The sequence below is a fragment of the Oncorhynchus kisutch genome, linkage group LG23, assembly GCF_002021735.2.
Source record: "Oncorhynchus kisutch isolate 150728-3 linkage group LG23, Okis_V2, whole genome shotgun sequence".
Lineage (NCBI taxonomy): Eukaryota > Metazoa > Chordata > Actinopteri > Salmoniformes > Salmonidae > Oncorhynchus > Oncorhynchus kisutch.
Window position 1 is genome coordinate 49898022 of NC_034196.2, and position 144179 is coordinate 50042200.

At 46.3% G+C, this 144179-nt stretch overlaps 1 protein-coding gene across 1 annotated transcript; it reads left to right on the forward strand.

Moving 5' to 3' along the window:
- Positions 1-49299: 49299 nt before the first annotated feature.
- Positions 49300-109519, forward strand: LOC109881928 (lysophosphatidic acid receptor 1-like). The gene is made up of 3 exons (XM_020474026.2): positions 49300-49593; positions 73518-74277; positions 104840-109519. Exons 2-3 carry the CDS (start codon positions 73539-73541, stop codon positions 105145-105147), a joined length of 1047 nt encoding a protein of 348 aa, XP_020329615.2. The 5' UTR covers positions 49300-49593; positions 73518-73538; the 3' UTR covers positions 105148-109519.
- The last annotated feature ends 34660 nt before the right edge of the window (positions 109520-144179 follow it).

A 144179-nucleotide genomic window follows, 5' to 3' on the forward strand; every position in this document is an offset into this window, starting at 1 on the left:
ACCTCCCATCTGTGGTGAAAGGAGACAGAGCTACAGTAGAGTGGTATCTGAACAGACCAGGAGACATCCCATCTGTGGTGAAAGGAGACAGAGCTACAGTAGAGTGGTATCTGAACAGACCAGGAGACATCCCATCTGTGGTGAAAGGAAACAGAGGTACAGTAGAGTGGTATCTGAACAGACCAGGAGACATCCCATCTGTGGTGAAAGGAGACAGAGCTACAGTAGAGTTGTATCTGAACAGACCAGGAGACATCCCATCTGTGGTGAAAGGAGACAGAGCTACAGTAGAGTGGTATCTGAACAGACCAGGAGACGGAGCTACAGTAGAGTGGTATCTGAACAGACCAGGAGACATCCCATCTGTGGTGAAAGGAGACAGAGCTACAGTAGAGTGGTATCTGAACAGACCAGGAGACATCCAATCTGTGGTGAAAGGAGACAGAGCTACAGTAGAGTGGTATCTGAACAGACCAGGAGACAGAGCTACAGTAGAGTGGTATCTGAACAGACCAGGAGACCTCCCATCTGTGGTGAAAGGAGACAGAGCTACAGTAGAGTGGTATCTGAACAGACCAGGAGACATCCCATCTGTGGTGAAAGGAGACAGAGCTACAGTAGAGTGGTATCTGAACAGACCAGGAGACATCCCATCTGTGGTGAAAGGAGACAGAGCTACAGTAGAGTGGTATCTGAATAGACCAGGAGACATCCCATCTGTGGTGAAAGGAGCCAGAGCTACAGTAGAGTGTCATCTGAACAGACCAGGAGACATCCCATCTGTGGTGAAAGGAGACAGAGCTACAGTAGAGTGGTAAGTGAACAGACCAGGAGACATCCCATCTGTGGTGAAAGGAGACAGAGCTACAGTAGAGTGGTATCTGAACAGACCAGGAGACAGAGCTACAGTAGAGTGGTATCTGAACAGACCAGGAGACCTCCCATCTGTGGTGAAAGGAGACAGAGCTACAGTAGAGTGGTATCTGAACAGACCAGGAGACATCCCATCTGTGGTGAAAGGAGACAGAGCTACAGTAGAGTGGTATCTGAACAGACCAGGAGACATCCCATCTGTGGTGAAAGGAGACAGAGCTACAGTAGAGTGGTAAGTGAACAGACCAGGAGACATCGCATCTGTGGTGAAAGGAGACAGAAATACAGTAGAGTGGTATCTGAACAGACCAGGAGACATCCCATCTGTGGTGAAAGGAGACAGAGCTACAGTAGAGTGGTATCTGAACAGACCAGGAGACATCCCATCTGTGGTGAAAGGAAACAGAGCTACAGTAGAGTGGTATCTGAACAGACCAGGATACATCCCATCTGTGGTGAAAGGAGACAGAGCAAAAGTAGAGTGGTATCTGAACAGACCAGGAGACATCCCATCTGTGTTGAAAGGAGACAGAGCTACAGTAGAGTGGTATCTGAACAGACCAGGAGACATCCCATCTGTGGTGAAAGGAAACAGAGGTACAGTAGAGTGGTATCTGAACAGACCAGGAGACATCCCATCTGTGGTGAAAGGAGACAGAGCTACAGTAGAGTTGTATCTGAACAGACCAGGAGACATCCCATCTGTGGTGAAAGGAGACAGAGCTACAGTAGAGTGGTATCTGAACAGACCAGGAGACGGAGCTACAGTAGAGTGTCATCTGAACAGACCAGGAGACATCCCATCTGTGGTGAAAGGAGACAGAGCTAAAGTAGAGTGGTATCTGAACAGACCAGGAGACATCCCATCTGTGGTGAAAGGAGACAGAGCTACAGTAGAGTGGTATCTGAACAGAACAGGAGACATCCCATCTGTGGTGAAAGGAGACAGAGCTACAGTAGAGCGGTATGTGAACAGACCAGGAGACATCCCATCTGTGGTGAAAGGAGACAGAGCTACAGTAGAGTGGTATCTGAACAGACCAGGAGACATCCCATCTGTGGTGAAAGGAGACAGAGCTAAAGTAGAGTGGTATCTGAACAGACCAGGAGACATCCCATCTGTGGTGAAAGGAGACAGAGCTACAGTAGAGTGGTATCTGAACAGAACAGGAGACATCCCATCTGTGGTGAAAGGAGACAGAGCTACAGTAGAGCGGTATGTGAACAGACCAGGAGACATCCCATCTGTGGTGAAAGGAGACAGAGCTACAGTAGAGTGGTATCTGAACAGACCAGGAGACATCCCATCTGTGGTGAAAGGAAACAGAGCTACAGTAGAGTGGTATCTGAACAGACCAGGAGACATCCCATCTGTGGTGAAAGGAGACAGAGCTACAGTAGAGTGGTATCTGAACAGACCAGGAGACATCCAATCTGTGGTGAAAGGAGACAGAGCTACAGTAGAGTGGTATCTGAACAGACCAGGAGACAGAGCTACAGTAGAGTGGTATCTGAACAGACCAGGAGACCTCCCATCTGTGGTGAAAGGAGACAGAGCTACAGTAGAGTGGTATCTGAACAGACCAGGAGACATCCCATCTGTGGTGAAAGGAGACAGAGCTACAGTAGAGTGGTATCTGAACAGACCAGGAGACATCCCATCTGTGGTGAAGGGAAACAGAGCTACAGTAGAGTGGTATCTGAACAGACCAGGAGACATCCCATCTGTGGTGAAAGGAGACAGAGCTACAGTAGAGTGGTATCTGAATAGACCAGGAGACATCCCATCTGTGGTGAAAGGAGCCAGAGCTACAGTAGAGTGTCATCTGAACAGACCAGGAGACATCCCATCTGTGGTGAAAGGAGACAGAGCTACAGTAGAGTGGTAAGTGAACAGACCAGGAGACATCGCATCTGTGGTGAAAGGAGACAGAAATACAGTAGAGTGGTATCTGAACAGACCAGGAGACATCCCATCTGTGGTGAAAGGAAACAGAGCTACAGTAGAGTGGTATCTGAACAGACCAGGAGACATCCCATCTGTGGTGAAAGGAGCCAGAGCTAAAGTAGAGTGGTATCTGAACAGACCAGGAGACCTCCCATCTGTGGTGAAAGGAGACAGAGGTACAGTAGAGTGGTATCTGAACAGACCAGGAGACATCCCATCTGTGGTGAAAGGAGACAGAGCTACAGTAGAGTGGTATGTGAACAGACCAGGAGACATCCCATCTGTGGTGAAAGGAGACAGAGCTACAGTAGAGTGGTATCTGAACAGACCAGGAGACATCCCATCTGTGGTGAAAGGAGACAGAGCTACAGTAGAGTGGTATCTGAACAGACCAGGAGACGGAGCTACAGTAGAGTGATATCTGAACAGACCAGGAGACATCCCATCTGTTGTGAAAGGAGACAGAGCTACAGTAGAGTGGTATTTGAACAGACCAGGAGACATCCCATCTGTGGTGAAAGGAGACAGAGCTACAGTAGAGTGGTATCTGAACAGACCAGGAGACATCCCATCTGTGGTGAAAGGAGACAGAGCTAAAGTAGAGTGGTATCTGAACAGACCAGGAGACATCCCATCTGTGGTGAAAGGAGACAGAGCTACAGTAGAGTGGTATCTGAACAGAACAGGAGACATCCCATCTGTGGTGAAAGGAGACAGAGCTACAGTAGAGCGGTATGTGAACAGACCAGGAGACATCCCATCTGTGGTGAAAGGAGACAGAGCTACAGTAGAGTGGTATCTGAACAGACCAGGAGACATCCCATCTGTGGTGAAAGGAAACAGAGCTACAGTAGAGTGGTATCTGAACAGACCAGGAGACATCCCATCTGTGGTGAAAGGAGACAGAGCTACAGTAGAGTGGTATCTGAACAGACCAGGAGACATCCAATCTGTGGTGAAAGGAGACAGAGCTACAGTAGAGTGGTATCTGAACAGACCAGGAGACAGAGCTACAGTAGAGTGGTATCTGAACAGACCAGGAGACCTCCCATCTGTGGTGAAAGGAGACAGAGCTACAGTAGAGTGGTATCTGAACAGACCAGGAGACATCCCATCTGTGGTGAAAGGAGACAGAGCTACAGTAGAGTGGTATCTGAACAGACCAGGAGACATCCCATCTGTGGTGAAAGGAAACAGAGCTACAGTAGAGTGGTATCTGAACAGACCAGGAGACATCCCATCTGTGGTGAAAGGAGACAGAGCTACAGTAGAGTGGTATCTGAATAGACCAGGAGACATCCCATCTGTGGTGAAAGGAGCCAGAGCTACAGTAGAGTGTCATCTGAACAGACCAGGAGACATCCCATCTGTGGTGAAAGGAGACAGAGCTACAGTAGAGTGGTAAGTGAACAGACCAGGAGACATCCCATCTGTGGTGAAAGGAAACAGAGCTACAGTAGAGTGGTATCTGAACAGACCAAGATACATCCCATCTGTGGTGAAAGGAGACAGAGCAAAAGTAGAGTGGTATCTGAACAGACCAGGAGACATCCCATCTGTGTTGAAAGGAGACAGAGCTACAGTAGAGTGGTATCTGAACAGACCAGGAGACATCCCATCTGTGGTGAAAGGAAACAGAGGTACAGTAGAGTGGTATCTGAACAGACCAGGAGACTTCCCATCTGTGGTGAAAGGAGACAGAGCTACAGTAGAGTTGTATCTGAACAGACCAGGAGACATCCCATCTGTGGTGAAAGGAGACAGAGCTAAAGTAGAGTGGTATCTGAACAGACCAGGAGACATCCCATCTGTGGTGAAAGGAGACAGAGCTACAGTAGAGTGGTATCTGAACAGACCAGGAGACGGAGCTACAGTAGAGTGATATCTGAACAGACCAGGAGACATCCCATCTGTTGTGAAAGGAGACAGAGCTACAGTAGAGTGGTATCTGAACAGACCAGGAGACATCCCATCTGTGGTGAAAGGAGACAGAGCTACAGTAGAGTGGTATCTGAACAGACCAGGAGACATCCCATCTGTGGTGAAAGGAGACAGAGCTAAAGTAGAGTGGTATCTGAACAGACCAGGAGACATCCCATCTGTGGTGAAAGGAGACAGAGCTACAGTAGAGTGGTATCTGAACAGAACAGGAGACATCCCATCTGTGGTGAAAGGAGACAGAGCTACAGTAGAGCGGTATGTGAACAGACCAGGAGACATCCCATCTGTGGTGAAAGGAGACAGAGCTACAGTAGAGTGGTATCTGAACAGACCAGGAGACATCCCATCTGTGGTGAAAGGAAACAGAGCTACAGTAGAGTGGTATCTGAACAGACCAGGAGACATCCCATCTGTGGTGAAAGGAGACAGAGCTACAGTAGAGTGGTATCTGAACAGACAAGGAGACAGAGCTACAGTAGAGTGGTATCTGAACAGACCAGGAGACATCCCATCTGTGGTGAAAGGAGACAGAGATACAGTAGAGTGGTATCTGAACAGACCAGGAGACATCCCATCTGTGGTGAAAGGAGACAGAGCTACAGTAGAGTGGTATCTGAACAGACCAGGAGACATCCCATCTGTGGTGAAAAGAGACAGAGCTACAGTAGAGTGGTATCTGAACAGACAAGGAGACAGAGCTACAGTAGAGTGGTATCTGAACAGACCAGGAGACATCCCATCTGTGGTGAAAGGAGACAGAGCTAAAGTAGAGTGGTATCTGAACAGACCAGGAGACATCCCATCTGTGGTGAAAGGAGACAGAGCTACAGTAGAGTGGTATCTGAACAGACCAGGAGACATCCCATCTGTGGTGAAAGGAAACAGAGCTACAGTAGAGTGGTATCTGAACAGACCAGGAGACATCCCATCTGTGGTGAAAGGAGACAGAGCTACAGTAGAGTGGTATCTGAACAGACCAGGAGACAACCCATCTGTAGTGAAAGGAGACAGAGCTACAGTAGAGTGGTATCTGAACAGACCAGGAGACATCCCATCTGTGGTGAAAGGAAACAGAGCTACAGTAGAGTGGTATCTGAACAGACCAGGAGACATCCCATCTGTGGTGAAAGGAGACAGAGCTACAGTAGAGTGGTATCTGAACAGACCAGGAGACATCCCATCTGTGGTGAAAGGAGACAGAGCTACAGTAGAGTGGTATCTGAACAGACCAGGAGACAGAGCTACAGTAGAGTGGTATCTGAACAGACCAGGAGACATCCCATCTGTGGTGAAAGGAGACAGAGCTACAGTAGAGTGGTATCTGAACAGACCAGGAGACATCCCATCTGTGGTGAAAGGAAACAGAGCTACAGTAGAGTGGTCTCTGAACAGACCAGGAGACATCCCATCTGTGGTGAAAGGAGACAGAGCTACAGTAGAGTGGTATCTGAACAGACCAGGAGACATCCCATCTGTGGTGAAAGGAGACAGAGCTACAGTAGAGTGGTATCTGAACAGACCAGGAGACATCCCATCTGTGGTGAAAGGAGACAGAGCTAAAGTAGAGTGGTATCTGAACAGACCAGGAGACATCCCATCTGTGGTGAAAGGAGACAGAGCTACAGTAGAGTGGTATCTGAACAGAACAGGAGACATCCCATCTGTGGTGAAAGGAGACAGAGCTACAGTAGAGCGGTATGTGAACAGACCAGGAGACATCCCATCTGTGGTGAAAGGAGACAGAGCTACAGTAGAGTGGTATCTGAACAGACCAGGAGACATCCCATCTGTGGTGAAAGGAAACAGAGCTACAGTAGAGTGGTATCTGAACAGACCAGGAGACATCCCATCTGTGGTGAAAGGAGACAGAGCTACAGTAGAGTGGTATCTGAACAGACCAGGAGACATCCCATCTGTGGTGAAAGGAGACAGAGCTACAGTAGAGTGGTATCTGAACAGACCAGGAGACAGAGCTACAGTAGAGTGGTATCTGAACAGACCAGGAGACATCCCATCTGTGGTGAAAGGAGACAGAGCTACAGTAGAGCGGTATGTGAACAGACCAGGAGACATCCCATCTGTGGTGAAAGGAGACAGAGCTACAGTAGAGTGGTATCTGAACAGACCAGGAGACATCCCATCTGTGGTGAAAGGAAACAGAGCTACAGTAGAGTGGTATCTGAACAGACCAGGAGACATCCCATCTGTGGTGAAAGGAGACAGAGCTAAAGTAGAGTGGTATCTGAACAGACCAGGAGACATCCCATCTGTGGTGAAAGGAGACAGAGCTACAGTAGAGTGGTATCTGAACAGAACAGGAGACATCCCATCTGTGGTGAAAGGAGACAGAGCTACAGTAGAGCGGTATGTGAACAGACCAGGAGACATCCCATCTGTGGTGAAAGGAGACAGAGCTACAGTAGAGTGGTATCTGAACAGACCAGGAGACATCCCATCTGTGGTGAAAGGAAACAGAGCTACAGTAGAGTGGTATCTGAACAGACCAGGAGACATCCCATCTGTGGTGAAAGGAGACAGAGCTACAGTAGAGTGGTATCTGAACAGACCAGGAGACATCCCATCTGTGGTGAAAGGAGACAGAGCTACAGTAGAGTGGTATCTGAACAGACCAGGAGACAGAGCTACAGTAGAGTGGTATCTGAACAGACCAGGAGACATCCCATCTGTGGTGAATGGAGACAGAGCTACAGTAGAGCGGTATGTGAACAGACCAGGAGACATCCCATCTGTGGTGAAAGGAGACAGAGCTACAGTAGAGTGGTATCTGAACAGACCAGGAGACATCCCATCTGTGGTGAAAGGAAACAGAGCTACAGTAGAGTGGTATCTGAACAGACCAGGAGACATCCCATCTGTGGTGAAAGGAGACAGAGCTACAGTAGAGTGGTATCTGAACAGACCAGGAGACAGAGCTACAGTAGAGTGGTATCTGAACAGACCAGGAGACATCCCATCTGTGGTGAAAGGAGACAGAGCTACAGTAGAGTGGTAACTGAACAGACCAGGAGACATCCCATCTGTGGTGAAAGGAGACAGAGCTACAGTAGAGTGGTATCTGAACAGACCAGGAGACAGAGCTACAGTAGAGTGGTATATGAACAGACCAGGAGACATCCCATCTGTGGTGAAAGGAGCCAGAGCTACAGTAGAGTGTCATCTGAACAGACCAGGAGACATCCCATCTGTGGTGAAAGGAGACAGAGCTACAGTAGAGTGGTAAGTGAACAGACCAGGAGACATCCCATCTGTGGTGAAAGGAAACAGAGCTACAGTAGAGTGGTATCTGAACAGACCAAGATACATCCCATCTGTGGTGAAAGGAGACAGAGCAAAAGTAGAGTGGTATCTGAACAGACCAGGAGACATCCCATCTGTGTTGAAAGGAGACAGAGCTACAGTAGAGTGGTATCTGAACAGACCAGGAGACATCCCATCTGTGGTGAAAGGAAACAGAGGTACAGTAGAGTGGTATCTGAACAGACCAGGAGACTTCCCATCTGTGGTGAAAGGAGACAGAGCTACAGTAGAGTTGTATCTGAACAGACCAGGAGACATCCCATCTGTGGTGAAAGGAGACAGAGCTAAAGTAGAGTGGTATCTGAACAGACCAGGAGACATCCCATCTGTGGTGAAAGGAGACAGAGCTACAGTAGAGTGGTATCTGAACAGACCAGGAGACGGAGCTACAGTAGAGTGATATCTGAACAGACCAGGAGACATCCCATCTGTTGTGAAAGGAGACAGAGCTACAGTAGAGTGGTATCTGAACAGACCAGGAGACATCCCATCTGTGGTGAAAGGAGACAGAGCTACAGTAGAGTGGTATCTGAACAGACCAGGAGACATCCCATCTGTGGTGAAAGGAGACAGAGCTAAAGTAGAGTGGTATCTGAACAGACCAGGAGACATCCCATCTGTGGTGAAAGGAGACAGAGCTACAGTAGAGTGGTATCTGAACAGAACAGGAGACATCCCATCTGTGGTGAAAGGAGACAGAGCTACAGTAGAGCGGTATGTGAACAGACCAGGAGACATCCCATCTGTGGTGAAAGGAGACAGAGCTACAGTAGAGTGGTATCTGAACAGACCAGGAGACATCCCATCTGTGGTGAAAGGAAACAGAGCTACAGTAGAGTGGTATCTGAACAGACCAGGAGACATCCCATCTGTGGTGAAAGGAGACAGAGCTACAGTAGAGTGGTATCTGAACAGACAAGGAGACAGAGCTACAGTAGAGTGGTATCTGAACAGACCAGGAGACATCCCATCTGTGGTGAAAGGAGACAGAGATACAGTAGAGTGGTATCTGAACAGACCAGGAGACATCCCATCTGTGGTGAAAGGAGACAGAGCTACAGTAGAGTGGTATCTGAACAGACCAGGAGACATCCCATCTGTGGTGAAAAGAGACAGAGCTACAGTAGAGTGGTATCTGAACAGACAAGGAGACAGAGCTACAGTAGAGTGGTATCTGAACAGACCAGGAGACATCCCATCTGTGGTGAAAGGAGACAGAGCTAAAGTAGAGTGGTATCTGAACAGACCAGGAGACATCCCATCTGTGGTGAAAGGAGACAGAGCTACAGTAGAGTGGTATCTGAACAGACCAGGAGACATCCCATCTGTGGTGAAAGGAAACAGAGCTACAGTAGAGTGGTATCTGAACAGACCAGGAGACATCCCATCTGTGGTGAAAGGAGACAGAGCTACAGTAGAGTGGTATCTGAACAGACCAGGAGACAACCCATCTGTAGTGAAAGGAGACAGAGCTACAGTAGAGTGGTATCTGAACAGACCAGGAGACATCCCATCTGTGGTGAAAGGAAACAGAGCTACAGTAGAGTGGTATCTGAACAGACCAGGAGACATCCCATCTGTGGTGAAAGGAGACAGAGCTACAGTAGAGTGGTATCTGAACAGACCAGGAGACATCCCATCTGTGGTGAAAGGAGACAGAGCTACAGTAGAGTGGTATCTGAACAGACCAGGAGACATCCCATCTGTGGTGAAAGGAGACAGAGCTACAGTAGAGTGGTATCTGAACAGACCAGGAGACATCCCATCTGTGGTGAAAGGAGACAGAGCTAAAGTAGAGTGGTATCTGAACAGACCAGGAGACATCCCATCTGTGGTGAAAGGAGACAGAGCTACAGTAGAGTGGTATCTGAACAGAACAGGAGACATCCCATCTGTGGTGAAAGGAGACAGAGCTACAGTAGAGCGGTATGTGAACAGACCAGGAGACATCCCATCTGTGGTGAAAGGAGACAGAGCTACAGTAGAGTGGTATCTGAACAGACCAGGAGACATCCCATCTGTGGTGAAAGGAAACAGAGCTACAGTAGAGTGGTATCTGAACAGACCAGGAGACATCCCATCTGTGGTGAAAGGAGACAGAGCTACAGTAGAGTGGTATCTGAACAGACAAGGAGACAGAGCTACAGTAGAGTGGTATCTGAACAGACCAGGAGACATCCCATCTGTGGTGAAAGGAGACAGAGATACAGTAGAGTGGTATCTGAACAGACCAGGAGACATCCCATCTGTGGTGAAAGGAGACAGAGCTACAGTAGAGTGGTATCTGAACAGACCAGGAGACATCCCATCTGTGGTGAAAAGAGACAGAGCTACAGTAGAGTGGTATCTGAACAGACAAGGAGACAGAGCTACAGTAGAGTGGTATCTGAACAGACCAGGAGACATCCCATCTGTGGTGAAAGGAGACAGAGCTACAGTAGAGTGGTATCTGAACAGACCAGGAGACATCCCATCTGTGGTGAAAGGAGACAGAGCTACAGTAGAGTGGTATCTGAACAGACCAGGAGACATCCCATCTGTGGTGAAAGGAAACAGAGCTACAGTAGAGTGGTCTCTGAACAGACCAGGAGACATCCCATCTGTGGTGAAAGGAGACAGAGCTACAGTAGAGTGGTATCTGAACAGACCAGGAGACATCCCATCTGTGGTGAAAGGAGACAGAGCTACAGTAGAGTGGTATCTGAACAGACCAGGAGACATCCCATCTGTGGTGAAAGGAGACAGAGCTAAAGTAGAGTGGTATCTGAACAGACCAGGAGACATCCCATCTGTGGTGAAAGGAGACAGAGCTACAGTAGAGTGGTATCTGAACAGAACAGGAGACATCCCATCTGTGGTGAAAGGAGACAGAGCTACAGTAGAGCGGTATGTGAACAGACCAGGAGACATCCCATCTGTGGTGAAAGGAGACAGAGCTACAGTAGAGTGGTATCTGAACAGACCAGGAGACATCCCATCTGTGGTGAAAGGAAACAGAGCTACAGTAGAGTGGTATCTGAACAGACCAGGAGACATCCCATCTGTGGTGAAAGGAGACAGAGATACAGTAGAGTGGTATCTGAACAGACCAGGAGACATCCCATCTGTGGTGAAAGGAGACAGAGCTACAGTAGAGTGGTATCTGAACAGACCAGGAGACATCCCATCTGTGGTGAAAAGAGACAGAGCTACAGTAGAGTGGTATCTGAACAGACAAGGAGACAGAGCTACAGTAGAGTGGTATCTGAACAGACCAGGAGACATCCCATCTGTGGTGAAAGGAGACAGAGCTAAAGTAGAGTGGTATCTGAACAGACCAGGAGACATCCCATCTGTGGTGAAAGGAGACAGAGCTACAGTAGAGTGGTATCTGAACAGACCAGGAGACATCCCATCTGTGGTGAAAGGAAACAGAGCTACAGTAGAGTGGTATCTGAACAGACCAGGAGACATCCCATCTGTGGTGAAAGGAGACAGAGCTACAGTAGAGTGGTATCTGAACAGACCAGGAGACAACCCATCTGTAGTGAAAGGAGACAGAGCTACAGTAGAGTGGTATCTGAACAGACCAGGAGACATCCCATCTGTGGTGAAAGGAAACAGAGCTACAGTAGAGTGGTATCTGAACAGACCAGGAGACATCCCATCTGTGGTGAAAGGAGACAGAGCTACAGTAGAGTGGTATCTGAACAGACCAGGAGACATCCCATCTGTGGTGAAAGGAGACAGAGCTACAGTAGAGTGGTATCTGAACAGACCAGGAGACAGAGCTACAGTAGAGTGGTATCTGAACAGACCAGGAGACATCCCATCTGTGGTGAAAGGAGACAGAGCTACAGTAGAGTGGTATCTGAACAGACCAGGAGACATCCCATCTGTGGTGAAAGGAAACAGAGCTACAGTAGAGTGGTCTCTGAACAGACCAGGAGACATCCCATCTGTGGTGAAAGGAGACAGAGCTACAGTAGAGTGGTATCTGAACAGACCAGGAGACATCCCATCTGTGGTGAAAGGAGACAGAGCTACAGTAGAGTGGTATCTGAACAGACCAGGAGACATCCCATCTGTGGTGAAAGGAGACAGAGCTAAAGTAGAGTGGTATCTGAACAGACCAGGAGACATCCCATCTGTGGTGAAAGGAGACAGAGCTACAGTAGAGTGGTATCTGAACAGAACAGGAGACATCCCATCTGTGGTGAAAGGAGACAGAGCTACAGTAGAGCGGTATGTGAACAGACCAGGAGACATCCCATCTGTGGTGAAAGGAGACAGAGCTACAGTAGAGTGGTATCTGAACAGACCAGGAGACATCCCATCTGTGGTGAAAGGAAACAGAGCTACAGTAGAGTGGTATCTGAACAGACCAGGAGACATCCCATCTGTGGTGAAGGAGACAGAGCTACAGTAGAGTGGTATCTGAACAGACCAGGAGACATCCCATCTGTGGTGAAAGGAGACAGAGCTACAGTAGAGTGGTATCTGAACAGACCAGGAGACAGAGCTACAGTAGAGTGGTATCTGAACAGACCAGGAGACATCCCATCTGTGGTGAAAGGAGACAGAGCTACAGTAGAGCGGTATGTGAACAGACCAGGAGACATCCCATCTGTGGTGAAAGGAGACAGAGCTACAGTAGAGTGGTATCTGAACAGACCAGGAGGAGGAGCTACAGTAGAGTGGTATATGAACAGACCAGGAGACCTCCCATCTGTGGTGAAAGGAGACAGAGCTACAGTAGAGTGGTATCTGAACAGACCAGGAGACATCCCATCTGTGGTGAAAGGAGACAGAGCTACTGTAGAGTGGTATCTGAACACACCAGGAGACAGAGCTACAGTAGAGTGGTATCTGAACAGACCAGGAGACATCCCATCTGTGGTGAAAGGAGACAGAGCTACAGTAGAGTGGTATGTGAACAGACCAGGAGACATCCCATCTGTGGTGAAAGGAGACAGAGATACAGTAGAGTGGTATCTGAACACACCAGGAGACATCCCATCTGTGGTGAAAGGAGACAGAGCTACAGTAGAGTGGTATCTGAACAGAACAGGAGACATCCCATCTGTGGTGAAAGGAAACAGAGCTACAGTAGAGTGGTATCTGAACAGACCAGGATACATCCCATCTGTGGTGAAAGGAGACAGAGCTAAAGTAGAGTGGTATCTGAACAGACCAGGAGACATCCCATCTGTGGTGAAAGGAGACAGAGCTACAGTAGAGTGGTATCTGAACAGACCAGGAGACATCCCATCTGTGGTGAAAGGAGACAGAGCTACAGTAGAGTGGTATCTGAACAGACCAGGAGACATCCCATCTGTGGTGAAAGGAGACAGAGCTACAGTAGAGTGGTATCTGAACAGACCAGGAGACAGAGCTACAGTAGAGTGGTATCTGAACAGACCAGGAGACATCCCATCTGTGGTGAAAGGAGACAGAGCTACAGTAGAGTGGTAACTGAACAGACCAGGAGACATCCCATCTGTGGTGAAAGGAAACAGAGCTACAGTAGAGTGGTCTCTGAACAGACCAGGAGACATCCCATCTGTGGTGAAAGGAGACAGAGCTACAGTAGAGTGGTATCTGAACAGACCAGGAGACATCCCATCTGTGGTGAAAGGAGACAGAGCTACAGTAGAGTGGTATCTGAACAGACCAGGAGGAGGAGCTACAGTAGAGTGGTATATGAACAGACCAGGAGACCTCCCATCTGTGGTGAAAGGAGACAGAGCTACAGTAGAGTGGTATCTGAACAGACCAGGAGACATCCCATCTGTGGTGAAAGGAGACAGAGCTACTGTAGAGTGGTATCTGAACACACCAGGAGACAGAGCTACAGTAGAGTGGTATCTGAACAGACCAGGAGACATCCCATCTGTGGTGAAAGGAGACAGAGCTACAGTAGAGTGGTATGTGAACAGACCAGGAGACATCCCATCTGTGGTGAAAGGAGACAGAGATACAGTAGAGTGGTATCTGAACACACCAGGAGACATCCCATCTGTGGTGAAAGGAGACAGAGCTACAGTAGAGTGGTATCTGAACAGAACAGGAGACATCCCATCTGTGGTGAAACGAAACAGAGCTACAGTAGAGTGGTATCTGAACAGACCAGGATACATCCCATCTGTGGTGAAAGGAGACAGAGCTAAAGTAGAGTGGTATCTGAACAGACCAGGAGACATCCCATCTGTGGTGAAAGGAGACAGAGCTACAGTAGAGTGGTATCTGAACAGACCAGGAGACATCCCATCTGTGGTGAAAGGAGACAGAGCTACAGTAGAGTTGTATCTGAACAGACCAGGAGACATCCCATCTGTGGTGAAAGGAGACAGAGCTACAGTAGAGTGGTATCTGAACAGACCAGGAGACGGAGCTACAGTAGAGTGATATCTGAACAGACCAGGAGACATCCCATCTGTTGTGAAAGGAGACAGAGCTACAGTAGAGTGGTATCTGAACAGACCAGGAGACATCCCATCTGTGGTGAAAGGAGACAGAGCTACAGTAGAGTGGTATCTGAACAGACCAGGAGACATCCCATCTGTGGTGAAAGGAGACAGAGCTAAAGTAGAGTGGTATCTGAACAGACCAGGAGACATCCCATCTGTGGTGAAAGGAGACAGAGCTACAGTAGAGTGGTATCTGAACAGAACAGGAGACATCCCATCTGTGGTGAAAGGAGACAGAGCTACAGTAGAGCGGTATGTGAACAGACCAGGAGACATCCCATCTGTGGTGAAAGGAGACAGAGCTACAGTAGAGTGGTATCTGAACAGACCAGGAGACATCCCATCTGTGGTGAAAGGAGACAGAGCTACAGTAGAGTGGTATCTGAACAGAACAGGAGACATCCCATCTGTGGTGAAAGGAGACAGAGCTACAGTAGAGCGGTATGTGAACAGACCAGGAGACATCCCATCTGTGGTGAAAGGAGACAGAGCTACAGTAGAGTGGTATCTGAACAGACCAGGAGACATCCCATCTGTGGTGAAAGGAAACAGAGCTACAGTAGAGTGGTATCTGAACAGACCAGGAGACATCCCATCTGTGGTGAAAGGAGACAGAGCTACAGTAGAGTGGTATCTGAACAGACCAGGAGACATCCCATCTGTGGTGAAAGGAGACAGAGCTACAGTAGAGTGGTATCTGAACAGAACAGGAGACATCCAATCTGTGGTGAAAGGAGACAGAGCTACAGTAGAGTGGTATCTGAACAGACCAGGAGACATCCCATCTGTGGTGAAAGGAGACAGAGCTACAGTAGAGTGGTATCTGAACAGACCAGGAGACATCCCATCTGTGGTGAAAGGAGACAGAGCTAAAGTAGAGTGGTATCTGAACAGACCAGGAGACATCCCATCTGTGGTGAAAGGAGACAGAGCTACAGTAGAGTGGTATCTGAACAGAACAGGAGACATCCCATCTGTGGTGAAAGGAGACAGAGCTACAGTAGAGCGGTATGTGAACAGACCAGGAAACATCCCATCTGTGGTGAAAGGAGACAGAGATACAGTAGAGTGGTATCTGAACAGACCAGGAGACATCCCATCTGTGGTGAAAGGAGACAGAGCTACAGTAGAGTGGTATCTGAACAGACCAGGAGACATCCCATCTGTGGTGAAAAGAGACAGAGCTACAGTAGAGTGGTATCTGAACAGACAAGGAGACAGAGCTACAGTAGAGTGGTATCTGAACAGACCAGGAGACATCCCATCTGTGGTGAAAGGAGACAGAGCTAAAGTAGAGTGGTATCTGAACAGACCAGGAGACATCCCATCTGTGGTGAAAGGAGACAGAGCTACAGTAGAGTGGTATCTGAACAGACCAGGAGACATCCCATCTGTGGTGAAAGGAAACAGAGCTACAGTAGAGTGGTATCTGAACAGACCAGGAGACATCCCATCTGTGGTGAAAGGAGACAGAGCTACAGTAGAGTGGTATCTGAACAGACCAGGAGACAACCCATCTGTAGTGAAAGGAGACAGAGCTACAGTAGAGTGGTATCTGAACAGACCAGGAGACATCCCATCTGTGGTGAAAGGAAACAGAGCTACAGTAGAGTGGTATCTGAACAGACCAGGAGACATCCCATCTGTGGTGAAAGGAGACAGAGCTACAGTAGAGTGGTATCTGAACAGACCAGGAGACATCCCATCTGTGGTGAAAGGAGACAGAGCTACAGTAGAGTGGTATCTGAACAGACCAGGAGACAGAGCTACAGTAGAGTGGTATCTGAACAGACCAGGAGACATCCCATCTGTGGTGAAAGGAGACAGAGCTACAGTAGAGTGGTATCTGAACAGACCAGGAGACATCCCATCTGTGGTGAAAGGAAACAGAGCTACAGTAGAGTGGTCTCTGAACAGACCAGGAGACATCCCATCTGTGGTGAAAGGAGACAGAGCTACAGTAGAGTGGTATCTGAACAGACCAGGAGACATCCCATCTGTGGTGAAAGGAGACAGAGCTACAGTAGAGTGGTATCTGAACAGACCAGGAGACATCCCATCTGTGGTGAAAGGAGACAGAGCTAAAGTAGAGTGGTATCTGAACAGACCAGGAGACATCCCATCTGTGTTGAAAGGAGACAGAGCTACAGTAGAGTGGTATCTGAACAGAACAGGAGACATCCCATCTGTGGTGAAAGGAGACAGAGCTACAGTAGAGCGGTATGTGAACAGACCAGGAGACATCCCATCTGTGGTGAAAGGAGACAGAGCTACAGTAGAGTGGTATCTGAACAGACCAGGAGACATCCCATCTGTGGTGAAAGGAAACAGAGCTACAGTAGAGTGGTATCTGAACAGACCAGGAGACATCCCATCTGTGGTGAAAGGAGACAGAGCTACAGTAGAGTGGTATCTGAACAGACCAGGAGACATCCCATCTGTGGTGAAAGGAGACAGAGCTACAGTAGAGTGGTATCTGAACAGACCAGGAGACAGAGCTACAGTAGAGTGGTATCTGAACAGACCAGGAGACATCCCATCTGTGGTGAAAGGAGACAGAGCTACAGTAGAGCGGTATGTGAACAGACCAGGAGACATCCCATCTGTGGTGAAAGGAGACAGAGCTACAGTAGAGTGGTATCTGAACAGAACAGGAGACATCCCATCTGTGGTGAAAGGAGACAGAGCTACAGTAGAGCGGTATGTGAACAGACCAGGAGACATCCCATCTGTGGTGAAAGGAGACAGAGCTACAGTAGAGTGGTATCTGAACAGACCAGGAGACATCCCATCTGTGGTGAAAGGAGACAGAGCTACAGTAGAGTGGTATCTGAACAGAACAGGAGACATCCCATCTGTGGTGAAAGGAGACAGAGCTACAGTAGAGCGGTATGTGAACAGACCAGGAGACATCCCATCTGTGGTGAAAGGAGACAGAGCTACAGTAGAGTGGTATCTGAACAGACCAGGAGACATCCCATCTGTGGTGAAAGGAAACAGAGCTACAGTAGAGTGGTATCTGAACAGACCAGGAGACATCCCATCTGTGGTGAAAGGAGACAGAGCTACAGTAGAGTGGTATCTGAACAGACCAGGAGACATCCCATCTGTGGTGAAAGGAGACAGAGCTACAGTAGAGTGGTATCTGAACAGAACAGGAGACATCCAATCTGTGGTGAAAGGAGACAGAGCTACAGTAGAGTGGTATCTGAACAGACCAGGAGACATCCCATCTGTGGTGAAAGGAGACAGAGCTACAGTAGAGTGGTATCTGAACAGACCAGGAGACATCCCATCTGTGGTGAAAGGAGACAGAGCTAAAGTAGAGTGGTATCTGAACAGACCAGGAGACATCCCATCTGTGGTGAAAGGAGACAGAGCTACAGTAGAGTGGTATCTGAACAGAACAGGAGACATCCCATCTGTGGTGAAAGGAGACAGAGCTACAGTAGAGCGGTATGTGAACAGACCAGGAAACATCCCATCTGTGGTGAAAGGAGACAGAGATACAGTAGAGTGGTATCTGAACAGACCAGGAGACATCCCATCTGTGGTGAAAGGAGACAGAGCTACAGTAGAGTGGTATCTGAACAGACCAGGAGACATCCCATCTGTGGTGAAAAGAGACAGAGCTACAGTAGAGTGGTATCTGAACAGACAAGGAGACAGAGCTACAGTAGAGTGGTATCTGAACAGACCAGGAGACATCCCATCTGTGGTGAAAGGAGACAGAGCTAAAGTAGAGTGGTATCTGAACAGACCAGGAGACATCCCATCTGTGGTGAAAGGAGACAGAGCTACAGTAGAGTGGTATCTGAACAGACCAGGAGACATCCCATCTGTGGTGAAAGGAAACAGAGCTACAGTAGAGTGGTATCTGAACAGACCAGGAGACATCCCATCTGTGGTGAAAGGAGACAGAGCTACAGTAGAGTGGTATCTGAACAGACCAGGAGACAACCCATCTGTAGTGAAAGGAGACAGAGCTACAGTAGAGTGGTATCTGAACAGACCAGGAGACATCCCATCTGTGGTGAAAGGAAACAGAGCTACAGTAGAGTGGTATCTGAACAGACCAGGAGACATCCCATCTGTGGTGAAAGGAGACAGAGCTACAGTAGAGTGGTATCTGAACAGACCAGGAGACATCCCATCTGTGGTGAAAGGAGACAGAGCTACAGTAGAGTGGTATCTGAACAGACCAGGAGACAGAGCTACAGTAGAGTGGTATCTGAACAGACCAGGAGACATCCCATCTGTGGTGAAAGGAGACAGAGCTACAGTAGAGTGGTATCTGAACAGACCAGGAGACATCCCATCTGTGGTGAAAGGAGACAGAGCTACAGTAGAGTGGTATCTGAACAGACCAGGAGACATCCCATCTGTGGTGAAAGGAGACAGAGCTAAAGTAGAGTGGTATCTGAACAGACCAGGAGACATCCCATCTGTGGTGAAAGGAGACAGAGCTACAGTAGAGTGGTATCTGAACAGAACAGGAGACATCCCATCTGTGGTGAAAGGAGACAGAGCTACAGTAGAGCGGTATGTGAACAGACCAGGAAACATCCCATCTGTGGTGAAAGGAGACAGAGATACAGTAGAGTGGTATCTGAACAGACCAGGAGACATCCCATCTGTGGTGAAAGGAGACAGAGCTACAGTAGAGTGGTATCTGAACAGACCAGGAGACATCCCATCTGTGGTGAAAAGAGACAGAGCTACAGTAGAGTGGTATCTGAACAGACAAGGAGACAGAGCTACAGTAGAGTGGTATCTGAACAGACCAGGAGACATCCCATCTGTGGTGAAAGGAGACAGAGCTAAAGTAGAGTGGTATCTGAACAGACCAGGAGACATCCCATCTGTGGTGAAAGGAGACAGAGCTACAGTAGAGTGGTATCTGAACAGACCAGGAGACATCCCATCTGTGGTGAAAGGAAACAGAGCTACAGTAGAGTGGTATCTGAACAGACCAGGAGACATCCCATCTGTGGTGAAAGGAGACAGAGCTACAGTAGAGTGGTATCTGAACAGACCAGGAGACAACCCATCTGTAGTGAAAGGAGACAGAGCTACAGTAGAGTGGTATCTGAACAGACCAGGAGACATCCCATCTGTGGTGAAAGGAAACAGAGCTACAGTAGAGTGGTATCTGAACAGACCAGGAGACATCCCATCTGTGGTGAAAGGAGACAGAGCTACAGTAGAGTGGTATCTGAACAGACCAGGAGACATCCCATCTGTGGTGAAAGGAGACAGAGCTACAGTAGAGTGGTATCTGAACAGACCAGGAGACAGAGCTACAGTAGAGTGGTATCTGAACAGACCAGGAGACATCCCATCTGTGGTGAAAGGAGACAGAGCTACAGTAGAGTGGTATCTGAACAGACCAGGAGACATCCCATCTGTGGTGAAAGGAAACAGAGCTACAGTAGAGTGGTCTCTGAACAGACCAGGAGACATCCCATCTGTGGTGAAAGGAGACAGAGCTACAGTAGAGTGGTATCTGAACAGACCAGGAGACATCCCATCTGTGGTGAAAGGAGACAGAGCTACAGTAGAGTGGTATCTGAACAGACCAGGAGACATCCCATCTGTGGTGAAAGGAGACAGAGCTAAAGTAGAGTGGTATCTGAACAGACCAGGAGACATCCCATCTGTGTTGAAAGGAGACAGAGCTACAGTAGAGTGGTATCTGAACAGAACAGGAGACATCCCATCTGTGGTGAAAGGAGACAGAGCTACAGTAGAGCGGTATGTGAACAGACCAGGAGACATCCCATCTGTGGTGAAAGGAGACAGAGCTACAGTAGAGTGGTATCTGAACAGACCAGGAGACATCCCATCTGTGGTGAAAGGAAACAGAGCTACAGTAGAGTGGTATCTGAACAGACCAGGAGACATCCCATCTGTGGTGAAAGGAGACAGAGCTACAGTAGAGTGGTATCTGAACAGACCAGGAGACATCCCATCTGTGGTGAAAGGAGACAGAGCTACAGTAGAGTGGTATCTGAACAGACCAGGAGACAGAGCTACAGTAGAGTGGTATCTGAACAGACCAGGAGACATCCCATCTGTGGTGAAAGGAGACAGAGCTACAGTAGAGCGGTATGTGAACAGACCAGGAGACATCCCATCTGTGGTGAAAGGAGACAGAGCTACAGTAGAGTGGTATCTGAACAGACCAGGAGGAGGAGCTACAGTAGAGTGGTATATGAACAGACCAGGAGACCTCCCATCTGTGGTGAAAGGAGACAGAGCTACAGTAGAGTGGTATCTGAACAGACCAGGAGACATCCCATCTGTGGTGAAAGGAGACAGAGCTACTGTAGAGTGGTATCTGAACACACCAGGAGACAGAGCTACAGTAGAGTGGTATCTGAACAGACCAGGAGACATCCCATCTGTGGTGAAAGGAGACAGAGCTACAGTAGAGTGGTATGTGAACAGACCAGGAGACATCCCATCTGTGGTGAAAGGAGACAGAGATACAGTAGAGTGGTATCTGAACACACCAGGAGACATCCCATCTGTGGTGAAAGGAGACAGAGCTACAGTAGAGTGGTATCTGAACAGAACAGGAGACATCCCATCTGTGGTGAAAGGAAACAGAGCTACAGTAGAGTGGTATCTGAACAGACCAGGATACATCCCATCTGTGGTGAAAGGAGACAGAGCTAAAGTAGAGTGGTATCTGAACAGACCAGGAGACATCCCATCTGTGGTGAAAGGAGACAGAGCTACAGTAGAGTGGTATCTGAACAGACCAGGAGACATCCCATCTGTGGTGAAAGGAGACAGAGCTACAGTAGAGTGGTATCTGAACAGACCAGGAGACATCCCATCTGTGGTGAAAGGAGACAGAGCTACAGTAGAGTGGTATCTGAACAGACCAGGAGACAGAGCTACAGTAGAGTGGTATCTGAACAGACCAGGAGACATCCCATCTGTGGTGAAAGGAGACAGAGCTACAGTAGAGTGGTAACTGAACAGACCAGGAGACATCCCATCTGTGGTGAAAGGAAACAGAGCTACAGTAGAGTGGTCTCTGAACAGACCAGGAGACATCCCATCTGTGGTGAAAGGAGACAGAGCTACAGTAGAGTGGTATCTGAACAGACCAGGAGACATCCCATCTGTGGTGAAAGGAGACAGAGCTACAGTAGAGTGGTATCTGAACAGACCAGGAGGAGGAGCTACAGTAGAGTGGTATATGAACAGACCAGGAGACCTCCCATCTGTGGTGAAAGGAGACAGAGCTACAGTAGAGTGGTATCTGAACAGACCAGGAGACATCCCATCTGTGGTGAAAGGAGACAGAGCTACTGTAGAGTGGTATCTGAACACACCAGGAGACAGAGCTACAGTAGAGTGGTATCTGAACAGACCAGGAGACATCCCATCTGTGGTGAAAGGAGACAGAGCTACAGTAGAGTGGTATGTGAACAGACCAGGAGACATCCCATCTGTGGTGAAAGGAGACAGAGATACAGTAGAGTGGTATCTGAACACACCAGGAGACATCCCATCTGTGGTGAAAGGAGACAGAGCTACAGTAGAGTGGTATCTGAACAGAACAGGAGACATCCCATCTGTGGTGAAACGAAACAGAGCTACAGTAGAGTGGTATCTGAACAGACCAGGATACATCCCATCTGTGGTGAAAGGAGACAGAGCTAAAGTAGAGTGGTATCTGAACAGACCAGGAGACATCCCATCTGTGGTGAAAGGAGACAGAGCTACAGTAGAGTGGTATCTGAACAGACCAGGAGACATCCCATCTGTGGTGAAAGGAGACAGAGCTACAGTAGAGTTGTATCTGAACAGACCAGGAGACATCCCATCTGTGGTGAAAGGAGACAGAGCTACAGTAGAGTGGTATCTGAACAGACCAGGAGACGGAGCTACAGTAGAGTGATATCTGAACAGACCAGGAGACATCCCATCTGTTGTGAAAGGAGACAGAGCTACAGTAGAGTGGTATCTGAACAGACCAGGAGACATCCCATCTGTGGTGAAAGGAGACAGAGCTACAGTAGAGTGGTATCTGAACAGACCAGGAGACATCCCATCTGTGGTGAAAGGAGACAGAGCTAAAGTAGAGTGGTATCTGAACAGACCAGGAGACATCCCATCTGTGGTGAAAGGAGACAGAGCTACAGTAGAGTGGTATCTGAACAGAACAGGAGACATCCCATCTGTGGTGAAAGGAGACAGAGCTACAGTAGAGCGGTATGTGAACAGACCAGGAGACATCCCATCTGTGGTGAAAGGAGACAGAGCTACAGTAGAGTGGTATCTGAACAGACCAGGAGACATCCCATCTGTGGTGAAAGGAAACAGAGCTACAGTAGAGTGGTATCTGAACAGACCAGGAGACATCCCATCTGTGGTGAAAGGAGACAGAGCTACAGTAGAGTGGTATCTGAACAGACCAGGAGACATCCCATCTGTGGTGAAAGGAGACAGAGCTACAGTAGAGTGGTATCTGAACAGACCAGGAGACAGAGCTACAGTAGAGTGGTATCTGAACAGACCAGGAGACATCCCATCTGTGGTGAAAGGAGACAGAGCTACAGTAGAGTGGTATGTGAACAGACCAGGAGACATCCCATCTGTGGTGAAAGGAGACAGAGCTACAGTAGAGTGGTATCTGAACAGACCAGGAGACATCCCATCTGTGGTGAAAGGAGACAGAGCGAAAGTAGAGTGGTATCTGAACAGACCAGGAGACATCCCATCTGTGGTGAAAGGAGACAGAGCTACAGTAGAGTGGTATCTGAACAGACCAGGAGACATCCCATCTGTGGTGAAAGGAAACAGAGCTACAGTAGAGTGGTATCTGAACAGACCAGGAGACATCCCATCTGTGGTGAAAGGAAACAGAGCTACTGTAGAGTGGTATCTGAACAGACCAGGAGACATCCCATCTGTGGTGAAAGGAGACAGAGCTACAGTAGAGTGGTATCTGAACAGACCAGGAGACATCCCATCTGTGGTGAAAGGAGACAGAGCTACAGTAGAGTGGTATCTGAACAGACCAGGAGACATCCCATCTGTGGTGAAAGGAAACAGAGCTACAGTAGAGTGGTCTCTGAACAGACCAGGAGACATCCCATCTGTGGTGAAAGGAGACAGAGCTACAGTAGAGTGGTATCTGAACAGACCAGGAGACATCCCATCTGTGGTGAAAGGAGACAGAGATACAGTAGAGTGGTATCTGAACAGACCAGGAGACAGAGCTACAGTAGAGTGGTATCTGAACAGACCAGGAGACCTCCCATCTGTGGTGAAAGGAGACAGAGCTACAGTAGAGTGGTATCTGAACACACCAGGAGACAGAGCTACAGTAGAGTTGTATCTGAACAGACCAGGAGACATCCCATCTGTGGTGAAAGGAGACAGAGCTACAGTAGAGTGGTATCTGAACAGACCAGGAGACAGAGCTACAGTAGAGTGGTATCTGAACAGACCAGGATACATCCCATCTGTGGTGAAAGGAGACAGAGCTACAGTAGAGTGGTATCTGAACACACCAGGAGACAGAGCTACAGTAGAGTGGTATCTGAACAGACCAGGAGACATCCCATCTGTGGTGAAAGGAGACAGAGCTACAGTAGAGTGGTATGTGAACAGACCAGGAGACATCCCATCTGTGGTGAAAGGAGACAGAGCTACAGTAGAGTGGTATCTGAACACACCAGGAGACATCCCATCTGTGGTGAAAGGAGACAGAGCTACAGTAGAGTGGTATCTGAACAGACCAGGAGACATCCCATCTGTGGTGAAAGGAGACAGAGCTAGAGAGAGTGGTATCTGAACAGACCAGGAGACATCCCATCTGTGGTGAAAGGAGACAGAGCTAAAGTAGAGTGGTATCTGAACAGACCAGGAGACATCCCATCTGTGGTGAAAGGAGACAGAGCTACAGTAGAGTGGTATCTGAACAGAACAGGAGACATCCCATCTGTGGTGAAAGGAGACAGAGCTACAGTAGAGCGGTATGTGAACAGACCAGGAGACATCCCATCTGTGGTGAAAGGAGACAGAGCTACAGTAGAGTGGTCTCTGAACAGACCAGGAGACATCCCATCTGTGGTGAAAGGAGACAGAGCTACAGTAGAGTGGTATCTGAACAGACCAGGAGACATCCCATCTGTGGTGAAAGGAGACAGAGCTACAGTAGAGTGGTATCTGAACAGACCAGGAGGAGGAGCTACAGTAGAGTGGTATATGAACAGACCAGGAGACCTCCCATCTGTGGTGAAAGGAGACAGAGCTACAGTAGAGTGGTATCTGAACAGACCAGGAGACATCCCATCTGTGGTGAAAGGAGACAGAGCTACTGTAGAGTGGTATCTGAACACACCAGGAGACAGAGCTACAGTAGAGTGGTATCTGAACAGACCAGGAGACATCCCATCTGTGGTGAAAGGAGACAGAGCTACAGTAGAGTGGTATGTGAACAGACCAGGAGACATCCCATCTGTGGTGAAAGGAGACAGAGATACAGTAGAGTGGTATCTGAACACACCAGGAGACATCCCATCTGTGGTGAAAGGAGACAGAGCTACAGTAGAGTGGTATCTGAACAGAACAGGAGACATCCCATCTGTGGTGAAACGAAACAGAGCTACAGTAGAGTGGTATCTGAACAGACCAGGATACATCCCATCTGTGGTGAAAGGAGACAGAGCTAAAGTAGAGTGGTATCTGAACAGACCAGGAGACATCCCATCTGTGGTGAAAGGAGACAGAGCTACAGTAGAGTGGTATCTGAACAGACCAGGAGACATCCCATCTGTGGTGAAAGGAAACAGAGGTACAGTAGAGTGGTATCTGAACAGACCAGGAGACATCCCATCTGTGGTGAAAGGAGACAGAGCTACAGTAGAGTTGTATCTGAACAGACCAGGAGACATCCCATCTGTGGTGAAAGGAGACAGAGCTACAGTAGAGTGGTATCTGAACAGACCAGGAGACGGAGCTACAGTAGAGTGATATCTGAACAGACCAGGAGACATCCCATCTGTTGTGAAAGGAGACAGAGCTACAGTAGAGTGGTATCTGAACAGACCAGGAGACATCCCATCTGTGGTGAAAGGAGACAGAGCTACAGTAGAGTGGTATCTGAACAGACCAGGAGACATCCCATCTGTGGTGAAAGGAGACAGAGCTAAAGTAGAGTGGTATCTGAACAGACCAGGAGACATCCCATCTGTGGTGAAAGGAGACAGAGCTACAGTAGAGTGGTATCTGAACAGAACAGGAGACATCCCATCTGTGGTGAAAGGAGACAGAGCTACAGTAGAGCGGTATGTGAACAGACCAGAAGACATCCCATCTGTGGTGAAAGGAGACAGAGCTACAGTAGAGTGGTATCTGAACAGACCAGGAGACATCCCATCTGTGGTGAAAGGAAACAGAGCTACAGTAGAGTGGTATCTGAACAGACCAGGAGACATCCCATCTGTGGTGAAAGGAGACAGAGCTACAGTAGAGTGGTATCTGAACAGACCAGGAGACAGAGCTACAGTAGAGTGGTATATGAACAGACCAGGAGACCTCCCATCTGTGGTGAAAGGAGACAGAGCTACAGTAGAGTGGTATCTGAACAGACCAGGAGACATCCCATCTGTGGTGAAAGGAGACAGAGCTACAGTAGAGTGGTATCTGAACAGAACAGGAGACATCCCATCTGTGGTGAAAGGAGACAGAGCTACAGTAGAGCGGTATGTGAACAGACCAGGAGACATCCCATCTGTGGTGAAAGGAGACAGAGCTACAGTAGAGTGGTATCTGAACAGACCAGGAGACATCCCATCTGTGGTGAAAGGAAACAGAGCTACAGTAGAGTGGTATCTGAACAGACCAGGAGACATCCCATCTGTGGTGAAAGGAGACAGAGCTACAGTAGAGTGGTATCTGAACAGACCAGGAGACATCCCATCTGTGGTGAAAGGAGACAGAGCTACAGTAGAGTGGTATCTGAACAGACCAGGAGACAGAGCTACAGTAGAGTGGTATCTGAACAGACCAGGAGACATCCCATCTGTGGTGAAAGGAGACAGAGCTAAAGAAGAGTGGTATCTGAACAGACCAGGAGACATCCCATCTGTGGTGAAAGGAGACAGAGCTACAGTAGAGTGGTATCTGAACAGAACAGGAGACATCCCATCTGTGGTGAAAGGAGACAGAGCTACAGTAGAGCGGTATGTGAACAGACCAGGAGACATCCCATCTGTGGTGAAAGGAGACAGAGCTACAGTAGAGTGGTATCTGAACAGACCAGGAGACATCCCATCTGTGGTGAAAGGAAACAGAGCTACAGTAGAGTGGTATCTGAACAGACCAGGAGACATCCCATCTGTGGTGAAAGGAGACAGAGCTACAGTAGAGTGGTATCTGAACAGACCAGGAGACAGAGCTACAGTAGAGTGGTATATGAACAGACCAGGAGACCTCCCATCTGTGGTGAAAGGAGACAGAGCTACAGTAGAGTGGTATCTGAACAGACCAGGAGACATCCCATCTGTGGTGAAAGGAGACAGAGCTACAGTAGAGTGGTATCTGAACAGACCAGGAGACATCCCATCTGTGGTGAAAGGAGACAGAGCTACAGTAGAGTGGTATCTGAACAGACCAGGAGACAGAGCTACAGTAGAGTGGTATATGAACAGACCAGGAGACCTCCCATCTGTGGTGAAAGGAGACAGAGCTACAGTAGAGTGGTATCTGAACAGACCAGGAGACATCCCATCTGTGGTGAAAGGAGACAGAGCTACTGTAGAGTGGTATCTGAACACATCAGGAGACAGAGCTACAGTAGAGTGGTATCTGAACAGACCAGGAGACATCCCATCTGTGGTGAAAGGAGACAGAGCTACTGTAGAGTGGTATCTGAACACACCAGGAGACAGAGCTACAGTAGAGTGGTATCTGAACAGACCAGGAGACATCCCATCTGTGGTGAAAGGAGACAGAGCTACAGTAGAGTGGTATGTGAACAGACCAGGAGACATCCCATCTGTGGTGAAAGGAGACAGAGATACAGTAGAGTGGTATCTGAACACACCAGGAGACATCCCATCTGTGGTGAAAGGAGACAGAGCTACAGTAGAGTGGTATCTGAACAGAACAGGAGACATCCCATCTGTGGTGAAACGAAACAGAGCTACAGTAGAGTGGTATCTGAACAGACCAGGATACATCCCATCTGTGGTGAAAGGAGACAGAGCTAAAGTAGAGTGGTATCTGAACAGACCAGGAGACATCCCATCTGTGGTGAAAGGAGACAGAGCTACAGTAGAGTGGTATCTGAACAGACCAGGAGACATCCCATCTGTGGTGAAAGGAAACAGAGGTACAGTAGAGTGGTATCTGAACAGACCAGGAGACATCCCATCTGTGGTGAAAGGAGACAGAGCTACAGTAGAGTTGTATCTGAACAGACCAGGAGACATCCCATCTGTGGTGAAAGGAGACAGAGCTACAGTAGAGTGGTATCTGAACAGACCAGGAGACGGAGCTACAGTAGAGTGATATCTGAACAGACCAGGAGACATCCCATCTGTTGTGAAAGGAGACAGAGCTACAGTAGAGTGGTATCTGAACAGACCAGGAGACATCCCATCTGTGGTGAAAGGAGACAGAGCTACAGTAGAGTGGTATCTGAACAGACCAGGAGACATCCCATCTGTGGTGAAAGGAGACAGAGCTAAAGTAGAGTGGTATCTGAACAGACCAGGAGACATCCCATCTGTGGTGAAAGGAGACAGAGCTACAGTAGAGTGGTATCTGAACAGAACAGGAGACATCCCATCTGTGGTGAAAGGAGACAGAGCTACAGTAGAGCGGTATGTGAACAGACCAGGAGACATCCCATCTGTGGTGAAAGGAGACAGAGCTACAGTAGAGTGGTATCTGAACAGACCAGGAGATATCCCATCTGTGGTGAAAGGAAACAGAGCTACAGTAGAGTGGTATCTGAACAGACCAGGAGACATCCCATCTGTGGTGAAAGGAGACAGAGCTACAGTAGAGTGGTATCTGAACAGACCAGGAGACATCCCATCTGTGGTGAAAGGAGACAGAGCTACAGTAGAGTGGTATCTGAACAGACCAGGAGACAGAGCTACAGTAGAGTGGTATCTGAACAGACCAGGAGACATCCCATCTGTGGTGAAAGGAGACAGAGCTAAAGAAGAGTGGTATCTGAACAGACCAGGAGACATCCCATCTGTGGTGAAAGGAGACAGAGCTACAGTAGAGTGGTATCTGAACAGAACAGGAGACATCCCATCTGTGGTGAAAGGAGACAGAGCTACAGTAGAGCGGTATGTGAACAGACCAGGAGACATCCCATCTGTGGTGAAAGGAGACAGAGCTACAGTAGAGTGGTATCTGAACAGAACAGGAGACATCCCATCTGTGGTGAAAGGAGACAGAGCTACAGTAGAGCGGTATGTGAACAGACCAGGAGACATCCCATCTGTGGTGAAAGGAGACAGAGCTACAGTAGAGTGGTATCTGAACAGACCAGGAGACATCCCATCTGTGGTGAAAGGAAACAGAGCTACAGTAGAGTGGTATCTGAACAGACCAGGAGACATCCCATCTGTGGTGAAAGGAGACAGAGCTACAGTAGAGTGGTATCTGAACAGACCAGGAGACATCCCATCTGTGGTGAAAGGAGACAGAGCTACAGTAGAGTGGTATCTGAACAGACCAGGAGACAGAGCTACAGTAGAGTGGTATCTGAACAGACCAGGAGACATCCCATCTGTGGTGAAAGGAGACAGAGCTAAAGAAGAGTGGTATCTGAACAGACCAGGAGACATCCCATCTGTGGTGAAAGGAGACAGAGCTACAGTAGAGTGGTATCTGAACAGAACAGGAGACATCCCATCTGTGGTGAAAGGAGACAGAGCTACAGTAGAGCGGTATGTGAACAGACCAGGAGACATCCCATCTGTGGTGAAAGGAGACAGAGCTACAGTAGAGTGGTATCTGAACAGACCAGGAGACATCCCATCTGTGGTGAAAGGAAACAGAGCTACAGTAGAGTGGTATCTGAACAGACCAGGAGACATCCCATCTGTGGTGAAAGGAGACAGAGCTACAGTAGAGTGGTATCTGAACAGACCAGGAGACAGAGCTACAGTAGAGTGGTATATGAACAGACCAGGAGACCTCCCATCTGTGGTGAAAGGAGACAGAGCTACAGTAGAGTGGTATCTGAACAGACCAGGAGACATCCCATCTGTGGTGAAAGGAGACAGAGCTACAGTAGAGTGGTATCTGAACAGACCAGGAGACATCCCATCTGTGGTGAAAGGAGACAGAGCTACAGTAGAGTGGTATCTGAACAGACCAGGAGACAGAGCTACAGTAGAGTGGTATATGAACAGACCAGGAGACCTCCCATCTGTGGTGAAAGGAGACAGAGCTACAGTAGAGTGGTATCTGAACAGACCAGGAGACATCCCATCTGTGGTGAAAGGAGACAGAGCTACTGTAGAGTGGTATCTGAACACATCAGGAGACAGAGCTACAGTAGAGTGGTATCTGAACAGACCAGGAGACATCCCATCTGTGGTGAAAGGAGACAGAGCTACAGTAGAGTGGTATGTGAACAGACCAGGAGACATCCCATCTGTGGTGAAAGGAGACAGAGCTACAGTAGAGTGGTATCTGAACAGACCAGGAGACATCCCATCTGTGGTGAAAGGAGACAGAGCGAAAGTAGAGTGGTATCTGAACAGACCAGGAGACATCCCATCTGTGGTGAAAGGAGACAGAGCTACAGTAGAGTGGTATCTGAACAGACCAGGAGACATCCCATCTGTGGTGAAAGGAAACAGAGCTACAGTAGAGTGGTATCTGAACAGACCAGGAGACATCCCATCTGTGGTGAAAGGAAACAGAGCTACTGTAGAGTGGTATCTGAACAGACCAGGAGACATCCCATCTGTGGTGAAAGGAGACAGAGCTACAGTAGAGTGGTATCTGAACAGACCAGGAGACATCCCATCTGTGGTGAAAGGAGACAGAGCTACAGTAGAGTGGTATCTGAACAGACCAGGAGACATCCCATCTGTGGTGAAAGGAAACAGAGCTACAGTAGAGTGGTCTCTGAACAGACCAGGAGACATCCCATCTGTGGTGAAAGGAGACAGAGCTACAGTAGAGTGGTATCTGAACAGACCAGGAGACATCCCATCTGTGGTGAAAGGAGACAGAGATACAGTAGAGTGGTATCTGAACAGACCAGGAGACAGAGCTACAGTAGAGTGGTATCTGAACAGACCAGGAGACCTCCCATCTGTGGTGAAAGGAGACAGAGCTACAGTAGAGTGGTATCTGAACACACCAGGAGACAGAGCTACAGTAGAGTTGTATCTGAACAGACCAGGAGACATCCCATCTGTGGTGAAAGGAGACAGAGCTACAGTAGAGTGGTATCTGAACAGACCAGGAGACAGAGCTACAGTAGAGTGGTATCTGAACAGACCAGGATACATCCCATCTGTGGTGAAAGGAGACAGAGCTACAGTAGAGTGGTATCTGAACACACCAGGAGACAGAGCTACAGTAGAGTGGTATCTGAACAGACCAGGAGACAGAGCTACAGTAGAGTGGTATCTGAACAGACCAGGAGACATCCCATCTGTGGTGAAAGGAGACAGAGCTACAGTAGAGTGGTATCTGAACAGACCAGGAGACATCCCATCTGTGGTGAAAGGAGACAGAGCTACAGTAGAGTGGTATGTGAACAGACCAGGAGACATCCCATCTGTGGTGAAAGGAGACAGAGCTACAGTAGAGTGGTATCTGAACACACCAGGAGACATCCCATCTGTGGTGAAAGGAGACAGAGCTACAGTAGAGTGGTATCTGAACAGACCAGGAGACATCCCATCTGTGGTGAAAGGAGACAGAGCTAGAGAGAGTGGTATCTGAACAGACCAGGAGACATCCCATCTGTGGTGAAAGGAGACAGAGCTAAAGTAGAGTGGTATCTGAACAGACCAGGAGACATCCCATCTGTGGTGAAAGGAGACAGAGCTACAGTAGAGTGGTATCTGAACAGAACAGGAGACATCCCATCTGTGGTGAAAGGAGACAGAGCTACAGTAGAGCGGTATGTGAACAGACCAGGAGACATCCCATCTGTGGTGAAAGGAGACAGAGCTACAGTAGAGTGGTATCTGAAGAGACCAGGAGACATCCCATCTGTGGTGAAATGAGACAGAGCTACAGTAAGTGGTATCTGAACAGACCAGGAGACATCCCATCTGTGGTGAAAGGAGACAGAGCTACAGTAAGTGGTATCTGAACAGACCAGGAGACATCCCATCTGTGGTGAAAGGAGCCAGAGCTACAGTAGAGTGGTATCTGAACAAACCAGGAGATATCCCATCTGTGGTGAAAGGAGACAGAGCTACAGTAGAGTGGCATCTGAACTGACCAGGAGACATCCCATCTGTGGTGAAAGGAGACAGAGCTACAGTAAGTGGTATCTGAACAGACCAGGAGACATCCCATCTGTGGTGAAAGGAGACAGAGCTACAGTAGAGTGGAATCTGAACACACCACGAGACAGAGCTACAGTAGAGCGGTATCTGAACAGACCAGGAGACATCCCATCTGTGGTGAAAGGAGACAGAGCTACAGTAAGTGGTATCTGAACAGACCAGGAAACAGAGCTACAGTAGAGTGGTATCTGAACAGACCAGGAGACATCCCATCGGTGGTGAAAGGAGACAGAGCAACAGTAAGTGGTATCTGAACAGACCAGGAGACATCCCATCTGTGGTGAAAGGAGACAGAGCTACAGTACAGTAGTATCTGAACACACCAGGAGACAGAGCTACAGTATAGTGGTATCTGAACAGACCAGGAGACATCCCATCTGTGGTGAAAGGAGACAGAGCTACAGTAAGTGGTATCTGAACAGACCAGGAGACATCCCATCTGTGGTGAAAGGAGACAGAGCTACAGTAGACTGGTATCTGAACAGACCAGGAGACATCCCATCTGTGGTGAAAGGAGACAGAGCTACAGTAGAGTGGCATCTGAACTGACCAGGAGACATCCCATCTGTGGTGAAAGGAGACAGAGCTACAGTAAGTGGTATCTGAACAGACCAGGAGACATCCCATCTGTGGTGAAAGGAGACAGAGCTACAGTAGAGTGGTATCTGATCAGACCAGGAGACATCCCATATGTGTTGAAAGGAGACAGAGCTACAGTAGAGTGGTATCTGAACAGACCAGGAAACCTCCCATCTGTGGTGAAAGGAGACAGAGCTACAGTAGAGTTGTATCTGAACAGACCAGGAGACATCCCATCTGTGGTGAAAGGCGACATCCTATATGTTTTGAAAGGAGACAGAGCTACAGTAGAGTGGTATCTGAACAGACCAGGAGACATCCCATCTGTGGTGAAAGGAGACAGAGCTACAGTAGAGCTGTATTTGAACAGACCAGGAGACATCCCATCTGTGGTGAAAGGAGACAGAGCTACAGTAGAGTGGTATCTGAACAGACCAGGAGACATCCCATCTGTGGTGAAAGGAGACAGAGCTACAGTAGAGTGGTATCTGAACAGACCAGGAGACATCCCATCTGTGGTGAAAGGAGACAGAGCTACAGTAGAGTGGTATCTGAACAGACCAGGAGACATCCCATCTGTGGTGAAATGAGACAGAGCTACAGTAAGTGGTATCTGAACAGACCAGGAGACAACCCATCTGTGGTAAAAGGAGACAGAGCTACAGTAGACTGGTATCTGAACAGACCAGGAGACATCCCATCTGTGGTGAAAGGAGACAGAGCTACAGTAGAGTGGCATCTGAACTGACCAGGAGACATCCCATCTGTGGTGAAAGGAGACAGAGCTACAGTAAGTGGTATCTGAACAGACCAGGAGACATCCCATCTGTGGTGAAAGGAGACATAGCTACAGTAGAGTGGTATCTGAACAGACCAGGAGACATCCCATATGTGTTGAAAGGAGACAGAGCTACAGTAAAGTGGTATCTGAACAGACCAGGAGACATCCCATCTGTGGTGAAAGGAGACAGAGCTACAGTAGAGTGGAATCTGAATAGACCAGGAGACATCCCATCTGTGGTGAAAGGAGACAGAGCTACAGTAGAGTGGTATCTGATCAGACCAGGAGACATCCCATATGTGTTGAAAGGAGACAGAGCTACAGTAGAGTGGTTTCTGAACAGACCAGGAGACATCCCATCTGTGGTGAAAGTAGACAGAGCTACAGTAGAGTGTTATCTGAACAGACCAGGTAGACATCCCATCTGTGGTGAAAGGAGACAGAGCTACAGTAGAGTGGTATCTGAACAGACCAGGAGACATCCCATCTGTGGTGAAAGGAGACAGAGCTACAGTAGAGTGGTATCTGAACAGACCAGGAGACATCCCATCTGTGGTGAAAGGAGACATCCCATATGTGTTGAAAGGAGACAGAGCTACAGTAGAGTGGTATCTGAACAGACCAGGATACATCCCATCTGTGGTGAAAGGAGACAGAGCTACAGTAGAGTGGTACTCGAACAGACCAGGAGACCTCCCATCTGTGGTGAAAGGAGACAGAGCTACAGTAGAGTGGTATCTGAACAAACCAGGAGACATCCCATCTGTGGTGAAAGGAGACAGAGCTACAGTAGAGTGGCATCTGAACAGACCAGGAGACATCCCATCTGTGGTGAAAGGAGACAGAGCTACAGTAAGTGGTATCTGAACAGACCAGGAGACATCCCATCTGTGGTGAAAGGAGACAGAGCTACAGTAGAGCGGTATCTGAACAGAACAGGAGACATCCCATCTGTGGTGAAAGGTGACAGAGCTACAGTAAGTGGTATCTGAACAGACCAGGAGACATCCCATCTGTGGTGAAAGGAGACAGAGCTAGAGTAGAGTGGTATCTGAACAGACCAGGAGACATCCCATCTGTGGTGAAAGGAGACAGAGCTACAGTAGTGTGGTATCTGAACAGACCAGGAAACAGAGCTACAGTAGAGTGGTATCTGAACAGACCAGGAGACATCCCATCGGTGGTGAAAGGAGACAGAGCAACAGTAAGTGGTATCTGAACAGACCAGGAGACATCCCATCTGTGGTGAAAGGAGACAGAGCTACAGTAGAGTGGAATCTGAACACACCAGGAGACAGAGCTACAGTAGAGTGGTATCTGAACAGACCAGGAGACATCCCATCTGTGGTGAAATGAGACAGAGCTACAGTAAGTGGTATCTGAACAGACCAGGAGACATCCCATCTGTGGTGAAAGGAGACAGAGCTACAGTAAGTGGTATCTGAACAGACCAGGAGACATCCCATCTGTGGTGAAAGGAGCCAGAGCTACAGTAGAGTGGTATCTGAACAAACCAGGAGATATCCCATCTGTGGTGAAAGGAGACAGAGCTACAGTAGAGTGGCATCTGAACTGACCAGGAGACATCCCATCTGTGGTGAAAGGAGACAGAGCTACAGTAAGTGGTATCTGAACAGACCAGGAGACATCCCATCTGTGGTGAAAGGAGACAGAGCTACAGTAGAGTGGAATCTGAACACACCACGAGACAGAGCTACAGTAGAGCGGTATCTGAACAGACCAGGAGACATCCCATCTGTGGTGAAAGGAGACAGAGCTACAGTAAGTGGTATCTGAACAGACCAGGAAACAGAGCTACAGTAGAGTGGTATCTGAACAGACCAGGAGACATCCCATCGGTGGTGAAAGGAGACAGAGCAACAGTAAGTGGTATCTGAACAGACCAGGAGACATCCCATCTGTGGTGAAAGGAGACAGAGCTACAGTACAGTAGTATCTGAACACACCAGGAGACAGAGCTACAGTATAGTGGTATCTGAACAGACCAGGAGACATCCCATCTGTGGTGAAAGGAGACAGAGCTACAGTAAGTGGTATCTGAACAGACCAGGAGACATCCCATCTGTGGTGAAAGGAGACAGAGCTACAGTAGACTGGTATCTGAACAGACCAGGAGACATCCCATCTGTGGTGAAAGGAGACAGAGCTACAGTAGAGTGGCATCTGAACTGACCAGGAGACATCCCATCTGTGGTGAAAGGAGACAGAGCTACAGTAAGTGGTATCTGAACAGACCAGGAGACATCCCATCTGTGGTGAAAGGAGACAGAGCTACAGTAGAGTGGTATCTGATCAGACCAGGAGACATCCCATATGTGTTGAAAGGAGACAGAGCTACAGTAGAGTGGTATCTGAACAGACCAGGAAACCTCCCATCTGTGGTGAAAGGAGACAGAGCTACAGTAGAGTTGTATCTGAACAGACCAGGAGACATCCCATCTGTGGTGAAAGGCGACATCCTATATGTGTTGAAAGGAGACAGAGCTACAGTAGAGTGGTATCTGAACAGACCAGGAGACATCCCATCTGTGGTGAAAGGAGACAGAGCTACAGTAGAGCTGTACTTGAACAGACCAGGAGACATCCCATCTGTGGTGAAAGGAGACAGAGCTACAGTAGAGTGGTATCTGAACAGACCAGGAGACATCCCATCTGTGGTGAAAGGAGACAGAGCTACAGTAGAGCTGTACTTGAACAGACCAGGAGACATCCCATCTGTGGTGAAAGGAGACAGAGCTACAGTAGAGTGGTATCTGAACAGACCAGGAGACATCCCATCTGTGGTGAAAGGAGACAGAGCTACAGTAGAGTGGTATCTGAACAGACCAGGAGACATCCCATCTGTGGTGAAAGGAGACAGAGCTACAGTAGAGTGGTATCTGAACAGACCAGGAGACATCCCATCTGTGGTGAAATGAGACAGAGCTACAGTAAGTGGTATCTGAACAGACCAGGAGACAACCCATCTGTGGTAAAAGGAGACAGAGCTACAGTAGACTGGTATCTGAACAGACCAGGAGACATCCCATCTGTGGTGAAAGGAGACAGAGCTACAGTAGAGTGGCATCTGAACTGACCAGGAGACATCCCATCTGTGGTGAAAGGAGACAGAGCTACAGTAAGTGGTATCTGAACAGACCAGGAGACATCCCATCTGTGGTGAAAGGAGACATAGCTACAGTAGAGTGGTATCTGAACAGACCAGGAGACATCCCATATGTGTTGAAAGGAGACAGAGCTACAGTAAAGTGGTATCTGAACAGACCAGGAGACATCCCATCTGTGGTGAAAGGAGACAGAGCTACAGTAGAGTGGAATCTGAATAGACCAGGAGACATCCCATCTGTGGTGAAAGGAGACAGAGCTACAGTAGAGTGGTATCTGATCAGACCAGGAGACATCCCATATGTGTTGAAAGGAGACAGAGCTACAGTAGAGTGGTATCTGAACAGACCAGGAGACATCCCATCTGTGGTGAAAGTAGACAGAGCTACAGTAGAGTGTTATCTGAACAGACCAGGTAGACATCCCATCTGTGGTGAAAGGAGACAGAGCTACAGTAGAGTGGTATCTGAACAGACCAGGAGACATCCCATCTGTGGTGAAAGGAGACAGAGCTACAGTAGAGTGGTATCTGAACAGACCAGGAGACATCCCATCTGTGGTGAAAGGAGACATCCCATATGTGTTGAAAGGAGACAGAGCTACAGTAGAGTGGTATCTGAACAGACCAGGATACATCCCATCTGTGGTGAAAGGAGACAGAGCTACAGTAGAGTGGTACTCGAACAGACCAGGAGACCTCCCATCTGTGGTGAAAGGAGACAGAGCTACAGTAGAGTGGTATCTGAACAAACCAGGAGACATCCCATCTGTGGTGAAAGGAGACAGAGCTACAGTAGAGTGGCATCTGAACAGACCAGGAGACATCCCATCTGTGGTGAAAGGAGACAGAGCTACAGTAAGTGGTATCTGAACAGACCAGGAGACATCCCATCTGTGGTGAAAGGAGACAGAGCTACAGTAGAGCGGTATCTGAACAGAACAGGAGACATCCCATCTGTGGTGAAAGGTGACAGAGCTACAGTAAGTGGTATCTGAACAGACCAGGAGACATCCCATCTGTGGTGAAAGGAGACAGAGCTAGAGTAGAGTGGTATCTGAACAGACCAGGAGACATCCCATCTGTGGTGAAAGGAGACAGAGCTACAGTAGTGTGGTATCTGAACAGACCAGGAAACAGAGCTACAGTAGAGTGGTATCTGAACAGACCAGGAGACATCCCATCGGTGGTGAAAGGAGACAGAGCAACAGTAAGTGGTATCTGAACAGACCAGGAGACATCCCATCTGTGGTGAAAGGAGACAGAGCTACAGTAGAGTGGAATCTGAACACACCAGGAGACAGAGCTACAGTAGAGTGGTATCTGAACAGACCAGGAGACATCCCATCTGTGGAGAAAGGAGACAGAGCTACAGTAGAGTGGTATCTGAACAGACCAGGAGACATCCCACATGTGGTGAAAGGAGCCAGAGCTACAGTAGAGTGGTATCTGAACAGACCAGGAGACATCCCATCTGTGGTGAAATGAGACAGAGCTACAGTAAGTGGTATCTGAACAGACCAGGAGACATCCCATCTGTGGTGAAAGGAGACAGAGCTACAGTAAGTGGTATCTGAACAGACCAGGAGACATCCCATCTGTGGTGAAAGGAGACAGAGCAACAGTAAGTGGTATCTGAACAGACCAGGAGACATCCCATCTGTGGTGAAAGGAGACAGAGCTACAGTAGAGTGGAATCTGAACACACCAGGAGACAGAGCTACAGTAGAGTGGTATCTGAACAGACCAGGAGACATCCCATCTGTGGAGAAAGGAGACAGAGCTACAGTAGAGTGGTATCTGAACAGACCAGGAGACATCCCACATGTGGTGAAAGGAGCCAGAGCTACAGTAGAGTGGTATCTGAACAGACCAGGAGACATCCCATCTGTGGTGAAATGAGACAGAGCTACAGTAAGTGGTATCTGAACAGACCAGGAGACATCCCATCTGTGGTGAAAGGAGACAGAGCTACAGTAGAGTGGAATCTGAACACACCACGAGACAGAGCTACAGTAGAGCGGTATCTGAACAGACCAGGAGACATCCCATCTGTGGTGAAAGGAGACAGAGCTACAGTAGAGTGGTATCTGAACAGACCAGGAGACATCCCATCTGTGGTGAAAGGAGACAGAGCTAGAGTAGAGTGGTATCTGAACAGACCAGGAAACAGAGCTACAGTAGAGTGGTATCTGAACAGACCAGGAGACATCCCATCGGTGGTGAAAGGAGACAGAGCAACAGTAAGTGGTATCTGAACAGACCAGGAGACATCCCATCTGTGGTGAAAGGAGACAGAGCTAAAGTAGAGTAGTATCTGAACACACCAGGAGACAGAGCTACAGTAGAGTGGTATCTGAACAGACCAGGAGACATCCCATCTGTGGTGAAAGGAGACAGAGCTACAGTAGAGTGGTATCTGAACAGACCAGGAGACATCCCATCTGTGGTGAAATGAGACAGAGCTACAGTAAGTGGTATCTGAATAGACCAGGAGACATCCCATCTGTGGTGAAAGGAGACAGAGCTACAGTAGACTGGTATCTGAACAGACCAGGAGACATCCCATCTGTGGTGAAAGGAGACAGAGCTACAGTAGAGTGGCATCTGAACTGACCAGGAGACATCCCATCTGTGGTGAAAGGAGACAGAGCTACAGTAAGTGGTATCTGAACAGACCAGGAGACATCCCATCTGTGGTGAAAGGAGACATAGCTACAGTAGAGTGGTATCTGAACAGACCAGGAGACTTCCCATCTGTGGTGAAAGGAGACAGAGCTACAGTAGAGTGGTATCTGATCAGACCAGGAGATATCCCATATGTGTTGAAAGTAGACAGAGCTACAGTAGAGTGGTATCTGAACAGACCAGGAAACCTCCCATCTGTGGTGAAAGGAGACAGAGCTACAGTAGAGTGGTATCTGAACAGACCAGGAGACATCCCATCTGTGGTGAAAGGAGACATCCCATATGTGTTGAAAGGAGACAGAGCTACAGTAGAGTGGTATCTGAACAGACCAGGAGACATCCCATCTGTGGTGAAAGGAGACAGAGCTACAGTAGAGTGGTACTTGAACAGACCAGGAGACATCCCATCTGTGGTGAAAGGAGACAGAGCTACAGTAGAGTGGTATCTGAACAGACCAGGAGACTTCCCATCTGTGGTGAAAGGAGACATCCCATCTGTGGTGAAAGGAGACAGAGCTACAGTAGAGTGGTATCTGAACAGACCAGGAGACATCCCATCTGTGGTGAAAGGAGACATCCCATCTGTGGTGAAAGGAGACAGAGCTACAGTAGAGTGGTATCTGAACAGACCAGGAGACATCCCATCTGTGGTGAAAGGAGACAGAGCTACAGTAGAGTGGCATCTGAACTGACCAGGAGACATCCCATCTGTGGTGAAAGGAGACAGAGATACAGTAAGTGGTATCTGAACAGACCAGGAGACATCCCATCTGTGGTGAAAGGAGACATAGCTACAGTAGAGTGGTATCTGAACAGACCAGGAGACATCCCATATGTGTTGAAAGGAGACAGAGCTACAGTAGAGTGGTATCTGATCAGACCAGGAGACATCCCATATGTGTTGAAAGGAGACAGAGCTACAGTAGAGTGGTATCTGAACAGACCAGGAGACATCCCATCTGTGGTGAAAGTAGACAGAGCTACAGTAGAGTGTTATCTGAACAGACCAGGTAGACATCCCATCTGTGGTGAAAGGAGACAGAGCTACAGTAGAGTGGTATCTGAACAGACCAGGAGACATCCCATCTGTGGTGAAAGGAGACATCCCATATGTGTTGAAAGGAGACAGAGCTACAGTAGAGTGGTATCTGAACAGACCAGGATACATCCCATCTGTGGTGAAAGGAGACAGAGCTACAGTAGAGTGGTACTTGAACAGACCAGGAGACATCCCATCTGTGGTGAAAGGAGACAGAGCTACAGTAGAGTGGTATCTGAACAGACCAGGAGACTTCCCATCTGTGGTGAAAGGAGACATCCCATCTGTGGTGAAAGGAGACAGAGCTACAGTAGAGTGGTATCTGAACAGACCAGGAGACATCCCATCTGTGGTGAAAGGAGACATCCCATCTGTGGTGAAAGGAGACAGAGCTACAGTAGAGTGGTATCTGAACAGACCAGGAGACATCCCATCTGTGGTGAAAGGAGACAGAGCTACAGTAGAGTGGTATCTGAACAGACCAGGAGACATCCCATCTGTGGTGAAAGGAGACAGAGCTACAGTAGAGTGGTATCTGAACAGACCAGGAGACATCCCATCTGTGGTGAAAGGAGACAGAGCTACAGTAGAGTGGTATCTGAACAGACCAGGAGACTTCCCATTTGTGGTGAAAGGAGACAGAGCTGCAGTAGAGTGGTATCTGAACAGACCAGGAGACAGAGCTACAGTAGAGTGGTATCTGAACAGACCAGGAGACATCCCATCTGTGGTGAAAGGAGACAGAGCTACAGTAGAGTGCTATTTGAACAGACCAGGAGACACCCCATCTGTGGTGAAAGGAGACAGAGCTACAGTAGAGTGGTATCTGAACAGACCAGGAGACAGAGCTACAGTAGAGTGGTATCTGAACAGACCAGGAGACATCCCATCTGTGGTGAAAGGAGACAGAGCTACAGTAGAGTGGTATCTGAACAGACCAGGAGACATCCCATCTGCCCCTCCCAGTACTATCAATACAAACCAAATGTCATAGCTAGCTAAAGTTAACCAAATAGGTTCAATGTTAGCTAGTTAGCCAGGGGGGGAGGGGCAGGGGCGGAGCTATGGAGAGGGGGCCAGGGGTGGGAGGGGCCAGGGAGGGAGGGGGAGGGGCGGGGCCAGGGTGAGGGGGGCCAGGGTGGGAGGGGCCAGGGGTGGGAGAGGCCAGGGAGGATAGAGAGGTGGGGTAGAAAGTTGTTGGGTAGAGAGAGGTAGAGAGATGTAGAGTTGGAGTAGGTAGAGGTAGAGAGGTGGAGTAGAGAGAGGTAGAGCGAGGTGGGTTATGGGTGGGTTGTGATAGAGAGGTGGGTTGTGATAGAGAGGTAGAGAGAGAGGTGGGGCAGAGCGGTTGAAGTAGAGGAGAAGTAGAGGTAGAGGTGAAGTAGAGGTAGAGGTGGGATAGAGGTAGAGAGAGAGAGGTGGGGCAGAGAGAGGTAGAGGTGAAGTAGAGGTAGAGGTGGGGTAGAGAGAGGTAGAGGTGAAGTAGAGGTAGAGGTGGGGTAGAGAGAGGTAGAGGAGAAGTAGAGGTAGAGGTGAAGTAGAGGTAGAGGTGGGATAGAGGTAGAGAGAAAGAGGTGGGGCAGAGAGAGATAGAGGTGAAGTAGAGGTAGAGGTGGGGTGGGATAGAGGTAGAGAGAGAGAGGTGGGGGAGAGAGGTAGAGGTGAAGTAGAGGTAGAGGTGGGGCAGAGAGAGGTAGAGGTAAATTAGAGGTAGAGGTGGGGTAGAAAGAGGTAGAGGTGAAGTAGAGCTAGAGGTGGGGTAGAGAGAGGTAGAGGTGAAGTAGAGCTAGAGGTGGGATAGGTAGAGGTAGAGGTGAAGTAGAGGTAGAGGTGGGGCAGAGAGAGGTAGAGGTGAAGTAGAGGTAGAGGTGGGGTGGGATAGAGGTAGAGGTAGAGAGAGAGAGAGAGGTGGGGCAGAGAGAGGTAGAGGTGAAGTAGAGAAGGGGTAGAGGTGAAGTAGAGGTAGAGGTGGGACAGAGAGAGGTAGAGGTGGGGTAGAGAGAGGTAGAGGTGAAGTAGAGGTAGAGGTGGGGTGGGATAGAGGTAGAGGTAGAGAGAGGTGGGGCAGAGAGAGGTAGAGGTGAAGTAGAGATAGAGGTGGGGGAGAGAGGTAGAGGTGAAGTAGAGGTAGAGGTGGGGCAGAGAGAGGAAGAGGTAAAGTAGAGGTAGAGGTGGGGTAGAGAGAGGTAGAGGTGAAGTAGAGGTAGAGGTGGGGTAGAGAGAGGTAGAGGTGAAGTAGAGGTAGAGTTGGGGTAGAGAGAGGTAGAGGTGAAGTGGAGGTAGATGTGGGGCAGAGATAGGTAGAGGTGAAGTAGGTGTAGAGGTGGGGTGGGATAGAGGTAGAGGTAGAGAGAGAGAGATGGGGCAGAGAGAGGTAGAGGTGAAGTAGAGGTAGAGGTGGGGTAGAGAGAGGTAGAGGTGAAATAGAGCTAGAGGTGGGATAGAGGTAGAGGTAGAGGTGAAGTAGAGGTAGAGGTGGGATAGAGGTAGAGGTAGAGGTGAAGTAGAGGTAGAGGTGGGACAGAGAGAGGTAGAGCTGAAGTAGAGGTAGAGGTGGGGCAGAGAGAGGTAGAGGTGAAGTAGAGGTAGAGGTGGGGTAGAGAGAGGTAGAGGTGAAGTAGAGGTAGAGGTGGGGCAGAGAGAGGTAGAGGTGAAGTAAAGAGAGGAGGGGGTAGAGGGAGGGAGAGGCAGAGAGGAGGGGGTAGAGGGAGGTAGAGGTAGAGAGAGGTAGAGAGGGGTATAGAGGTAGGGGTAGAGAGAGGTAGAGTTAGAGAGGAGGGGGTAGAGAGAGGTAGAGGCAGAGAGATGTGTAGAGGTAGAGAGAGGTAGAGGCAGAGAGATTTGGGGAGGTAGAGAGGGGAGGGGAGGTAGAGAGAGTTAGAGTGGGCGTTTACAGCCAGTCTGTGTGAAAGAAGGGTAATTGTTTCCTGGTGTCAAGTTTCTGCTCTTTGCCTGCTTCTCTAAATAATAGGCCCTTTTCCATTCCTCCGATCTGAGGGTGGCTGGAGTTCTTTCTTGAAGTATGTGTGTGTGTGTGTGTGTGTGTGTGTGTGTGTGTGTGTGTGTGTGTGTGTGTGTGTGTGTGTGTGTGTGTGTGTGTAGCAGTTTAGCGTGGCGCTAAAGATGCTAATCAGATTCATGTTTCAGCTGCTGCTCTACCCCATCTCCACTCAGTCTCCCAGTCAGACAGCCCACTGAATGACTCAACTCTGGAGAATGTAGTTACCGCTATGTTTCTTCTAACACAAGGCTAGCCTATCCCACTACTGCTACTGCTAGGTTACTGCTAACAAGGCTAGCCTATCACACTACTGATACTGCTAGGTTACTGCTAACAAGGCTAGCCTATCACACTACTGCTACTGCTAGGTTACTGCTAACATGGCTAGCCTATCACTCTACTGCTACTGCTAGGTTACTTTTATATTTACTTCACCTTTATTTAACCAGGAAGGCTAGTTGAGAACACCTTTATTTAACCAGGTTGGCTAGTTGAGAACACCTTTATTTAACCAGGTAGGCTAGTTGAGAACAAGTTCTTATTTACAACTGCGACCTGGCCAAGATAAAGCAAAGCAGTGTGACACAAACAGCAGAGTTACACATGGAATAAACTAACATACAGTCAATAATACAGTAGAAAAAGTCTATATACAGTGTGTGTTAATGAGGTAAGATAAGGGAGGTAAAGGCAATAAATAGGCTATGGTGGCAATTTAATCACAATATACCAATTAAACACTGGAGTGATAGATGTGCAGAAGATGAATGTGCAAGTAGAGATACTGGGGTATCAAGATAAATAAATACAGTATGGGGATGAGGTAGATTGGATGGGCTATTTACAGATGGGCTGTGTACAGGTGCAGTGATCTGTGAGTTGCTCTGACAGCTGGTGTTTAAAGCTAGTGAGGGAGATACGAGTCTCCAGCTTCAGTGATTTTTGCAGTTTGTCTGGAAGGAAAGGTGGCCGAAGGAGGAATTGGCTTTGGGGGTGACCAGTGAAATATACCTGCTGAAGCGCGTGCTGCAGGTGGGTGCTGCTATGGTGACCAGTGAGCTGAGATAAGGCGGGGCTTTACCTAGCAGAGTCTTGTAGATGACCTGGATCCAGTGGGTTTGGCGACGAGTATGAAGCGAGGGCCAGCCAACGACAGCATAGAGGTCGCAGTGGTGGGTAGTATATGGGTACCATATGTTTTGGTGACAAAACAGATGGCACTGTGATAGACTGCATCCAATTTGTTGAGTAGAGTGTCTCCTCCTTTGAAGAGGGGGATGAGCGCGGCAGCTTTCCAATCTTTAAGAATCTCAGATGATACGAAAGAGAGGATGAACAGGCTAATAATAGGGGTTGCAACGATTTCGGCAGATAATTTTAGAAAGAGAGGGTCCAGATTGTCTAGCCCAGCTGATTTGTAGTTGTCCAGATTTGCAGCTCTTCAAAACATCAGCTGTCTGGATTTGGGTGAAGGAGAAGCGGGGGGGGGGGCTTGGGCCAGTTGCTGTGCGGGGTGCAGGGCTGTTGGCCGGAGTAGGGGTAGCCAGGTGGAAAGCATGACCAGCTGTAGAAAAATGCTCATTGAAATTCTCAATTATACTGGATTTATCGGTGGTGACAATGTTCCCTATCTTCAGTGCAGTGGGCAGCTGGGCGGAGGTGCTCTTATTCTCCATTGACTTTACAATGTCCCAGAACTTTTTTGAGTTTGTGCTACAGGATGCAAATTTAGCCTTAACTTTCCTAACTGCCTGTGTATATTGGTTCCTAACTTCCCTGAAAAGTTGCATATCATGGGGGCTATTTGATGCAGGTCTGGAATGAACCAAGGGCTATATCTGTTCCAGGTTCTTAATTTTTTGGTGAGGAAGGCACTTTTAAAGAATAACCAGGCATCCTCTACTGACAGGATGAGGTCAATATCCTTCCAGGATACCTGGGCCAGGTCGATTAGAAAGGCCTGCTCGCTGAAGTGTTTTAGGGAGCGTTTGACAGTGATGAGGGGTGGTCGTTTGACCGCAGACCCATTACGGATGCAGGCAATGAGGCAGTGATCGCTGGTTAAAAACAGCAGAGGTGTATTTCGAAGGGCAAGTTAGTTAGGATGATATCTATGAGGATTTGGGTTGTACCTGGTAGAATCATTGATAATGTGTGTGAGATTGAGGGAATCAAGCTTAGATTGTAGGATGGCTGGGGTGCTAAGAATTTCCCAGTTTAGGTTCCCTAGCAGCACAAGCTACTGCTAACAAGGCTAGCCTATCACAGCACTGCTACTGCTAGGTTACTGCTAACAATTCTTGCATATTACAGTACTGCTACTGCTAGGTTAGTTCTAACAATTCTAGCCTATCACAGTGCTACTACTGCTAGGTTAAGGCTAGCCTTAATAGCACATCACAGTACTGCTACTGCTAGGTTACTGCTAACAAGGCTAGCCTATCACAGTTCTGCTACTGCTAGGTTACTGCTAACAAGGCTAGCCTATCACAGTGCTACTACTGCTAGGTTAAGGCTAGCCTTAATAGCACATCACAGTACTGCTACTGCTAGGTTACTGCTAACAAGGCTAGCCTATCACAATACTGCTACTGCTAGGTTGATGGTATTACGCGGAGCAGACCAGTGGCTCCACAAGGTTATATTGTTGTGAGGTTTGGGTCTGGTCCAATGTAACATCACTCTACTCTGAGTTGAGTCATAGTGGCTGTCTAATGGAACAGGGAGGTTGTAAACTCATCTCCATTGTGTTGCCATTTCACTATGTCACTACGTCTCCTGGCTGGAGAGTGATTAGACCAGACCGGCGGGGAAGAGGTGAAACACATTCAGTCACTGACTCCTCAGCATCTGGGATGTGCAATTTAGACTGACAGACTGAAAAACAGTAATTACATAAACCTCTCTAAAGCCACAAGCAACTCAGAGCAAACTGAAGGAAACAACACCGACATTCAACTTGTTGATGATTCCTGACTGACGGCCACTGGGGATCATCTCAGCTGGTAGGAAACGTGGAAAAACCACAGGAAAAGGAAAAAAACAAATACAGGATACCGAGAGACTGATTTCCCCAGAGAATAGGGTGTCATATGGGACGTAGCCTTAGTTCCCTAAGGAACTGACCCCCCACCCCCTTCACTGACCACCCACCCCCTCTACTGACCCACCCACCCCTTTCACTGACCCTCCCACCCCCTCTACTGACCCCCCATCCTCTCTACTGACCCCCCACCCCCTTCACTGATCCCCCCACCCCCCTCTACTGACCACCCCACCCCCTTCACTGACCCCCCCACCCCCTCTACTGACCCCCCACCCCCTTCACTGATCCCCCCACCCCCTCTACTGACCCCCACCCTCTCTACTGACCCCCCACCCCTTCACTGATCCCCCCACCCCCTCTACTGACCACCCCACACCCTTCCCTGACCCCCCCACCCCTCTACTGACCCCCCACCCCCTTTACTGATCCCCCCACCTCATCTACTGACCCCTCACCCCCTACACTGACCACCCACCCCCTCTACTGACCCCCCCACCCCCTTCACTGACCCCCCACCCTCTACTGACCCCCCACCCTCTCTACTGACACCCCACCCCCTTCAATGACCCCCACCCTCTCGACTGACCCCCCCACCCCCTTAAATGATCTCCCCACCCTCTCTACTGACCTCCCACCCCCTTCACTGATTCCCCCACCCCCTTACTGACCCCCCACCCTCTCTACTGACCCCCCACCCCCTCCACTGACCCCCACCCACCCCCTCTACTGACCCCCCCACCCTCTCTACTGGCCCCCCACACCCTTCAATAGTATCCCCACCCCCTTTACTGACCCTCCAGTGAAGGGGGTGGGACGACAGTGGAGGGGGTGGGGTGGTCAGTGTAGGGGCTAGGGTGGTCAGTGGAGGGGGTGGTGTGGTCAGTGTAGGGGCTAGGGTGGTCAGTGTAGGGGGTGGGGTGGTCAGTGTAGGGGCTAGGGTGGTCAGTGGAGGGGGTGGTGTGGTCAGTGTAGGGGCTAGGGTGGTCAGTGTAGGGGGTGGGGTGGTCAGTGTAGGGGCTAGGGTGGTCAGTGGAGGGGGTGGGGTGGTCAGTGTAGGGGCTGGGGTGGTCAGTGTAGGGTGTGTTAGATCAGTGGAGGGGTTGGGGGGTCAGTAGAGGGGATGGGGGGGTCAGTAAAGGCGTGGGACAACGGTGGAGGGTCAGTAGAGGGGGTGTGGGGTCAGTAAAGGGGGTGGGACGACAGTGGAGGGTCAGTAAAGGGGGTGGGGGGTCAGTGAAGGGGGTGGGACAACAGTGGAGGTCAGTAGGACCTCCTCCTACTGACCTCCACTGTTGTCCCACCCCCTCCACTGACCACCCTAGCCCCTACACTGACCACCCCACCCCCTCCACTGACCCCCCAACCCCTTTACTGACCCCCCACCCTCTCTACTGACTTCCCACCCCCTCCACTGTTGTCCCACCCCTCCACTGACCCCACACCCCCTCTACTGACCCTCCACTGTTCTACCACCCCTCTACTGACCCCCCATCCCCTTCACTGACCCCCCTCCTACTGACCTCCACTGTTGTCCCACCCCCTCTACTGACCCCCCCACCCCTTTCACTGACCCCCCCCACCCCCTCTACTGACCCCCCACCCTCTCTACTGACCTCCCACCCCCTTCACTGATCCCACACAACCTCTACTGACCCCCCCACCCCCTCTACTGACACTCCACCCCCTTCACTGATCCCGCCACCCCATCTACTGACCCCCCACCCCCTTCACTGACCACCCACCCCCTCTACTGACACACTCCCACCCCCTTCACTGACCCCCCCCACCCCCTCTACTGACCCCCCACCCTGTTTACCCCACCCCCTTTACTGATCTCCCCACCCCCTCTACTGACCCACCACTGTTGTCCCACCCCCTCCACTGACCCCCCACCCCCTCCACTGACACCCCACCCCTTTTACTGACCTCCACTGTTGTCCCACCCCTTTCACTGACCTCCCCACCCCCTCCACTGACCCCCCCATTCCCTTTACTGACCCTCCACTGTTGTCCCACCCCTCCACTGACCCCCCACCCCCTCTACTGACCCCCACCCTCTCTACTGACACCCCACCCCCTTCACTGATCCCCCCACCCCCTTTACTGACCTCCACTGTTGTCCCACCCCTCCACTGACCCACACCCCCTCTACTGACCCCCACCCTCTCTACTGACCCCCCCACCCCCTCTACTGACCCCCACCCTCTCTACTGACCCCCCACCCCCTCCCCTGACCTCCACTGTTGTCCCACCCCTCTACTGACCCCACACCCCCTCTACTGACCCTCCACTGACCCTCCACTGTTCTGACCACCCCACCCCCTACACTGACCACCCTAGCCCCTACACTGACCACCCCACCCCCTCCACTGACCACCCTAGCCCCTGTACTGACCACCCTAGCCCCTACACTGACCATCCTAGCCCCTACACTGACCACCCTAGCCCCTACACTGACCACCCTAGCCCCTACACTGACCACCCCAGCCCCTACACTGACCACCCTAGCCCCTACACTGACCACCGTAGCCCCTACACTGACCACCCCAGCCCCTACACTGACCACCCCAGCCCCAACACTGACCACCCTAGCCCCTACACTGACCACCCTAGCCCCTACACTGACCACCCCACCCCCTACACTGACCACCCTAGCCCCTACACTGACCACCCTAGCCCCTGTACTGACCCTCCACCCCCTCCACTGATCCCACACACCCTACACTGACCACGCCAGCCCCTACACTGACCATCCCAGCCCCAACACTGACGTTTTGCGTGCCAATAAACGCTATTAAAAACCATCTTTCTATATATTTAACCTTAGCCTATAATATCACAAAGAAAAATAAAACTACCAAAATTACAACATATAGGAAGCTAATTGGTAAATAATACAATCGCGTGTCTCTCCCTCTCGCGCTACAAAAAAAAGAGTGTTTTCAATTATGCGCTCAAGAAAAAAGTGTGACGTCATACAGCGGTCCAGTCCCGTCGAGTGGCGAACAGGGCTCTGAGACGCTGCAGAGGAGGACGCAAGGAAAGTAGAGAGCCACCATAACTATGCAATCACAAAAACACACTCGTCTCTATGGACTGTAAAATGAAAAGATCACACATCCTCAACTTGGATTGGAAGAAACAACACATGCGACTCTGATGACCAACACAATAACGGAATTCACTTTTTGGAGTTTGGGAGTTCACTCCGAAATAATATTTTGGCGTTTCAAGCAACAGTTTGTAAATATCGCTGAGACAGAACGACTGTAAGTAGGAATTTATTTGTTTATCTCGAACATAAAACATTTTAATCTCCAATACGTAGCCTATAGATATATACGAGATATGTCCGTTTTTCCTTCTCCCTCGCGCACCTTCAGCTGCATCTTCAGGTGTCTATGCAAACGTAGGTAGGTTGTTTTCAAAAGTCGAACTAGTATGTTACCGGCCACGTATTATCATTCACAATCAATTGACAACTGTTTAATGGTAGTTACCGCCGATGTCGTGTTCCTGGTCAACGTCTATTTAATATGTCTGGATCTCACGGCAGAAAACCGTGCAGCTGAATCATAACTTGTTGCGCCTGTGCAGTGCCAGGTAAAGCTATAGAATTTTTACATTAGTTCAATATATGAATCTTCGTTTTTCCATCGACAAAAAAACAACAGATGAAATGTGGGCTTTGGAAAATGGGAATAACTGTTACCTGGGTTGATCGATTTGGGCAACTTTTTTCACTTTTTCTTGATGAATCCTTGGTAGACTAATTATTCAGAATAAAACACCTGGGTCATGTAATCCTCCAGGCTCTATCCTGTCGTCCTGTAATCCTCCAGGCTCTATGCTGTCGTCCTGTAATCCTCCAGGCTCTATTCTGTCATCCTGTAATCCTCCAGGCTCTATGCTGTCGTCCTGTAATCCTCCAGGCTCTATGCTGTTGTCCTGTAATCCCCCAAGCTCTATGCTGTCGTCCTGTAATCCTCCATGCTCTATCCTGTCCTGTAATCCTCCAGGCTCTATGCTGTCGTCCTGTAATCCTCCAGGCTCTATGCTGTCGTCCTGTAATCCTCCAGGCTCTATCCTGTCGTCCTGTAATCCTCCAGGCTCTATCCTGTCCTGTAATCCTCCAGGTTCTATCCTGTCCTGTAATCCCCCAGGCTCTATGCTGTCGTCCTGTAATCCTCCAGGCTCTATGCTGTCGTCCTGTAATCCTCCAGGCTCTATCCTGTCGTCCTGTAATCCTCCAGGCTCTATCCTGTCGTCCTGTAATCCCCCAGGCTCTATGCTGTCCTGTAATCCCCCAGGCTCTATGCTGTCGTCCTGTAATCCTCCAGGCTCTATGCTGTCGTCCTGTAATCCTCCAGGCTCTATCCTGTCCTGTAATCCTCCAGGCTCTATCCTGTCGTCCTGTAATCCTCCAGGCTCTATCCTGTCCTGTAATCCTCCAGGCTCTATGCTGTCGTCCTGTAATCCTCCAGGCTCTATCCTGTCGTCCTGTAATCCTCCAGGCTCTATCCTGTCGTCCTGTAATCCTCCAGGCTCTATCCTGTCGTCCTGTAATCCTCCAGGCTCTATGCTGTCGTCCTGTAATCCTCCAGGCTCTATCCTGTCGTCCTGTAATCCTCCAGGCTCTATCCTGTCCTGTAATCCCCCAGGCTCTATCCTTTCCTGTAATCCTCCAGGCTCTATCCTGTCGTCCTGTAATCCTCCAGGCTCTATCCTGTCCTGTAATCCCCCAGGCTCTATCCTGTCCTGTAATCCTCCAGGCTCTATCCTGTCGTCCTGTAGTCCTCCAGGCTCTATCCTGTCGTCCTGTAATCCTCCAGGCTCTATCCTGTCGTCCTGTAATCCTCCAGGCTCTATGCTGTCGTCCTGTAATCCTCCAGGCTCTATGCTGTCGTCCTGTAATCCTCCAGGCTCTATCCTGTCCTGTAATCCTCCAGGCTCTATCCTGTCGTCCTGTAATCCTCCAGGCTCTATGCTGTCGTCCTGTAATCCTCCAGGCTCTATGCTGTCGTCCTGTAATCCTCCAAGCTCTATCCTGTCGTCCTGTAATCCTCCAGGCTCTATCCTGTCGTCCTGTAATCCTCCAGGCTCTATGCTGTCGTCCTGTAATCCTCCAGGCTCTATGCTGTCGTCCTGTAATCCTCCAAGCTCTATCCTGTCGTCCTGTAATCCTCCAGGCTCTATGCTGTCGTCCTGTAATCCTCCAGGCTCTATCCTGTCGTCCTGTAATCCTCCAGGCTCTATCCTGTCCTGTAATCCCCCAGGCTCTATCCTTTCCTGTAATCCTCCAGGCTCTATGCTGTCGTCCTGTAATCCTCCAGGCTCTATCCTGTCGTCCTGTAATCCTCCAGGCTCTATCCTGTCCTGTAATCCCCCAGGCTCTATCCTGTCCTGTAATCCTCCAGGCTCTATCCTGTCGTCCTGTAATCCTCCAGGCTCTATCCTGTCGTCCTGTAATCCTCCAGGCTCTATCCTGTCCTGTAATCCTCCAGGCTCTATCCTGTCGTCCTGTAATCCTCCAGGCTCTATGCTGTCGTCCTGTAATCCTCCAGGCTCTATGCTGTCGTCCTCCAGGCTCTATCCTGTCGTCCTGTAATCCTCCAGGCTCTATCCTGTCGTCCTGTAATCCTCCAGGCTCTATGCTGTCGTCCTGTAATCCTCCAGGCTCTATCCTGTCGTCCTGTAATCCCCCAGGCTCTATGCTGTCCCGTAGCTCTTACAGATTATTTCAGTCTTTTGCTTAAACATTGGATAGGACAGATTGATAGTCATCAAACATTCCTGTTGGTTTTTGGCATGTCCCCAAAGTCTACGCCTTGGTGTAGTCTCTCTCTGGCTCTGAGAGGGCTGTGTTCAATGCTGGGTGCCGGTCTGAGGTCTCAATAACAATGGTTTGGACATTTGACAAAAGTAATCCGTTTTTTTCTCACTTTGTTTTGCTTTGAATCAGAGCTACCTTTATTTGCCAATACATTAAGATGTACATGGATTTGATATGGTGCTGACAACGCCTTAAAATTAACTGAATATAGACAATAGAATTTGTCAGATCCTGTCATCTAATACATGGACTAAATGACCGAAAGGATGTGGACACCTGCTCGTTGAACATATCATTCTAAAATCATGGGCATTAATATGGACTTGCCCCCATCCCCCCTTTGCTGCTATAACAGCCTCCACTCTTCTGGGAAGCTTTTCCACTTGATGTTGGAACATTGCTGCGACAACAGCCTCCACTCTTCTGGGAAGCTTTTCCACTTGATATTGGAACATTGCTGCTATAACAGCCTCCACTCTTCTTGGAAGGCTTTCCACTAGATGTCAGAACATTGCTGCTATAACAGCCTCCACTCTTCTGGGAAGGCTTTCCACTTGATGTTGGAACATTGCTGCTATAACAGCCTCCACTCTTCTGGGAAGCTTTTCCACTTGATGTTGGAACATTGCTGCTATAACAGCCTCCACTCTTCTGGGAAGCCTTTCCACTTTATGTTGGAACATTGCGGCGGGTCCCAAAGCTTTAGTGAGGTCGGGTACTGATGTTGAGTGATTAGGCCTGGCTCGCAGGTGGCATTTCAATTCATCCCAAAGGTGTTAGATGGGGTTAAGGTTAGGGCTCTGTGCAATCCAGTCAAGTTTTTCCTCTTCGAGTTTGGACCTCGTTTTTCTGCACGGGGGAATTGTTGCCACAAGTTTGGAAGCACAGAATCGTCTAGAATGTCATTGTATGCTGTAGCATTTAAGATGTCCCTTCACTGGAACTAAGGGGTCAAGCACGAACCATGAAAAACAGCCCCAGGCCATTATTCCTCCTCCACCAAACTTTACAGTTGGCACTACGCATAGTCTTCTCCTGCCATCCACCAAACCCAGATTTGTCCGTCAGACTGCCAGATGATGAAGCGTGATTCATCACTCCAGAGAACGTGTTTCCACTGCTCCAGATTCCAATGGCAGTGAGCTTTACACCTCCCCAGCCATCGCGTGCGTGGCAGAACAGTTTGTAGGACAAACCGTTCCAGATGATTTTGTAAGAAGACTGTTTTTTGTGATGTCTCATGGTCTGTGCAGACACCGCTCTGTCATCTTTCACAGCAGATGCGAAAGTGCGATATAGGCAGATGTGGTAGATTGAGACATTTGTTTAGTATTATGCTATTTAGAGTTCCGCGGGGGCATAGACATCGACCATAGCAGGTTAAGTGTTAAAATTTGCCTTCTGAAAATGTATCTGTAATCGGCTTTATAGCCGCTAGTCGAAAACACTGCATGGGTTTCACCACGTTAACACAGTGGGCATCATAGTAAGAATGCCCTGGTATGGGTTTCACCATGTTAACACAGTGGGCATCATAGTAAGAATGCCCTGGTATGGGTTTCACCATGTTAACACAGTGGGCATCATAGTAAGAATGCCCTGGTTTGGGTTTCACCACGTTACCACGATGGGCATCAGTATCACAGGGACGTGAGGCAGGAAGTAGATTAAAGGCACCTCAGTGGTTTTCTAAATGGCATGCCCTTTTTATAGGGGTGTGGTCTAAAGTAGTGTGCTATATAGGGCTCTGGTCTAAAGTAGTGTACTATATAGGGCTCTGGTCTATAATAGTGCACTATATATGGAATAGGGGCTCTGGTCTATAATAGTGCACTATATATGGAATAGGGGCTCTGGTCTAAAGTAGTGCACTATATAGGGAATAGGCCCTGTTCTATAGTAGTGCACTATATAGGGAATACGGTGCAATTTGGGACTGTCCCTGTGTGTTTGTGAATGTGACAAATGATGAGTGGTGATAGAGATTGTTGGTGCTGTCAAACCAACCAGATGGGAAGAGCCTGCACCGGCCGGTAGGTCAGATGGAATGCAGGTCAGTCACAGGAGAGACCTGCGTCCTGTCCCAGCCTCCACCCCCTTCCTAAGCTCTCCCAGGGATGGCTTCATGTTCATTGGGCAAGTAAACATGTAATACCCCTCACACTGTCTGGTGTATTATATACCCACGCCGGTCACACTCCATGCCCAACTTGGAGGGAGAATAACACGTGGTTACTGTGTAGTAGAGGTCAACCGATTCATCGGAATGGCCGATTTAAACTTTTCATAACAATTGGAAATCTGTGTTTTTGGGCGCCCATTTTTATTTTTTTTATTTTTACACCTTGGTTATAGTGGTAGTGTCTACAGTAGTAATGGTAGTGACTGGATATAGTAGTGGTTATAGTAGTGGTAGTGTCTACAGTAGTAATGGTAGTGACTGGATATAGTAGTGGTAGTGTCTACAGTAGTAATGGTAGTGACTGGTTGTAGTAGTGGTAGTGACTGGTTGTGGTAGTGACTGGTTGTAGTAGTGGTAGTGACTGGTTGTAGTAGTGGTAGTGACTGGTTGTAGTAGTGGTAGTGACTGCTTGTAGTAGTGGTAGTGACTGGTTGTAGTAGTGGTAGTGACTGGTTATAGTAGTGGTAGTGACTGGTTATAGTAGTGGTAGTGACTGGTTATAGTAGTGGTAGTGACTGGTTATAGTAGTGGTAGTGACTGGTTATAGTAGTGGTAGTGACTGGTTATAGTAGTGGTAGTGACTACAGTAGGTATTAGCCTAAACATGAGAAAGTTGGTTTGGTGTCTCTAGATTTATATGGTTGACAAATGTTTTTTATAATTTCTAGCTCCAATAGTGCAGTAATATCTAACAATTTCACGACATATACCCCAACAGATCTAAGTAAAGGAATGGATTTAAGAATATTTAAAATAAATGGACGAGCAATGTCAGAGCGGCAAAGACTAAGATGCAGTATATACATATGAGATGATTTAATACAAAATATGTGAACATTATTAAAGTGAACATTATTGAAGTGACCATTGTTCCAATTATAAATGTGTCCAGTGATGTCTATGTATATAGGCAGCACCCTCTCTGTGCTAGTGATGGCTGTTTAACAGTCTGATGGCCTTGAGATAGAAGTTGTTTTTCATTCTCTCGTTCCCAGCTTTGATGCACCTGTACTGACCTCACCTTCTGGATGATAGCAGGGTGAACAGGCAGTGGCTCGGGTAGTTGTTGTCCTTGATGATATTTTTGGCCTTCCTGTGACATTAGGTGATGTAGGTGTCCTGGAGGACAGGTAGTTTGCCCCCGGTGATACGGTGGGCAGACCGCACCACCCTGTGGAGAGCCCTGCGGTTGGGCGGTGCCTGGTAAAGCAACTGCAATGATACAGCCCGGCAGGATGCTCTCAACTGTGCATCTGTAAAAGTTTTAGGTGCGAAGCCAAATTTGTTCAGCCTCCTGAGGTTGAAGAGGGGTTGTTGCGCTGCTTTCACCAGCTATCTGTGTGGGTGGACCATTTTCAGTTTGTAGAATAGCCTGAACATGTGAAAGTCGGTTTGGTGTAGCTTGAATGGTTCAAGAGTTTTACTGTTGGTGAGTTTATTTTTGCAAATGTGTATAGTTATATTTGATCAATCAAATCAAATCAAATCAAATGTGTATATATATAGCCCTTCGTACATCAGCTGATATCTCAAAGTGCTGTACAGAAACCCAGCCTAAAACCCCAAACAGCAAGCAATGCAGGTGTAGAAGCACGGTGGCTAGGAAAAACTCCCTAGAAAGGCCAATACCTAGGAAGAAACCTAATAAAGATAGGATAAAGATAAAGATGTGTTAAGAATGTGATAGCCTGAACATGTGCCTGTTGATTTAGTGTCTCTGGCTGGAACTATTCATGAGTCATTTTTTTGTTAATTGATGCAAATCATATTTAAAAAATGTTTATTTTATCAGGGTTTGAGAGAATTTTAAGTTGGTGTTTGCCTGAACGTTTTAAAGTTGGTCTTGTTGATGAATTGACCAAGGATCTGCATTTGTCCATCAGGTATTCCAAGAGGGGGAATACTAGTGACCCACCACGACAACATCCGGTGAAATCGCACAGCGCAAAACTCAAAATACAAAAATCATAATATTAAACATTCATGATGTCTTACATCGTTTAAAAGCTTAACTTCTTGTTAATCCAGCGGCTTTGTCAGATTTCAAAAAGGCTTTACGGCGGAAGCATACCATGCAATTATCTGAGGACAGCTCCCCACATACACCAACATTTAAAAAAAAAATCAAACCAGCAGAGGCAGAAAAACTACAACTACTTGCTCATTTTTCAAAAAACAAGCCTGAAACCCTTTCTAAAGACTTTTGACATCTAGTGGAAGCCATAGGAACTGCAATCTGGGAGGAAGTCTTTTGAATATCCCATAGACTAGCATTGAAATGGCCTGTGACCTCAACAAATATTTTTTCCCGAATGGATTCTCCTTGCGTTTTCACCTGCCATATCAGTTCTGTTACACTCAGACATTATTTTAACCTCTTGAGATTAGGGGGCAGTATTTTCATTTTTGGAAAAATAACGTTCCCAAAGTAAACAGGCTATTTCTCAGGACAAGATAATAGAATATGCATATAATTCACAGCTTATGATAGAAAACACTCTAAAGTTTCCAAAACTGTAAAAATATTGTCTGTGAGTATAACAGAACTGATATTGCAGGCGAAAGCTTGTGAAAAATCCAATCAGGAAGTGATTTTTTTTTTTTACCTCTGCGTTCCTGTGCCTCCCTATTGAGCATTGAAAGGGATATCAACCAGATTCCTTTTTCTATGGCTTCCCTAATGTGTCTAGAGTCACAAGACATAGTTTCAGGCTTTAATTTTGAAAAATGAGCGTGAACGACAACATTGCGTCAGTGGTCAGATGGTGGCTCTCCGAGTGATTTGTGCGTAATAGACAAAGGCGGCCATTGTTTCTCTCGCTCCTACTAAGAAGCCAATTGTCCCGGGTTGATATTATCGAATAGATATTTGAAAAACACCTTGAGGCTTGATTATTTAAAAAAACGTTTGCCATGTTTCTGTCGATATTATGGATCTAATTTGGAATATTTTTCGGGGTTGTTGTGACCGCAATTTCCGGTGGATTTCTCAACAAAACGTGAAGAACAAACGGAGGTATTTCAGCTATAAAAATAATCTTTATAGGACAAAATTAACATTTGCTGTCTAACTGGGAGTCTCGTGAGTGAAAACATCCGAAGCTCATCAAAAGTAAACGACTTAATTTGATTGCTTTTCTGATTTTCATGACCAAGTTACCTGCTGCTCGCTGGACATAATGCTATGCTAGGCTATCTTACACATGCTTGTCTTGCTAAAGCATATTAATATTTTGTAGTAATATTTTTTTTTGTCTAAGAGGTTAACAGTTTTGTAAACTTCAGAGTGTTTTCTATCCAATGCTACCAATTATATGCATTTCCTAGCTTCCGGGCCTGATTAACAGGCAGTTTACTTTGGGCACGTCAGTCAACCGAACTTCCAAATACTGCCCCCTAGCCCAAAGAGGTTTTAACAAACTATAGTTTTGCAAGTCGGTTAGGACATCTACTTTGTGCATGACACAAGTCATTTTTCCAACAATTGTTTACAGACAGATTACTTCACTTATAATTTACTGTATCACAATTCCAGTTGTTCAGAGTTTAAATGCACGAGTTGACTGTGCCTTTACACAGCTTGGAAAATTCCAGAAAATTATGTCATGGCTTTAGAAGCTTCTGATAGGTGTACATGTTGATGTATTTCAAGGCCTACATTCAAACTCAGTGCCTCTTTGCTTGACATTATGGGAAAATCTAAATAAATCAGCCAAGACCTCAGAAATAATTTGTAGAATTCAAAAAGTCTGGTTCATCCTTGGGAGCAATTTCCCAAACGCCTGAAGGTACCACGTTCATCTGTACAAACAATAGTACATGAGTATAAACACCATGGGACCACGCAGCCGTCATACTGCTCAGGAAGGAGACGCGTTCTGTCTCCTAGAGATGAACGTACTTTGTTGCAAAAAGTGAAAATCAATTCCAGAACAACAGCAGAGGACCTTGTGACGATGCTGGAGGAAACGGGTCCAAAAGTATCTATATCCACAGTAAAATGAGTCCTATATCAACATAATCTGAAAGGCCGCTCAGCAAGGAAGAAGCCACTGCTCCAAAACCGCCATAAAAAAGCCAGACTACGGTTTGCAACTCTACATTGGGACAAAGATTGTACTTTTTGTATAAATGTCCTCTGGTCTGATGAAACAAAAATAGAACTGTTTAGCCATAATGACCATCGTTATGTTTGGAGGAGAAAGGGGGAGGCTTGCAAGCCGAAGAACATCATCCCAACCGTGAAGCACGGGGGTGGCAGCATCATGTTGTGGGAGTGCTTTGCTGCAGGAGGGACTGGTGCACTTCACAAAATAGATGGCATCATGAGGTGGGGAAATTGTGGATATATTGGAAGCAACATCTCAAGACATCAGTCTTTAAAGCTTGGTCACAAAAAGGATCTTCCAAATGGACAATGACCCCAAGCATACTTACAAAGCTGTGGCAAATTGGCTTCAGGACAACAATGTCAAGGTATTGGAGTGACCATCAAAGCTCTGACCACAATCCCATGGAACATTTGTTGGCAGAACTGAAAAGGCGTGTGCGAGCGAGGAGGCCTACAAACCTGACTCGGTTACACCAGCTCTGTCAGGAGAAATGGGCCAAAATTCACCCAACATATTGTGGTTAGCTTGTGGAAGGCTACCCAAAACATTTGACCCAAGTTAAACAGTTTAAAGGCAATGCTACCAAATATGAATTGAGTGTATGTAAACTTCAGACCCACTGGGAATGTGATGAAAGAATTCAAATCTGAAATAAATAATTCTCTACTAATATTCTGACATGTATCATTCTTAAAATAAGGTGGTGATCCTAACTGACCTAAGGCAGGGAATTTTTACTAGGATTAAATGTCAGGAATTGTGAAACTGAGTTTAAATGTATTTGGCTAAGGTGTATGTAACCTTCCGACAACTGTACTTTCTTTAGGCACTGTAGGTAAGTCAAAATGAGATTTTGCTCATGAGGTGTTTGTGACAAAACAGACATTGTGACCCAGTGTGACTAACAGATATCTCACTAGGTTGTATTGAAAACTGGACTTTTCCGTCTGGGCTGTGTTTTTCTGAGTTTTCCTGCTTTAAAACTCAACAGAGGAACTCAGTCAGCAGAGCAATGCACTGGTTGAGTTAAACACAGGCTCACACACACACACACACACACACACACACACACACACACACACACACACACACACACACACACACACACACACACATAGTGTATGTCCAGTGTATTCAGGCCAGAGCTCTAGAGTTGAATTGGCTGATTCTCTTCTCCCCCAACACCCTGGCAGGAAGTAATGGGCCTCTGGGCTGTGCCTTGAGCACGTGCACATGTTTGTGAAATAGCCTGGAGCCTCAGCGTGCGTCTTGTAATCGAATCCTTATCATTTACGCACAGCAATGTGGATGTGTGGGGTCATCTTGTATGTTCACATTCCTTACAGTGTCTCTATAGCAGCGTGACACAACAATTCTTGAACTATACTGACAAAATATATAAACTAACCCTGTTTTGACCCCAGGAAGAGTAGCTACTTTGGCAGCAGCTAATGTGGATCCTAATTAATACTAAATAAACAAAAATATGAAAGCAACATGTAAAGTGTTGGTCCCATGTTTCATGAGCTGAAATTAAAGATCCCAGAAATGTTCCATACGCACAAAAAAAACATATTTCTCTCAAATATGATGCATAAAATTTGTTTACATCCTTGTTAGGGAGCATTTCTCCTTTGCCAGGATAATCCATCCACCTGACAGGTGTGGCCTTATCAAGAAGCTGATTAAACAGCATAATCATTACACAGATGCACCTTGTGCTGGGGACAATAAAAGTCCACTCTAAAATGTGCAGTTTTGTCACACAACACAATGCCACAGATGTCTCAAGTTTTGAGGGAGCGTACAATTGGTATTAACATTAAAGTATCTACCATAAGCCACCGCCAACATTGTTTTAGAGAATTTGGTAGTATGTCCAACTGGCCACACAACTGCAGACCACAAGTAACCACGGCAGCCCAGGACCTCCACATCTTCCTCCTTCACCTGCGGGCTGAGACCAGCCACCCGGACAGGAAACTGTTTTACACAACCTGATCATTTCTACACAAACTGTCAGAAACAGGCTCAGGGAAGCTCATTTTGTTCAGTATAGTCCTAAGCTATGTCAGGGGTTCGGCGGGGGTCTGTATAAGTTAGGGGTTGGGGGGGGGGGTCCTGTCTAAATACTATAAACTGTGGAATTCATGGGCTGTGCCTGAAATGGAAGACTTTGGGGGTTGGGTGTGTTAGCACAACTTAGTGTTATATCTGTCAGTATGTAAAACATTTCCATCTGTTCTGCTTTTATGAGTACGGCCTGACGCTATTTCAGATCCCCAGATCAGCTGTTTGTAAAATAATGATGTAAAATCTTCCAACCTTCTGCATGGCTCTTGCTCAACACCGAAACAGCTGTGGTGGAAGGTATTAACAATCTGCTGTTGACTGCAGATTCTGGATCTCCCAGCATCCTCTTTTTGTTTTTCTTTCTTGAGCGGATGGTCGGGGGGGCTGGAACATAATTACAAATAATTTGTAGACTGCAAATTGACCGCAAGAAGCCCAAACAGATATGTTTGACTAAAACACAATCATTATAAACTTACATTTGTATACGATCACGTGTGTCTCTATTACGCGTTGGAATACTTGGGAAAAGATTTCTTAATTAAAATCACTTGGAGCTGATTTACTGGTGTTTTTACAGTCTATTGACCAATAACAAATAAATCAAACATTCACCAGTTGGGGAACCCTGCCGTAGAAAACACCATCCTCCTGCGGTGTCTCAGAGAGCACACTGCTGCTGTCTCTAGACCATAGCATCCTCCTGCGGTGTCTCAGAGAGCACACTGCTGCTGTCTCTAGACCATAGCATCCTCCTGCGGTGTCTCAGAGAGCACACTGCTGCTGTCTCTAGACCATAGCATCCTCCTGCGGTGTCTCAGAGAGCACACTGCTGCTGTCTCTAGACCATAGCATCCTCCTGCGGTGTCTCAGAGAGCACACTGCTGCTGTCTCTAGACCATAGCATCCTCCTGCGGTGTCTCAGAGAGCACACTGCTGCTGTCTCTAGACCATAGCATCCTCCTGCGGTGTCTCAGAGAGCACACTGCTGCTGTCTCTAGACCATAGCATCCTCCTGCGGTGTCTCAGAGAGCACACTGCTGCTGTCTCTAGACCATAGCATCCTCCTGCGGTGTCTCAGAGAGCACACTGCTGCTGTCTCTAGACCATAGCATCCTCCTGCGGTGTCTCAGAGAGCACACTGCTGCTGTCTCTAGACCATAGCATCCTCCTGCGGTGTCTCAGAGAGCACACTGCTGCTGTCTCTAGACCATAGCATCCTCCTGCGGTGTCTCAGAGAGCACACTGCTGCTGTCTCTAGACCATAGCATCCTCCTGCGGTGTCTCAGAGAGCACACTGCTGCTGTCTCTAGACCATAGCATCCTCCTGCGGTGTCTCAGAGCACACTGCTGAATAGGTCATAGCATCCTCCTGCGGTGTCTCAGAGAGCACACTGCTGCTGTCTCTAGACCATAGCATCCTCCTGCAGCATCTCAGATGGCACACTGCTGCTGTCTCTAGACCACACCATCCTCCTGCTGTGTCTCAGAGAGCACACTGCTACTGTCTAGATCATAGCATCCTCCTGCAGCATCTCAGAGAGCACACTGGGGCGGCAGGGTAGCCTAGTGGTTAAAGCGTTGGACTAGTAACCGAAAGGTTGCAAGATCAAATCCCCGAGCTGACAAGGTACAAATCTGTCGTTCTGCCCCTGAACAGGCAGTTAACCCACTGTTCCTAGGCCGTCATTGAAAATAAGAATTTGTTCTTAACTGACTTGCCTAGTAAAATAAAATAAATAAAAACTGCTGTCTAGACCATAGCATCCTCCTGCAGCATCTCAGATAGCACACTGCTGCTGTCTCTAGACCACACCATCCTCCTGCGGTGTCTCAGAGCACACTGCTGAATAGGCCATAGCATCTTCCTGCGGTGTCTCAGAGCACACTGCTGCTGTCTAGACCACACCATCCTCCTGCGGTGTCTCAGAGAGCACACTGCTGCCGTCTCTAGACCATACCTGCGGTGTCTCAGAGAGCACATCCCCCTGCGGTGTCTCAGAGAGCACACGGCTGTCTCTGGAACAACTGGTTCTCCTATCTCTCCAATGGGAAGCAATACATCACTGGAGAGTCCAGATCGGAGGAGTCTGCAGTCACATGCAATGTCCCACCATGATGTCCCACCGGGCTGTGTTTCTGTCCGTCATTTACAAGCTCCCTCTCGGCCAAATCCTCAGATTCCGTAACATCAACTTCCACGGCTGTTAAGCTACGCTGACGATAACCAGGTATATATTACCATCTCAGTACTATTGTAAATTGGCAGCTGCCTAGATGACGTCATCGTATGGATGAAATTACTTCCTCCAGCTGGAAGACTGAGGCGATGCTTATTTGAGACACCCAAGCAGGTCAGCAGTGCTGGAAACATCTGCCCTACAATTGTTGGTCAAGACATCCATCTGTTCCCTGTCATATCCAACCTGGGTGTCACGTTTGATCCTTTTCTGTCCTTTTAATGCTCATATTGAACATATCTGCTAAAGATAATGTTTCCATCTGTGAAACTTATCCACGCCTTCATCTTCTCCCGGGTTGACTACGGCAGTGCTCTGTTCGGAGGGGGTCTACCAACCAGACAAATGACTTCAGAGGCTACAACTTCTCCAGAGTCCTGACCAGGAAGTCAGCCCACATCAACCCCATCCTTTCTGAACTCCAGTGAATACCAGTCAACTATGGGATTAACTTTTAAAAGCCTCAAAGTGTTGAAAGCCTTGAATGTATTGAGTCCCACCTCCATTTCTATCAAAGAGCCACCTCACACTCCACTGCTTGTCTTACTGAATACTCAATAAATTAGCAGGAACACTTAAGAGCAGTCCCCATTTTTTTTTGGTGTGTGTGTGTGTGTGGATGAAAGAAACACTTCACACACGTCTGTCATTAATCAGGATACATCCCAAATGGCACCCTATTCCCTACTAGTGCACTACTTTTTTACCAGATACTATAGGTTGCAATTTGGGACTCTTTCTTGAGGGAGCATTGTGTGCGAGCGTTGCAAAATACATTTACGTAAGCATGTTACTGTTTTTATTTATTTACTTTTCTGCTCTTTTGCACACCAATATCTCTACCTGTACATGACCATCTGATCATTCATCACTCCAGTGTTAATCTGCAAAATTGTAATTATTTGCCTACCTCCTCATGCCTTTTGCACACATTGTATATAGACTCCCCCTTTGGTTTCTACTGTGTTATTGACTTGTTAATTGTTTACTCCATGTGTAACTCTTTGTTGTCTGCTCACACTGCTATGCTTTATCTTGGCCAGGTCGCAGTTGCAAATGAGAACTTGTTCTCAACTAGCCTACCTGGTTAAATAAAGGTGTTCTCAACTAGCCAACCTGGTTAAATAAAGGTGTTCTCAACTAGCCTACCTGGTTAAATAAAGGTGAAATAAAAAAAATAAAAAAATAATCATTTCATCCTAACTGATCACGTGATCCTGCAGGTGAAGAAGCTGGATGTGGTCCCGTGGTTACACGTGGTCTGTGGTTGAGGCCGTTTGGACGTACTGACAAATTCTCTAAAATGACATTGCAGGCGGCTTGTGGTAGAAAAATACTCTTCCTGGGGTCCACACATGGGACCAACACTTTACATTTCAGAACAACTTCTCATTTACAACTGCGACCTGGCCAAGATAAAGCAAAGCAGTGCGACACAAACAACAGAGTTACACATGGAGTAAACTAACATACAGTCAATAAGAATAGAAAAGTCTATATACAGTGTGTGCAGATGGAGTAAGGAGGTAAGGCAATAAATAGGCCATAGTAGCGAAGTAATTACAATTGAGCTAAATCTTCGCTGGAGTGATAGATGTGCAAAAAAGTCAATTGGGTGGGCTATTTACAAATGGGATGTGTACAGCTGCAGCGATCGGTAAGCTGCTCAGATAGCTGATGCTTAAACTGAGTGAGGGAGATAGGAGTCTCCAACTTCAGCGATTTTTGCAATTCATTCCAGTCATTGGCAGCAGAGAACTGGAAGGAAAGGTGGCCAAAGGAAGTGTTGGCTTTGGGGATGACTAGTGAGATATACCTGCTGGAGCGCGTGCTACGGGTGGGTGTTCTGGTGACCAGTGAGCTGAGATAAGGCGGAGCTTTACCTAGCAAAAACTTAGATGACCTGGAGCCAGTGGGTCTGGCGACGAATAAGTAGCGAGGGCCAGCCGACAAGAGCATACAGGTCGCAGCGGTGGGTGGTATATGGGGCTTTGGTGACAAAACGGATGACACTGTGATACACATCCAATTTGCTGAGTAGAGTTTTGGAGGCCATTTTGAAAATGACATCGCCGAGGATTGGTAGGATAGTCCGTTTTTTACAAGGGTGTGTTTGGCGGCGTGAGTGAAGGAGGCTTTGCTGTGAAATAGGAAGCTGATTTCTAATTTTGGATTGTATACAGAAGTGTGTTGTCTGCGTAGAGGTGGATCAGAGAACCAACAGCAGCAAGAGCGACATCATTGATATATACATAGAAAAGAGTCAGCCTGAGAATTGAACCCTGTGGTATCCCATAGAGACTGCCAGAGGGCCGGTCAACAGGCCTTTCCGATTTGAAATCTATCTGAGATGTAGTTGGTGAACCAGGCAAGGCAGTCATTTGAGAAACCAAGGCTGTTGAATCTGCCAATAAGATTACGGTGATTGATAGAGTCGAAAGCCTTGGCCAGGTCGATGAAGACGGCTGCGCAGTACTGTCTTTTATCGATGGTGGTTATGATATTGTTTAATACCTTGAGCGTGGCCGAGGTGCTCCCGTGACCAGCTCGGAAACCGGATTGCACTGCGGAGAAGGTACGGTGGGATTCGAAATGGTCTGGTCGAAATGGTCAATCTGTTTAACTTGGCATTCGAAGACTTTAGAAAGGAAGGGCAGGATGGATATAGGTCTGTAACAGTTTGGGTCTAGGGTGTCATCCCCTTTGAAGAGGGGAATGACCGCAGCAGCTTTCCAATCTTTAGGAATCTCGGATGATACGAAAGAGAGGTTGAACAGAATAGTGATAGGGGTTGCAACAATGGTGGCGGATAATTTTAGAGAGGGTCCAGATTTTCTAGCCCGGCTAATAGGAGGTTTTGTAGCTCTTTCAGAACAACGGCTATCTGGATTTGGGTGAAGGAGAAGCTAGGGAGGCTTGGGCAAGTAGCTGCGTGGGGTGCGGCGCTTGTTGGCCAAGGTTGGGGTGGCCAGGAGGAAAGCATGGCCAGCTGTAGAGATGCTTATTGAAATTCTTGATTATCGTGGATTTATCGGTGGTCGTAGTGTTTCCTATCCTCAGTGCAGTGTGCAGCTGGGAGGAGGTGCTCTTATTCTCCATGGACTTTAGTGTCCCAGAACTTTTTGGAGTTAGAGCTGGAGATTTCTGTTAGGAAAGCAAAGGCTCGCTTTTAGAAACTGACTGTGTGTATTGGTTCCTTACTTCCCTGAAAAGTTGCATATCGCGGGGGCTATTCAATGCTAATGCAGTACGCCACAGGATTGTTTTTGTGCTGGTCGAGGGCAGTCCGGTCTGGAGTGAACCAAGGGCTATATCTGTTCTTAGTTCTACATTTTTTGAACAGGGCATGCTTATTTAAGATGGTGAGGAAATTACTTTGAAAGAACAACCAGGCATCCTCTACTGACAGGATGAGGTCAATATCCTTCCAGGATACCTGGGCCAGATCGATTAGAAAGGCCTGCTCGCAGAAGCTCCCTATAACACGTTTGACAGTGATGAGGGGTGGTCGTTTGACTGCTGACCCATTACGGATGCAGGCAATGAGGCAGTGATTGCTGGGATCCTGATTGAAAACTGCAGAGGTGTATTTAGAGGGCAAGTTGGTCAGGATAATATCTATGAGGGTGCCCATGTTTACAGATTTAGGGTTGTACCTGGTGGGTTTCTTGATCATTTGTGTGAGATTGAGGGCATCCAGCATAGATTGTAGGACTGCCGGGGTGTTAAGCATATCCCAGTTTAGGTCACCTAACAGTACAAACTCTGAAGATAAATGGGGGGCGATCAACTCACATATAATGGTGTCCAGGGCACAACTGGGGGCCAAGGGGGTCTATAACAAACGGCAACAGTAAATGACTTATTTCTGGAGAGATTAATTTTAAAAACCAGAATCTCTAACTGTTTGGGGACAGACCTGGCAAGTATGACAGAACTTTGCAAACTATCTCTGCAGTAGATTGCATCTCCTCCCCCTTTGGCAGTTCTATCTTGATGGAAAATGTTGTAGTTGGGTATGGAAATCTCAGGATTTTTGGTGGCCTTCCTAAGCCAGGATTCAGACATGGCTAGGACATCAGGGTTGGTGGAGTGTGCTAAAGCAGTGAGTATAACAGACTTTGGGAGGAGACTTCTGATGTTAACATCGCAAAACCAAGGCTTTTACGGTTACAGAAGTCAACAAAAAGTAGAGTGCCTGGGTACACACAGGGCCTGGGTTAACCTCTACATCACCCGAGGAACAGTAGGATGAGGGTACGGCTAAAGGCTATCAAAACTGGTCGTCTAGGGCGTTAGGGGCAGAGAAATAAAGGAGCAGATTTCTGGGCTTGGTAGAATACATTCAGGGCATAATGTACAGACGGGTATAAATTTACTAAGACTTCAGTATTTTTTTCATGTGGGACCCCATGGCAAAATGAATAGAATTGCAGGACATTATAATTGCTTTTTTTTAATCATATGTTATAAAATTGCAAAGTTCTCTCTGCCCTCCGGAATTGCAGAAAACTTCCAGAAAACATTTTCTTTACGGCAAAATGTGTAGATGAAATTATCTTTCCACCGTGAAGAGGGGGGTGACTAAAATGTTTTGTCGTGAGATTGGGGGGGGGGGGGGGGGCAAAAGGCTAGGGCCGGCCCTGTCTGCGAACCTTTTGATGGGACTGTGTTGAAGTGAAGGGAGGACAAAATGCTTCTATGCTTAACTGTGTGCAGACAGTCCTCCCTCTCTCTCTCTCTCTCCATAAATGGGATAAAAAGACCAGGCGGAGTGCATCCCAAATGGCACTCCATTCCCTATATAATGCACTACTTCTCACCAGATGCACATGGGCCATTTGGGACACGTCCATTCGTCTTCTCTTGTAGACAGGACCACCCTGGAGCACCCTGTGTCTAGTACTGATGAGGTCACAGCCTGCCTATTATCCTGTCGCTCCCAGAAGAGACAGAACAAAGGAACTCTTATCTGGTCGGGGATACAATTAAACACAGCCATTCCATGAGAATCAATGGATGCGTTCCCAAATGGCTCTCTCTTCCGTATTTAGTGCACTACTTTAGACTGTCACAGGGACTAGAGTGCCATTTGGGACACAGTACTTCCATCTGCCCAGCAGAAGGTAATACATGGAAAATACATATGACTGGAGAGGAGAGGAGGTATGGCTGTATTGGAGAGGAGAGGAGATATGGCTGTATTACATATGACTGGAGAGGAGAGTGTAGTATGGCTGAAATTCATACAGTACCAGTCAAAAGTTTGGACAACTACTCATTCAAGGGTTTTTCTTTTCTTTAATTTGACTATTTCCTACATTGTAGAATAATAGTGAAAACAAACTATTTAGTAACACATGGAATCATGTAGTAACCAAAAAAGTGTTAATCAAATCAAAATATATACCTACTGTGTATATTTGAAATAAATCACCTACCGTATCACCAGCAAAGCACCCCCACACCATCACACCTCCTCCTCTTTGCTTCATGGTGGGAACCACACATGCGGAGATCATCTGTTCACCTACTCTACAACTCAAAGACGATGCGGTTGGAATCACAAATCTCACATTTGGACTCATCAGACTAAAGGACAGATTTCCAGAATATTCTAAAATCTCTGAATTAAAAAATGTATGTGGAAAAAAAACGGAATTAATGGTAATAGGAAAAATTGGACCACAAAAATACTTAGAATGCTTAAAGATCAAACCCTTTTTTCAATTATTTCCTAAAATGACACTCAAATCTAACTGCCTGTAGCTCAGGACCTGAAGGATATGCATATTCCTGATACCATTTCAAATGAAACACTGAGGTTTGTAGAAATGTGAAATTAATGTAGGAGAATATAACACATTAGATCTGGTAAAAGATCATATAAAAATGTGTTTTCTATTTGTTTTTTTGGTTCCAAAGGACCATACATTGAGATTGGATTTTAGCTGTAATGTAGATGTTGTCCACAAGATGGCAGCAGTGTGTGTGCAAAGTTTCAGACTGATCCAGTGAAGAATTAGATCACTACACAATATTTTGCATCAATTTTGCGCAAATGTGCTGAATTGGTCAATTTATACATTCTCAACTACATAGAGACTAACTATAGAAAACATACAAACATGCTATGGTAATACATTTTTGTTTAGTTTACACATTCCCAGGAATGTCATACACGATGGATCATTAGCTTCCCTACAGAAAAGTCACTAACCTTCTCACATCTAGATGGCCGGGTGGGGTGGGTGTGGAGTCAGAGACAGCAGGGGTTCAAGCTGTAGAACCCAGTTCCTGCATTTGAGTGTAAAAATAGATTTTTATCAAACAACTATGCTGCATTTTATCTCTGGGACCCTCAGGATGACAAATCAGAGCATGATTACTGAATGTATCAAACCAGTTTCTGTGATTTGTTATTTTTGCACTATCCTCAAACAATAGCATGTTATTTCTTTTGCTGTGAAATCTACTGTAAGGTGGACACTGCAGTTAGATTAACAAGAATGTAAGCTTTCTACCCATATAAGATATGTCTATGTCCCGGAAAGTTGGCTGTTGTATACAATGTCATTCTAGTCTCATTATCTCATATTAAGCAACAACTGTCCTGGTTGAGGGACACCGATCCCGTAGAGGTTTTAATAAGTGACAAATATATAAAGATAACTTTATTCAACAATATGAAAGCAGATCTAATTAAATGGAACATTCTTCCCATACATTTTAAAGGTAGAATAAACCTCTTGAACAGTTTTTAGATTTATTTTTGATAATACCGAAGACGTTCTTTAAAAAAAAAGTATACTCTGTCATAAGACCGATATGGGCGAATCAAACTCATCAAATAAATAGGAAAGTTTTATGTCTTCCTGAGTCTGTGGGTGGTTTTAACCTTCCGGATTTGGAATTGTATCAACTCACCACCCAGGGACTTGCAACATCTAGTTAAAATACTAAAGAGGAACAACGGGTACATATTAAAGATGCACATGCTCATCCCCAGAATATTTTGTCTATTTTGAAAGGATACAGCTGAGAACATGAACAACTATATAGTTAACTACAATATGGAGGAAAATGAAACCAATATCGCTCCCTACAAACACAACCCTATGGAACGATCCTTGGATAGATTTTCACAATTCACTGATACGTTGACCCACATGGAATACTAAAGGCACAGAAACTGTAAATGACTTGTTAACAGGAAATACATATATTTCCATGACAGAATTAAAAATCAATTTTGGACTGACTAATGTGCTTTTCAGAAAGTATTCACACCCCTTGACTTTTTCCACATTGTGTTGTTACAGTCTAAATTTAAAATGGATTATATTGAGGTTTTTTGGCCACTGGCCTACATACAATACACCATAATGTCAAAGTGGAATTATGTTTGTCAAAGTTTTACAAATTAATAAAAATTGAAAAGCTGAAATGAGTCAATAAGTATTCAACCCCTTTGTTATGGCAAGCGTAAATAAGTTCAGGGGTAAAAAATCTGCTTAACAAGTCACATAAGTTGCAAGGACTCTGTGTGCAATAATTGTGTTTAACATTTTGAATGACCTCTTGATCTCTGTACCCCACACATACTGTACCTCACAATTATCAACCACAAAGACCAGGGAGGCTTCCCAATGCCTTGCAAAGAAGGTCGATGGGTGGAAAAAAAGACATTGAATATCCCTTTGAGCATGGTGAAGTTATTAATAACACTTTGGGGGAATTGATACAATATCCAGTCACTACAAAGATACAGGCGTCCTTCCTAACTCGGTTGCCGGAGAGGAAGGAAACCATTCAGGGATTTCACCATGAGGCCAATGGTGACTTTAAAACAGTTACAGAGTTTATTGGCTGTGACAGGAGAAAACTGAGGATGGATCAACAACATTGCAGTTACTCCACAATACTGACCTAATTGATAGAGTGAAAGGAAGGAAGCCTGTACAGGATAAAAAAAATCTTTCAAAACATGCATCCTGCACTAAAGTAATACTGCAAAAAATGTGGCAAAGCACTTCACTTTTGTCATGCATACAAAGTGTTATGTTTAACACGTTACTGAGTACCACTCCATATTTTCAAGCATAGTGCATAGTTGTTGTTTTTTTTGTCAATTACACATGTGTAAAAACTGTATGAATATACTTTTGTCCAATTTTATTATCATTATTTTTTATTATGATTTTTTACTTGCGCATAAGGCATATGTTTTGTCCATTTGCAAAATGATTTCATAGGAAGTCAAAAGTCAAAAATAGCAAAATTTTTGAAAACTTCACACACCCTTAAGGTGCTTTCTGGACCGTTTTTTTGAAATTCTTTTGAATTTTGTGTCAATTACACACGTATAAGAACTGTATCAACATACTTTAGTCATATTTTATTATCGTTTTGTATTTGTATTTTTTTACTTGTCCATTTGCAATATGATTTCATAGGAAGTCAAAAGTCACTTTTTGGGGGGCCAAATGCCATGAGAAATTTGACATGCTCAAAAATACTGCAGAAATGCAAAATTGACTGGCCGGGCAGTGATAGTTGTTCCTTTCCATCACTCGTTGTGTTGATTTCATCATGTCCATTTGGTGATGTTTTTTCACTATTGAATCATATTGTAAGTGCACATGCATTTGCAATATGTTTCAATGGGCATGTACCATCACGAATTTGGCATGCTAAAAAATCCTGCTGAAATGCAAAATTGACTGGCCTGATGAACTCAGGATGGCGGGGCAGTGATTCTGGTTCCTCCCCATCGCTCGTTAGGGTTGATTTCAGAATGTCACTTTGGTGATGGTACCTCACTATTTAAACATATTGCAAATTGACAATAGTCACCAGCAAGTCACCGTCCATCAGTCAATTAGATATAATTCTGACACCAAACTGATACAAACTAACACCAAACCCACTTTTTCCAACTCGCTTAGTAGCCAACTATCACATACTTCAGAGCTGGCCCAAAATTCACAACGCCTTATGTTCAAACCATAATAAAAATGTAAAACACGTAGTTACGTTCTAGCTGCAGGTCCAGTCCTGACATTATGTGTAGGTCTATGTGAGGCGACCCTGAATCCCAAGTTTCGGCTCGATAGGTAATTTGGTGCCTGAGCAAGACCCTAATTGGTGCTGAAAATCCACTTTTTTCCATGCCTTGCTACGGGGTCCCCGAATGAGCAATCGGACAGAAATGTTGGGGTCCGTCTATATGGGCCAAGGCGGTCGTAATGCACCTAGTCTTGCGACTCTGGGACATTTCTAAATGTCGTCATTTTCGTGATGCAAAAATGAATTGACATTATTGCAAATGTACGAGGCTGTTTCTCGGTCCGAGAACCTTCTAGAGCCACGTAACTCACCAAGCACTATCGACCTGAGGTCTAGAACAGGTTTCTAAAGTTTCGGAACTCTAGGTCTGACGGTTCTTTTTTAGCTCGAACAAAAGGTAACTATTGCAGGCACTCTATCTCTACGCACCCCAATGGGTCCCTCCTGCCAAGCTGTGTGTGTGTGTGATTTAGTTTTTCTTTGAAATTTTATGGGAGTCATGACTGATTTATAGTTCATGGGGGTTGCCTAATCACACATATGAAGCTTTGAAAGGTCTGACCATTTTAACCCTTCAAAACAGCCACTATGACACCATTTAAGGCACTTCCGGTTGGCACAGGAAGCTATAAATAAACTCATGTCCTAATTCGGGCCTTTACAGAATCCTGAGTTTTAAGTCTTTACGTTAAGAACTGAGTAATTTACGGAGGGTTTAGTGAGTTATTTCAGAAAATCACAGAAATCTCGCAGAGCTCTGCAGCACACTTTAAAAAGATTGTATGAACACCCTGCAACTGGATCTGTAACTGTTTTAAAAATAATAATAATAATATTTTTGAACATCACCAATTGGACATTGTACGATTTCTCTTAAACAACGATAGATACATGTCTGTTTCTTTTTTTATTGACACCATAGGTTCCTTTACTTTGACGTGAAGCAGAAAAATGATTGCTCTATTTTAATTTTGGACCTTTTTTTCCCAGAAAAATGGCCATAACTCAAAAACCGTTGAGGCCTAGACGCCATCTTGTTCGGGGCCAACTGCCCATTATGCCAAACCTATGCTCACCAAGTTTCGGCTTCAAAATATTTTCCGTTTAGGAGATAAGGCCACGTCGTGAATCGTGATGTTTTGTACATTTGCAATATGATTCCATTCGCCCTCTTGTGGGATTTATCGGGACAGCGGAAAAATGACCAAAATTTGATTATTTTATAAAACGGAAACCGAATGTACGAGAGAGTTCGTTTGATGACTTCCCGGTAGATCCGGCCCTGCCGCACGGCCCGACGCCGTCCGGGAAATTTACAAACGTTTTCGGACGGCTAGTAAGGGACCGTACATTTGCAATATGGACTTTCTCACTGGCGAATGTCAAAATGTTCCCTTAAGGTATGCTAATATGATATCTGAGTGAAAGGTCAGGGCCCCTCCAGTTGTTATTTGTCCTAGATTACTACTAGCCCCTGTCTCTCTAACAACCTACTGTGTCTCTCTAACAACCTACTGTGTCTCTCTAACAACCTACTGTGTCTCCCTAACAACCTACTGTGTCTCCCTAACAATCTACTGTGACTCTCTAACCCCTGTCTCCTCTCCTCCAGACCCCTAACAACCCACTGTGAACCCCTCTGACCCACTGTGACTCTCTCTAACCCCTGTCTCCTCTCCTCCAGATCCCCTAGCCAGCCTTCAAGATGGAGGAGGAACAGTGCTTCTACAATGAGTCCATTGCCTTCTTCTACAACCACAGTGGAAAGTACCTGGCTACAGAGTGGAATACCGTCAGTAAGCTGGTGATGGGGCTGGGTATCACAGTATGTATCTTCATCATGCTGGCTAACTTGCTGGTCATGGTGGCTATATACGTCAACCGCCGCTTCCACTTCCCTATTTACTACCTGATGGCCAACCTGGCCGCCGCGGACTTCTTTGCCGGCCTGGCGTACTTCTACCTGATGTTCAACACGGGCCCGAACACACGGCGCCTCACGGTCTCCACGTGGCTGCTCCGACAGGGTCTCATCGACACGTCCCTCACCGCGTCCGTGTGTAACCTCCTTGCCATTGCCATCGAGCGCCACATCACCGTTTTCCGCATGCAGCTACACACGCGCATGTCCAACCGGCGTGTGGTGGTGGTGATTGTAGTCATCTGGACCTTGTCTATCGTCATGGGAGCCATCCCGTCGGTAGGGTGGAACTGTATCTGTGACATCGGCACGTGTTCTAGCATGGCTCCACTGTACTGTAACTCCTACCTGGTGTTCTGGGCCGTATTCAACCTGGTCACCTTCCTGGTCATGGTGGTGCTGTACGCTCACATCTTTATGTACGTGAGACAGAGGACCATGAGGATGAGCAGACACAGCTCTGGGCCACGCAGGAACAGAGACACCATGATGAGTCTGCTGAAGACTGTCGTCATCGTATTGGGTAAGAACCTCCACTACCTTCACAACAGAAACTATATGTTAGATACTAGTACTGCGTAGGACCACGTAGGAACAGAGACATCATGCTGAGCTGAAGACTGTCAGGATTGTACTGGGTAAGACCTTACCCTTGACATCCCATAATAACATAACACAGTATCCCTGTAAAACTGAGGTCAAGAACCTGGAGTAAGGATTAGGGATGTTGTCATGACCGTATTACCGCCACACTGGAAGTCGTCAGTCACGACCGCAGTAAAATTCCACGTGACTGTTGAGCCCAGGTAATCCCCTCTGTTGTTCCTCCATCAGGTCCTAATGGCCTGGTACTCAGGGCTCTATGGCCTGGTACTCGGGGCTCTATTGCCTGGTACTCAGGGCTCTATTGTCCCTCCATCAAATCCTAATGGCCTGGTACTCAGGGGTTTGTTGGCCCTCTAACCTAATCTGGAAATCAATGAAATCGAAAATCGCAAACACTTATTATCAAAACAGTATTGTGCTTTTAAAACTCACCTCGCTGTGATTGATCAATTTGAAGGAAGAAGGGCAACAGTGGGTTGATTTGTAAAACATGGTCGTTGTGGATGTTGTTTCAAAGCCTAGCACAAAGAAATGGACAGCGCTTTCTAAGGTGATGATCCATTCAAAACACCCATATTAGTATTATATATAAGCCTATAAATGAGCCCAAACCCCCCCCCCCTCCAAAAATGAATTAAAATAATGATTGTGCCTTTATACAATACATAGCCTACTGCGTATCACACGTGGCAGATAAGCATGAACAACAACAAAAATACTGATTTAAAATATCTTTATTACATAATTGGTCTAGCCTAAATTAAACAAATTCGGATTTAGCTTACAATTTATAGCGCATTTGTATTTTATTTTGTATAACCTAGTGAAGAGGGCGTTGTTTTATATTTTCATAAATAATTGGGTGACACATTTACCTCTAGCTCCAGAATCTCTCCACCATGCGTTTCCATCTCCTCCTCTCCTCTTCTTCATTCCTTCCTCCAGAACATCTCTCCACCATGTGTTTCCATCTCCTCCTCTTCTTCATTCCTTTCTCCAGAATCTCTCCACCATGTGTTTCCATCTCCTCCTCTTCATTCCTTTCTCCAGAATCTCTCCACCATGTGTTTCCATCTCCTCCTCTTCATTCCTTTCTCCAGAACATCTCTCCACCATGTGTTTCCATCTCCTCCTCCCCTCTTCTTTATTCCTTTCTCCAGAACATCTCTCCACCATGTGTTTCCATCTCCTCCTCCCCTATTTATTCCTTTCTCCAGAACATCTCTCCACCATGCGTTTCCATCTCCTCTTCATTCCTCTCTCCACCATGCGTTTCCATCTCCTCTAGAGGTCGGCCGATTAATCGGAATGGCTGATTAATTAGGGACGATTTCAAGTTTTCAAAACAATCGGTAATCAGCATTTTTGGACACCGATCATGGCCGATTACATTGCACTCCACGAGGAGACTGCGTGGCAGGCTGACTACCTGTTATGCGAGTGCAGCAAGGAGCCAAGGTAAGGTGCTAGCTAGCATTAAATGTATCTTATAAAAAACAATCAATCTTAACATAATCACTAGTTAACTACACATGGTTGATGATATTACTAGTTTATCTAGCTTGTCCTGCGTTGCATATAATCGATGCGGTGCCTGTTAATTTATCAATGATTCACAGCCTACTTCGCCAAATTGATGATTTAGCAATCGCATTAGCGAAAAAATAACTGTCATTGCACCAATGTGTACCTAACCATAAACATCAATGCCTTTCTTATAATAAATACACAAGTATATATTTTGAAACCTGCATATTTAGTTAAGATTCAAATGTATTTATGTAGCCCTTCTTACATCAGCTGATATATCAAAGTGCTGTACAGAAACCCAGCCTAAAACCTCAAACAGCAAGCAATGCAGGTGTAGAAGCACATGTAATATTGCCTGCTAACATTAATTTATTTTAACTAGGGAAATTGTCACTTATCTTGCGTTCTGTCTAACAGAGTCAGGGTATATGCAGCAGTTGGGCCGCCTAACTCTTTGCGAACTGTGTGAAGACTATTTCTTCCTAACAAAGACAGCCAACGTCGCCAAACGGGGGATGATTTAACAAAAGCGCATTTGCGAAAAAAGCACAATCGTTGTACGAATGTACCTAACAATAAACATGAATGCCTTTCTTAAAATCAATACACAGAAGTATATGTTTTTAAACCTGCATATTTAGTTAAAAGAAAATCATGTTAGCAGGCAATATTAACCAGGGGAAATTGTGTCACATCTCTTGCGTTCATTGCACGCAGAGTCACGGTATATGCAACAATTTGGGCCGCCTGGCTCATTGCGAACTAATTTGCCAGAATTTTATGTAATTATGACATAACATTGGAGGTTGCGCAATGTAACAGGAATATTTAGACTTATGGATGCCACCCATTAGATAAAATACGGAACGGTTCCGTATTTCACTGAAAGAATAAACGTTTTGTTTTCTAAATGATAGTTTCCGGATTTGACCATATTAATGACCTAAGGCTCGTATTTCTGTGTGTTATTATAATTAAGTCTATGATTTGATAGAGCAGTCTGACTGAGCGGTGGTAGGCACCAGCAGGCTCGTAACCATTCATTCAAACAGCACTTTACTGCGTTTGCCAGCAGCTCTTTGCAATGCTTCAAGCATTGCGCTGTTTATGACTTCAAGCCTATCAACTCCTGAGATGAGGATGGCAATACTAAAGTACCTAATAGAACATCCAATAGTCAAAGGTATATGAAATACAAATGGTATAGAGAGCAACGTCCTATAATAATAGTACAACCTAAAACTACTTACCTGGGAATATTGAAGACTCATGTTAAAAGGAACCACCAGTTTTCATATGTTCTCATGTTCTGAGCAAGGAACTGAAACGTTAGCTTTCTTACATAGCACATATTGCACTTTCTTCGCCAACACTTTGCTTTTGCATTATTTAAACCAAATTGAACATGTTTCATTATTTATTTGAGGCTAAATTGATTTTATTGATGTATTATATTAAGTTAAAATAAAAGAGTTAATTGTTTATTCAATATTGTTTTAATTGTCATTATTACAAATATATATTTATGAAAATTGGCCGATTTTAATCGGTATCAGCTTTTTTTGGTCCTCCAATAATCGGTTACGGTATCGGCGTTGAAAAATCATATTCGGTCGACCTCTAATTTCCTCCCCTCTTCTTCATTCCTTTCTCCAGAACACAGAGAAGGGCTGTCAACAGTTTAATGATATATGTGTCCCTGTGAAAACATGTTACTATTGATGTTTCCGAACAGATTTCACTTGGTTTCCCACATTAATCACTGGTTAGCTGCATGAACAGGGTTGGTGAGACCATGGCATCCAGAGTACTGGGTAGCTGCAGGAACAGGGTAGGAGAGCCCATGGTATACAGAGTACTGGGTAGCTGCATGAACAGGGTTGGAGAGCCCATGGCATCCAGAGTACTGGGTAGCTGCATGAACAGGGTAGGAGAGTCCATGGCATCCAGAGTTTAGGTGGAATATCACCTGTTGCACAACAAAATAACCAGAGTTGCCTACCCAGCATGAGGGAAACAAGGGGTTCTCCATTCCACTATATATACAGACAACATGCATTTCCCCCTGCCCCTGTTCCTGCCAATTTTGATCATGGGCCATTCAAAATGTAAGCTATGTTATGGTATGGGCAGGCATAATAATTTGTTCTTAACGGACTTGCCTAGTTAAATAAAGGTTAAATAAAAAAAATTTAATAAACAAGAGCTACGGACAACAAACACACTTGCAGTTTATCGATGGCAATTTGAATGCACAGAGATACCATAAAGAGATCCTGAGGCCCATTGTCGTTCCATTTATCCGCTGCCATCACTTCGGCAGGGTACCCTAGTGGTTAGAGCGTTGGACTAGTAACCGGAAGGTTGCAAGTTCAAACCCCCGAGCTGACATGGTACAAATCTGTCGTTCTGCCCCTGAACAGGGAGTTAACCCACTGTTCCTAGGCCCTCATTGAAAATAAGAATTTGTTCTTAACTGACTTGCCTAGTTAAATAAAGGGAAAAATGTTTCAGCATGATAATGCACGGCCCCATGTCGCAAGGATCTGTACGCAATTCCTGGAAGCTGAAAATGTCCCAGTTCTTCCATGGCCTGCATACTCACCAGACATGTCACCCATTGAGCATGTTTGGGATGCTCTGGATCGACGTGAATGACAGCTTTTTCTAGTTCCCGCCAATATCCAGTAATTTCACACTGTGGGACAGCATTCCACAGCCCACAATCTGATCAACTCTATGTGAAGGAGATGTGTCACACTGCATGAGGCAAATGGGGGTCACACCAGATACTGACTGGTATTCTGAGCCACGCCCCCTACCTTTTCTTTAAGGTAACTGTGACCAACCGATGCATATCTGTATTCCCAGTCATGTGAAATCCATAGATTAGGGCCTAATTTATTTATTTCAATTGACTGAGTTCCTTATATGAACTGTAACTCAGTAAAACCGTTGAAGTTGTTGCATGTTGCATTTACATTGCGTTTTAGTTAGGTCCTAGCAAAGAGAGATGGACTCTTAAGCTTCCTGCTCAGTGGTTAATGTGTCAGGGTTGGGGAGTTGAACAATACAACTGATTGTCCGGGACTACTGCAGTGCCTGACACCATAGCAGCCCTGCTGCACCAGAACCAGTCTTTACAGTAGTACAGGTCATAGCAAAAGCCAAGCCATGAACCCCAGTACGGTGGAGGAGGCCAGTGGTTTGTCAGACTTACCATTCCAGTTTCAGCATTATCTCAGTCCCTTTCTCACCGGACTGAAGAGAATTTAAAGTCAAGCACATCCAATTATTTATTTTTTTGTTCTGTCAGATTTGTCGCAATCAACCAACACTACAATTTGTTTTCTAAAATGACAGAGCTCTAAGTTAGATAAATTGACCACCAGGTACAATAGTGATATCTATTGTATTTTGTAGAATGAGTTGTGAGGTTCTCAGTATCACAATATATCACTTCTCAATGCTATTGTTTGCTTCAGCTGCCTACCATTTACTAATGATGTGTATATTTCTGCGGAAGCACGGTGGGTGGATTTAGAAGTTTTCTCTCTCTTCAGCTGAAGTGAGTTTAGTTTAATAGTTGGAGGGAAACTTAACATATTTCCAAGTAACACATCTGGAAAGCAGATGAGGGCAGATTACAGCTTTCTGCTTAAAATATGTCCTGATTTCTCCTGGGAACATCTATCAGAGAAAAGAGCAGGATCCCCAACTAGCACCAACCCATCTGCCCAAAAACACACCCCACATGATAACCTGTTCTGGGAATAGTGCACTACGTTTGACCAGGGCTCTGAAGTGTAATACAAAGGGACGAAGATATAATACCCAGGAACATCCACATTCACCTGTCACTTCTTATTGGCTAAGGAAGACCAGTGTCACTGTGATGAAGAGCCACTCAGGTGTGAAACAAACAAGAGTTTTATTAGTACCAGGTGTGTTTCCCAGCAGCTCCTAAAGATGACAGAGATGGAGCTATGGGACCTGGGCTGGCTGACAGGGACACTCACACTCACTCACTCACTCATTCACTCACTCACACTAACACTCACTCACTCACTCACTCACACTAACTCTCACTCACTCACACTAACACTCACTCACTCACACTAACTCTCACTCACTCACACTAACTCTCACTCACTCACACTAACTCTCACTCACTCACACTAACTCTCACTCACTCACACTAACTCTCATTCACTCACTCACACTAACTCTCACTCACTCACTCACACTAACTCTCACTCACTCACTCACTCACTCACTCACTCACACTAACTCTCACTCACTCACTCACTCACACTAACTCTCACTCACTCACTCACTCACTCACTCACTCACTCACTCACTCACTCACTCACTCACTCACTCACTCACTCACTCACTCACACTAACTCTCACTCACTCACACTAACACTCACTCACTCACACTAACTCTCACTCACACTAACTCTCACTCACTCACACTAACTCTCACTCACTCACTCACACTAACTCTCACTCACTCACTCACACTAACTCTCACTCACTCACTCACTCACTCACTCACTCACTCACTCACTCACTCACTCACTCACTCACTCACTCACTCACTCACTCACTCACACTAACTCTCACTCACTCACACTAACTCTCACTCACTCATTCACTCACACTAACACTCACTCACACTAACACTCACTCACACTAACACTCACTCACTCACTCACACTAACACTCACTCACTCACTCACTCACTCACAACCCAGGACTGTAACCTGAATCTGATTGATTGTCCTTGTTAACGAATCTCTGTAATGACACCAAATGTAAAGTTTCAGATTACTGAATAACCCTGTCTAATTCACTGTTATATCACTCTTTCACATGCACACACAGAGGGAGAGAAGGAGAGAGAAAGACAATAATACTGTTCTAGATTCAGACACACTGCCTTTGAAACAATGAGTTGTGTGTTTCTGCCCTGTGAATTCAGAACAAACGACTGGCTGTGGCACCAGGGCCCATAGGGGCTCCCTACATAATGGTCGTAGGGCTCTGGTCAAGGGTAGTGCTCTATGTAGGAATTTGGTGCCATTTGGGGCACAGACACTAGCCAAGCCCTCCCATCTCTGGCCTGCCTGCCTTAAACCATGGGCCAAGCCCTCCCATCTCTGCCCTCCCTGCCTTAAACCATGGGCCAAGCCCTCCCGTCATGAACCATGGGCCATGTCCTCCCGTCATGAACCATGGGCCATGTCCTCCCGTCTTGAACCATGGGCCATGTCCTCCCGTCTTGAACCATGGGCCATGTCCTCCCGTCTTGAACCATGGGCCATGTCCTCCCGTCTTGAACCATGGGCCATGTCCTCCCGTCTTGAACCATGGGCCATGTCCTCCCGTCTTGAACCATGGGCCATGTCCTCCCGTCTTGAACCATGGGCCATGTCCTCCCGTCTTGAACCATGGGCCACTTCCTCCCGTCTTATACCATGGACCATGTCCTTCCGTCTTGAACCATGGACCATGTCCTCCCGTCTTGAACCATGGACCATGTCCTCCCGTCTTGAACCATGGACCATGTCCTCCCGTCTTGAACCATGGACCATGTCCTCCCGTCTTGAACCATGGACCATGTCCTCCAGTCTTGAACCATGGACCATGTCCTCCCGTCTTGAACCATGTCCTCCCGTCTTGAACCATGGACCATGTCCTCCCGTCTTGAACCATGGACCATGTCCTCCCGTCGTGAACCATGGACCATGTCCTCCCGTCGTGAACCATGGACCATGTCCTCCCGTCGTGAACCATGGACCATGTCCTCCCGTCGTGAACCATGTCCTCCCGTCGTGGACCATGTCCTCCCGTCGTGGACCATGGACCATGTCCTCCCGTCGTGGACCATGTCCTCCCGTCGTGAACCATGGACCATGTCCTCCCGTCGTGAACCATGGACCATGTCCTCCCGTCGTGAACCATGGACCATGTCCTCCCGTCGTGAACCATGGACCATGTCCTCCCGTCGTGAACCATGGACCATGTCCTCCCGTCGTGAACCATGGACCATGTCCTCCCGTCGTGAACCATGGACCATGTCCTCCCGTCGTGAACCATGGACCATGTCCTCCCGTCGTGAACCATGGACCATGTCCTCCCGTCGTGGACCATGGACCATGTCCTCCCGTCGTGAACCATGGACCATGTCCTCCCGTCGTGAACCATGGACCATGTCCTCCCGTCGTGAACCATGTCCTCCCGTCGTGGACCATGTCCTCCCGTCGTGGACCATGGACCATGTCCTCCCGTCGTGGACCATGTCCTCCCGTCGTGAACCATGGACCATGTCCTCCCGTCGTGAACCATGGACCATGTCCTCCCGTCGTGAACCATGGACCATGTCCTCCCGTCGTGAACCATGGACCATGTCCTCCCGTCGTGAACCATGGACCATGTCCTCCCGTCGTGAACCATGGACCATGTCCTCCCGTCGTGAACCATGGACCATGTCCTCCCGTCGTGAACCATGGACCATGTCCTCCCGTCGTGAACCATGGACCATGTCCTCCCGTCGTGGACCATGTCCTCCCGTCGTGGACCATGTCCTCCCGTCGTGGACCATGTCCTCCCGTCGTGAACCATGTCCTCCCGTCGTGGACCATGTCCTCCCGTCGTGGACCATGTCCTCCCGTCGTGGACCATGTCCTCCCGTCGTGAACCATGGACCATGTCCTCCCGTCGTGAACCATGGACCATGTCCTCCCGTCGTGAACCATGGACCATGTCCTCCCGTCGTGAACCATGGACCATGTCCTCCCGTCGTGAACCATGGACCATGTCCTCCCGTCGTGAACCATGTCCTCCCGTCGTGGACCATGTCCTCCCGTCGTGGACCATGTCCTCCCGTCGTGGACCATGTCCTCCCGTCGTGGACCATGTCCTCCCGTCGTGGACCATGTCCTCCCGTCGTGGACCATGTCCTCCCGTCGTGGACCATGTCCTCCCGTCGTGGACCATGTCCTCCCGTCGTGGACCATGGACCATGTCCTCCCGTCGTGGACCATGGACCATGTCCTCCCGTCGTGGACCATGGACCATGTCCTCGACGACCATGTCCTCGACTATTCACTATTCTTCCTGGGGTCCAACATAGAACAAAATATACATTACAAACAATTACATTTTACATTAAGACATTGAGACATTACAAACATTGAACAAGTAGATGTTACAGAGAAAATACCTTGCATGTAATACACTTAACATTTTATGTGATTTAGTATCTGTCCAGACATATGATCGATAGCGTTAGATGTTATTTTGTTGTTTTCTTGAAGGTGAATTTACTTTTTACCTGATTTTGTAAAGCATTCAATTTAGTGATGGCTCTGTATATTATTGGAGATTTGTCCTTGGTCTGAGGGGTGTCAGATTACCTGAACTTGCCTGTCTGGTTTGGTGGTTATGTTTATTGCTAGTAGACATTAATTGGTCTGAAATGTGTATATATATATTTGTTTTACATTCTTTAAAAAAAATCAAGACTGGACACTAATTTGCTTTCATCAGGAAACCATGAGCAATTCAGATGCATTTAGTTGAAGTTCTAGGGGAAGCCATGAGAGATTAAGATTCATGGGTTGATGTTTATTCATATAGAGCGAGGAAGAGCTAGTCTGGCAGCCATGTTTTGAGAGTTGGAGTTTTTTTAGGTATTTGTTTTGCTGCAGATGATCATATGACTGGACACTACTCTAGGTGTGACAGAACCAGAGTTTTGCTGCAGATGATCATATGACTGGACACTACTCTAGGTGTGACAGAACCAGAGTTTGAATCACCTGATGCAGAGTGCTGGATGTTAGATAAGTCAGAACATTTTCTTGTTATAGGCAATGTCCTTAGCAATTTGAATTACAACGTTATCTATATGTTCAGAATAGAGCTGCATTGGTTTGGTTCAGTAGTTTGGTCTTTTTAACTTGTTTTACAGCCAACCCATCCTTCGAAAAGTTTAATTGATGGTCACCAGTAAGCATATATCTTGGACCAAATACAATACATTTTGTTTTAGAAAAATATTCCAACACCAATGTGTTCAAATTAACCCACTCAGACACTGTTCTTAGTTCTCTGCTCAGTACTACATCTGTTAGTTCATTAAATGTTGATGCAGCACTATACATTGTAGAGTCATCAGCATACTTAACCACTCTTGCTTCATTCATTACTGAGGGTAAACCATTAGTAAAGATGGAGTAGAGGAGTGGTCCTAGGCAACTGCCTTGAGGAACACCATAAGATAAAGAGAATAGAGGATTGGTCCTAGGCAGCTGCCTTGAGGAACACAACACGCTAAAGATAGAGTTTTTGTATTTATTATGGATCCCCATTAGTTCCTGCCAAGGCAGCAGCTACTCTTCCTGGGGTCCAAACAATTAAGGTACTTGCATCACACACACAACAAAAAGTATAACAGTACAGTATAAAGCATTATTACACCACTACATATCTACAATACAACATGTATAATACCACCAATAATACAATGCATGCGTGTCTGTTCCTGTCTCTCTTCACAGTCCCTGATGTTCCATAAGGTGTATTTTTAAGTTTAAAAAAAATCTGATTCTACTGCTTGCATCAGTTACCTGATGTGGAATAGAGTTCTTTTTTTTTATTTTATTTTATTTATTTCACCTTTATTTAACCAGGTAGGCTAGTTGAGAACAAGTTCTCATTTGCAACTGCGACCTGGCCAAGATAAAGCATAGCAGTGTGAGCATACAACAAAGAGTTACACATGGAGTAAACAATTAACAAGTCAATAACACAGTAGAAAACGAAGGGGGGGTCTATATACAATGTGTGCAAAAGGCATGAGGAGGTAGGCAAATAATTACAATTTTGCAGATTAACACTGGAGTGATAAAAGATCAGATGGTCATGTACAGGTAGAGATATTGGTGTGCAGAAGAGCAGAAAAGTAAATAAATAGAAACAGTACGGGGATGAGGTAGGTGAAAAGGGTGGGCTATTTACCAATAGACTATGTACAGCTGCAGCGATCGGTTAGCTGCTCAGATAGCTGATGTTTGAAGTTGGTGAGGGAGATAAAAGTCTCCAACTTCAGCGATTTTTGCAATTCGTTCCAGTCACAGGCAGCAGAGTACTGGAACGAAAGGCGGCCAAATGAGGTGTTGGCTTTAGGGATGATCAGTGAGATACACCTGCTGGAGCGCGTGCTACGGATGGGTGTTGCCATCGTGACCAGTGAGCTGAGATAAGGCGGAGCTTTACCTAGCATAGACTTGTAGATGACCTGGAGCCAGTGGGTCTGGCGACGAATATGTAGCGAGGGCCAGCCGACTAGAGCATACAAGTCGCAGTGGTGGGTAGTATAAGGTGCTTTAGTGACAAAACGGATGGCACTGTGATAGACTGCATCCAGTTTGCTGAGTAGAGTGTTGGAAGCCATTTTGTAGATGACATCGCCGAAGTCGAGGATCGGTAGGATAGTCAGTTTTACTAGGGTAAGCTTGGCGGCTTGAGTGAAGGAGGCTTTGTTGCGGAATAGAAAGCCGACTCTTGATTTGATTTTCGATTGGAGATGTTTGATATGAGTCTGGAAGGAGAGTTTGCAGTCTAGCCAGACACCTAGGTACTTATAGACGTCCACATATTCTAGGTCGGAACCATCCAGGGTGGTGATGCTAGTCGGGCATGCAGGTGCAGGCAACGACCGGTTGAAAAGCATGCATTTGGTCTTACTAGCGTTTAAGAGCAGTTGGAGGCCACGGAAGGAGTGTTGTATGGCATTGAAGCTTGTTTGGAGGTTAGATAGCACAGTGTCCAAAGACGGGCCGAAAGTATATAGAATGGTGTCGTCTGCGTAGAGGTGGATCAGGGAATCGCCCGCAGCAAGAGCAACATCATTGATATACACAGAGAAAAGAGTCGGCCCGAGAATTGAACCCTGTGGCACCCCCATAGAGACTGCCAGAGGACCGGACAGCATGCCCTCCGATTTGACACACTGAACTCTGTCTGCAAAGTAATTGGTGAACCAGGCAAGGCAGTCATCCGAAAAACCGAGGCTACTGAGTCTGCCGATAAGAATATGGTGATTGACAGAGTCGAAAGCCTTGGCGAGGTCGATGAAGACGGCTGCACAGTACTGTCTTTTATCGATGGCGGTTATGATGTCGTTTAGTACCTTGAGTGTGGCTGAGGTGCACCCATGACCGGCTCGGAAACCAGATTGCACAGCGGAGAAGGTACGGTGGGATTCGAGATGGTCAGTGACCTGTTTGTTGACTTGGCTTTCGAAGACCTTAGATAGGCAGGGCAGGATGGATATAGGTCTGTAACAGTTTGGGTCCAGGGTGTCTCCCCCTTTGAAGAGGGGGATGACTGCGGCAGCTTTCCAATCCTTGGGGATCTCAGACGAGATGAAAGAGAGGTTGAACAGGCTGGTAATAAGGGTTGCGACAATGGTGGCAGATAGTTTCAGAAATAGAGGGTCCAGATTGTCAAGCCCAGCTGATTTGTACGGGTCCAGGTTTTGCAGCTCTTTCAGAACATCTGCTATCTGGATTTGGGTAAAGGAGAACCTGGAGAGGCTTGGGCGAGGAGCTGCGGGGGGGGCGGAGCTGTTGGCCGAGGTTGAAGTAGCCAGGCGGAAGGCATGGCCAGCCGTTGAGAAATGCTTATTGAAGTTTTCGATAATCATGGATTTATCAGTGGTACTGTGTGCCTCCCAGAGTCTGTTCTTGACTTGGGGATTGTGAAGAGACCTTTGGTGGCATGTCTTGTGGGGTATGGATACACCGATATGACATTTATGGCCAATACCGATATCCCATATTTTCCATGCCCAAAAAATCCCGATACCGATATTTACCATTTGAGGCATTTTAAGCATTCTAGTAGAGTTAAATAGTTAACACACACACATGGACGCAGCGCTCTAAGGCACTGCATCTCAGTGCAAGAGGCATCACTACAGTCCCTGGTTTGAATCCAGGCTGTATCACATCCGGCTGTATTTGGGAGTCCCATAGAGCGGAGCACAATTGGCCCAGCATTGTCCGGGTTTGGCCGGGCTAAGCCGTCATTGTAAATAGGAATTTGTTCTTAACTGACTTACCTAGTTAAATTAAGGTTACACACACACGCCATACCACACTGACCAAAAAATGTATTTTGTTGGCATTTACGTATGTCCCCATTACCAGTAAAACATAATCAAAACCTATTTCTTTCACTTACTTGCTGTTTTGTTGTTCATTTGGTCAGGATTTCCTCATACATGTCAAGCAGTGAAGTTTCAGCTCTGTCTATCCGTGGCCTCTCTTCCCCGGTGCCCACTGTCACTGTGTCCGTTTCCATCTTGTCCAGCCATGTCTGTCCATGGCCTCTCTCCCTCTGCACTGTCACTGTGTCTGTTTCCATCTTGTCCTGCTCTGTCTGTAACATTTCACGTAAACCCTGTTTCTTGTCTGCATCGAGGTACCGGTCCTTGTACCTAGCATCGAACATGGTGGCGACACAGTAAAGAGGCTCAGAGAGAATGCCTGTTAAAGAAGTAGCGGTCCTTGTACCTAGCATCGAGCATGGTGGTGACACAGTAAAGAGGCTCAGAGAGAATGCCTGTTAAAGAAGTAGCCGTCCTTGTACCTAGCATCGAGCATGGTGGCGACACAGTAAAGAGAGAATGCCTGTTAATAAAGAAGTAGCGGTCCTCGTACCTAGCATCGAGCATGGTGGCGACACAGTAAAGAGAGAATGCCTGTTAAAGGTGTAGCGGTCCTTGTACCTAGCATCGAGCATGGTGGTGACACAGTAATGAGAGAATGCCTGTTAAAGGTGTAGCGGTCCTTGTACCTAGCATCGAGCATGGTGGCGACACAGTAAAGAGGCTCAGAGAGAATGCCACCTTTGTAAGTTTTAACCCCACGGTCTGTGTTTGGCAGTTTTGTTGACCAGGCGTTTCAATGCCATGACAGAGGTCTGCTGCTGGCGCAGTTGATGAACTTATTTCTCCAGTCAGTTGGTCGAATGGCGCTAGGAATGGGTTCATGTTTCCAAGTTTCAAACATGTTCTCAAATGCCATTGAAATGGCAGCAGCGGTATGAGAACCAGCACATTCTTGAGCAATACTGCTTTCTTCAGTACGAAGTCCTCAACGATCACTGTGCTGTCAGACTCGGCCTGCTCATGGGGCTGACATCACCAAATGTCAGTCGTGAAGATAATAGCAGTGACGCTAATAGCAGTGACGCTAATAGCAGTGACGCTAATAGCAAGTAGCTCGTGGATGTACATTCCAAAAGTACTGTGTAACTCCGGTAGGGCAACATCTGAAAAATAGTGTGTACCCGGGGCTCGACCAGTCGGCGAAAGCCAATATCATCCACGACAGAGGACGGTTGATTGTCACGGGCAATGAAATCCATTGTCTTGGCGTTAATTGTCTCGCTGAAATGTTCTTACTCTTTCAAATGAGTGCTCGAATTGTTTAGTTGTTGGAAGTGTGTAGTTGTTGGAAGTGTGTAGTTGTTGGAAGTGTGTAGTTGTTGGAAGTGTGTAGTTGTTGGAAGTGTGTAGTTGTTGGAAGTGTGTAGTTGTTGGAAGTGTGTAGTTGTTGGAAGTGTGTAGTCGTTGGAAGTGTGTAGTCGTTGGAAGTGTGTAGTCGTTGGAAGTGTGTAGTCGTTGGAAGTGTGCGCTTAGTGTTTTTCTGCTTTTGTTCTGAGTAGCGGTGTATTTTTCATTACGCCATCTACTTACGTTATATAGGTATGTAGGTCATCTACCTACGTTATATAGGTATGTAGGTCATCTACCTACGTTATATTGGTATGTAGGTCATCTACCTACCTTATATAGGTATGTAGGTCATCTACCTACGTTATATTGGTATGTAGGTCATCTACCTACGTTATATAGGTATGTAGGTCATCTACTTACGTTATATAGGTATGTAGGTCATCTACCTGCGTTATATAGGTATGTAGGTCATCTACCTGCGTTATATAGGTATGTAGGTCATCTACCTGCGTTATATAGGTATGTAGGTCATCTACCTGCGTCATGTAGGTCATCTACCTGCGTCATGTAGGTCATCTACCTGCGTCATGTAGGTCATCTACCTACGTCATGTAGGTCATCTACCTACGTCATGTAGGTATGCACGTCAACTCTGACATCAGTTTTGCACATCGCCATTAAACTAGACATCGGGCCAATGTTGGCATTTTCTGCCTATATCGTCCAATTCCGATACTCTCGCCAAAATATCGTTCATCCCTACTTGTGGGATATGCATGGGTGTCCAAGCTGTGTGCTTGTAGTTTAAACACCTCTTCTGGACAGGACCCTATAGACATAATTTCAAAAGGATTTTCTGATGATCAATTAGCCTTTTTAAAATGATTTACTTGGATTAGCTAACACAACACAGAAGTGATGGATGGAACACAGAAGTGATGGATGCTGATAATGGGCCTCTATACGCCTATGAAGATATTCTATTAAAAATCAGTTGTCTCCAGCTACAATAGTAATTTACAACATTAACAATGTCTACACTGTATTTCTGATCAATTTGATTAATTTTAATGGTAAAAAATTAGCTTTTCTTTCAAAAACAAGGACATTTCTAAGTGACCCCAAACGTGTGTGTGTGTGTGGTCGTGTCTTTGGCATCATTAAAGGTGAAGACTGTTATTTTATCAAATCATTTCTCTGTAATTATTACGTGATTAAAATAATCATGTAGATGTAATTAACTAGGAAGTCGGGGCACCAAGGAAAATCTTCAGATTACAAAGTTATAATTTTAATATCTGATCAATTAATGAGTTATTCTTTACCTCACGTCAGTCTCATTTCAAACGCCGTAGAATTCTTGATTATCTGCATGAACCCAGTCTAAACTATAAATCATCATCAACACCAATTGGCTTTATCATTTATTTACTAACTAACTAATCAAACAGTAGATATTGGTAACAATGATAGGGAAGATTCCCAAGTGGGCTAAGCCGATATGACGGCTTGGTGGTTCATAATGATGGCTGACCTTCATGGGCTGATTTGAAGTGTTGTGTAACTTAAAGAATAATGAAACAACTTTGGTTACCTTCTCGAGTGTGTGAAGATTGTAAAGAAACTGACCGGGTTAAGCAACATATTCCTGGACCGTGTTAGGATATAAAAACAGATTTTATCAAACAAAACTATGCTACATTTTATCTCTGAGACTCTCAGGATGATAAATCAGAGCCAGATTACTGAATGTAAGTACATTGTTTACCGTCAGAGGTGAATGTATCAAACCAGTTGCCTTTAAGTGTATTGTTCTTGTGTCCTCAACCAATAGCTGTTTGTTTTGCTGTGACAGCTACAGTAGATTGGACCCTGCAGATTAACACACCTTTTTAAGGCTTCTTATGATAGTTCTAGTCACATTATTGAGCAATAACTGTCCCAATTTTGAGAGAGTGATCCTGCAGAAGTTAAACAGGACACCTTGGTACATTCAGCATGTCAACACTTCTTACAAAAACAAGTAGAAATGAAGTCAACCTCCTTCTCCACTTTGAGCCATTATTAACGCTAGCTCTCCGTGTTCATTTAAGGGCCCTCTTTGCGCCACCTGACCACTACAGGAATGACGGAGTCCATCCAAATCATCTTGGCTCCTGGACTCTATCCACGCATTTCAAGGCTGTGTTGAAACAATGACTGGTAAATGATCCAAGACCAGCTCAGTTAATCCCTACCATTGTGACAATGAGTCGTCATAATGCTGCATCAAATGTACATGATCTTAGAGGCATTGGCAAACACAATGTAAGTAATTTAATTTATGTACCCCCAATTGCACCGAATACATTTGTTTATCCTACAGCTATTGTAAGCAGTAATCATGATCCTATAAACCAGAGTTACACTGTTAGCACTGAGGCGGTGTGCAATAGTAGGAAGTCCAATTTATGCAGCTCACCCTGCACTATCAGCTCCAATGTAAATAACATGTGTAAGTCTACCTCTGATAAGCTTCCCAGTAAAGCATTAAAAACAATCAAGCAACCCAGAAAAGTGCTAAAAATAAATAGCCCATGAGTTCTCAATTTGCAGTACGTTTGCCAATCAGTTGTGCAGCCAGACTTATTTGCCATTCCTTTTGCCTCTCAAACATACAATGTTAAAATTCCTCATAAATTTATTTAGATTTAAGTTTTTAGTAATTTTCTTAATGAGCTTATTAGTAACTGGAATAAGCAATTTCATAAATGTGTCAAGTGCAGCGTCTGGTAGTTCCTCATTACTCACCACAGACCAGCAAATATTCTTCACATCATCAACATAGGAAACACTATGAAACTTCTTGTATTCTTGTATGACCTCTTATACCCAGCCTTTGGAACGTTGGTTTTCCTAGATATGGCTATTCCGAACACTACATCCAACGAATTTGGATACTGCTTAAAGCAAAATTCTACAGCATTTGTAAAGATGTGATCAATGTTGATGGTTTATTTAATTCCTGCGCTGTTGAATTATTATTATTATTATTAGTAGTATTTATTGAACCTTTTATTTTTACTAGGCAAGTCAGTTATGAACACATTTTGATTTACAATGACCACCTACCCTGGCCAAACCCTAACCCGTATGATCCTGGGCCAATTGTGCGCCGCCCTATTGGACTCCCAATCACGGCCGGTTATGATACGGCCTGCAATCGAACCAGGGTCTTTGGTGACGCTTCTAGCACTGCGATGCAGTGCCTTAGACCGCTGTGCCACTCGGGGGCTCTACCCTGGTAGGTTGACTGATAATCTGAAACAGGGTGCAGGGACAGGTTAGAGTTTCTTTTATTATTATTGAGTGGGCAGCTTGATGAAAGCCAGTCAAATATTTACATCACCCAGAAAATATACCGCTCTGTTGATATCACATACATTATCAAGCATTTCACACATGCTAACCAGATACTGACTGTGAGAACTTGGTGGTCTATAGCAGCTTCCCACCAGAATGGGCTTTAGGTAAGGCAGACAAACCTGTAGCCATATTACTTCAACAGAATTTAACATGATGTGCCTCTAAGCTTTACAGGAGTGTGGTTCTGAATATTAACAGAAACACCTCCACCATTGGCTTTTCTGTAGATGTTATAACCATGTATTACTACCACTGCATCGTCAAAGCTATTATCGGAGTGAGTTTCAGATTCAAAATATATATGTCATCTGTTACTAAGAAGTTATTGATTTCAAACCTTGCTTCTTAGGCTACATTAATGTGGGCTATTTTTTTAATCAATTTTCTGTGATTGATTGATTGTTGTCATTGCTTTACTGGGACATGCTTTTCCAAACGTCTTGAAGCAGGTCCCACATGCTTTTCCAAACGTCTTGAAGGAGGTCCCACATGCTTTTCCAAACGTCTTGAAGGAGGTCCCACATGCTTTTCCAAACGTCTTGAAGGAGGTCCCACATGCTTTTCCAAACGTCTTGAAGGAGGTCGTTGTATGTGTCGAACTTCTTTGCTTTATCTTGGCCAGGTCGCAATTGTAAATGAGAACTTGTTCTCAACTTGCCTACCTGGTTAAATAAAGGTAAAATAAAAAATAAACACAGCCTGGAGGTGTGTTTTGGGTCATTGTCCTGTTGAAAAACAAATGATAGCCTCACTAAGCGCAAATCAGATGCGATGACGTATCGCTGCAGAATGATGTGGTAGCAATGCTGATAAAGTATGCCTTGAATTATAAATAAATCAGGCACTGTCACCAGCAAAGCTCCATCACACCTCCTCCTCCATGCTTCACTGCAGGAACAACACATGCAGAGATCATCCGGTCACTTACTCTGCATCTCACAAAGACACGGCGGTAGGAACAAAACATGAAACATTTGGACTTGTCAGAACAAAGGACATGATGTCCATTGCTCGTGTTTCTTGGCCCAAGCAAATGTCTGCTTATTGGACACTTAGTAGTGGTTTCTTTGCAACAATTTGACCATGAAGGTCTGATTCACGCAGTCTCCTCTGAATAGTTGATTTGTCTGTTACTTGAACTCTGTGAGGAATTTATTTAACCTACAATCTGAGGCTGGTAACTCTAATGAACTTATCCTCAACAGCAGAGGTAACTCTGGGTCTTCCTTTCCTGTGACGGACCTCATGAGAGCCAGTTTCATCATAGCACTTGATGGTTTTTGTCACTGCCCTTTAAGAAACTTTCAAAGTTCTTGAAATGTTCCGTATTGACTGACCTTCATGTCTTAAAGTAATGATGGAATGTTGTTTCTCTTTGCTTATTTAAACTGTTTTTGCCATAATATGGACTTGGTCTTTTACCAAATAGAGCTATCTTCTGTATACCACCCCTGCCTTGTCACAACACAACTGATTGGCTCAAACGCATTAAGAAGGAAAGATATTCCACAACTTTTAAAAAGGCACACCTGTTAATTGAAATGCATTCCAGGTGACTCCCTCATGAATCTGGTTGAGAGAGTGCAAAGCTGTCATCAAGGCAAAGGGTGGCTACTTTGAAGAATGTCAAATATAAAATATGTTTTGATTTGTTTAACACTTTTTTGGTTACTACATGATACCATATGTGTTATTTCATAGTTAAGTGTTATTCTACAATATAAAGAATAACCCTTGAATGAGTAGGTGTGTCCAAATGGTGGCTTCTACCACTAGCACGGCCTACTGTACTGTAGCACGGCCTACTGTAGCACGGCCTACTGTGGCACGGCCTACTGTAGCACGGCCTACTGTGGCACGGCCTACTGTGGCACGGCCTACTGTAGCACGGCCTACTGTGGCACGGCCTACTGTGGCACGGCCTACTGTGGCACGGCCTACTGTACTGTAGCACGGCCTACTGTAGCACGGCCTACTGTGGCACGGCCTACTGTAGCACGGCCTACTGTGGCACGGCCTACTGTGGCACGGCCTACTGTAGCACGGCCTACTGTAGCACGGCCTACTGTGGCACGGCCTACTGTAGCACGGCCTACTGTAGCACGGCCTACTGTGGCACGGCCTACTGTGGCACGGCCTACTGTAGCACGGCCTACTGTGGCACGGGCTACTGTGGCACGGCCTAGTGTACTGTAGCACGGCCTACTGTACTGTAGCACGGCCTACTGTAGCACGGCCTTCTGTATCACAGCCTACTGTACTGTAGCATGGCCTCCTGTACTGTAGCACGGTCTTCTGTAGCACGGCTCAGCTCAGTTTTGGGTGTAAATTGGTGTTGACGTTTTAGCTTTTTATCTCAGCGAGGCTGAAACCAAAACCTCCTCAGAGACGAATGTGTCCCAAATGGCACCCTATTCCCTACATAGTGCACTACTTTTAGTGCACCATGTAGAGAATAGGGTGCACGATGTAGAGAATAGGGTGCCATTTGGGACGTCGACATAAATATTAGAAACGATATTAAAAACAACATCATCATGGCTTCCTGTAATCGAGAAATAGGACACTAATTCCTGCATTTACCCCCAGTGCCATTTTCAAACAGAATTATTGAAAGTGCCTTGTAGACCAAATGAGTTCAGGAAATAGTTTCCATTTCTGCAGAAGAGGGTGACGATTTAGTCATTCAGAACCATTTCTATAAGAGATCTATGAGGAAGTGATGCTGTTGATGAGAATGATGATGAGGCAGAGATTGTTCCTTTTCAGCACATTGTATCATCTGTTTGTTATACGGGGCCTTTGTGATATACCCTAGTAGGACACCAGACCACAGAGTAGTGAATGGCCAATAGTGAGAGTACTATAGCAGCATACTAGAACAGCTTTCAGAGGACATGAGAGCAACAGATGTGTTATTTTAACTCTCCCAGTCTGACATCTGAAGAGAGTTAGACTGAGATATATGTTTGAAACAATGTGAATGTTCCTAACTGAATAGACAATGTGAATGTTCCTAACTGAATAGACAGACAATGTGAATGTTCCTAACTGAATAGACAAAAAATGTGAATGTTCCTAACTGAATAGACAAACAATGTGAATGTTAATTTTCTGCTTTTCTCTGGTTTGTGTTTTCTTTTCTCAGGGGTGTGTTAGGGTTGGGCTGTGTTGTGTTTTAGTCTCTGTTCATCCCTGCCATCTGGTATAAATTAGTCCTCATCGTGTTCCCACAACTTCCCAGGTCTCAGTAACTAGGAGGGAGAAGTGTTCTCACACAGCCTCTCTCCCCTTTCATACAGCCTCTCTCCCCTCTCATACAGCCATTCTCCTCTCATACAGCATCTCTCATACAGTTTCTCTTCTCTCTCATACAGCCTCTCTTCTCCCTCATACAGCCTCTCTTCTCCCTCATACAGCCTCTCTTCTCTCTCATACAGCCTCTTCTCTCTCATACAGCCTCTTTCCTCTCATACAGCCTCTTCCCTCTCATACAGCCTCTTTCATACAGCATCTTTCCTCTCTCCCCTCTCATACAGCCTCTCTCCCCTCTCATACAGCCTCTTTCATACAGCATCTTTCCTCTCTCCCCATTCACAACCTACAGCTGTATACTACACCGGCTCTGACGCTCGTCAGAGGGATTGCAAACTGTTATAAAACGTATATATAAAAAGAGAAACCCAGACGCGAGTTGCCCAGTGATGCAAGCCTACCAGACGGGCTAAATGCCTTTTATGCTTGCTTCGATGCAAGCAACACTGAAGCATGCATGAGAGCACCAGCTCTTACGGACAATTGTCTGATCACGCTCTCCATAGCCGATGTGAGAAAGACCTTTTTAAAGAGGTCAACGTTCACAAGGCCACAGGGCCAGATGGATTACCTGGATGTGTACTCAGAGCATGCGCTAACCAACTGGCAAGTGTCTTCACTGACATTTTCAACCTCTCCCTGACCGAGTCTGTAATACCTACATGTTTTAAGCATACCACCATAGTCCCTATGTCTAAGAAAGCGAAGGTAACCTGCCTAAATGACTAACGTCCCGTAGCACTCATGCCAGTAGCCATGAAATGCCTTGTTAGGCTGCTCATGGCTCACATCAACACCATTATCCCTGAAACCCTGAACCCACTCCAATTCGCATACCGCCCCAACAGATCCACAGAAGACACAATCTCAATCGTACTCCACTGCCCTTTCCCACCTGGACAAAAGGAACACTGATGTGAGAACGCTATTCATTGACTACAGCTCAGCGTTCAACACCGTAGTGCCCTCAAAGCTGATCACTAAGCTAAGGACCCTGTGACTAAACACCTTCTGCAACTGGAACCTGGACTTCCTGACGGGCTGCCCCCCAGGTGGTGAGGGTAGGCAACAACATGTCTGCCACGCTGATCCTCAACACAGGGGACCCTCAGGGGTGCGTGCTCAGTCCCCTCCTGTATGCCCTGTACACCCACGACTGCATGGCTAAACACGACTCCAACACCATCATTAAGTTTGCTGACGACACAACGGTGATAGGCCTGATCACCGACAACAATGAGACAGCCTTTAGGGAGGAGGACAGGACAACAACCTCTCCCTCAACGTGAGCAATACAAATGAGCTGATCATGGACTACAGGAACAGGCAGGCCGAACAGGCAGGCCGAACAGGCCTCCATTCACATCGACGGGGCTGTAGTGGAGTGGGTCGAGAGTTTCAAGTTCCTTGGTGTCCACATCACCAACGATCTATCATGGTCCAAACACACCAAGACAGTTGTGAAGAGGGCACAACAATGCCTTTTCCTTTGGCATGGGTCCCCAGATCCTCAAAGTTATACAGCTGCACCATCGAGAGCATCCTGACTAGTTGCATTACAACCTGGTACTGCAACTGCTTATCATCCTACTGTAAGGCGATACGAAGAGTAGTGCGTACGGCCCAGTACATCACTGGGGGCAAGTTTCCTGCCATCCAAGCTTCCTGCCATCCAAGGCAGTCACCCCAGTCATAGACTGTTCTCTCTGCTACCGCACGACAAGCGGTACTGGAGCGCCAAGTCTAGGTCCAAAAGGCTCCTTAACAGCTTCTACCCCCAAGCCATAAGACTGATGAACAATTAGTAAAATGGCTACCAGGACTATTTACATTGACACCCCTCCCCCCCTTTGTTTTTACACTGCTGCTACTCGCTGCTTATTATCTATATATTGTCACTTGACACACCCCTACCTACATGTACAAATTAACTAATATTTTCTCAACTCTAATTCCTGAACTGCATTGTTGGTTAAGGGCTTGTAATTACGCATTCCATGGTATTTACCTGTTGTATTCAGCGCATGTGATACATAACATTTAAATTTGACAGATGTCTCTCTCCTCATTCACAATTCACAGCTGTCAATTCAATTTGTTTTATTGGCATGGGAAATATACTGTATGTTTACATTGCCAAAGCAAGTGAAATAGATAATAAACAATATAAAATGCACAGTAAACATAACACTCAAAGTTCCCCCCCAAAAATAGATATTTCAGATGTCATTGTTTCTCTCTCATTCCATTCACAACCCACAGATGTCTTCTCTCTAAATGTTATTTTGGGTTCCAGGTAGAACATGTGAGTCGGCTGCTCTTCTCTTACAGCTTGTTTAACTCCTGAGAGCCTCTCTCTGAATATCTGAGACATGAGGTGTACAGCCAGACTGAGACCCGCTGAGCAGAACATAAAGCAGAGAGAAAAGCTTTAACATACTTAACTTACAAAGTCTGAATATTGTTATTTTAACACAGATTTTCAGCTGAATGTAGATCCTCCTCTGGGCGTAAATCTTCATGCATCTTTGTCTTTGGGTATAATCAGAATGTTATGTTGATAAAAGCAGAATTGTAGCTATATGTGTAAATTATGTTGCTGTGATGGTCAAGAACGTGTTGTCTTTAGTTGGAGATAAGAGGAGGATCCTTTTGTGTCAGAGGAACCAAGGAGAGGCCTTGACCTTAACAGAGAACTACTAACTATATATGCGTCCTATTTGGGACACACCTACTCATCCCAGGGTTTTTCTTTATTTGTACTATTTTATACATTGTAGAATAGTAGTGAAGACAACAAAACTATGAAATAACACATGGAACTATGTAGTAACCCAAAAAAAGTTAAACAAATCAGAATAGATTTTAAATGTGACATTCTTCAAACCCTTTGCCTTGATGACAGCTTTGCATTCTCTCAACCAGCTTCATGAGGTAGTCAACTAGAATCCATTTTAATTAACAGGTGTGCCTTGTTAAAAGTTCATTTTTGGAATTTATTTCCTCCTTTAAAACTTCTTAAGGCTAGTGGGCAGTATTCAGAAGTTTGGATGACTGGGGTGCCCAAAGTAAACTGCCTGCTACTCACGCACAGAAGCTAGGATATGCATATAATTGGCAGTAGTTTCTAAAACTGTTAAAATAATGTCTGTGAGTATAACAGAACTGATATGGCAGGTGAAAACCCAAGTTTCTTTTGTTGTTGAGGTGTCTGCCCATTCAAATGCTTGTTTATGGGAAAATCAAAGGAATTTCTCCCAGATTGCAGTTCCTAGGGCTTCCACTAGATGTCAACAGTCTTTAGAAAGGGTTTCAGGCTTGTGTTTTGAAAAATGAACCAGAATTTGTAGTTCAAGGTGGCTCTTGTTTTGACTGTAGTCTTGTAGCGCACGTGGATGAGGGCGGCCACTTCGTTATTTATCTTCTGTAATAAACCTACTATTCTACGTCTTAAATTTGATCATTTATTTACATATTGGGGTACCTGAGGATTGATTAGAAACGTTATTTGACTTGTTTGGATTAAGTTAATTGGTACCTTTTGGGATTCCTTTGTCTGCATTTTGAACGAGGGGAACAGGTGGATTACTGAAACAAGTGCGCCAACTAAACTGACTTTTTTGGGATATTAAGAAGGACTTTATCGAACAAAACAACCATTTATGTAGCTGGGACCCTTTCCCAGCACCCCACCTTTCCCAAAGAGCTTAATGCGTTTGAGCTAATCAGTTGTGTTGTGACAAAGTAGGGGTGGTAATAACAGGGCTCTACGCTAACTTTCTCCCCAAGGAGTACATGTGCTCCTAAATGAAAAAATGTAGGAGCACAGTGAAAAATGTAACGAGTTTAACAATTTATTACATACATATTTATACTGTGTGTGTGTGTGTGTGTGTGTGTGTGCGAGTACTAAGGGACACACATCTGTGGAACAGCACATACCACCAAAATCACACATTGACCCATGACCCATGCCTACTAGACGCAAAGGATATCAGTTGTCCAGCTGGTTTTGTATGTTGGCCGTCTGGCACGCTTAGAGGTCAGCCAGCGGTCCACGGCAGGAGTGGGATCCAACTCCTCGACAGAAGGCCCCTCCAGGCTGATCCTCATCAGGTCTTCGTTGATGGAGATCACAAGGCAGCTTCTTGTCGAATTCTTAATCCGGTTCTGCGCAGAGAAGCCTCGCTCTCACTTGGCAGCTGAAATGGGCAGGACCTGCATAAGCTGCACCAACTCCAGTATGTTCTAGGGAAAATATGATATCTTTCAATTTCATTTAAACTCTTACCATTAACTTATCAAACCAACCATAGGATAGCACTCAGGACTGTTAGTCGACCTTGTAATCGTGCCTGTAGGGATCCTTTGTCAACATGGTCTCCCACAGGCCACTGTAAGACTTGTCCTTGAAATTGTGGCTGACCAGGATTTTCAGCCTCTGCCACTCATCCTAGATTGCAGCCATGTTGCACCCTGCTCTGTTCAATCCTGCAGATCAAGTGAGTTTGCAAAATATGCTAACATAACATGGTCTCATATGGCAATGCAGTGTCAAATAAATTCTTACCTCTCTAGAGGCTCCTTGAAATTCCTCATCAGTTCTGCCACACCATCATCGCCGAATGTGAGGAGGCTTGGCCTGGTCATGTGTCAGAGTTTAGCACTCTGAAAGACTCCACTGCGGTCTGGACACCCTCATCCTTTAGCAAACCACCAAACATGGCTTTGAGATCATCCACGCCACCTTCTGAATGGTCAGTAGCGCCAGCTCTAGTCTGTGAAAGTCAGAACAGAATCTTCCCAAACAATTCACCATCTCCCCCACTTCTCTTGTGCCAACAGAAAACAATAATTATGTGGTATTTACCATTCCAGCACTTAGCGCATGCACACACTAAATCATAGGTTTGTAACTTATACATTCTCTATGTGGCATACAGTGGATTGGGATTATATGCCCCCCTGCCTCTCTCTGCAGGTGGGCAATCACTCCCCCACGGTGGCCCATGTTCACGGAGACACGATCTGCCCCGAAGGAGATGCACCACTTCATCCATGACCCTCCATCCTCCTCTGGGCAAAAAGCACAAAATGTGGCCTTGGTGGCATCCAAAACGCCTCGAATGACAACACAACACAAAAAAATTATACAAAAGTATTTCTGACAAACTAAATTATCCCAAATATGAATAACGGTTCAACTTTACACAAGACTAAAGCCTATAAAGAGGAACAATTTACCAATGGCATGAGAGTGCTCAAGGGTCTGTTGTCCGACCATGTGATTGACTAGCTTCCCATCCTCCAACAAGCGCAGGTAGACAATCTCTCGTTCGGTGTTGGATATATCAGCGCAGGTAGACAATCTTTCGTTCGGTGTTGGATATATCAGCACATGTAGAAAATGTCTCATTCGGTGTTGGATATACAGTGGGGCAAAAAAGTATTTAGTCAGCCGCCAATTGTGCAAGTTCTCCCACTTAAAAAGATGAGAGGCCTGTAATTTTCATCATAGGTACACTTCAACTATGACAGACAAAATGAGGAAAAAAATCTAGAAAATGACATTGTAGGATTTTTTATGAATTTATTTGCAATTTATGGTGGAAAATAAGTATGCATGTAACAGATGTTATTCTGATGTAGCTTAGACCCTAATTTACATCAGGTTTTTGTGTCGTGCCGCCATCGGTTGAGACACAGCATGTTCTTGACTACAGGGTGGGTGTCATTTCAATCATAGAAACACAATTCATAGAATGGACCTATGCCTTCAGAACACTGTAATTTACCTGGTGCACCATTTGAAATTAAATAGAATTTAAACTTTGTAATTACTACCACGAAGATGGCTTCCTGTCCACCCACCATCAAATGCCAACTTTAAATGGTCATGTCCAATGTTCCCTCTGACGTTTTGGGGCACTGAGCAAATTGTAGGTTTTGTGAGAGGAAACTTGAACGTTGTGAGAATTGTGTGCAACTTCTGGTGAGCGTTTTACAGTGAACACTGAGGCTGTACCCTTAGTTTCAGTAGCCAATAGGTTGTACCCTTAGTTTCAGTAGCCAATAGGCTGTACCCTTAGTTTCAGTAGCCAATAGGTTGTACCCTTACACTTTCAGTAGCCAATAAGGCTGTATGTACCCTTACAGTCTTAGACAGTAGCCAATAGGCTGTGCCCTGACAGTTTTAGACAGTAGCCAATAGGTTATTGTGGATATTGGAGCATAACGTAGGCCTACCAACAAAACGAATGGAGTAAAGCACATAACATTTTCACATGGAAATAGCTTTTGATTTCTATGATAGTCTATATGAGGTTAAATACAGGCCTACAGTAGTCTATATGAGGTTAAATACAGGCCTACAGTAGTCTATAAGAGGTGTTCAGTGAAGGCCTACAGTAGTCTAGAAGAGGTGTTAAATACAGGCCTACAGTAGTCTATAAGAGGTGTAAAATACAGGCCTACAGTAGTCTATAAGAGGTGTTAAATACAGGCCTACAGTAGTCTATAAGAGGTGTTAAATACAGGCCTACAGTAGTCTATAAGAGGTGTAAAATACAGGCCTACAGTAGTCTATAAGAGGTGTTCAGGTCTACAGTAGTCTATAAGAGGTGTTCAGTGAAGGCCTACAGTAGTCTACATGAGGTATACAGGCCTACAGTAGTCTATAAGAGGTGTTCAGTGAAGGCCTACAGTAGTCTAGAAGAGGTGTTAAATACAGGCCTACAGTAGTCTATAAGAGGTGTACAGTGAAGGTCTACAGTAGTCTGCATGAGGTGTTCAGGCCTACAGTAGGCTATATGAGGTGTTCAGGCCTACAGTAGTCTATATGAGGTGTTCAGGCCTACAGTAGTCTATATGAGGTGTTCAGGCCTACAGTAGTCTATATGAGGTGTTCAGGCCTACAGTAGACTATATGAGGTGTTCAGGTCTACAGTAGTCTATATGAGGTGTTCAGGTCTACAGTAGTCTATATGAGGTGTTCAGGTCTACAGTATTCTATAAGAGGTGTTCAGGTCTACAGTATTCTATAAGAGGTGTTCAGTGAAGGTCTACAGTAGTCTGCATGAGGTGTTCAGGTCTACAGTAGTCTATATGAGGTGGTCAGGTCTACAGTAGTCTATATGAGGTGTTCAGTGAAGGCCTACAGTAGCCTATATGAGGTGTTCAGTGAAGGTCTACAGTAGTCTGCATGAGGTGGTCAGGTCTACAGTAGTCTATATGAGGTGTTCAGGTCTACAGTATTCTATAAGAGGTGTTCAGTGAAGGTCTACAGTAGTCTGCATGAGGTGTTCAGGTCTACAGTAGTCTATATGAGGTGGTCAGGTCTACAGTAGTCTATATGAGGTGTTCAGTGAAGGCCTACAGTAGCCTATATGAGGTGTTCAGTGAAGGTCTACAGTAGTCTGCATGAGGTGGTCAGGTCTACAGTAGTCTATATGAGGTGTTCAGGTCTACAGTATTCTATAAGAGGTGTTCAGTGAAGGTCTACAGTAGTCTGCATGAGGTGTTCAGGTCTACAGTAGTCTATATGAGGTGGTCAGGTCTACAGTAGTCTATATGAGGTGTTCAGTGAAGGCCTACAGTAGCCTATATGAGGTGTTCAGTGAAGGTCTACAGTAGTCTGCATGAGGTGGTCAGGTCTACAGTAGTCTATATGAGGTGTTCAGGTCTACAGTATTCTATAAGAGGTGTTCAGTGAAGGTCTACAGTAGTCTGCATGAGGTGTTCAGGTCTACAGTAGTCTATATGAGGTGGTCAGGTCTACAGTAGTCTATATGAGGTGTTCAGGGCTACAGTAGTGTATAAGAGGTGTTCAGTGAAGGTCTCATGTAGTCTGCATGAGTTGTTCAGGTCTACAGTAGTCTATATGAGGTGTTCAGGTCTACAGTAGTCTATATGAGGTGTTCAGTGAAGGTCTACAGTAGTCTTAGGTGTTCAGGTCTACAGTAGTCTATATGAGGTGTTCAGGCCTACAGTAGTCTGTATGAGGTGTTCAGGTCTACAGTAGTCTATATGTGGTGTTAAATACAGGTCTACAGTAGTCTATATGAGGTGTTCAGGCCTACAGTAGTCTATATGAGGTGTTCGGGTCTACAGTAGTCTATATGAGGTGTTCAGGTCTACAGTAGTCTATATGAGGTGTTCAGGTCTACAGTAGTCTATATGTGGTGTTAAATACAGGTCTACAGTAGTCTATATGAGGTGTTCAGGCCTACAGTAGTCTATATGAGGTGTTCGGGTCTACAGTAGTCTATATGAGGTGTTCGGGCCTACAGTAGTCTGTATGAGGTGTTCAGGCCTACAGTAGTCTGTGAGGTGCTCAGGTCTACAGTAGTCTATATGAGGTGTTCAGGCCTACAGTAGTCTACATGAGGTGCTCAGGTCTACAGTAGTCTATATGAGGTGTTCAGGTCTACAGTAGTCTATGTGGTGTTAAATACAGGTCTACAGTAGTCTATATGAGGTGTTTAGGTCTACAGTAGTCTACATGATGTGTTCAGGCCTACAGTAGTCTGTATGAGGTTTTTAGGCCTACAGTAGTCTGTATGAGGTGTTCAGGCCTACAGTAGTCTATATGAGGTGTTCAGGTCTACAGTAGTCTACATGAGGTGTTCAGGCCTACAGTAGTGGTTTTTGTGCTCTTGTAGGAAACAGTAACTCCCCATCTATAATTGGGCTATTAACTTGCTAATTAGCAAAGAATATCAACAAATATGCACACGCGCGGCTCTGAATCTTAACTGATCTGAAAAGCGTTTTCACTTTGCGGATGATTGAAAGACCGTTGCGCTCTGGCTCTGCCAGCAACAAAATCATACTCAATCTAGCAAAGTTACATTTGTTTTGGTTTGTTGCATTCAAATGGGGCTGATATAATGTTGTTGATTCTATCATAGAAACAGCGTGGATCTAATACACCACAAACTAATGGGGTGGATCGCTTGCGTCTCCAAGAGCCCCGTTTAGAGGGCACATTGTTAGAATAAACAGTATCTATATTTCAATAGGTTTCCTATGGAGTATTGACAGTATAATTTAAAACAAAATATATTCCATTCCCATTCAAGTCAACATTCTCTCTATTGACCTTCAACTATTTTTTGTGGTACCGTTTGTAAGTTAATTTTAGTAACTGTGTCAGCCAAAATATGACCCCCCTTATATTCAAGTGCACGTTGTGTATCAACTGATGGCACAACACAAACACATCTGATGTAAAATAAGGTCCAAGCTACAGCATATATGCAACACAACATTTAGATACATTTAATTTCTTAACCTTAAAAGTTCAAATTTTCTCAAGAAATTATAAAACAGTTTGACAATTGCTGCTTGTAAACTTTTAAAAAGATATATCCATTTCAGTCGTTGATATTGAAGACGAATGTTTCATGGTAAGGTATGTAGAAGAGGTCAACTTTGAGCACATCTCCTGAATGTTTTGCCATTCAGGTCCAAAAATCACTTCCTGACCACTTCTACAATGGAAAAACGTGTTTCATTCAAATCAAAAGGGCTGCTGTCAAAATATACAATACCAGAATATATGGCTGTGTTTCAAATGTCTTTTCTATATAGAAATCAACAATCGTAGGTTCAGACTAATTTCTGGCCACACTGAACAGTCCCATTCTCTAACTGAATAGTCTTACTTTCTCACTTTTCTCTTCTCCTCCAGGTGCGTTCATCGTCTGCTGGACGCCAGGCCTGGTTCTCATCCTCCTCGATGTGTTCTGTGCCAACTGTAACGTCCTGGACTTTGAGAAGTTCTTCCTGCTTCTGGCTGAGTTTAACTCCGCCATGAACCCCATCATCTACAGCTACCGGGACAAGGAGATGAGCGCCACCTTCAAGCAGATCCTGTGCTGTCAGCGCCAGGAGAACGTTAACGGGACGGCAGCCGAGGGCTCCGACCGCTCAGCGTCCTCCATCAATCACACCGTGCTGAGTGGAGGGAAACAAAACAATGATCACTCAGTGGTGTGAGGAGAGGGGCTGGAGACAGGAGGAGAGGGGCTGGAGACAGGAGGAGAGGGGCTGGAGACAGGAGGAGAGGGGCTGGAGACAGGAGGAGAGGGGCTGGAGACAGGAGGAGAGGGGCTGGAGACAGGAGGAGAGGGGCTGGAGACAGGAGCAGAGGGGCTGGAGACAGGAGCAGAGGGGCTGGAGACAGGAGCAGAGGGGCTGGAGACAGGAGCAGAGGGGCTGGAGACAGGAGCAGAGGGGCTGGAGACAGGAGCAGAGGGGCTGGAGACAGGAGCAGAGGGGCTGGGGCTGGAGACAGGAGGAGAGGAGAGGGGCTGGAGACAGGAGGAGAGGAGAAAGGAGGAGAAGGGCTGGAGCTAGCAGAAGAGGAGCTGGAGACAGGAGGAGAGGACTGGGGCTAGAGACCAGAGGAGAGGGGGCTGCAGTGTGGAGCCCAGCCCAGGGGTGGCCAGGAGATGGGTGGGGAGACGAGGGCAGGCTGGGGCCAGGGAGGTGGGTGGCCAGGAGATGGACAATTGGACCTACTATAATTGACCAGGGTGTTGCCATGGAGACGGGTCGGAACAGAGGGCAGATTCATTGCAAGACTCTTATTGGTTGTTAGTTATTTGTTTTCTATTTTGTTAGTGTTGATACCACATGAACTATTTAAAGACTTTAATGTATGATGATGTGAAGGACTTACCTGCAGAAGCTCTCTGTATCCCCCCTCTCTCTGACTAAACTTCTTAACTATCATTATAAACACATTACCATCACAATAGGAAGAAGGGTCTGACTAAACGGCTGAACAGCTTTTACCCAGGTCTTTTGGGCCTTCATTGTGACCACACGACTTAGATATTTGTTACTGTCTGTATTCTGTTGTTGAGCCAGACCAAAGGGGGCCAACCAAGTCGTTAGTCTGCCAAGACCTGGGCTGTGTCCCAAATTGGTCCTGGTCTAAAGTAGTGCACTACAAAGGGAATAGGCTTCCATTGGGTCCTGGTCTAAAGTAGTGCACTACAAAGGGAATAGGGTTCCATTGGGGACATAGACCTGTTCATAATTTTAACTTTCTGTTGCCAAGTATGTTGATCCATTAACTGAAAGCTTGGTGACCTGTTTTACCCAACTCTCGCTTTGGCCAGATTTCACCCCAAAGTCTGTTGTTGTCAAACACGACTGATCATAAAGCGTGTACATTCCAGATGTTTTAATGTCAGACATTCAGGTTAACACACTCTGTCCTGGACAATGACCATAGGCAAGGGAGTGTCTCTCCATCTATCTACAGTTATGGTCTATAGATGGCCTGAATTGCTTACAGGAGGTGTATTGATGGTGTTAATGCAATTGATGGGCAACTCTAATACAGCTAACCTGAGTGATATCACCTCTAATACAGCTGACCTGAGTGATATCACCTCTAATACAGCTGACCTGAGTGAGATCACTTCTAATACAGCTGACCTGAGTGAGATCACCTCTAATACAGCTGACCTGAGTGATATCACCTCTAATACAGCTGACCTGAGTGATATCACCTCTAATACAGCTGACCTGAGTGATATCATCTCCAATACAGCTGACCTGAGTGATATCACCTCCAATACAGCTGACCTGAGTGATATCACCTCTAATACAGCTGACCTGAGTGATATCACCTCTAATACAGCTGACCTGAGTGATATCACCTCTAATACAGCTGACCTGAGTGATATCATCTCTAATACAGCTGACCTGAGTGAGATCACTTCTAATACAGCTGACCTGAGTGAGATCACCTCTAATACAGCTGACCTGAGTGATATCACCTCTAATACAGCTGACCTGAGTGATATCACCTCTAATACAGCTGACCTGAGTGATATCACCTCTAATACAGCTGACCTGAGTGATATCATCTCCAATACAGCTGACCTGAGTGATATCACCTCCAATACAGCTGACCTGAGTGATATCACCTCTAATACAGCTGACCTGAGTGATATCACCTCTAATACAGCTGACCTGAGTGAGATCATCTCTAATACAGCTGACCTGAGTGATATCACCTCTAATACAGCCGACCTGAGTGATATCACCTCTAATACAGCCGACCTGAGTGATATCACCTCTAATACAGCTGACCTGAGTGAGATCACCTCTAATACAGCTGACCTGAGTGATATCACCTCTAATACAGCTGACCTGAGTGATATCACCTCTAATACAGCTGACCTGAGTGAGATCACCTCTAATACAGCTGACCTGAGTGATATCACCTCTAATACAGCTGACCTGAGTGAGATCACCTCTAATACAGCTGACCTGAGTGAGATCACCTCTAATACAGCTGACCTGAGTGATATCATCTCCAATACAGCTGACCTGAGTGATATCACCTCTAATATAGCTAACCTGAGGGCCAGTTTGTTGGTGCCGTAATGCAACTACCTTTCACTCATTGTCATGCCAAATACAGGGATCTGCCTAAATCTAGGAAAAGCCAATATACAGGGTGGGTTGCACCAACATGGAGGAACTCTTAAGCCTTCATTTAACCCAGTTTCATCTTCATCTTGTTGCACAAAACTTTAAATCTATTTTTAAATGAATCCTTCCTCTAATCATACGTTTTAGTTTTCACTTTAAACCTAGAGTCATTTTAAGCTTGAATATAAACTTAGATTGGAGATTCTGAACTGCCATTTGATGTGGTTGAACTGATAAAATGACAGGATATCGACTGTGGAGAGACCAGAACGACAGAGTTCCTCAGAGAACATTACGAGACGGGTTGTATCCTGTTGAGTTTTTTTATGATAATGATGAGTTTTCAAGGAGATGCCGCTTCTCCAAGGAATCTGTAATGCAACTGGAAAGAAAGGTTGGACCAAGCGTGGGAACGACGGTAACGAGGATGTACCCCTACTACTTCAGCTCCTGATGACTCTACGGTTCTATGTAACTGGATGTTTCCAGATGGTGGATGGATGTGGACCTTTCTGGACTCCACAAGTCAACCGTCTACAGGATTGTAGCCAGAGTGTCCAGTGCTTTTGCCGGCCTGAAGAACGAGTACATCAGGTTCAGTCCTACAGAGGAAACAGCAGCTGGATTTTTACAGGAAAGCTAGATTCCCAGGTGTACTATGGGCAATAGACTGGACACACATTTCTATTCTGAACCCTGGTGGTGGGAATGGAGAACTATTCTGAAATCAGAAAGGTTACTGCTCCGTCAACGTGCAGGCTGTCTGTGATGTCAAAGGTCAGCTCACCAACATCCTACTGCTCCATCGACGTGCAGGCTGTCTGTGATGTCAAAGGTCAGCTCACCAACATCCTACTGCTCCGTCAACGTGCAGGCTGTCTGTGATGTCAAAGGTCAGCTCACCAACATCCTAGCAAGACGGCCAGGATCCACCCATGACAGCAGATACTTTGACAATAGGCGTCTGTGTGCAATGCTGGAAAGGGGAGCATATGAAGGCCCCCTACTACGTAACAATGGATATTCTTGTCATGGGAACCTTATGACTCCCCTTTTAAACCCCCAGACACCTGAAGAGAGACAATCCACCACCTCATATCCTGACAAGAGATCTCATAGAGAGAGAACACACCACCTCTCATATCCTGACAAGAGATCTCATAGAGAGAGAACGCACCACCTCTCATATCCTGACAAGAGATCTCATAGAGAGAGAACGCACCACCTCTCATCCTGACAAGAGATCTCATAGAGAGAATGCACCACCTCTCATATCCTGACAAGAGATCTCATAGAGAGAATGCACCACCTCTCATATCCTGACAAGAGATCTCATAGAGAGAGAACACACCACCTCCCAAATCCTGACAATAGATCTCATAGAGAGAGAACACACCACCTCTCATATTCTGACAAGAGATCTCATAGAGAGAGAACACGCCACCTCTCATATCGTGACGAGATCTCATAGAGAGAGTTTTTGTAGTATGGAAGAAAAGATTCCCTCCCCTACAGGTGGTGCTCTGCATGAAGATGGACACTACACTGACAATCACTATTGCAGTGGAAGTTCTGTATAACTTTAGCAAGAGACAAGGAGACAAGCTACCTGAGGAGGATGAGGAGAATGGAGAAGATGGCCAGGTGCAACATGCTGTTGATGTGAATGCGATGAGGAGAACCTTGATTGAGAACCATTTTTGCAGCCTAACGTGTGTGTATAGTGTAACATGTAAAAAGCAATATTATATTTTGACTGACGTGCAATTCTTAATATGACTATCTGTATTAAAATGCATTATTAAGTCATTGTTATTCTCTATCATAAAGGGGGGAACTGGAAGCACCAGAACATGAGCGGGGGCACCACATTGCTTGGGAAAGCATTGTTTTAATAAATAAGATTAGCATTCTTTCCACATTTGTTTTCCTGAAGGCGTTCCTGTTTCTGAATTCGCAGTAGCTCTTTTTTGTAAACTCAGAATCTCAGTCTGCGGAATATTTTTCTCTCCCTCCTGCGCCAAAACATCAATATGAGCTGTTTTCGTCTCGGGTTCTGGGGGGGGGGGCGTTCGATTGGCCCGGCTAGTTCAAGATCCAGGCATTGCTGTTTCTCCACGACAACAGGGTGTCAGCTCAACTGAAGAGAATCAACTCCTTCCCATTTTGTAATTGAATTAGAGCTTGTGATACACCTTGGTAGAATGATGACGTTATGCAACATGCTGTAATGGGACTGAGAACAGTAACATTCTAGTGAAATACTATTAGCGTTCGTTTCAGTGGTGGAAAAAGTCATTTCACACTGATGTAAAAGTAATGATATCTTAATAGAAAATAACTCAAGTAAAAGTCAGCCGGTAAAATATTACTTGAGTAAAAAGTCAAAAGTATTTGGTTTTAAATGTTCTTAAGTATCAAAAGTAAAAGTATGAATGATTTAATATTCCTTACATTAAGAAATCCAGATGGCACGGTTTTATTACATTGACAGTTTGCCAGTGTCACACTCCAACACTCAGACATCATTTACAAATGGAACATTTGTGTTTAGTGAGTCTGCCAGATCAGATGCAGTGGGGATGACCAGGGGATGTTCTCTCGATAAGTGCCAGAATTGGACCAGGTTCCTGTCCTGCTAAGTATTCAAGAAAATGTATGGAGTAAAACGTTGTTTAAGTCTTTTCTTTAGGAATGTAGTGAAGTAAAAATAAAAGTTGTCCAATATATAAATAGTAAAGTACAGATACCCCAAAAAACTGACTTAAGTAGTACTTTAATGTATTTTAACTTAAGTACTTTACACCACTGGGTAGTTTTGACATGCATTGTAGTCATTGATGTTAACCAGTTATTTATGCTTACTAAATATTGGTGGGACTAGTTGTCCGTCATCATCATAGGGTTAACTGTTCTGGTATCATCACATATGTCCTGAGAGAGAGACTCTGGTCTGAAATATCTTCCGCCTCTCATCTGCTGCATTATTTTTGGCTTTCGCTTTGAAGTTTTTCCCAGCAGCCTTCATCTGATTTGTGTCCCTCTCCTCTTTCATGTCAATCATTTAAATCTGCCGCATAAAACAGCCCAGGTGTCGTCTTTCATCCTCCAGTACGTTACTAAATTCCTCCATCAGCTCAGTACATTACTAAAACTAAGTTTACATACACCTTAGCCAAATACATCTAAACTTAGTTTTTCACAATTCCTGACATTTAATCCTAGTAAAAATCACTTTATTTTAAGAACATGAAATGTCAGAATAATAGTAGAGAGAATGTGGGTCAGAACTTTACATACACTCAATTAGTATTTGGTAGCATTGCCTTTAAATTGTTTAACTTGGGTCAAACGTTTTGGGTAGCCTTCCACAAGCTTCCCACAATAAATTGGGTGAATTGTGGCCCATTCCTCCTGACAGAGCTTGTGTAACCGAGTCAGGTTTGCAAGGCCTCCTTGCTTGTAGACTTTCAGCTCTGCCCACAAATGTTCTATAGGATTGAGGTCAGGGCTTTTTGATGGACACTCCACTCCAGGTCAGGGCTTTTTGATGGACACTCCACTCCAGGTCAGGGCTTTTTGATGGACACTCCACTCCAGGTCAGGGATTTGTGATGGACACTCTACTCCAGGTCAGGGCTTTGTGATGGACACTCCACTCCAGATCAGGGCTTTGTGATGGACACTCCACTCCAGCTCAGGGCTTTGTGATGGACACTCCACTCCAGCTCAGGGCTTTGTGATGGACACTCCACACTCTGATGCCTATCAGAAGCTTTTAAAGCCATGACATCATTTTCTGGAATTTTCCAAGCTGTTTAAAGGCACAGTCAACTTAGTGTATGTAAACTTCTGATCCACTGGATTTGTGATACAGTGAATTATAAGTGAAATAATCTGTTTGGAAACAATAGGACAAATTACTTGTCATGCACAAAGTAGATGTCCTAACCGACTTACCAAAACTATAGATTGTTAAGAAGAAATTTGTGGAGTGGTTGAAAAATAGTTTTTATTGACTCCAACCTGAGTGTATGTAAACGTCCGACTTCAGCTGTATGTGCTGTGTATAGAGCCCCACAATGGAGGTGTGATAATACCCATACAACCTAGCGGTGAAACAGGGAAATGGTTCCAGTCTATTTTCCACCATTCATTCTTCCCATTGGGGATTGTTAGAAACACTTAAAATAAGGTCTGTGTTTCATGGCGTGACATGTTATTAACCTGTAAATCTCTCTTGGACAAGATGACTTTTATCAATATATTTGGCTCTATTTACTCTCAGATTTGAAAACACTAATTAGCATCAAAGTAGAGATCGTGAAAAACTACAAATACCCGCATGTTCCTGCACGTCATCTCTAGCTGACACCAGGTACATAACAGGTATTATGGAAATTTAAAACTTGCACAAGACAGTTCACAGAATTGCAGGAAATAAACTTTAAAACAGATGTTTTTTTCTCTCCAACGTCAGGAGGGGAGGCACTAAAATATTTTGCAGTGAGGTAGTGGGGCCCCCAAAAGGCTACTGCCGGCCCTGGAGATCTGGATACAATGCAGCTAGATAATAAACTAACGAAGCAGCTGGAAGAAATACTGGTGGCCATGACAGAAGCCAAACGTGAGTTTGCTTGGGGGTGTGGTTTGATATCCTTGCCACCACCAAGACACACCCATCTGTCAGAACCTTGCCTGCAGCTGTTTCCTCTCCACTCATTCACAACAAACAAACCTCCTGTAGATTCAGTTCAATAACTACAGGCAGATGTATGGTGAGATGCCAGAGGAAGCTTTGACTAGGTCAGTAGTCTACAGAGTAATATGAGAAGAATGCAATTGTTGAATTTATGTAGATATTCTAAACTAAGTGTTTTGAGAACTTTCAATTGTAGTAACAGCTCCATGTACAATAAACAAGACTTTACATAAAACCATAGAAGAAGTGTGCTGGTTATATAACAATGTGCACCATTCATTGTCATTCCCAGTCGATACGAATACTGCTTCCTGTCTGCTGGTAATGGGGTTACCATAGTAACCTGTTTCTCCCTTCTCATATACTGACATCTGAACCTGGTTCAGAATACACAGGGTTTCTCCCTCCCCATATTGACTGATTCCTGATCCTGGTCCAGAATACACAGGGTTTCTCCCTCCCCATATTGACTGATCCTGGTCCTGGTTCAGAATACACAGGGTTTCTACCTCCCAATATTGACTGATAATGGTTCAGAACACACAGGGTTTCTCCCTCATATTGACTGATCCTGGTTCAGAATACACAGGGTTTCTCCCTCCCCATATTGACTGATCCTGGTCCAGAATACACAGGGTTTCTCACTCCTCATATTGACTGATCCTGGTCCAGAATACACAGGGTTTCTCCCTCCCATATTGACTGATACCTGATCCTGGTTCAGAATACACAGGGTTTCTCCCTCCCCATATTGACTGATACCTGATCCTGGTTCAGAATACACAGGGTTTCTCCCTCCCATATTGACTGATACCTGATCCTGGTTCAGAATACACAGGGTTTCTCCCTCCCCATATTGACTGATCCTGGTCCAGAATACACAGGGTTTCTCCCTCCCATATTTACTGATCCTGGTCCAGAATACACAGGGTTTCTCCCTCCCTATATTGACTGATCCTGGTTCAGAATACACAGGGTTTCTCCCTCCCCATATTGACTGATCCTGGTCCAGAAAACACAGGGCTTCTCCCTCATATTGACTGATCCTGGTCCAGAATACACAGGGGTTCTCCCTCATATTGACTGATCCTGGTCCAGAATACACAGAGTTTCTCCCTCTTATTGACTGATCCTGGTTCAGAATACACAGGGTTTCTCCCTCCCCATATTGACTGATCCTGGTCCAGAATACACAGGGTTTCTCCCTCATATTGACTGATCCTGGTTCAGAATACACAGGGTTTCTCCCTCCCCATATTGACTGATCCTGGTCCAGAATATACAGGGTTTCTCCCTCATATTGACTGATCCTGGTTCAGAATACACAGGGTTTCTCCCTCCCCATATTGACTGATCCTGGTCCAGAATACACAGGGTTTCTCCCTCCCCATATTGACTGATCCTGGTCCAGAATACACAGGGTTTCTCCCTCCTCATATTGACTGACCTGGTTCAGAATACACAGGGTTTCTCCCTCCCCATATTGACTGATCCTGGTCCAGAATACATAGGGTTTCTCCCTCATATTGACTGATCCTGGTTCAGAATACACAGGGTTTCTCCCTCCCATATTGACTGATACCTGATCCTGGTTCAGAATACACAGGGTTTCTCTCTCCCATATTGACTGATACCTGATCCTGGTTCAGAATACACAGGGTTTCTCCCTCCCCATATTGACTGATACCTGATCCTGGTTCAGAATACACAGGGTTTCTCCCTCCCATATTGACTGATACCTGATCCTGGTTCAGAATACACAGGGTTTCTCCCTCCCCATATTGACTGATACCTGATCCTGGTTCAGAATACACAGGGTTTCTCCCTCCCATATTGACTGATACCTGATCCTGGTTCAGAATACACAGGGTTTCTCCCTCCCCATATTGACTGATCCTGGTCCAGAATACACAGGGTTTCTCCCTCCCATATTTACTGATCCTGGTCCAGAATACACAGGGTTTCTCCCTCCCTATATTGACTGATCCTGGTTCAGAATACACAGGGTTTCTCCCTCCCCATATTGACTGATCCTGGTCCAGAAAACACAGGGCTTCTCCCTCATATTGACTGATCCTGGTCCAGAATACACAGGGGTTCTCCCTCATATTGACTGATCCTGGTCCAGAATACACAGAGTTTCTCCCTCTTATTGACTGATCCTGGTTCAGAATACACAGGGTTTCTCCCTCCCCATATTGACTGATCCTGGTCCAGAATACACAGGGTTTCTCCCTCATATTGACTGATCCTGGTTCAGAATACACAGGGTTTCTCCCTCCCCATATTGACTGATCCTGGTCCAGAATATACAGGGTTTCTCCCTCATATTGACTGATCCTGGTTCAGAATACACAGGGTTTCTCCCTCCCCATATTGACTGATCCTGGTCCAGAATACACAGGGTTTCTCCCTCCCCATATTGACTGATCCTGGTCCAGAATACACAGGGTTTCTCCCTCCTCATATTGACTGACCTGGTTCAGAATACACAGGGTTTCTCCCTCCCCATATTGACTGATCCTGGTCCAGAATACATAGGGTTTCTCCCTCATATTGACTGATCCTGGTTCAGAATACACAGGGTTTCTCCCTCCCATATTGACTGATACCTGATCCTGGTTCAGAATACACAGGGTTTCTCTCTCCCATATTGACTGATACCTGATCCTGGTTCAGAATACACAGGGTTTCTCCCTCCCATATTGACTGATACCTGATCCTGGTTCAGAATACACAGGGTTTCTCAATCCCCATATGGACTGATACCTAATCCTGGTTCAGAATACACAGGGTTTCTCTCTCCCATATTGACTGATACCTGATCCTGGTTCAGAATACACAGGGTTTCTCCCTCACCATATTGACTGATACCTGATCCTGGTTCAGAATACACAGGGTTTCTCCCTCCCATATTGACTGATACCTGATCCTGGTTCAGAATACACAAGGTTTCTCCCTCCCCATATTGACTGATCCTGGTCCAGAATACACAGGGTTTCTCCCTCCCATATTGACTGATCCTGGTCCAGAATACACAGGGTTTCTCCATCCCCATATTGAAAGATCCTGGTCCAGAATACACAGGGTTTCTCCCTCCCATATTGATTGATACCTGATAATGGTCCTGAATACACAGGGTTTCTCCGTCCCATATTGACTGATACCTGATCCTGGTGCAGAATACACAGGGTTTCTCCATCCCCATATTGACTGATCCTGGTCCAGAATACACAGGGTTTCTCACTCCTCATATTGACTGATCCTGGTCCAGAATACACAGGGTTTCTCCCTCCCATATTGACTGATACCTGATCCTGGTTCAGAATACACAGGGTTTCTCCCTCCCCATATTGACTGATACCTGATCCTGGTTCAGAATACACAGGGTTTCTCCCTCCCATATTGACTGATACCTGATCCTGGTTCAGAATACACAGGGTTTCTCCCTCCCCATATTGACTGATCCTGGTCCAGAATACACAGGGTTTCTCCCTCCCATATTTACTGATCCTGGTCCAGAATACACAGGGCTTCTCCCTCATATTGACTGATCCTGGTCCAGAATACACAGGGGTTCTCCCTCATATTGACTGATCCTGGTCCAGAATACACAGAGTTTCTCCCTCTTATTGACTGATCCTGGTTCAGAATACACAGGGTTTCTCCCTCCCCATATTGACTGATCCTGGTCCAGAATACACAGGGTTTCTCCCTCATATTGACTGATCCTGGTTCAGAATACACAGGGTTTCTCCCTCCCCATATTGACTGATCCTGGTCCAGAATATACAGGGTTTCTCCCTCATATTGACTGATCCTGGTTCAGAATACACAGGGTTTCTCCCTCCCCATATTGACTGATCCTGGTCCAGAATACACAGGGTTTCTCCCTCCCCATATTGACTGATCCTGGTCCAGAATACACAGGGTTTCTCCCTCCTCATATTGACTGACCTGGTTCAGAATACACAGGGTTTCTCCCTCCCCATATTGACTGATCCTGGTCCAGAATACATAGGGTTTCTCCCTCATATTGACTGATCCTGGTTCAGAATACACAGGGTTTCTCCCTCCCATATTGACTGATACCTGATCCTGGTTCAGAATACACAGGGTTTCTCTCTCCCATATTGACTGATACCTGATCCTGGTTCAGAATACACAGGGTTTCTCCCTCCCCATATTGACTGATACCTGATCCTGGTTCAGAATACACAGGGTTTCTCCCTCCCATATTGACTGATACCTGATCCTGGTTCAGAATACACAGGGTTTCTCCCTCCCCATATTGACTGATACCTGATCCTGGTTCAGAATACACAGGGTTTCTCCCTCCCATATTGACTGATACCTGATCCTGGTTCAGAATACACAGGGTTTCTCCCTCCCCATATTGACTGATCCTGGTCCAGAATACACAGGGTTTCTCCCTCCCATATTTACTGATCCTGGTCCAGAATACACAGGGTTTCTCCCTCCCTATATTGACTGATCCTGGTTCAGAATACACAGGGTTTCTCCCTCCCCATATTGACTGATCCTGGTCCAGAAAACACAGGGCTTCTCCCTCATATTGACTGATCCTGGTCCAGAATACACAGGGGTTCTCCCTCATATTGACTGATCCTGGTCCAGAATACACAGAGTTTCTCCCTCTTATTGACTGATCCTGGTTCAGAATACACAGGGTTTCTCCCTCCCCATATTGACTGATCCTGGTCCAGAATACACAGGGTTTCTCCCTCATATTGACTGATCCTGGTTCAGAATACACAGGGTTTCTCCCTCCCCATATTGACTGATCCTGGTCCAGAATATACAGGGTTTCTCCCTCATATTGACTGATCCTGGTTCAGAATACACAGGGTTTCTCCCTCCCCATATTGACTGATCCTGGTCCAGAATACACAGGGTTTCTCCCTCCCCATATTGACTGATCCTGGTCCAGAATACACAGGGTTTCTCCCTCCTCATATTGACTGACCTGGTTCAGAATACACAGGGTTTCTCCCTCCCCATATTGACTGATCCTGGTCCAGAATACATAGGGTTTCTCCCTCATATTGACTGATCCTGGTTCAGAATACACAGGGTTTCTCCCTCCCATATTGACTGATACCTGATCCTGGTTCAGAATACACAGGGTTTCTCTCTCCCATATTGACTGATACCTGATCCTGGTTCAGAATACACAGGGTTTCTCCCTCCCATATTGACTGATACCTGATCCTGGTTCAGAATACACAGGGTTTCTCAATCCCCATATGGACTGATACCTAATCCTGGTTCAGAATACACAGGGTTTCTCTCTCCCATATTGACTGATACCTGATCCTGGTTCAGAATACACAGGGTTTCTCCCTCACCATATTGACTGATACCTGATCCTGGTTCAGAATACACAGGGTTTCTCCCTCCCATATTGACTGATACCTGATCCTGGTTCAGAATACACAAGGTTTCTCCCTCCCCATATTGACTGATCCTGGTCCAGAATACACAGGGTTTCTCCCTCCCATATTGACTGATCCTGGTCCAGAATACACAGGGTTTCTCCATCCCCATATTGAAAGATCCTGGTCCAGAATACACAGGGTTTCTCCCTCCCATATTGATTGATACCTGATAATGGTCCTGAATACACAGGGTTTCTCCGTCCCATATTGACTGATACCTGATCCTGGTGCAGAATACACAGGGTTTCTCCATCCCCATATTGACTGATCCTGGTCCAGAATACACAGGGTTTCTCCCTCCCATATTGACTGATACCTGATCCTGGTTCAGAATACACAGGGAACCTCCCTCCTCATATTGACTGATCCTGGTTCAGAATACACAGGGTTTCTCCCTCCCCATATTGACTGATCCTGGTCCAGAAAACACAGGCTTTCTCCCTCATATTGACTGATCCTGGTCCAGAATACACAGAGTTTCTCCCTCATATTGACTGATCCTGGTTCAGAATACACAGGGTTTCTCCCTCCCCATATTGACTCATCCTGGTCCAGAATACACAGGGTTTCTCCCTCCCCATATTGACTGATCCTGGTTCAGAATACACAGGGTTTCTCCCTCCCCATATTGACTGATCCTGGTCCAGAATACACAGGGTTTCTCCCTCCCCATATTGACTGATCCTGGTCCAGAATACACAGGGTTTCTCCCTCCGATATTGACTGATACCTGATCCTGGTTCAGAATACACAGGGATCCTCCCTCCTCATATTGACTGATCCTGGTTCAGAATACAAAGGGTTTCTCCCTCCCGATATTGACTGATCCTGGTCCAGAAAACACAGGGTTTCTCCCTCATATTGACTGATCCTGGTCCAGAATACACAGGGGTTCTCCCTCATATTGACTGATCCTGGTCCAGAATACACAGGGTTTCTCCCTCATATTGACTGATCCTGGTTCAGAATACACAGGGTTTCTCCCTCATATTGACTGATCCTGGTCCAGAATACACCGGGTTTCTACCTCCCCATATTGACTGATCCTGGTCCAGAATACACAGGGTTTCTCCCTCCCATATTGACTGATACCTGATCCTGGTCCAGAATACACAGGGTTTCTCAATCTCCATATTGACTGATACCTGATCCTGGTGCAGAATACACAGGGTTTCTCCCTCCCCATATTGACTGATCCTGGTCCAGAATACACAGGGTTTCTCCCTCCCATATTGACTGATACCTGATCCTTGTTCAGAATACACAGGGTTTCTCCCTCCCCATATTGACTGATCCTGGTCCAGAAAACACAGGGTTTCTCCCTCATATTGACTGATCCTGGTCCAGAATACACTGTGTTTCTCACTCTCCATATTGACTGATCCTGGTCCAGGATACACAGGGTTTCTCCCTCCCCATATTGACTGATCCTGGTCCAGAATACACAGGGTTTCTCCCTCCCCATATTGACTGATCCTGGTCCAGAAAACACAGGCTTTCTCCCTCATATTGACTGATCCTGGTCCAGAATACACAGGGGTTCTCCCTCAAATTGACTGATCCTGGTTCAGAATACACAGGGTTTCTCCCTCATATTGACTGATCCTGGTCCAGAATACACAGGGTTTCTACCTCCCCATATTGACTGATCCTGGTCCAGAATACACAGAGTTTCTCCCTCATATTGACTGATCCTGGTCCAGAATACACAGGGTTTCTCCCTCCCCATATTGACTGATCCTGGTCCAGAATACACAGGGTTTCTCCCTCCCATATTGACTGATACCTGATCCTGGTTCAGAATACACAGGGATCCTCCCTCCTCATATTGACTGATACTGGTTCAGAACACACAGGGTTTCTCCCTCCCCATATTGACTGATCCTGGTCCAGAAAACACAGAGTTTCTCCCTCATATTGACTGATCCTGGTCCAGAATACACAGGGGTTCTCCCTCATATTGACTGATCCTGGTCCAGAATACACAGGGTTTCTCCCTCATATTGACTGATCCTGGTTCAGAATGCACAGGGTTTCTCCCTCATATTGACTGATCCTGGTCCAGAATACACAGGGTTTCTACCTCCCCATATTGACTGATCCTGGTCCAGAATACACAGAGTTTCTCCCTCATATTGACTGATCCTGGTTCAGAATACACAGGGTTTCTCCCTCCCCATATTGACTGATCGTGGTCCAGAATACACAGGGTTTCTCCCTCCTCATATTTTCTGATCCTGGTTCAGAATACACAGGGTTTCTCCCTCCCCATATTGACTGATCCTGGTCCAGAATACACAGGGTTTCTCCCTCATATTGACTGATCCTGATCCAGAATACACAGGGTTTCTCCCTCCCCATATTGACTGATCCTGGTCCAGAATACACAGAGTTTCTCCCTCATATTGACTGATCCTGGTTCAGAATACACAGGGTTTCTCCCTCCCCATATTGACTCATCCTGGTCCAGAATACACAGGGTTTCTCCCTCCCCATATTGACTGATCCTGGTTCAGAATACACAGGGTTTCTCCCTCCCCATATTGACTGATCCTGGTCCAGAATACACAGGGTTTCTCCCTCCCCATATTGACTGATCCTGGTCCAGAATACACAGGGTTTCTCCCTCCGATATTGACTGATACCTGATCCTGGTTCAGAATACACAGGGATCCTCCCTCCTCATATTGACTGATCCTGGTTCAGAATACAAAGGGTTTCTCCCTCCCCATATTGACTGATCCTGGTCCAGAATACACAAGGTTTCTCCCTCATATTGACTGATCCTGGTTCAGAATACACAGGGGTTCTCCCTCATATTGACTGATCCTGGTCCAGAATACACAGGGTTTCTCCCTCATATTGACTGATCCTGGTTCAGAATACACAGGGTTTCTCCCTCATATTGACTGATCCTGGTCCAGAATACACCGGGTTTCTACCTCCCCATATTGACTGATCCTGGTCCAGAATACACAGAGTTTCTCCCTCATATTGACTGATCCTGGTTCAGAATACACAGGGTTTCTCCCTCCCCATATTGACTGATCCTGGTTCAGAATAGACAGAGTTTCTCCCTCATATTGACTGATCCTGGTTCAGAATACACAGGGTTTCTCCCTCCCCATATTGACTGATCCTGGTCCAGAATACACAGGGTTTCTCCCTCAAATATTGACTGATACCTGATCCTGGTCCAGAATACACAGGGTTTCTCAATCTCCATATTGACTGATACCTGATCCTGGTGCAGAATACACAGGGTTTCTCCCTCCCCATATTGACTGATCCTGGTTCAGAATACACAGGGTTTCTCCCTCCCATATTGACTGATACCTGATCCTGGTTCAGAATACACAGGGTTTCTCCCTCCCCATATTGACTGATCCTGGTCCAGAATACAAAGGGTTTCTCCCTCCCATATTGACTGATCCTGGTTCAGAATACACAGGGTTTCTCCCTCCCCATATTGACTGATCCTGGTCCAGAATACACAGGGTTTCTCCCTCCCATATTGACTGATACCTGATCCTGGTTCAGAATACACAGGGTTTCTCCCTCCCATATTGACTGATACCTGATCCTGGTCCAGAATACACAGGGTTTCTCAATCTCCATATTGACTGATACCTGATCCTGGTGCAGAATACACAGGGTTTCTCACTCCCCATATTGACTGATCCTGGTCCAGAATACACAGGGTTTCTCCCTCATATTGACTGATCCTGGTCCAGAATACACTGTGTTTCTCACTCTCCATATTGACTGATCCTGGTCCAGGATACACAGGGTTTCTCCCTCCCCATATTGACTGATACCTGATCCTGGTCCAGAATACACAGGGTTTCTCCCTCCCCATATTGACTGATCCTGGTCCAGAAAACACAGGGTTTCTCCCTCATATTGACTGATCCTGGTCCAGAATACACTGTGTTTCTCACTCTCCATATTGACTGATCCTGGTCCAGGATACACAGGGTTTCTCCCTCCCCATATTGACTGATCCTGGTCCAGAATACACAGGGTTTCTCCCTCCCCATATTGACTGATCCTGGTCCAGAAAACACAGGCTTTCTCCCTCATATTGACTGATCCTGGTCCAGAATACACAGGGGTTCTCCCTCAAATTGACTGATCCTGGTTCAGAATACACAGGGTTTCTCCCTCATATTGACTGATCCTGGTCCAGAATACACAGGGTTTCTACCTCCCCATATTGACTGATCCTGGTCCAGAATACACAGAGTTTCTCCCTCATATTGACTGATCCTGGTCCAGAATACACAGGGTTTCTCCCTCCCCATATTGACTGATCCTGGTCCAGAATACACAGGGTTTCTCCCTCCCATATTGACTGATACCTGATCCTGGTTCAGAATACACAGGGATCCTCCCTCCTCATATTGACTGATACTGGTTCAGAACACACAGGGTTTCTCCCTCCCCATATTGACTGATCCTGGTCCAGAAAACACAGAGTTTCTCCCTCATATTGACTGATCCTGGTCCAGAATACACAGGGGTTCTCCCTCATATTGACTGATCCTGGTCCAGAATACACAGGGTTTCTCCCTCATATTGACTGATCCTGGTTCAGAATGCACAGGGTTTCTCCCTCATATTGACTGATCCTGGTCCAGAATACACAGGGTTTCTACCTCCCCATATTGACTGATCCTGGTCCAGAATACACAGAGTTTCTCCCTCATATTGACTGATCCTGGTTCAGAATACACAGGGTTTCTCCCTCCCCATATTGACTGATCGTGGTCCAGAATACACAGGGTTTCTCCCTCCTCATATTTTCTGATCCTGGTTCAGAATACACAGGGTTTCTCCCTCCCCATATTGACTGATCCTGGTCCAGAATACACAGGGTTTCTCCCTCATATTGACTGATCCTGATCCAGAATACACAGGGTTTCTCCCTCCCCATATTGACTGATCCTGGTCCAGAATACACAGAGTTTCTCCCTCATATTGACTGATCCTGGTTCAGAATACACAGGGTTTCTCCCTCCCCATATTGACTCATCCTGGTCCAGAATACACAGGGTTTCTCCCTCCCCATATTGACTGATCCTGGTTCAGAATACACAGGGTTTCTCCCTCCCCATATTGACTGATCCTGGTCCAGAATACACAGGGTTTCTCCCTCCCCATATTGACTGATCCTGGTCCAGAATACACAGGGTTTCTCCCTCCAATATTGACTGATGCCTGATCCTGGTTCAGAATACACAGGGATCCTCCCTCCTCATATTGACTGATCCTGGTTCAGAATACAAAGGGTTTCTCCCTCCCCATATTGACTGATCCTGGTCCAGAATACACAAGGTTTCTCCCTCATATTGACTGATCCTGGTTCAGAATACACAGGGGTTCTCCCTCATATTGACTGATCCTGGTCCAGAATACACAGGGTTTCTCCCTCATATTGACAGATCCTGGTTCAGAATACACAGGGTTTCTCCCTCATATTGACTGATCCTGGTCCAGAATACACCGGGTTTCTACCTCCCCATATTGACTGATCCTGGTCCAGAATACACAGAGTTTCTCCCTCATATTGACTGATCCTGGTTCAGAATACACAGGGTTTCTCCCTCCCCATATTGACTGATCCTGGTTCAGAATAGACAGAGTTTCTCCCTCATATTGACTGATCCTGGTTCAGAATACACAGGGTTTCTCCCTCCCCATATTGACTGATCCTGGTCCAGAATACACAGGGTTTCTCCCTCAAATATTGACTGATACCTGATCCTGGTCCAGAATACACAGGGTTTCTCAATCTCCATATTGACTGATACCTGATCCTGGTGCAGAATACACAGGGTTTCTCCCTCCCCATATTGACTGATCCTGGTTCAGAATACACAGGGTTTCTCCCTCCCATATTGACTGATACCTGATCCTGGTTCAGAATACACAGGGTTTCTCCCTCCCCATATTGACTGATCCTGGTCCAGAATACAAAGGGTTTCTCCCTCCCATATTGACTGATCCTGGTTCAGAATACACAGGGTTTCTCCCTCCCCATATTGACTGATCCTGGTCCAGAATACACAGGGTTTCTCCCTCCCATATTGACTGATACCTGATCCTGGTTCAGAATACACAGGGTTTCTCCCTCCCATATTGACTGATACCTGATCCTGGTCCAGAATACACAGGGTTTCTCAATCTCCATATTGACTGATACCTGATCCTGGTGCAGAATACACAGGGTTTCTCACTCCCCATATTGACTGATCCTGGTCCAGAATACACAGGGTTTCTCCCTCATATTGACTGATCCTGGTCCAGAATACACTGTGTTTCTCACTCTCCATATTGACTGATCCTGGTCCAGGATACACAGGGTTTCTCCCTCCCCATATTGACTGATACCTGATCCTGGTCCAGAATACACAGGGTTTCTCCCTCCTCATATTGACTGATCCTGGTGCAGAATACACAGGGTTTCTCACTCCCCATATTGACTGATCCTGGTCCAGAATACACAGGGTTTCTCCCTCATATTGACTGATCCTGGTCCAGAATACACTGTGTTTCTCACTCTCCATATTGACTGATCCTGGTCCAGGATACACAGGGTTTCTCCCCCCCCATATTGACTGATCCTGGTCCAGAATACACAGGGTTTCTCCCTCCCATATTGACTGATACATCTCCTGGTTTCAACGATGTTTCTAGAGACAATATCTCTCTCTTCATCACTCAATACCTAGGTTTACCTCCACTGTATTCACATCCTACCATACATTTGTCTGTACATTATACCTTGATGCTATTTTATCGCCCCCAGAAACCTCCTTTTACTCTATGTTCCAGACGTTCTAGACGACCAATTCTCATAGCTTTTAGCCGTACCCTTATTCTACTCCTCCTATGTTCCTCTGGCGATGTAGAGGTGAATCCAGGCCCTGCAGTGCCTAGCTCCACTCCTATTCCCCAGGCGCTCTCTTTTGACGACTTCTGTAACCGTAATAGCCTTGGTTTCATGCATGTTAACATTAGAAGCCTCCTCCCTAAGTTTGTTCTATTCACTGCTTTAGCACACTCTGCCAACCCGGATGTTCTAGCTGTGTCTGAATCCTGGCTTAGGAAGACCACCAAAAATTCAGAAATTTTAATTCCAAACTACAACATTTTCAGACAAGATAGAACTGCCAAAGGGGGCGGTGTTGCAATCTACTGCAAAGATAGCCTGCAGAGTTCTATCCTACTATCCAGGTCTGTACCCAAACAATTTGAACTTCTACTTTTAAAAATCCACCTCTCTAAAAACAAGTCTCTCACTGTTGCCGCCTGCTATAGACCACCCTCTGCCCCCAGCTGTGCTCTGGACACCATATGTGAACTGATTGCCCCCCATCTATCTTCAGAGTTCGTGCTGCTAGGCGACCTAAACTGGAACATGCTTAACACCCCAGCCATCCTACAATCTAAACTTGATGCCCTCAATCTCACACAAATTATCAATGAACCTACCAGGTACCTCCCCAAAACCTTAAACACGGGCACCCTCATAGATATCATCCTAACCAACTTCCCCTCTAAATACACCTCTGCTGTCTTCAACCAAGATCTCAGCGATCACTGCCTCATTGCCTGCATCCGTAATGGGTCAGCGGTCAAACGACCGCCACTCATCACTGTAAAACGCTCCCTGAAACACTTCTGCGAGCAGGCCTTTCTAATCGACCTGGCGGGGTATCCTGGAAGGATATTGATCTCATCCCGTCAGTAGAGGATGCCTGGATATTTTTTTTAAATGCCTTCCACCCCTATTACTAGCCTGTTCAACCTCTCTTTCGTGTCGTCTGAGATTCCCAAAGATTGGAAAGCAGCTGCGGTCATCCCCCTCTTCAAAGGGGGGGACACTCTTGACCCAAACTGCTACAGACCTATATCTATCCTACCGTGCCTTTCTAAGGTCTTCGAAAGCCAAGTCAACAAACAGATTACCGACCATTTCGAATCTCACCATACCTTCTCTGCTATGCAATCTGGTTTCAGAGCTGGTCATGGGTGCACCTCAGCCACGCTCAAGGTCCTAAACGATATCTTAACCGCCATCGATAAGAAACATTACTGTGCAGCCGTATTCATTGATCTGGCCAAGGCTTTCGACTCTGTCAATCACCATATCCTCATCGGCAGACTCGACAGCCTTGGTTTCTCAAATGATTGCCTCGCCTGGTTCACCAACTACTTCTCTGATAGAGTTCAGTGTGTCAAATCGGAGGGTCTGCTGTCCGGACCTCTGGCAGTCTCTATGGGGGTGCCACAGGGTTCAATTCTTGGACCGACTCTCTTCTCTGTATACATCAATGAGGTCGCTCTTGCTGCTGGTGAGTCCCTGATCCACCTCTACGCAGACGACACCATTCTGTATACTTCCGGCCCTTCTCTGGACACTGTGTTAACAACCCTCCAGGCAAGCTTCAATGCCATACAACTCTCCTTCCGTGGCCTCCAATTGCTCTTGAATGCAAGTAAAACTAAATGCATGCTCTTCAACCGATCGCTGCCTGCACCTACCCGCCTGTCCAACATCACTACTCTGGACGGCTCTGACTTAGAATACGTGGACAACTACAAATACTTAGGTGTCTGGTTAGATTGTAAACTCTCCTTCCAGACCCATATCAAACATCTCCAATCCAAAGTTAAATCTAGAATTGGCTTCCTATTTCGCAACAAAGCATCCTTCACTCATGCTGCCAAACATACCCTTGTAAAACTGACCATCCTACCAATCCTCGACTTTGGCGATGTCATTTACAAAATAGCCTCCAATACCCTACTCAACAAATTGGATGCAGTCTATCACAGTGCAATCCGTTTTATCACCAAAGCCCCATATACTACCCACCATTGCGACCTGTACGCTCTCGTTGGCTGGCCCTCGCTTCATACTCGTCGCCAAACCCACTGGCTCCATGTCATCTACAAGACACTGCTAGGTAAAGTCCCCCCTTATCTCAGCTCGCTGGTCACCATAGCATCTCCCACCTGTAGCACACGCTCCAGCAGGTATATCTCTCTAGTCACCCCCAAAACCAATTCTTTCTTTGGCCGCCTCTCCTTCCAGTTCTCTGCTGCCAATGACTGGAACGAACTACAAAAATCTCTGAAACTGGAAACACTTATCTCCCTCACTAGCTTTAAGCACCAACTGTCAGAGCAGCTCACAGATTACTGCACCTGTACATAGCCCACCTATAATTTAGCCCAAACAACTACCTCTTTCCCAACTGTATTTAATTTTTATTTATTTATTTATTTTGCTCCTTTGCACCCCATTATTTTTTTATTTCTACTTTGCACATTCTTCCATTGCAAAACTACCATTCCAGTATTTTACTTGCTATATTGTATTTACTTTGCCATCATGGCCTTTTTTTGCCTTTACCTCCCTTCTCACCTCATTTGCTCACATTGTATATAGACTTGTTTATACTGCATTATTGACTGTATGTTTGTTTTTACTCCATGTGTAACTCTGTGTCGTTTTATCTGTCGAACTGCTTTGCTTTATCTTGGCCAGGTCGCAATTGTAAATGAGAACTTGTTCTCAACTTGCCTACCTGGTTAAATAAAGGTAAAATAAAATAAAATAAAAATAAAATAAATAAAAAATACCAGATCCTGGTTCAGAATACACAGGGATCCTCCCTCATCATATTGACTGATCCTGGTTCAGAATACAAAGGGTTTCTCCCTCCCCAAATTGACTGATCCTGGTCCAGAAAACACAGGGTTTCTCCCTCATATTGACTGATCCTGGTCCAGAGTACACAGGGGTTCTCCCTCATATTGACTGATCCTGGTCCAGAATACACATGGTTTCTCCCTCATATTGACTGATCCTGGTTCAGAATACACAGGGTTTCTCCCTCATATTGACTGATCCTGGTCCAGAATACACAGGGTTTCTACCTCCCCATATTGACTGATCCTGGTCCAGAATACACAGAGTTTCTCCCTCATATTGACTGATCCTGGTTCAGAATACACAGGGTTTCTCCCTCCCCATATTGACTGATCCTGGTCCAGGAAACACAGGCTTTCTCCCTCATATTGACTGATCCTGGTCCAGAATACACAGGGTTTCTCCCTCAAATTGACTGATCCTGGTTCAGAATACACAGGGTTTCTCCCTCATATTGACTGATCCTGGTTCAGAATACACAGGGTTTCTCCCTCCCCATATTGACAAATCGTGGTCCAGAATACACAGGGTTTCTCCCTCATATTGACTGATCCTGGTTCAGAATACACAGGGTTTCTCCCTCCCCATATTGACTGATCCTGGTCCAGAATACACAGGGTTTCTCCCTCCCCATATTGACTGATCCTGGTCCAGAATACACAGGGTTTCTCCCTCCTCATATTGACTGATCCTGGTTCAGAATAAACAGGGTTTCTCCCTCCCCATATTGACTGATCCTGGTCCAGAATACACAGGGTTTCTCCCTCATATTGACTGATCCTGATCCAGAATACACAGGGTTTCTCCCTCCCATATTGACTGATACCTGATCTTGGTTCAGAATACACAGGTTTTCTCTCTCCCATATTGACTGATACCTGATCCTGGTTCAGAATACACAGGGTTTCTCCCTCCCCATATTGACTGATACCTGATCCTGGTTCAGAATACACAGGGTTTCTCCCTCCCATATTGACTGATACCTGATCCTGGTTCAGAATACACAGGGTTTCTCCCTCCCATATTGACTGATACCTGATCCTGGTTCAGAATACACAGGGTTTCTCCCTCCCCATATTGACTGATACCTGATCCTGGTTCAGAATACACAGGGTTTCTCCCTCCCATATTGACTGATACCTGATCCTGGTTCAGAATACACAGGGTTTCTCCCTCCCCATATTGACTGATCCTGGTCCAGAAAACACAGGGTTTCTCCCTCATATTGACTGATCCTGGTCCAGAATACACTGTGTTTCTCACTCTCCATATTGACTGATCCTGGTCCAGGATACACAGGGTTTCTCCCTCCCCATATTGACTGATACCTGATCCTGGTCCAGAATACACAGGGTTTCTCCCTCCTCATATTGACTGATCCTGGTGCAGAATACACAGGGCTTCTCCATCCCCATATTGACTGATCCTGGTTCAGAATACACAGGGTTTCTCCCTCCCCATATTGACTGATCCTGGTCCAGAAAACACAGGCTTTCACCTTAATATTGACTGATCCTGGTCCAGAATACACAGGGGTTCTCCCTCATATTGACTCATCCTGGTCCAGAATACACAGGGTTTCTCCCTCAAATTGACTGATCCTGGTTCAGAATACACAGGGTTTCTCCCTCATATTGACTGATCCTGGTCCAGAATACACAGGGTTTCTACCTCCCCATATTGACTGATCCCGGTCCAGAATACACAGGGTTTCACCCTCCCCATATTGACTCATCCTGGTCCAGAATACACAGGGTTTCTCCTCATATTGACTGATCCTGGTTCAGAATACACAGGGTTTCTCCCTCCCCATATTGACTGATCCTGGTCCAGAATACACAGGGTTTCTCCCTCACCATATTGACTGATCCTGGTCCAGAATACACAGGGTTTCTCCCTCCCATATTGACTGATACCTGATCCTGGTTCAGAATACACAGGGATCCTCCCTCCTCATATTGACTTATCCTGGTTCAGAATACAAAGGGTTTCTCCCTCCCCATATTGACTGTTCCTGGTCCAGAAAACACAGGGTTTCTCCCTCATATTGACTGATCCTGGTCCAGAGTACACAGGGGTTCTCCCTCATATTGACTGATCCTGGTCCAGAATACACAGGGTTTCTCCCTCATATTGACTGATCCTGGTTCAGAATACACAGGGTTTCTCCCTCATATTGACTGATCCTGGTCCAGAATACACAGGGTTTCTACCTCCCCATGTTGACTGATCCTGGTCCAGAATACACAGAGTTTCTCCCTCATATTGACTGATCCTGGTTCAGAATACACAGGGTTTCTCCCTCCCCATATTGACTGATCGTGGTCCAGAATACACAGGGATTCTCCCTCATATTGACTGATCCTGGTTCAGAATACACAGGGTTTCTCCCTCCCCATATTGACTGATCCTGGTCCAGAATACACAGGGTTTCTCCCTCCCCATATTGACTGATCCTGGTCCAGAATAGAAAGGGTTTCTCCCTCCTCATATTGACTGATCCTGGTCCAGAATACACAGGGTTTCTCCCTCATATTGACTGATCCTGATCCAGAATACACAGGGTTTCTCCCTCCCATATTGACTGATACCTGATCCTGGTGCAGAATACACAGGGTTTCTCCATCCCCATATTGACTGATCCTGGTCCAGAATACACAGGGTTTCTCCCTCCCATATTGACTGATACCTGATCCTGGTTCAGAATACACAGGGTTTCTCCCTCCCATATTGACTGATACCTGATCATGGTGCAGAATACACAGGGGTTCTCCATCCCCATATTGACTGATCCTGGTCCAGAATACACAGGGTTTCTCCCTCCCATATTGACTGATACCTGATCCTGGTTCAGAATACACAGGGATCCTCCCTCCTCATATTGACTGATCCTGGTTCAGAATACACAGTGTTTCTACCTCCCCATATTGACTGATCCTGGTCCAGAATACACAGAGTTTCTCCCTCATATTGACTGATCCTGGTTCAGAATACACAGGGTTTCTCCCTCCCCATATTGACTGATCGTGGTCCAGAATACACAGGGTTTCTCCCTCATATTGACTGATCCTGGTTCAGAATACACAGGGTTTCTCCCTCCCCATATTGACTGATCCTGGTCCAGAATACACAGGGTTTCTCCCTCCCCATATTGACTGATCCTGGTCCAGAATACACAGGGTTTCTCCCTCCTCATATTGACTGATCCTGGTTCAGAATACACAGGGTTTCTCCCTCCCCATATTGACTGATCCTGGTCCAGAATACACAGGGTTTCTCCCTCATATTGACTGATCCTGATCCAGAATACACAGGGTTTCTCCCTCCCATATTGACTGATACCTGATCCTGGTTCAGAATACACAGGGTTTCTCCCTCCCATATTGACTGATACCTGATCCTGGTCCTGAATACACAGGGTTTCTCCCTCCTATATTGACTGATACCTGATCCTGGTGCAGAATACACAGGGTTTCTCCATCCCCATATTGACTGATCCTGGTCCAGAATACACAGGGTTTCTCCCTCCCATATTGACTGATACCTGATCCTGGTTCAGAATACACAGGGATCCTCCCTCCTCAGATTGACTGATCCTGGTTCAGAATACACAGGGTTTCTCCCTCCCCATATTGACTGATCCTGGTCCAGAAAACACAGGCTTTCTCCCTCATATTGACTGATCCTGGTCCAGAATACACAGGGGTTCTCCCTCATATTGACTGATCCTGGTCCAGAATACACAGGGTTTCTCCCTCAATTGACTGATCCTGGTTCAGAATACACAGGGTTTCTCCCTCATATTGACTGATCCTGGTCCGGAATACACAGGGTTTATACCTCCCCATATTGACTGATCCTTGTCCAGAATACACAGGGTTTCTCCCTCATATTGACTGATCCTGGTTCAGAATACACAGGGTTTCTCCCTCCCCATATTGACTCATCCTGGTCCAGAATACACAGGGTTTCTCCCTCATATTGACTGATCCTGGTTCAGAATACACAGGGATCCTCCCTCCTCATATTGACTGATCCTGGTTCAGAATACAAAGGGTTTCTCCCTCCCCATATTGACTGATCCTGGTCCAGAAAACACAGGGTTTCTCCCTCATATTGACTGATCCTGGTCCAGAGTACACAGGGGTTCTCCCTCATATTGACTGATCCTGGTCCAGAATACACAGGGTTTCTCCCTCATATTGACTGATCCTGGTTCAGAATACACAGGGTTTCTCCCTCATATTGACTGATAGTGGTCCAGAATACACAGGGTTTCTACCTCCCCATATTGACTGATCCTGGTCCAGAATACACAGAGTTTCTCCCTCATATTGACTGATCCTGGTTCAGAATACACAGGGTTTCTCGCTCCCCATATTGACTGATCCTGGTCCAGAAAACACAGGCTTTCTCCCTCATATTGACTGATCCTGGTCCAGAATACACAGGGGTTCTCCCTCATATTGACTGATCCTGGTCCAGAATATACAGGGTTTCTCCCTCAAATTGTCTGATCCTGGTTCAGAATGCACAGGGTTTCTCCCTCATATTGACTGATCCTGGTCCAGAATACACAGGGTTTCTTCCTCCCCATATTGACTGATACCTGATCCTGGTGCAGAATACACAGGGTTTCTCCATCCCCATATTGACTGATCCTGGTTCAGAATAAACAGGGTTTCTCCCTCCCCATATTGACTGATCCTGGTCCAGAATACACAGGGTTTCTCCCTCATATTGACTGATCCTGATCCAGAATACACAGGGTTTCTCCCTCCCATATTGACTGATACCTGATCCTGGTTCAGAATACACAGGGTTTCTCTCTCCCATATTGACTGATACCTGATCCTGGTTCAGAATACACAGGGTTTCTCCCTCCCCATATTGACTGATACCTGATCCTGGTTCAGAATACACAGGGTTTCTCCCTCCCCATATTGACTGATCCTGGTCCAGAAAACACAGGGGTTCTCCCTCATATTGACTGATCCTGATCCAGAATACACAGGGTTTCTCCCTCCCATATTGACTGATACCTGATCCTGGTTCAGAATACACAGGGTTTCTCCCTCCCATATTGACTGATACCTGATCCTGGTCCTGAATACACAGGGTTTCTCCCTCCCATATTGACTGATACCTGATCCTGGTGCAGAATACACAGGGTTTCTCCATCCCCATATTGACTGATCCTGGTCCAGAATACACAGGGTTTCTCCCTCCCATATTGACTGATACCTGATCCTGATTCAGAATACACAGGGATCCTCCCTCCTCAGATTGACTGATCCTGGTTCAGAATACACAGGGTTTCTCCCTCCCCATATTGACTGATCCTGGTCCAGAAAACACAGGCTTTCTCCCTCATATTGACTGATCCTGGTCCAGAATACACAGGGGTTCTCCCTCATATTGACTGTCCTGGTCCAGAATACACAGGGTTTCTCCCTCAAATTGACTGATCCTGGTTCAGAATACACAGGGTTTCTCCCTCATATTGACTGATCCTGGTCCGGAATACACAGGGTTTATACCTCCCCATATTGACTGATCCTTGTCCAGAATACACAGGGTTTCTCCCTCATATTGACTGATCCTGGTTCAGAATACACAGGGTTTCTCCCTCCCCATATTGACTCATCCTGGTCCAGAATACACAGGGTTTCTCCCTCATATTGACTGATCCTGTTTCAGAATACACAGGGATCCTCCCTCCTCATATTGACTGATCCTGGTTCAGAATACAAAGGGTTTCTCCCTCCCCATATTGACTGATCCTGGTCCAGAAAACACAGGGTTTCTCCCTCATATTGACTGATCCTGGTCCAGAGTACACAGGGGTTCTCCCTCATATTGACTGATCCTGGTCCAGAATACACAGGGTTTCTCCCTCATATTGACTGATCCTGGTTCAGAATACACAGGGTTTCTCCCTAATATTGACTGATAGTGGTCCAGAATACACAGGGTTTCTACCTCCCCATATTGACTGATCCTGGTCCAGAATACACAGAGTTTCTCCCTCATATTGACTGATCCTGGTTCAGAATACACAGGGTTTCTCGCTCCCCATATTGACTGATCCTGGTCCAGAAAACACAGGCTTTCTCCCTCATATTGACTGATCCTGGTCCAGAATACACAGGGGTTCTCCCTCATATTGACTGATCCTGGTCCAGAATATACAGGGTTTCTCCCTCAAATTGTCTGATCCTGGTTCAGAATGCACAGGGTTTCTCCCTCATATTGACTGATCCTGGTCCAGAATACACAGGGTTTCTCCCTCCCCATATTGACTGATACCTGATCCTGGTGCAGAATACACAGGGTTTCTCCATCCCCATATTGACTGATCCTGGTTCAGAATAAACAGGGTTTCTCCCTCCCCATATTGACTGATCCTGGTCCAGAATACACAGGGTTTCTCCCTCATATTGACTGATCCTGATCCAGAATACACAGGGTTTCTCCCTCCCATATTGACTGATACCTGATCCTGGTTCAGAATACACAGGGTTTCTCTCTCCCATATTGACTGATACCTGATCCTGGTTCAGAATACACAGGGTTTCTCCCTCCCCATATTGACTGATACCTGATCCTGGTTCAGAATACACAGGGTTTCTCCCTCCCCATATTGACTGATCCTGGTCCAGAAAACACAGGGGTTCTCCCTCATATTGACTGATCCTGGTCCAGAATACACTGTGTTTCTCACTCTCCATATTGACTGATCCTGGTCCAGGATACACAGGGTTTCTCCCTCCCCATATTGACTCATCCTGGTCCAGAATACACATGGTTTCTCCCTCATATTGACTGATCCTGGTTCAGAATACACAGGGTTTCTCCCTCCCCATATTGACTGATCCTGGTCCAGAATACACAGGGGTTCTCCCTCCCATATTGACTGATACCAGATCCTGGTTCAGAATACACAGGGATCCTCCCTCCTCATATTGACTGATCCTGGTTCAGAATATAAAGGGTTTCTCCCTCCCATATTGAATGATCCTGGTCCAGAAAACACAGGGTTTCTCCCTCATATTGACTGATCCTGGTCCAGAGTACACAGGGCTTCTCCCTCATATTGACTGATCCTGGTCCAGAATACACAGGGTTTCTCCCTCATATTGACTGATTCTGGTCCAGAATACACAGGGTTTCTACCTCCCCATATTGACTGATCCTGGTCCAGAATACACAGAGTTTCTCCCTCATATTGACTGATCCTGGTTCAGAATACACAGGGTTTCTCCCTCCCCATATTGACTGATCCTGGTCCAGAAAACACAGGGTTTCTCCCTCATATTGACTGATCCTGGTCCAGAATACACAGGGTTTCTCCCTCATATTGACTGATTCTGGTCCAGAATACACAGGGTTTCTACCTCCCCATATTGACTGATCCTGGTCCAGAATACACAGAGTTTCTCCCTCATATTGACTGATCCTGGTTCAGAATACACAGGGTTTCTCCCTCCCCATATTGACTGATCCTGGTCCAGAATACACAGGGTTTCTCCCTCCCCATATTGACTGATCCTGGTCCAGAAAACACAGGCTTTCTCCCTCATATTGACTGATCCTGGTCCAGAATACACAGGGGAACTCCCTCATATTGACTGATCCTGGTCCAGAATACACAGGGTTTCTCCCTCAAATTGACTGATCCTGGTTCAGAATACACAGGGTTTCTCCCTCATATTGACTGATCCTGGTCCAGAATACACAGGGTTTCTCCCTCCCCATATTGACTGATCCTGGTCCAGAAAACACAGGCTTTCTCCCTCATATTGACTGATCCTGGTCCAGAATACACAGGGTTTCTCCCTCATATTGACTGATTCTGGTCCAGAATACACAGGGTTTCTACCTCCCCATATTGACTGATCCTGGTCCAGAATACACAGAGTTTCTCCCTCATATTGACTGATCCTGGTTCAGAATACACATGGTTTCTCCCTCCCCATATTGACTGATCCTGGTCCAGAATACACAGGGTTTCTCCCTCCCCATATTGACTGATCCTGGTCCAGAAAACACAGGCTTTCTCCCTCATATTGACTGATCCTGGTCCAGAATACACAGGGGAACTCCCTCATATTGACTGATCCTGGTCCAGAATACACAGGGTTTCTCCCTCAAATTGACTGATCCTGGTTCAGAATACACAGGGTTTCTCCCTCATATTGACTGATCCTGGTCCAGAATACACAGGGTTTCTCCCTCCCCATATTGACTGATCCTGGTCCAGAATACACAGGGTTTCTCCCTCCTCATATTGACTGATCCTGGTTCAGAATAAACATGGTTTCTCCCTCCCCATATTGACTGATCCTGGTCCAGAATACACAGGGTTTCTCCCTCATATTGACTGATCCTGATCCAGAATACACAGGGTTTTTCCCTCCCATATTGACTGATACCTGATCCTGGTTCAGAATACACAGGGTTTCTCTCTCCCACATTGACTGATACCTGATCCTGGTTCAGAATACACAGGGTTTCTCCCTCCCCATATTGACTGATACCTGATCCTGGTTCAGAATACACAGGGTTTCTCCCTCCCATATTGACTGATACCTGATCCAGAAAACACAGGGATTCTCCCTCATATTGACTGATCCTGGTCCAGAATACACTGTGTTTCTCACTCTCCATATTGACTGATCCTGGTCCAGGATACACAGGGTTTCTCCCTCCCCATATTGACTGATACCTGATCCTGGTCCAGAATACACATGGTTTCTCCCTCCCCATATTGACTGATCCTGGTCCAGAATACACAGGGTTTCTCCTTCCCATATTGACTGATCCTGGTCCTGGTCCAGAATACACAGGTTTCTCCCTCCTCATATTGACTGATCCTGGTTCAGAATACACAGGGTTTCTCCCTCCCCATATTGACTGATCGTGGTCCAGAATACACAGGGTTTCTCCCTCATATTGACTGATCCTGGTTCAGAATACACAGGGTTTCTCCCTCCCCATATTGACTGATCCTGGTCCAGAATACACAGGGTTTCTCCCTCCCCATATTGACTGATCCTGGTCCAGAATACACAGGGTTTCTCCCTCCTCATATTGACTGATCCTGGTTCAGAATACACAGGGTTTCTCCCTCCCCATATTGACTGATCCTGGTCCAGAATACACAGGGTTTCTCCCTCATATTGACTGATCCTGATCCAGAATACACAGGGTTTCTCCCTCCCATATTGACTGATACCTGATCCTGGTTCAGAATACACAGGGTTTCTCCCTCCCATATTGACTGATACCTGATCCTGGTCCTGAATACACAGGGTTTCTCCCTCCCATATTGACTGATGCCTGATCCTGGTGCAGAATACACAGGGTTTCTCCATCCCCATATTGACTGATCCTGGTCCAGAATACACAGGGTTTCTCCCTCCCATATTGACTGATACCTGATCCTGGTTCAGAATACACAGGGATCCTCCCTCCTCATATTGACTGATCCTGGTTCAGAATACACAGGGTTTCTCCCTCCCCATATTGACTCATCCTGGTCCAGAATACACAGGGTTTCTCCCTCATATTGACTGATCCTGGTTCAGAATACACAGGGATCCTCCCTCCTCATATTGACTGATCCTGGTTCAGAATACAAAGGGTTTCTCCCTCCCATATTGACTGATACCTGATCCTGGTTCAGAATACACAGGGTTTCTCTCTCCCATATTGACTGATACCTGATCCTGGTTCAGAATACACAGGGTTTCTCCCTCCCCATATTGACTGATACCTGATCCTGGTTCAGAATACACAGGATTTCTCCCTCCCCATATTGACTGATCCTGGTCCAGAAAACACAGGGGTTCTCCCTCATATTGACTGATCCTGGTCCAGAATACACTGTGTTTCTCACTCTCCATATTGACTGATCCTGGTCCAGGATACACAGGGTTTCTCCCTCCCCATATTGACTCATCCTGGTCCAGAATACACATGGTTTCTCCCTCATATTGACTGATCCTGGTTCAGAATACACAGGGTTTCTCCCTCCCCATTTTGACTAATCCTGGTCCAGAATACACAGGGGTTCTCCCTCCCCATATTGACTGATCCTGGTCCAGAATACACAGGGTTTCTCCCTCCCATATTGACTGATACCAGATCCTGGTTCAGAATACACAGGGATCCTCCCTCCTCATATTGACTGATCCTGGTTCAGAATACAAAGGGTTTCTCCCTCCCATATTGACTGATCCTGGTCCAGAAAACACAGGGTTTCTCCCTCATATTGACTGATCCTGGTCCAGAGTACACAGGGGTTCTCCCTCATATTGACTGATCCTGGTCCAGAATACACAGGGTTTCTCCCTCATATTGACTGATTCTGGTCCAGAATACACAGGGTTTCTACCTCCCCATATTGACTGATCCTGGTCCAGAATACACAGAGTTTCTCCCTCATATTGACTGATCCTGGTTCAGAATACACAGGGTTTCTCCCTCCCCATATTGACTGATCCTGGTCCAGAAAACACAGGCTTTCTCCCTCATATTGACTGATCCTGGTCCAGAATACACAGGGTTTCTCCCTCATATTGACTGATTCTGGTCCAGAATACACAGGGTTTCTACCTCCCCATATTGACTGATCCTGGTCCAGAATACACAGAGTTTCTCCCTCATATTGACTGATCCTGGTTCAGAATACACAGGGTTTCTCCCTCCCCATATTGACTGATCCTGGTCCAGAAAACACAGGCTTTCTCCCTCATATTGACTGATCCTGGTCCAGAATACACAGGGGAACTCCCTCATATTGACTGATCCTGGTCCAGAATACACAGGGTTTCTCCCTCAAATTGACTGATCCTGGTTCAGAATACACAGGGTTTCTCCCTCATATTGACTGATCCTGGTCCAGAATACACAGGGTTTCTCCCTCCCCATATTGACTGATCCTGGTCCAGAATACACAGGGTTTCTCCCTCCTCATATTGACTGATCCTGGTTCAGAATAAACATGGTTTCTCCCTCCCCATATTGACTGATCCTGGTCCAGAATACACAGGGTTTCTCCCTCATATTGACTGATCCTGATCCAGAATACACAGGGTTTTTCCCTCCCATATTGACTGATACCTGATCCTGGTTCAGAATACACAGGGTTTCTCTCTCCCACATTGACTGATACCTGATCCTGGTTCAGAATACACAGGGTTTCTCCCTCCCCATATTGACTGATACCTGATCCTGGTTCAGAATACACAGGGTTTCTCCCTCCCATATTGACTGATACCTGATCCTGGTTCAGAATACACAGTGTTTCTCCCTCCCCATATTGACTGATCCTGGTCCAGAAAACACAGGGATTCTCCCTCATATTGACTGATCCTGGTCCAGAATACACTGTGTTTCTCACTCTCCATATTGACTGATCCTGGTCCAGGATACACAGGCTTTCTCCCTCCCCATATTGACTGATACCTGATCCTGGTCCAGAATACACATGGTTTCTCCCTCCCCATATTGACTGATCCTGGTCCAGAATACACAGGGTTTCTCCTTCCCATATTGACTGATCCTGGTCCTGGTCCAGAATACACAGGTTTCTCCCTCCTCATATTGACTGATCCTGGTTCAGAATACACAGGGTTTCTCCCTCCCCATATTGACTGATCGTGGTCCAGAATACACAGGGTTTCTCCCTCATATTGACTGATCCTGGTTCAGAATACACAGGGTTTCTCCTTCCCATATTGACTGATACCAGATCCTGGTTCAGAATACACAGGGTTTCTCTCTCCCATATTGACTGATACCTGATCCTGGTTCAGAATACACAGGGTTTCTCCCTCCCATATTGACTGATACCTGATCCTGGTTCAGAATACACAGGGTTTCACCCTCCCCATATTGACTGATACCTGATCCTGGTTCAGAATACACAGGGTTTCTCTCTCCCATATTGACTGATACCTGATCCTGGTTCAGAATACACAGGGTTTCTCCCTCCCATATTGACTGATACCTGATCCTGGTTCAGAATACACAGGGTTTCTCCCTCCCCATATTGACTGATCCTGGTCCAGAATACACAGGGTTTCTCCCTCCCATATTGACTGATACCTGATCCTGGTCCTGAATACACAGGGTTTCTCCCTCCCATATTGACTGATACCTGATCCTGGTGCAGAATACACAGGGTTTCTCCCTCCCCATATTGACTGATCCTGGTCCAGAATACACAGGGTTTCTCCCTCCTCATATTGACTGATCCTGGTGCAGAATACACAGGGTTTCTCCATCCCCATATTGACTGATCCTGGTTCAGAATACACAGGGTTTCTCCCTCCCCATATTGACTGATCCTGGTCTAGAATACACAGGGTTTCTCCCTCAAATTGACTGATCCTGGTTCAGAATACACAGGGTTTCTCCCTCATATTGACTGATCCTGGTCCAGAATACACAGGGTTTCTACCTCCCCATATTGACTGATCCTGGTCCAGAATACACAGGGTTTCTCCCTCATATTGACTGATCCTGGTTCAGAATACACAGGGTTTCTCCCTCCCCATATTGACCCCTCCTGGTCCAGAAAACACAGGGTTTCTCACTCATATTGACTGATCCTGGTTCAGAATACACAGGGTTTCTCCCTCCCCATATTGACTGATCCTGGTCCAGAATACACAGGGTTTCTCCCTCCCCATATTGACTGATCCTGGACCAGAATACACAGGGTTTCTCCCTCCCATATTGACTGATACCTGATCCTGGTTCAGAATACACAGGGATCCTCCCTCCTCATATTGACTGATCCTGGTTCAGAATACACAGGGTTTCTACCTCCCCATATTGACTGATCCTGGTCCAGAATACACAGAGTTTCTCCCTCATATTGACTGATCCTGGTTCAGAATACACAGGATTTCTCCCTCCCCATATTGACTGATCCTGGTTCAGAATACACAGGGTTTCTCCCTCTCCATATTGACTGATCCTGGTCCAGAATACACAGGGTTTCTCCCTCATATTGACTGATCCTGATCCAGAATACACAGGGTTTCTCCCTCCCATATTGACTGATACCTGATCCTGGTTCAGAATACACAGGGTTTCTCCCTCCCATATTGACTGCTACCTGATCCTGGTCCTGAATACACAGGGTTTCTCCCTCCCATATTGACTGATACCTGATCCTGGTGCAGAATACACAGGGTTTCTCCATCCCCATATTGACTGATCCTGGTCCAGAATACACAGGGTTTCTCCCTCCCATATTGACTGATACCTGATCCTGGTTCAGAATACACAGGGATCCTCCCTCCTCATATTGACTGATCCTGGTTCAGAATACACAGGGTTTCTCCCTCCCCATATTGACTGATCCTGGTCCAGAAAACACAGGCTTTCTCCCTCATATTGACTGATCCTGGTCCAGAATACACAGGGGTTCTCCCTCATATTGACTGATCCTGGTCCAGAATACACAGGGTTTCTCCCTCAAATTGACTGATCCTGGTTCAGAATACACAGGGTTTCTCCCTCATATTGACTGATCCTGGTCCGGAATACACAGGGTTTCTACCTCCCCATATTGACTGATCCTGGTCCAGAAAACACAGGGTTTCTCCCTCATATTGACTGATCCTGGTCCAGAGTACACAGGGGTTCTCCCTCATATTGACTGATCCTGGTCCAGAATACACAGGGTTTCTCCCTCATATTGACTGATCCTGGTTCAGAATACACAGGGTTTCTCCCTCATATTGACTGATCCTGGTCCAGAATACACAGGGTTTCTACCTCCCCATATTGACTGATCCTGGTCCAGAAAACACAGGCTTTCTCCCTCATATTGACTGATCCTGGTCCAGAATACACAGGGGTTCTCCCTCATATTGACTGATCCTGGTCCAGAATACACAGGGTTTCTCCCTCAAATTGACTGATCCTGGTTCAGAATGCACAGGGTTTCTCCCTCATATTGACTGATCCTGTTCCAGAATACACAGGGTTTCTCCCTCATATTGACTGATCCTGGTCCGGAATACACAGGGTTTCTACCTCCCCATATTGACGGATACCTGATCCTGGTCCAGAATACACAGGGTTTCTCCCTCAAATTGACTGATCCTGGTTCAGAATACACAGGGTTTCTCCCTCATATTGACTGATCCTGGTCCGGAATACACAGGGTTTCTACCTCCCCATATTGACTGATCCTGGTCCAGAAAACACAGGGTTTCTCCCTCATATTGACTGATCCTTGTCCAGAGTACACAGGGGTTCTCCCTCATATTGACTGATCCTGGTCCAGAATACACAGGGTTTCTCCCTCATATTGACTGATCCTGGTTCAGAATACACAGGGTTTCTCCCTCATATTGACTGATCCTGGTCCAGAATACACAGGGTTTCTACCTCCCCATATTGACTGATCCTGGTCCAGAATACACAGAGTTTCTCCCTCATATTGACTGATCCTGGTTCAGAATACACAGGGTTTCTCGCTCCCCATATTGACTGATCCTGGTCCAGAAAACACAGGCTTTCTCCCTCATATTGACTGATCCTGGTCCAGAATACACAGCGGTTCTCCCTCATATTGACTGATCCTGGTCCAGAATACACAGGGTTTCTCCCTCAAATTGACTGATCCTGGTTCAGAATGCACAGGGTTTCTCCCTCATATTGACTGATCCTGGTCCAGAATACACAGGGTTTCTCCCTCCCCATATTGACGGATACCTGATCCTGTTGCAGAATACACAGGGTTTCTCCATCCCCATATTGACTGATCCTGGTCCAGAATACACAGGGTTTCTCCCTCCCATATTGACTGATACCTGATCCTGGTTCAGAATACACAGGGATCCTCCCTCCTCATATTGACTGATCCTGGTCCAGAATACACAGGGTTTCTCCCTCCTCATATTGACTGATCCTGGTTCAGAATAAACAGGGTTTCTCCCTCCCCATATTGACTGATCCTGGTCCAGAATACACAGGGTTTCTCCCTCATATTGACTGATCCTGATCCAGAATACACAGGGTTTCTCCCTCCCATATTGACTGATACCTGATCCTGGTTCAGAATACACAGGGTTTCTCCCTCCCATATTGACTGATACCTGATCCTGGTTCAGAATACACAGGGTTTCTCCCTCCCCATATTGACTGATCCTGGTCCAGAAAACACAGGGGTTCTCCCTCATATTGACTGATCCTGGTCCAGAATACACTGTGTTTCTCACTCTCCATATTGACTGATCCTGGTCCAGGATACACAGGGTTTCTCCCTCCCCATATTGACTGATACCTGATCCTGGTCCAGAATACACATGGTTTCTCCCTCCCCATATTGACTGATCCTGGTCCAGAATACACAGGGTTTCTCCTTCCCATATTGACTGATCCTGGTCCTGGTCCAGAATACACAGGTTTCTCCCTCCTCATATTGACTGATCCTGGTCCAGAATACACAGGGGTTCTCCCTCCTCATATTGACTGATCCTGGTCCAGAATACACAGGGTTTCTCCCTCATATTGACTGATCCTGGTTCAGAATACACAGGGTTTCTCCCTCCCATATTGACTGATACCTGATCCTGGTTCACAATACACAGGGTTTCTCTCTCCCATATTGACTGATACCTGATCCTGGTTCAGAATACACAGGGTTTCTCCCTCCCATATTGACTGATACCTGATCCTGGTTCAGAATACACAGGGTTTCTCCCTCCCCATATTGACTGATACCTGATCCTGGTTCAGAATACACAGGGTTTCTCTCTCCCATATTGACTGATACCTGATCCTGGTTCAGAATACACAGGGTTTCTCCCTCCCATATTGACTGATACCTGATCCTGGTTCAGAATACACAGGGTTTCTCCCTCCCCATATTGACTGATCCTGGTCCAGAATACACAGGGTTTCTCCCTCCCCATATTGACTGATCCTGGTCCAGAAAACACAGGGTTTCTCCCTCATATTGACTGATCCTGGTCCAGAGTACACAGGGGTTCTCCCTCATATTGACTGATCCTGGTCCAGAATACACAGGGTTTCTCCCTCATATTGACTCATCCTGGTCCAGAATAAACAGGGTTTCTCCCTCATATTGACTGATCCTGGTTCAGAATACACAGGGTTTCTCCCTCCCCATATTGACTGATCCTGGTCCAGAATACACAGGGTTTCTCCCTCCCCATATTGACTGATCCTGGTCCAGAATACACAGGGTTTCTCCCTCCCATATTGACTCATATTCACTGATACCAGATCCTGGTTCAGAATACACAGGGATCCTCCCTCCTCATATTGACTGATCCTGGTTCAGAATACACAGGGTTTCTACCTCCCCATATTGACTGATCCTGGTCCAGAATACACAGAGTTTCTCCCTCATATTGACTGAGCCTGGTTCAGAATACACAGGGTTTCTCCCTCCCCATATTGACTGATACCTGATCCTGGTTCAGAATACACAGGGTTTCTCTCTCCCATATTGACTGATACCTGATCCTGGTTCAGAATACACAGGGTTTCTCCCTCCCCATATTGACTGATACCTGATCCTGGTTCAGAAAACACAGGGTTTCTCCCTCCCATATTGACTGATACCTGATCCTGGTTCAGAATACACAGGGTTTCTCCCTCCCCATAATGACTGATCCTGGCCTAGAATACACAG

What these genes read in the sequence shown, in the direction of transcription:
- LOC109881928 (XM_020474026.2), top strand. Translation starts at nt 73,539, where the DNA reads ATGGAGGAGGAACAGTGCTTCTACAATGAGTCCATTGCCTTCTTCTAC. An exon ending in GACTGTCGTCATCGTATTGG is followed by an intron (nt 74,278 to 104,839) that starts GTAAGAACCTCC and finishes CTTCTCCTCCAG; the next exon opens with GTGCGTTCATCGTCTGCTGG.